This window comes from Lygodium microphyllum, chromosome 25, assembly GCF_053477565.2.
Source record: "Lygodium microphyllum isolate KBCC chromosome 25, Lygodium_microphyllum_v1.1.10, whole genome shotgun sequence".
Lineage (NCBI taxonomy): Eukaryota > Viridiplantae > Streptophyta > Polypodiopsida > Schizaeales > Lygodiaceae > Lygodium > Lygodium microphyllum.
In genome coordinates this window covers 29517415-29661593 of record NC_141159.1, presented here as the reverse complement: position 1 = coordinate 29661593, position 144179 = coordinate 29517415, and the positions used below count along the sequence as shown (strand labels likewise).

The 144179-nt window shown below is 42.0% G+C and overlaps 1 protein-coding gene and 1 non-coding gene across 9 annotated transcripts; one reads left to right on the top strand and one right to left on the bottom strand.

Annotated features, from left to right (window-relative positions):
- Positions 1-63642: 63642 nt before the first annotated feature.
- On the bottom strand, positions 63643-126763 carry LOC148014026 (uncharacterized). 8 transcript variants are annotated; one of them, XM_087666968.1, is made up of 18 exons: positions 126313-126762; positions 125437-125782; positions 125272-125363; positions 124916-125080; positions 124400-124793; positions 107687-107805; positions 107529-107601; positions 107166-107386; positions 106992-107043; positions 106657-106860; positions 94309-94491; positions 93206-93312; positions 92982-93087; positions 87508-87660; positions 79019-79144; positions 78083-78253; positions 77856-77915; positions 63643-63991 (listed from the first exon to the last, which is right to left on the bottom strand). In XM_087666968.1, exons 1-18 carry the CDS (start codon positions 126369-126371, stop codon positions 63869-63871), a joined length of 2754 nt encoding a protein of 917 aa, XP_087523094.1. In that variant the 5' UTR covers positions 126372-126762; the 3' UTR covers positions 63643-63868. The 8 variants fall into 8 exon arrangements, with proteins under 8 accessions (XP_087523094.1, XP_087523097.1, XP_087523101.1 ...); XM_087666971.1 differs by having other exon boundaries at positions 92982-93024; XM_087666975.1 differs by having other exon boundaries at positions 125437-125787; positions 126313-126761.
- LOC148014027 (U6 spliceosomal RNA) lies at positions 83816-83918 on the top strand. The gene has a single exon (XR_015688780.1). It is a non-coding gene; the product is annotated as a U6 spliceosomal RNA (small nuclear RNA).
- Positions 126764-144179: the final 17416 nt, after the last annotated feature.

The following is a 144179-nucleotide window of genomic DNA, read 5'->3' as shown; positions in this document are numbered from 1 at the left end:
GAGGGGCATTTTGAGTAATTCAAGGCAAATTTTTTTTATTTTTTCCCCTTTTTCTCCAGCCGATGCATGGCTGGAGAAGGGGGAGTGTGGGGAGGATGGGGATATGGCAGACGTGGCCTGCATGGGGGGGGGGGGGAGGGGGGGGAACCCATGCAAGGGGGCCCCGTGGTGGATGCCCTCTTCCCCACCCCCCAATGCCTATAAAAACCCCCCCAAGGCTGTGTGAAGCAAGGAGGACGGGCCGTAACGAGGGAGGTGAGGTCGCCGTGGAGAGGAGGTCGCCGACGCCACCGAGCTGCAGTCCGCCCTGTTCGCTAGCCGCCATAGCTGCCGCCTCAATCCCGCCAGGCCATCTCAACCGCCGCCGCCACGCTGGAATTCGACTCCTTTTCCCCCCCTCGACGTCACAGCTGAAGCTCAGAAGCTTCTTGAAGCTTCTTTAGAAGCTTCTAAGGGGGGGGCCTCCTTAAGCCCCTTTCCCACCACATTCCCCAAAAGACCCATTCATACCCCTCCCCGGAACTTGAAGAGGAGAGGGTGGAAGCCGTAAAGTCCCCCACAAGACCCATCGAAAAGGCTTTCGCAAAAAGATTTTTAAAGCCGCAAGCCATCCAAGAATAAATTCCGTGCCAAAAGAACTCATAAAGCCCTCTTCCGCAAGCACCATTTATCCAAATCCCGTAAAGGAATCTCCTACGTACAAGGGAAGAAGGCAAAGGTCGGGAGGTTGCATGCCAAGGCAAGTCAATTCGTAGGCCGCAAAAGCTAACCAGAAGCCGAGACCACGCCTACGATGGCCCCAAAAAGGACACAAGATGCGACTGCGGGAGGTTCATCTCCGAGTATACAAGTGGATATCTCCCCGACCCCTCAATTCCAGGTTCTTTCGAGTTATTTTCGCATAAAGAAATGATTAGGTGCGCTTAGTTCATAAGGGAGATTGCATCTTTACGCTTAATTTTAATGCATGTGGAAATTGGTTTGGTAAAGTATCTCTTGAAACATTAGGCAAGATTGAAATATGTCATGAATTTGAACGAGTTATCCACCTTAGAAGACTAGTTGCATGTAGCTTCTTTGGTACATTATCAAAGTAATGAGTCTAAACTTAGGCAAAGAAATGGAATTTATAAGTGCATTCTCTTTCGTCCTAGACATGGTAGGAATAAGCGTGTGCCGCATGTTAGGCAACATCCTCCTCGTAATGATTTCATGAGGCAAGGTTAACACCATAAGATATTATCCGAAAAGAAATAATAGAGTACGGAAATGATCTTATGGACTTGCAAATAGCATGTAAAATGGAATGAATTAACACTAGCTTTAGTTTGGTATAAACTTTGTCAACTACATTGTAGCTAGGAGAATGTTGCGTATTGCATAGTCATCATGCGGAAACGTCATTCATCAGAAGCCGCATTTAGGAAAGGTTGCATGGTTCGTCAAATCATAAGATTCGAAAGTATAGACTACAAGGTTGTAGGCATGATTAATAGGTCTTAGGAAAAGTTAGTATCCAGATTATCATGCATTTTTGCTACACCAAGGAAAGATAAAATTATCATAAACCATGTGATGCGTAAAAGCAATAAATCGCATGTTTACGCGTATTGGTGTAGTTGTAACTATTGTTCTCCATTAGATGTAGTTTATTACCTTTAGAAGGTTCATCCTTGTTGCAATACAAGAATATTGAGTTGTCTAAGTAACCTAAAACACAAGGGATTCATATGGGCATGGCTCAGTCGATATGATAGGTATCCCAAGTGCCAAGTGCAATAAGATTTCGACCTAGTTTTACACTTGTTGCCAAGTCTAAATCCGCAAACCCAAAGATCTTACACACGTTCACGAAATGTCGAATCAATTGGATGTTCATGCATAAAATGATCTAAGGTTTTATCCTAAGGATCATTCGTTCAAATGGTGAGACTCCGACGGAGTTGCAAATTTCTAGGATCATGGGCCAACATAATTAGGAATGGGTTGGAGGATACCCTAAACCCTGCTACTCGGCTAGAGGTAATTCCGTGGCCGGAGGACGCCATTCAATGGGTGGAATGATCCCGTGGAATGATGCAACACATGTGCAAAAAGGTTGCAACATCGTATAGACTTGAGATTTGTCCACAAGAGAGTTTTGTCATCTCTCGAAATGAGGTTGGCAAGTTATTAAAAGAATTTAACTTACAAGAGGATGAGTAATCATCCTGTTACTCACTTTTCTTGGGGAATAATTGCCAAGGAAAAGGAAAGTTAGGTATTTGCCTTGAAGCAAATGACCAGACAATAAACTAAAGCGACATGGTCACTGGAACCTACCACAACAAAAGTATTGGTAGGGTATGACCCTAACCCAAGAATGATAGGAATCTTGCCAAGTTGCAATTGATTCCGGATCAAATGCAGGTTGCATTCGGAGAAAAGGAGTCACTCCTTAACAGTTTGCCAGCTAAACGACCATTGGAAATTGATTGTGCTTGTAACAGTTTGGAAAGCACTGTTTGCATTGTTTGCTCAATGAACTAAAGGACGAAAATATATCTAAATACTTCAGGTTGAAGCCTGAAGGGAGAGGCAGCTTCAGTTACCCCCGACTGCCTGCCTGACCCTAACCAAGGGGGTTGTTAGCCGCGCCGGGAACGTGGACCGAACCCGCCGCGAGAGGTCTCTCCGTTGAGTTCTACTTGGAGCAGGAGGACGCTTGGGTGCCAGAGGGGGCTCTGGCCGTAAATCCCTCGCCTTCCGGGCCCTGCACAAGAGACTAACGTGACTCGGGATTGGATCTCGAGGCCCGCATACTAGTCTATGGGCGGAAACTTGGATTAGTGATCCCTGGTGGATTACTGGATAGCCTTCGGGCGGATTATGAATACGCCTACAGGCGGGAACTCCTTGTATTTCAAAGATAAAAGGATAAAATGATAATAAAGAAGTTGTTTGGCATTGTTTTCTTTATGTCCTGTGATAAGATTACGTGAAGGAACCAGTGCATAAGAGGGTTAATTCAAAGAAGCTGTTTGTATATGTCAAACTAATGTGGTAGGTAATTACATAACTAAAACAAACCGAGGAAAGTGCGGAGGATGGACCATGGGTCCGTCCTACGGATGGGTGGTCCCGGTTAGCCGGGAACTTTTCTCAAAGTCTTCGACGAACAGAAGGATGATCAACATCACCGAAACAAGTAATGAGAACGATGACTTGGAATTACCGATTACCCGATTCACGCTGTTTTAGGGGAACGGAATGGGACTATGCCTTTTCGCAGAGAGGTCGAGCCTTGCATCCCTCTCGTTTCCCATTCTCCTTGAACCAAGTGCAGCATGAATCCGCTTCAGACCAGGCGTTTCTGCGTAAAGTAGTTCGATCAGGTCTGACGCTGGTCGCTGTTAGTAAATGACCAAACAATTCCGGTCGATCCTAAGTGGGAACGGCCAGGACACTTCCGTTACGTGGCAGACGCGGAAAGTCCTAGATTGCAAAACCCGCAACATTCCATGGGAGTGCCGGGTGGAGCTTTCTAGACAACCTTTCCGATGGGCTGCTAAGACGTGTTCTAGAGGATTCTAGTGGACACGTTACATTCCTCTACAAAGTGCACTGAACCATCACTTGGTGGATGGGTCACTATAGGTCCTAGTGGTCTAGGGATTACTATTGGGTTGATGTGGATCCTTGGAGCATCTAACTTTGAATCATTAGGTACATGTAGAGTCAAAGGGGCTCCTCTTCCAAGAGTCTATCTAACTCTTGGATAGTATGGCTGATGTTAGGGTTGCTAGTATGGCAATCAGCTTGGCAATCGGGAGTGCATAACGTCATACCCAAATCATCTGTGGTTGGCACTAGATCAGCTATTGCTTGGATTTGGTCAACATTCTTTCCTTTATCTTGCTTGCTAGGGTCTAATTGTTCGCTAAGTGTTGTGGTTCTCTCAACATTTCTAAACATATTGTTCTCTTACTGTGTAGCCCTAGAGCTTCTCTCTCTGAGCAAGTCATCCACTCATATAGCCTCCTCAAAGACTCCAATACATCCCTTTATAGGTTCAAGTTGCTCGCTAAGGCCTTATAGAGTTCTTCATTGTGGATCCCTTTGATGAATACAATGGAGACCGCTCTCTCATTGGGTTGCTTAGTTGCGCGTATCCTCTTGTAGAGACTCCTCCCGTGAGTGATATAGTCTTGTATGTCCTCTTTGTCTTTTTGCCTAACATTCATTAGCTTAGTGATGAGGTTGTTAGAGTATCCTACCTTTGAGAATCTCTTGATGAAGAGATCCTTTAGATCATTGAAATTATTGCATTTAGCATTATCTAGACTAGTAAAGCAAGTCTATCCCTTGTCTCCTAAGCAAAGGTCGAATGCTTGTGCCTATTGAGCAGGGTCCATGAGGTTCTTAGCCTAGCACACCTACTCAAACTGCTCAATGAAGCTATAAGGGTCATTGCCTACTTGATATTTATTGAGTTGCTTGGCAACTATGGGTATCTTTGTTTGGCTCCTGGTATTTGGGGTGACTCCCAACCCAGTTAGCAATGATGCTACCAAGGCTGCCCCACTTTGCTCAGTACTGGTGTTGTCTAGCAATTGCTTTGTGAGTAGCTCACTGCTTATTGTAAGATCTTCTTCTAAGGCTCTCTCCCTATCGGCACTTCCTTCTGCTCTATTTTTACTTAAGATGCTTAGGATCCTATGAACCTCGTTGAGCTCTCTCTCTTGGCATGACCTCTAAGCCCATTGCTCTTAGTTATAGCTCGTTATGCCCTACAATGCAATCCTTCCTAGCCTCCTCTCCTCCTCAAGCTCAGCTATGGTATCAATATAGGTCTTCCATGATGTGTTATCCTGGTCTGTTGGTCATACTGTGTGATAAGTTGTCGGATGATATCTACGTACCCTGCTATGTTAAGGTCAAGGCCAAGTTTGAGATCATTCTCGTTCGAATTGGTACTTATCATGGTGTTTATCTATTGACGCACTAGTATTTCTATGAGGTTGACTAGGCCAACTAAAGATATGTCTCTAATCTTAGTTAGTCGTTCCTTCCCTCAATGATTTGATGGTTATGTCTTTTCTAGATCCTTGTCTCTGGCGTCCTGGGTCACTCATCTGATTTCTAGGATTGCACTCTTACGAGTGCAGCTCTTTGGTATGAATCATGGTTGCTCCTAACAATCGATTTTGGGTTCCTCATGGGTTTTTATATGTGATTTAATGGGTGATCAACCTAGGCAGTTGTCAAATTGAGTCTTTACCAAGGGGTAAGTAGTGAATAGTCAGTAATTTTAGTCACTCCTAGACTGCTAGGTGAAAGTTCTAGTGACAATCAGCTATATGGTCTCATCTTAGGTCTAAGTTCCAACTTGGATTGCTAGCTAGCTAGATATTGGCCTAAGCAGGTCCTAGAGTGGTCAAAATTGTCAAAAATTGTGTTTTGGACAACCCATCTAAGTAGCAGGTTTGCCCATCTGAGTGGTTAGACTCGGTCATCCGAGTGGGCTCTATGACCATCCGAGTTGTTAGACTCAGACTCAACTCAGACAAGGGATGCCCATCCAAGTATCTAAGTTTTCCATCCAGGGATTGGCTGTCCAAGGCCCAAAAGTGGTCCGAGTTTGAGTGTCCAAGTCATTTATACTAAATATATACTAATGTACTTATGTAGGTGTGCAATCATTCACTTGTGTGTGTAGACTCTAAATGCAACACAAGCTACACAAGGTCGAAGATGTTTTTAAATGCTAGTAAACTTAATTTGGTGCCTATCCTATGTGTACTACTCTAGGAATGCATTTTAAGTGTGTGTGTGGTAAGGAAACAAGGTGCTTAAGCATGAACTATTCCCATGTGAAGGGTCTAATGCAACAATGCACTAGACATGGTTGGTATGCAAGCATAATGCATGTGTTGAATGGGTTCTCAATGCAAGGTGTGCTAGTGCATTGAATGCACACATTCCTAGTATGCATATGTGTGTGCCTTAACATTAATTTGATCCAAGTGGATTACTAACGAGTGATTCTTCAACTATTGCATGTGCACCCATGCTATGTTCGATATCCCAAAATGCTTGGATGGGTTGCAAAGGAGAAAACACACTTTAGCTCTCAAGGGCACTATCAATTCTAAGGTTGCTCATATTCTCATAAATATGGGTAGCACACACAACTTTGTCAATGCCAAATCATTATATGAGCTAAAGTTATTGCCTCAAGAAATGGACTCTCCATTGAAGGTACAAGTTGCAAATGAAGCTCAAGAGTTGAGCAAGGAGATATGCCTACAAACTCCTATTGAGTCATTCCAATCTTGTACTATTATGATGGACTTGATTGTCCTAGATATGGATCCCATTGAAATCATTATTGGCTGTGTGGTGACAAGCTCAAAAAGTATGGCAAATTTTCTTTGGATCTCAATTGTATGCTTATAGAGTTTACTTGGAACGGGTAGCAAGTAACATTTAATGACATAGAGAGAAAACACTGAAAATAATCAACAAAAAGAATATGAAGCAAAAAAATCAGAGAAAACAAGTGAAACTAATCAACAAAAAGAATATGATGAAAAAAATCAATGTAATGTTTTGTATTTTTATACTTCTCCTTTTGAAGGTGGATGAAAATCAACAATCTTCTTCACCCAAGGAACATAATCCATATCTATGTAAACTTTTGAAAGATTTTAAGAACATATTTCAACCTCCTACATCATTATCTCCTAAGAGACAAGTGGATCATCCTATTGAATTAACACCTGATACTAAACCTATCAATAATAGCCTATTTAGTCACCTTTTTCTTCTCTCATACAACTTGTCAAGAAGAAAGATGGCTCTTATAGGATATGCATTGATTATAAAGGCCTTAACAAGAGCACAATAAAGAATAGATACACAATCCCCCACATTGACAATTAGTTGAATGAGCTCAAGGATACAAAGGTGTTCACAAGATTGACTTAATGAGAACAAAACAAGATTTAGGATAGAAAGGGGTCTCTATCCCTTCTTGGTTATGCCATTTGGGCTTTCCAATGCACCTGCTACTTTCCAAGCTCTCATGAACAAGATCTTACAATCATTCTTGTATAAATTTGTCTTGGTATTCTTTAATGATTTCCTTATATACAATAGGAATAGAGAGGATCATTTACAACATGTCCGTGAAGTCCTTCTCACATTGAGAAGACATGAGCTTTTTGCAAAGGAAAGCAAGTGTACTTTTATGGTCAATGTGGTAGAATATTTAGGTCACATGTGGGTGAGAAAGGGATCATGACGGATCTAAAGAATGTACAATGCATTAAAGATTGGCCTATACCACAAAATTCTACCTCAAGAATGTCAAGGACTCTCATCTTTCTATCTAAGATTCATCAAGAATTATACCCATATAGCTCTCTCACTAATAGATTGAAGAAAGAAGCGTTATTTTGGGATGCTATAGCCATAAAGAGATTCAAGGAGCTAAAAAGTCTTCTTATTTCTGCAGCTATTTTAGTATGCCTAGACTTTTCCAAAGAGTTTGCCATATATGCTGATACTACTAGTCATTGTAGATATTGGGGTTATTTTATGCCAAGATCATGTTGTTATTACTTATGGCATCACTACATTTATGACAAGAATTTCAAAGTCAAGAGTAATCATCAAGTGCTAAAGTATTTCTTTCAAAGTCTAATCTTTCTCCTTAGCAAAGACTATGGTAAGCTACACTACAGGGATATGATTTTGAGATTTCTTATATGGTAGGCAAGGATAATGTAGTGGCAGATGAATTATCTAAGATGTGAAAATGTTTCATTTCTACTATTTCTACTCTTCATAAAGATTGGATCCAAGATATTCAGGAGGAATATTTGTTGAATAAGCACACTACCAGTATAATGAATAAATTACAACGAGACAATGAATTTGAATTTTCCAATTTCTAGTGGCAAAATGGACTTCTTTATTTTAAAGGGAGAGTATATTTGACTCCTCACACATCATTTAAGAAATGCATCTTGTAGGAGATACATTCTTCTCCTTTAGTAGGGAATATTGGACTGTTCAAGACTTTTGATAAGATCCATAAATGTTTTTATTGGAAATAAATTTGGAAACATGTCAAAGACTATATGATGCAATGTTTACTATGTCAACAGAATAAATATTCCAATTGGTTGCCTAGTGGTCTGCTTCAACCATTACCCATTCCACATGATAAATGGACTGGCATAAGCATGGATTTTATTACAAGATTACCTACCATACACTAAGCAGGGTTGGAATACTATTTTTGTTGTGGTTGATCATCTTACCAAATCAACCCATTTCATACCTACCAAAGTCTAATATTCAACCAAGATCAATTCATGGAAGGAATTTTCAAACTTCATAGGTTACCTATGAAGATTATTTCTCATAGGGATACAAAACTCATGGAAAATCTTTGAAAAAGCCTTTTCACTTCCATGGGAACCAAATCAAATCCAAGCACAGTCTATTATTCGTAATTAGATAGTCAAACTCAAAGGATTAATAAACGACTAAAAGTCTATTTGAGACACTTTTTCCATGATATACAAAATGCATGGAATCATTGGATTCATTTTGTAGAGTTTTATTACAATGATACATATCACATAAGTATATCACCATTTGAGGCATTGTATGGATATAAGGTCCAAGTATCTGCATCATTGTTTCATAGTGAAGTCTTGATTGAAAAGAGTTAGAAAAAAGATGGAAGCCTTAATGAAGCAATGCAAGAAAAATATTAGAAAGGCACAAGAGACTATAAAATCTTATATGGATGATAAACGAAGACATGTAGATTTTAATGAAGGAGAATAGGCATTCTTGAAAGTACCTAAATCTCATTATGCATCTCTTAAGGGAGTACATAATAAGCTTGCTCATTGTTATTGCGATCCATATCAAATCACAAGGAAAGTTGGTGATCTTGCTAATCAATTTTATTTGCCTTCAACTATATGCATTCACAATGTTTTCCATGTCTCCCAACTCAAGAAGTATATTGGCCCTAGCATTCAAGTTCTTGAAGAACTACCTTCCCTTAATGAGACTGTGTTGATCATTTATGAGCTCAAAAGGATTGTTGACAAGAGGAAGATGGTTTTAAAGAATTATGTTTTCATGGAATATATTGTCAAAAGTGGAAGGGTTTGCCTAGGAAGAGTCTTCTTGGAAACATGCTTCATATTTGAAACAATTTCCATGGCTTCTTCAAGAGGATACTTAGTTCGCTGAGCAATGAACAGCTTGTTATATTAAATTTTTGCATTGAAAATAATTAGCCTATTGTCATTCTTCTTCTATGAAGGGATCATGAAGGCAGAGAGCATTGAATAGATCGACAATTAGGATGCACATAGGATTAAAATATTCTTCGAGCTTCCTATATATAAGCTAAAGTAGCCCCAAAGATGATGGCAAACCATTGCATACAATGTGTTTCCTATTCCCACTTGGAAGTAGAAGTGCCATCAATCTTATAAAACCCTTGTCACCCATCTTGAAGACTTCCATCTACCTAAATTATTGAACTCTTCTTCTATGAAGGGATCATGAAGGCAAAGAGCATTGAATAGATCGATAATTGGGATGCACATAGGATTAAAATACTTTTCGAGCTTAATACATAAGCTAAACAAGCCCCAAAGATTATGGAAAAGCGTCGCACACAATGTGTTTCCTATTCCTGTTTGGAAGTAGAAGTGATGTCGATCTTGCAAAACCCTTTAAATGTTATCTTATTTTTTAGGTCTAATAATGCAGCCCCTTTATAAAGGCTTTCAAGGAACATGCTTGTTCCTCAATGGGCTCACATGGAGCTCTAAGTTGTCCTTATTAATGCAGCTGTATGACACATTATTATTGCCAAGCCACCTATTTGCCCAAGCAAAATCCTCTATTTGAGATGCATCAAGATCTTGCATAATGTGTGATTTATGCAAATGTCCCAATGGAATGCCTCAACAAAGTGGACATCGTCATATATAGTTGAAGATGGAGTGCATCAAATGACATGATATACCTCCTATTGAGACAAATTATGCAGCCAACAAATAGTGTCCACATGATAAGGAATTATCCACAGTATCCATGTTAACATACAAGCCAAGCTAAAAGGGACAGATGATCTAATAAGATAAGACAATACTACAATCAAATCCATAATTTGCAAGGGAATAAATCATGATCAGCAACATTAAGCAAGGGTCATCAATCTAATCAAGCCCACTAGCCTCTATGTGCATTATAATGGTAAATATAATCAATCTGATCATCAGACTGGATTCCGAAGATCCAAAGCAGCAGTAGCAGCAGCAGCAGTAGCAGCAGCAGCAGCAGCAGCATTGCTGTAGAGGCAAGGTGCACAGAGTACATAGATGAGATGTTAAATCAAAACCAACAGTTACAACAACAAGGAGTCGAAAGAGGACTGAACAGAGGGACAAAAGAGGACAGGGAGAAAGAAACGCTGAGAGAAGAAGGGTTCGACAAGAGAAGGCATCAATCAGGCACGCAGCTCCACTCAACCATTGGCATCAAAGGCCGACAGACCTGGTGGATCACGTGCAAGCTGTTGTCGTTGTGGATCCTTTGGAGAGGAAGAGACTGAAGGCGTCTGCACATCTCTACAACACGAGTACGCGTGAAGAGGATTCGCTAATGAAGAAGGGCCAACACGCACTACAAGCACAGAAGTCTCCCCAGAGGCTTCTCCGTCACTGCGGCACCCCCAGATCTGAGAGAGAGGAGCAGGTACTCTTGGTTTTGCGCGGTTGGGTTCGATAACCTATCGCTCAATAATAGGACAGAGGGGGTACCTTTATACATAAGCTAGTCCACCATGGTAGTCTTTCTAGAAATGACCCGCATGAAACCCAATGTCCATAGCAAAGATACCCCACTCGAGGGGATACCAAAGAGGCCACATACACTTGCAATTGAGGCGCAACTAGTTGTGCCTCTCTTTCTCGTTGTATTCCAAAGCATGTACATAGTGTTTCTATTTGTCATGAGGATGTCAAAATTTGAGATCTTGCTAATGACATCTATTAATCCAATGTATAAGGTTGTTCAACACATGATGCACATGGAAATTATTTCATGGTAGCAAACCCAAGGATGCAATGGATGTTAAAGGCGCCACTTCTGATAAATTATGCCAACTAGGTTTTGGTGGTTAGTTGGTGTCAATTTTGACCCTAAGACAATTGTTCGGCCAATAAGTGTTAGTAGTGACACTAGAAACTAGCATTAATTAATTAATTAATGCTACTCTAAGGGTCAACAAAGGTTGGGAATCACTCCAGATTGCAATTGGCATAGCCAATATAATTTTTGATGGACACATTTAATTTTGGGCAGGGTCAAAAAGGCTAAAATTATTTTTTTGAATTATTTAATTTTCTCACTCTCGCGTGAATTGTAGAGTTGGAGTATGGTGAGCAAGCACAAGGAACTTTCTTACATTACATGCAAGAATAGATAAGAAAGAAGACTTACTATGATCCCTTTGTTAAATAGCATAAACTTAGCCTCTAGATATCTCCAAGCATTAGTAATGATGCTCCATGCACATCATGAAGTGTTATTCTAATGACGAGTGTACAAAAGTCCGAGATGGCAATACTCCAACCTAAATTGGAAAAAGAATATAAGTTATCTCAATATAAGTATCATCACAATTGGCAAACCGCCTTTTCCTTCAAGTGTTTCTATATACAAGCCACATACTCAATAACTCACCTATATCTCATACTCCACTTGTACTACTACAAGGATGCAAGATAGAAGAGCTAAGAGAGTGTGAGGAGGGTGCTCAATGAGCAATCATGGATGCCTCAATCTTTGCCATAATAGTTTGGATTGTGTGGAATGAAACTTTGAGGGTCGCTTGTTACACTGTGCATGTTCTATGTCTTCTATTGATCCATTGTTCCCAAAGACATGACCAAGCAGGAGAATAAGGTAAAGATAGAAGAGAGTACTCAAGAGAGCAAGAGAAGCCCTTGCACCCTCAAGCTCAAGAAGTCTCACAAGCTCACTACTTCCCCCTCACTCAAGCTCAACTACAAAAGTCCGAGATGGCAATTGATTTTCTCGTTGTATTCCAAAGCATGTACATAGTGTTTCTATTTGTCATGAGGACGTCAAAATTTGAGATCTTGCTAATGACATCTATTAATCAAATGTACAAGGTTGTTCAGCACATGATGCACATGGCAAGTATTTCATGGCAGCAAAGCCAAGGACCCCAAGGATGCAATGGATGTCAAAGGCACCAATTCTGATAAATTATGCCAACTAGGTTTTGGTGGTTAGTTGGTGTCAATTTTGACCCTAAGATAATTGTTTGGCCAATAAGCGTTAGTAGTGACACTAGAAACTAGCATTAATTAATTAATTAATGCTACTCTAAGGGTCAACAAAGGTTGGAAACCACTCCAGATTGCAATTGGCATAGCCAATATAATTTTGGATGGGCACATTTAATTTTGGGCGGGGTCAAAAAGGCTAAAATTATTTTTTGAATTATTTAATTTTAAGTATTAATGCAATGGTTGAATAATGCTAAATTTTTGGTTTAAAGGTTGCCACTTGGTAAAAATACCGATACAAAGTGAGAAAACATTTTTTTGGACTAGATCTCAGCCATTCAGCCAGCTGGGAAAGAGAAAGAGAAAGTGTTGCTACTCCGATTTCAAATCTATTCTCAATCATTGGAGGCAATAGACAGTAGAGGAGATCATAAGCAGCAAACAATAGCAATGTGGCACCATGAACTGTTGGTGACGACATTTAATGTATACAACAATTGATTGGAGGACTCTAGATAGCAGACAACAACATTAAATACTAATTGGTATAGGGTGCAAGCTTATTTATGGACTTTTCTTGTGTGAAATTTTGAAATTTCTCTCTAATATTCACCCACCTATTCTAGCCCATTCTCAGATATCTCAACTTGTCTCAGTCATTTGGAGCATTTCTCAACCATATTTGATGGACATTAGGAGGATTTTTACTTTGTAAACCCTAATTTACAATAATAATTAGGATTTATAACAGCCACCTCGCGACCCATCCTAATAGGAGAAGGTATCATGCATTGAAGTTAGCTCTTGAAATTTGTTGCATTGTATCAGGTATTTTATATGCATAGCCATCCATTGTAAATTTGGGGCAACATTTGGCCAATTGGGGTCTAATTAGAGCAAGTCTTGGATGAAAATCAAGGGGCAAATTTCCCAATTTGTTTGCTAGTTATTGGACCAACAAGAGGCTTTTCAATCATCAAGGAGATTGTGAAAGCTTGGCTTGTAATAAATCCATTAGCAATTAAAGATAAAGAAATATAAAAAGTGTCGAGACCTGAAATGGACCAGATAGCGGCTCTCACATACTTAAGCTCACTAACGAACCTCACAAGACTAACCTCCATGGCTTGCGACAGCCATGAGTGACTAACAATAGACTAGGAGCTCTCTCTCTAAACCTTAGCACACTACATTGTAGTCCAATCTCTTAACTCCCTACCCCAAACTCAAAGCATGAGTGCCCAAATTAAAGGTGTCTAGTACACCATACAAATATCGCAAAGGCACCTACTCAATTGATTGTCATGGCCTCTAGATATAAGTGATCTACTCAATTAGGGATTTGACCTACTAATCCTCATCTTTTAGCACAAATGTAATACTTAGTCTCCCCTCATCCTCACTAGAAACCCCTTTGAACCCTCAATACTAATCGGCTTGAATCTCCTCAGCCACTTGGTCAATATAAGAACCAATTGCTATGCAATAGAATATGTATAAAAATACTTCTAAGCATAGTGTTCATGAAAGTCCACAATCATTTTTAATGTGAGAAAACAAAAAGTGGGTGTAGCAAACAAGCCTTTATGTCATTTAATGACTTTCAACTATGTATTGCATCAATGTTGTATACATCCCAAAAGCACCAAGTGTTCCTCACTTGTGCTACTTTTGGGTATATATTTCATATATAATCGTCATAGATATAATATGCAAACAAAACAACAACATTCTTAAGATTCTTCATAAAAACTTAACATGTTCTTTCATTTAGATCACTACGCATAGCACTAGGGCGTTCAACCCTGTGCTACCAATACATATGTTTTGTGGTTAAAATTTTTATTTTTTTAAATCTAAAAAATATAATATTTTTATATTTCTATATTTACTAAGCCATTCTTAGTATTTTTATATTTATTGGTTTATTTTTATTTTTATTTTTAAATTTCTAACTATTTTATTCATGAAAAATCGAACATCAAATGTTAAGTATTGATAATTATCTTCATGCATTCCTTTATATATCTATAAAATAATTTTTAATTGTATTTTATTTAATATAAAAACTAGGCTACTTATCTTGACCGCCTACACGCCGTGACATGAATGAGACAACGAGTGGTTTCCAAGGCTGCTAACACTTACCATAGCTGTTGACGCACTTCAGCACCCCTCCACTAACACCAGCAACATGCCACAAACCATTTCTTTCAAATAACTCTCATCTCTCCCTCTCTTTTATCCATCCCCCTTCTCTCATAAGAAAAACCATTATTCAAGAGGAAATGAAGGAGAGAGAAAATTTGTTTTGAGGGAGGAGAGAGAGAGAGAGAGAGAGAGAGAGAGAGAGAGAGTAGAAAATTAGCATTTCTATTTTTACAAATCAGACCATAAAATTTACATAAGTGTCTGTAGTAGAGGATGGAGGGTGGCCTCCATTTCATCCATCACATGTAAGAGATGATGAATATTTTGCATGAGATGATCATCATAAGCCCAAAATTATAGCACCATCTTTTCTTGCATTCTTCTCTCCCTCCACACAATTCTTTCATCAAGAATTGCCTAAATTAAAGTAGCCCTTCAGCCTTGGTCCATGTCCCATTAAAATTGGTCCATGTTCTTGGCTACCTTACCGTATTCCTTCATAAGTTAAGGTCTCACAGCCTCAAACTCCACCCCAATTGCACAAAATTAATGCCCAAGTGATGGTTGGACGCTTCTTCATTATTTGTAGACTCGACTTTGCGCTTTGCTACATCTCAAACTTCAAAATGCTTCATCTCTTGCGCCTTGACCACTTTCCATCACGAACCACTTTGAAGCCAAAAATCTTCATTTTCGCTCACAAACGCCTTGTGGATCCACGTAAATTTGTCCAAAATCCTAAAAAACGCACCTTGAAATCTACAAAGAGAGACCAGCTTTGGGACCAACATGGTGTCCATTGTCCAAGAATTTTGAAGATAAAAGTGTGTATTTCAACTTATGTTTATTTTCTTATTGCTTTAATTAAGTGCTTGATAAAGAAATTACCATCCTTTCCAAGAAGGAAGACTTGTTTCATGGTTTCATTTCCAAGACACTACTCAATTCTTTGATTTAGTGGGCTCAAGGCACCTGATTGCAAGCCAAAGCTTTATGCTAAACTGATTTTTGTTCTCAACTAAGAAATTATAGCAATATGTCTTCATATAGTGAGATGGAATCAAGCAGTGATGATGCATGTCAATATGGACACTCACATGGGGAAGAAGGAAATACAATGCCTAATCTTGGACAAGGCTCGGACCATGGATAGCAATCTAAAAATGTTGTTGGGCAAGATGTAGGGGCCTTCAAGGCATAATGAGATTGATGACCAATAAAGTAAAGAGGAATTTGGTGACCAATTCAAGAGTCGGATGAGGACAACAACAATTATCTTTGCCAAATTGGCAAAGGATTCTCAAGTTACCTAAATTTTAAATGCTTTGAAGAAGGACAACAAGGGCAAGAAGTAGAAGTCATCTTCTACACCTTCAAGACAATAAAGTGCACCGAAGATAATGCCAAAGTCCTCATATGAAGCTCCCAAAGATACTAATGAAGAAAAATAGTTGGTGCCTGCTGTAGGGCAAGAAATGTAAATGCAAGGCCATCATGGAAGTGCCAATCCAATGGATTTTGGACAACCAAGCATGCATACTATGATGGGGCAACTAGGATACTTTGGTGTTAGGACAATTTTTCATGCAATGGTTGGACAAGGACCACATAGTGGAATGTATGGCACAAATCCCTATGGTATGCAACAGCCAATGCATGGTGTGCAAGGCCCAATGTATTTGAGTATGGTTGGAAATGTGTAAAACCCTATATATGGCAGCATTGGCTTGATACCTAGGGCACAAAGTAGTATGCTTGATAATGCATATGCATCCCCAAATGTTTTTGGGGCTCATGGAATGAGTATTGGTCATGGAAATACTCCGCTTGGTGCCGGTTTTGATGTAAATTCAACAAATGTGCCCTTTTTGCAACAACCAAAGTATGACAACTTGACACCCAAAGGGGTAATAAAAGACTATAATGAGGGTGGAAAACTAGTGAAATTTGAGTCCTTCAGTGATGCACAAAATAGATTGAAAGCTTGACTTTCATTCACGAACTTGATTGAGCCTAATCAGGGGAAACTTCACTGAATCCTCAAATATTCGAAAGGAAGCCACTTTCTTAAAGGTAAATGCATTGCAATGGTGGTCCACTCTTTTGATGCAAGATAGAGCATTGACAATTCAAGCAAATGTTTGCATCGAATTGGTTGACAAGTACCTTTGAGATGGACATCATCACAGCTTGAAATAAGCTAGATGCTAAGGAATGTAAGAATTTGGAGCAATACAATAAGAAATTTTGGGATGCATTGCTTCCCGTCACTTCTTATCATCCCATACCCCTTCATAAGCAACTGAAAAAATATGTTTGTGGGATACCTAAAGACATCAGCAATTTTTGCATTAAATCCATCGTCTCTAGCATGTCTTAGCTCGTAGAGACTATTGCTACAGCAAATGCTTTGCTACATGGGAAGAATTTAAGCTTCCTAGAGAGTGGACAAAAGCTAAATAAAAAGTTGTTTAAGACTAAGAAAAGAGGCAGATTTGAAAATCAACCTAAAAATAGGCTAAAACAGTAAAGAAAGGGCTTGAAAACATTGGCACAACATAGGACATTGATGGCTGCAAATAGATGTTTCATTTGTGTACATGAGGGTCACATTGCAAGGGACTTTCTCATTTGGCAGCAAGCTAGAAAATCAAAAAAATAGGGAGATTCTAAGGGAAAGAAGCCCAAAACATCAATGGGATTGATATGCAATATTGCCATATCAACCCAATGGTAATGCTACTGAGTTGTGCAGAACATGGGGAAAATTTAGGGATTAGCATGCATTGATATTCTTTTATAATGACAGCCCATCTAGGCATTAGAGAGGATGTGATGGGATCCATAGGGAAAGTTGGAATGGCATATAAAGATCATGCAGAGCATGTCACACCACTCATTGGAAAGCTTTGCTTGCATGTATACGAACATGTGGACAACAAAGAGTTCTTCATTGCTCCACTTGAGGGTTGTGATGTATTGATTGGTATGCCATATTGTCATCGTATGCATCCAATGATTGATTCACATGCAAAAGAGATCACTATTCAGCATAAGGGGGAAAGACACAGTTTATGTAAAATTGAAAGGAAAATGTTTCCCTAGTATATTTGCATCTGCTATTTCTAAAGTAATGAAAAATCATATTTTAACATATTTGGTTTTCACTAAGAATAAGGATGATAGTGGGAATGTTGAAAATATGTCTAAGTTAGAGAAGGATTGCATGTCATTTCTAAAAATGTATATTGATTGCTTCTCTCAACCACTTCCAAGGCAATATCGCTTGAACGGTGTGAAGCTCATGGCGCATAGATCTCATCCCTAGAAGTAGCCCACCTAATAAGCCACCCTATCAAGTTAGTGCAGCCCAGTAGGAGAAGATTATGAGTTGGGTGAATGAGCTGTTAGAAAAAGGGTTGATTCAACCTAGCTCATCCCTTTTTTGTTCTCCACTGATTTTGGTGCCGAAAAAGGTGGTTCATGGAGGCATATGTGCATTGATTATCATGCTCTAAATAAGATTACAACAAAGAATCGATTTTCGATCTCTCAGATCAATGATCTTGTGGATAGATTACAGAGGGCAACCATATTCAACCGTAAAGATTGAAGAAGTGGGTATCAGCATATATGCATTAGACTAGAGGATGTGCCTAGGACATCTTTTTGGTTGTATGAATTTCTTGTTATGCCTTTTGGACTTAGGAATGCTCCTGCCACTTTCAATCAGATGATGGATTGCATCTTTAGGTCACATAGAGGATTTATGGGCACTTTCTTTGATGACATTATTGTCAATTCAAAGAATGGGACAAAGTATAGAAAACACATGGAACATTGTGTTCAATGAACTGCATAAGCACAGGCTAGTTATCAATGACAAGAAAGTGAATTCTTTTTGCATGAAATTCACCTTTTGGGACACATTGTATTAGCTAATGATATTTGACTAGACCCTGCAAAGATTGAGCCAATGCATTCATGGCCACCTAAGAGAAATGTACATGAGATCGACAACTTCTTGGATTTATGTTTTTACTATAAGAAATATGTACGCGAGTTTGCTGAAATTGCATTTCCATTGCATACTTTGCAGAAGGAAAATGTGCCATTTAGATGGATAGCTGTGGAAATTTCAACATTTGAAAAGTTGAATGATAAGATGACTTCAGAGCTTGTGCTTATGTTTCCCTATCTAAGGAAGTCATTTGTGGTTCAGTGTGATGCATGTGGTAACAACATTGGGATTGTTCTTATGCAGGATGGCCAAGTTGTAGCTTATGAGAGCCGAATTCTCTATGGTGCAGAGAAGAATTTGCATATCTATGAGAAAGAGCTCTTGGTTATAATTCATACACTGTCTATATGAAAATATTATTTATTGAAGGCTAATTTTACATATAGATAGACCTCTAGACTTTGAGATGCTTTTTGATGCAAACAAAATTGACATACAAGCATATGAGATGGGCAAATTTTTTCTCTATACTTTATTTTCAGATTGTACATATTGATGGTTTTTTAAAAATATTGTGACTAATGCACTATCATATAAACCAAAAATTTCAACCATCAACATGGTTTATCACACTCATGCCACAAAAGAGCAATATATTGCTGATTCAAACTTCCTCATATTTATGATCGGCTTTGTAATTGCCAAAGACATGAGCACTGTGCTTAGAGATGGATTTCTAATTATGCATGGATGACTATGTGTCACAAAGCAGTTGAGGCATAAAGTTACCATTGAAATTCATGCTCCTCTATATACAAGACACAGAGGTATTGATGCCACAGTCAAGATACTGGAGCACTTTTTTTATTGACCAGCTTTGAGGCATGATGTAGAGTAGTTTGTTATGACATACATTGTATGTCAAAAGGTAAAGCATGATGATGGACAAAAGTTGTCGAGCTTGTTGCAATGCTTGCCTATTCCAAATAAGCCCTGGTAGAGCGTTATGATGGACTTTATTTTTTAGCTTCCTAGGACACCTATAGGAAATGATGAGATATGGATTTTCATTTGCAGGTTTAGCAAACAGCCCATTTCATTCTAGTGAGGAAGAAAATAAAGATTGATCACATGACAATTATTTTTACAATACATCTTTAAGTATCATGGTATGCTAGATTTGATTGTCAGTGATCAAGACCCTTGAATGACCTGTTTATTTTGAAAGGAGTTGTTTGAGAATATAGGTACCATGCTGAAGTTCGCATCATCCTTCCATGTGCAGAGACAAATGGTTAGTCTGAGGAAGCAAATCCATAGTGTTGAATCTATTGAGGTACTATATTTTAGACCACAAAACACAATGGGAGTAGTATTTGCCATTGGTTGAGTTTGCTTATAATAACACAGTACATAGTTCCACTAGAAAAGCTCCATTTGAAGTGATTGAGGGTGGCAAGAAGGTACCACCTACCTTGCAGACTAAGAATAAGATCTTTGAGGTTGATCATTATGTCGAAAACTTGGATATACTCTATACAAAGATAAAGTATGCACATCAGAGATCACAAGAAAAGCAAAAGAAGACAACTGATCTCCATAGATGTGCTTTGTAGTTTGTAGAGGGTGATTATGTATTGCTACATTTTGAAAAGGCAAGGCTGAAAAAGATGAAAGGAACAAAGAAATTATATCCGAAGTTGAATTTGAGATACTCAATTTTCAATGGTTTACAACTGATTCCATGGACAACAGCATGTTAGTAAATGCGATTAATAGTTTCAACCATGGTTTATGCTGAGAATATGATTTTCTACTGTTGTGAAGTCAAAATAGTTGACAAACATGAGTTACAAATGCATCCAATGGATTTCTAGCAATAACTATGAACTATTTTTCATATTTATGTCATGTTTATGCTAGATGAAAATTTTCAACAAGATATGGGATATGTAGCATGGTTAGACGAAAGTGGCCAATGTTGTGACTATGATGTCTTATGGAAATTACAATGTAGTTTGCTTTTCCTCTAATACAATGCAGTGCAATCGAGGACCATTTGTATGGATTTCAAGGGGAAAGTATATTGTGGAGACGTGAAATTTTGAGATACTTTAATCTTGTTGATAAAATTTCATTAAGTTATTAATCAAATGTTGTTTAGCACGTGTGATGCACATGGCAATTATTTTATGGTAGCAAGCCAAGGACCTCGACGACACAATGGGTATCAAAGGCATAAGATGTGATAAGTTATGCCAACTAGATTTTAGTGGTCGATGTTAGTTTTGACCCTAGGACAATTGTATGGCCTGTTAATGGTTCCTCTAGGGACTAGCATTAATTAATTAATACCAATCTAAGGATCAACAAAGGTTGGGGACCACTCCAAGTTGCAAATAGCCTAGCCAATTCAATTATGGATAGACACATTATTTTTGTACAGTCAAAAGGATTTAAATGAATTTTTTGAATTATTTAATTCTAAAAATTAGATTTAGAAGGCTAACACTTGGCAAAAATACCCATGCAAACTGAGAAAACTTTTTGTGGACTAGATCTCAACCATCTCAACCTAGGAAAGAGAAAGAAAGTATTGCGGGTCAAATTCCAAACATGTTCTCAACCATTAGACACACTAGACAATAGCCAAGATCAGGAGCACCATAGGCGATAGCAATTGTGGCACAAGGAATTGCTTGCAACACCATTTAATGCAAGCAGACATAGATTAGAGGGCTCTAAGTAACAAGCGACATCATTAAATGCTAATTGGTGTGGACTGCAAGGTGATTCAAGGATTTTCATGCATTAAATTTAGAATTCTCTCTCGGTGGCATTCTCTCACCTATTCCATCCCATTCCCAAGAGATCTCAACTTATCTCAACCATTTGGAGTAAATCTCAGCCACATTTAGTGAACAACATGAGAATTTCTACTATAAACCCTAATTTACCAACATTAATTAGAGTTTCATAGTCACCTCAAGATCCATGCCAATAAGAGAAGGCATCGTATACTAAAATCAATACCTTAAATTTATTCTATTATCAAGATGCCTAACAATCCATTGTAAATTTGGGGCAACATTTAGCCAATTGGGATCCAATTAGAGCAAGTCTTGGGTGAAAATCAAGGGGCAAATTGCCCAATTTGTTTATTGATTATTGAACCAGCAAGGGGCTTTTGGATCAACCAAGGAGATTGTGGAATCTTGGCTTGTAATAAATCCATTTGCAATTGAAGATAAAGAAATATCGAAATGGATGCCACTTTTGGAGCCAACAAGGTGTCTATTATCCAAGAATTTTGAAGGTAAAGTGTGCATTTCAATTTATGTTTATTTATTGATTGTTGTAATTAAGTGCTTGGTTAGGAAATTACCACCCTTTCCAAGAAGGAAGGCCGATTTCAATATTAGCTACCTTCAAACTAGGGGGCACCAACACATGGCCAACAACAACCATCGCATTCTTGAGGAGGTCCCAATAGACAGCCAAGCATCGTTCCATCAATACCAGACATGCTTACTTGAGCAAACATTGAAAATCTGCCATTGGACACCAAGAAAAATTGTACAACAATTATTTATCAAAAAAGAGGAGTTGCTCTGGTGGAGAAGAAAGTCCCAAGCTAAGGGAGAGCAAAGCACAATCTCATAGAAGCCTCGTGGACCTGCAAAAATCTCCTTTAAGCCTTCGATCTCATGAAGAGAATAATAACTTGCTCATGAAAGGCAGAAGAGCAAAGAACCTCGGTTGTATTCACCTGTGCATCCAAGATCTCTTCCTCTGTGCAAGCAGGAATCTCTCGATTATTATGCTCAACATACTGCTCCAAAAGAGAGTTAGCAAACTCTAACAGCTCCTCCCAATTTGGCTCTAGCAAATTTGGCAAAGGAGAGGCCACTTGTGCATATGAGCATAGCCGATACTCACCTTTATCAGGAACCTCTAGTGCAGCCAAAAATTCTCCATGCTTGTTGCGTTTGATAGAAGGCTAATCATCACAGAATGACCAAGCCATCTCATCAATGCAGGGAACCATATCTACTTATGCTGCGCCATCTTCGACATCCATGGTGTGCACAACAAGATAAAGACGAACAGGGCAGGGCGTAGACAGTCTCACGAAGACAAACACATGGCAAGGCTGTGCTTGACAAACTTGCAAGCTGATGAACGGGCAACATAAAATGTTTTCTAGCTCCCTTCAGGCATTAATTTCTTATGGCCCTACCATTACAAAAATCTTAACTCTTCTCAATTGCACAATCGTCTACGACACACCGTAATCTTTAGAGTCCGAAGGACATAAGAGTTGCTCTATCTACAATGAGCTCATCGGTGTAGTCTCTTTTACAGTGTAATAGTCCTACAAGCAACTATATCAAGTGATGTCAATGGCCTATATAACCATGCTCTTCTCCGTGAGATCCTGGTTTGCAAATGCCAGGTAGTGCATTCCACGGACCCTTCCCCAACATAAAGAAACTCGCATAGAATTAACATCTAATAAAGCCGCTCCCCTCATCCTTTTAGAAATAGTCACATGGCGCCACGAAATCCACACCTAGCCCAAATGATTCCCTTTCTTTTTCCATAATATGAATTGAACAACAAGCTGAACCAATTCCAAAAGAGACTTCTTAGTAGAAGGAAGTAATGGCAGAAAAAACGAGATCATACTGCTCATGATGCATTGAGCAACTTTAAGTCTCACATGAAGCGGCCAGCCTTGAGGTTTCAAGTACATGAACCGATCATGAATACGAGATGACATCCAATCAAGTAAGGCATGGGGAGCTACATCCACACCAATAGGATACCCCAAGAAACTACTTGGTTCTCATCCACGTCAATATGGTTTCATTAAGAGTTGGAATATAATGCATACCATTTTGAATATTCAACTAGGGATTGATTTTGTGAAAGCCTCACGCCAACAGGTGGTTATGCTTTAGCTTGATCTTGAAAAGGCATTTGATCATGTCAGTTGGTCTTTCTTGTGGTAGTTGATGCTCCTCCCAAGATTTCTCTTGTTGATACCATTAATTAAGGTGTTGTGGCTTGTATTGCACTTAATGGAGGGATCACATATGAAGTTGCCTTGTCTCTGTCTCTTCGGCAAGGCTGCTCTCTCAACCCTTGGCTATTTGCTTTGGTTACTCACCCGATGCTCCCATTCTTGGATAAGTTGGCTGATCGAGGTGAGATTGTTGGTTTGTCTCTTCCCAGTGGTACCCAAATTTTGGGTCAATCTTTGGCTGATGTTTCCTTTATGTTTCTTAAGACTAATTGCACTAATGTTAATCATGCAATGGTTTCATGAAATCTCTTTGCTTTAGCATCAGGACTTCATATCAATGCTTAGAAATCTACATTGCTTTCTTGTACGAAGAATGATTTGCAAGCTTTGGGCTGGCATGGAGTTCCGACCCTTAATGAAACCATATTGACGTGAATGAGAACCAAGTACGAGAATGCTTTTTGCAATCTGTTGGCATTAATTTTAAAGAAGATTTTATATAAAGAAACCATAACAGAAATGGATCTTCATTGTTTCAAAAAGGTTGGAGAGAGAACCTTAGGCAATAACCGAATGACACCAATCTTCCAGTCTCTAAAGGCATCCTACCAGAATTCCACACTTGCTGACATAGGCAAGTTAATGGGTCCTTAAGCTGCTCAACATGAGCAGAAAACAGCTCATTAGGAAGCCCATCCCAACCAGGGCTTTTCCTTCGTGGTAAATGGGACAGCACATCCTCCACTTCATCCTGTGAAATATCAGCCTCCATCAAATCAACCCATTCAATCTTAACATGATTACTAACCAAATCGCAAATGTATCAAAGAGTGAATAACACCAAAAAGAATCTCCTCTGGACCCAACAAAGATTTATAAAAGTCAACGCACATTTGAATGATGGAGGCAGGATTAGTCACCATAACACCTTGCTCATCCAAGAAACGTACAATATTTTCCCAAGTGTATTTCTGGCATAAACGAGCAAAAAACTAATGAGATTGATAGTTATTATCATGCAAAGCTTCCACTCGGGCCAACAATTTGTATTTAGTATATTCCTCCTCTTGAAGAGATTGAACTCTACATTTCAACCATTCAATACATGTGAGCAAGTCATCAGAAAGAGACCAAGGATAGTTACAAGGAAGATCTAACAACCAACATAACTCTAGATTTGTGTGAAACCTGACCGCTTAAAAAAACTGTATAATCCTTATATACTTAAAAAGATCCTGCCAAAGCATGTTGTTTGTGCTCCACGACACAAAAAACATCCCAATTACCAGCTAACACAACTTTCCACAACCGATATTGCTTATTGCCCGAAAATTCCTCTACCATTCCATAAAGCAAGTCTCCTGATAAACCACAGGAGATAAAACTATTGAATCCCACTTTCCCTTTCCCTTTAACATCAGAAGCTCTAGCTACCTGAAATCTATCCATCTCACTACGGATGACATCTACAAGATCCACCCTCTGCAAACTAGCAATCAAAGCACGAGAAGGGAACTACTATTACTTAGAACAAAAAACATCCCGAGGCCACAAGCCTCCCACACGTGTCAAAAGCGCAAAGAAAAAACACAAGTTCTTTTATCGTCCACACCAACTGCAAGAACACATGAAGATTGACATTTCATTTGAAACCCCTTATCTAAGCAAGAGCCGAACAAGATTCCTCTCTAGCATTACGTCTAACCACAGTGACCCAAGAATCATCCTGAGGCAAATTCTGACCAACCAAAGGTGATGCATGCTCAATACCAACTTGCGAGATATACTTCTTTCCATCATCATGTCCATGCAGGAGAAGAGCCACACGATCAACATCTTGCATAATAGATCCGTTCTCTCTCTCTCTCTCTCTCTCTCTCTCTCTCTCTCTCTCTTCATAATGGATGTTATATTTATAAAGTACTAAACGAAAAAAGAGTTACAAAAGTCATGGCAAAGACGCAGAGGAAATTGCCATATGCCAGGGAAGTAAGTCCTCCCGAGGGAGTAAGTCAGAGTGCCGAATGAGATCTATCTGCCAATGCAAGTGACCTTTAAGCCTAGCAATATGTCCGTGAACATTAGAGGCTGAATCAAAAAGAAAAGCATTCCAAATGGTCCAATTGTTCCAATAGCCCCAGTATCTAACAAAGTGAAACAAGATCTTCATATGCGGCTGTGCCGGTGTGGGGTATTTGGGCCGCACAAAAACCCAATCAAAAGGGCTTAGCGAGAAACCAACCACTGCTCGCCAAACCGTTGACAAGAGTGACCAGAATTTCTTAACGAGAGGGCAAGAAATAAATCGATGACGGGCCGATTCCACACTAGTGGTGCAAAAGAAACAATTGCCGTTGGAGATTCGATGCTTGGAAAGGGCTGAAGCAAGAGGAAGACCACCAATCATCACCCTCCAAAGAAAGACCTTGCATTTGAAAGGTGTCTTGTTCAACCAACCCTCCATCACAGTTACCTTCCACCATGAGTGAGATTTACGCAATCCCCATATAGTATTAGCTTTAGTAACCAGCCATTGATGATCTTTAATCAGAAGATGATACACCTGTTTAGTTGAGGCCTTTTCCAAATTCAACCGGCCTGCAAGGTCCCAGTCCTGCCAGGGACGATCCGAAGAAAGGGCAGGAAAGGATTGTCTGCTCTGGAGCACCATCAAAAGATGTCCCCATAAATCACTGTATCCACGAGGGATCCTCAAAACCCTCCTCGCTGTACGAAACGATATCAACACATTGCGACTGGCAAGGGTGGCATCTGCAAACTGAAGTCAAGCCCAAACATGCCATGCGGTTAAATTTTGGTCTGAGCTCATGTTTGCCTTCCCAAGAAAGCAATCGTGAGGCTGCCAACAATTCCAATTGAAAAGAGTTAGTATGTAAGCGGTCCTCCGCTGGATGCCACCGAGCCTACTAGAGGACCAATTTCCAAGAGCATACCCAATGAGCGAGTAGGGATGAGGAAGGACTAGAAAACCAAGAGTCTGCGTTAAGAACATGCCACCAGGAGCTCCGAATTTGGGTATTACTATGCACAAGCCTGTGATCCTCAAGAAAATAACGGGCTATAACGACCCACGAGTGATGATCCAAGCACATGGCACGAAAAAGAGACCAACGAAGAGCCAGCATATGAGTTTCGGCATCCAAAATAGCCCCACCACCCATGTGTTTGGGGGTACATGTATGTGACCAAGAAATCCATGAAATGGCTGTATGCAAGGAGTCCGTCTTCCATAACATGAAACAAAGGTACTGAGTGAGAGCATTCAAAGTAGTAGTAGTCCAAGGCAGCAATGGCAAGAAATATGTGAGCATTGGCAACATAATTGTCTGAGCCACTTTGAGGCGAACATGGAAGGGCCAAGCCTGCGACTTCCAATACAGAAACTTAGCTGCCAATTTCTGTGAAATCCACTCTAGTAGTAACTTCGGCCGAACATCAACACCCAAAGGGTACCCAAGATGCCTGACAATGGAACCACAAGGAACAACCATTCCCTGCCAGTCCAATGATTGTAAATCTAACTCCATGCAACTGAGAATGGCTGATTTCAAAGCATTGATATAAACACCAGAAGCATGACCAAAAAGAGTCCAAACATCTAATGCTTTGCGAAGATTATCCTTGTCCGCACGCAAAATCATAAAGCTGTCATCAGCCAAGGATTGACTAATGAAGTGCTGTCCAAAAGGAAGAGACAATCCAGCCAACTGAGTAGAAGCTGCCATATGAGATAACATCGAAAGAACCGGATGAGTCGCAAGGGCAAAAAAGAGAGGACTCAAAGGGCAACCCTGTCTCACAGAGCGTGCGAGGACAAATGGCTTGGTAACACCACCATTCAACATAACTCGTGAAGAAGCTGCGACACTAATGGTGTAGATCAAACGAGACATCCGAGTACCAAAGCCCATAGTAGACATAAGTTCTGCAATGAAAGACCAATCTAAATAATCAAAAGCCTTTTCCAGGTCCAATTAAATCAATACCACTTCTTGATTAGAGTGCCTTGTATAGTCAATAGCCATTTGCACATTTAAGACATTATGCAGAATGTTTCGGCCCTTAATGAAACCATATTGAAGAGGATGCACAATGACAAGAAGATGCTTATGGAGCCGATTCGCCATTACTTTGGAAAAGATTTTATACATAGAACCCATCAAAGAAATTGGTCACCAATGTTTCAACATAGACGGCGAAGGAACTTTTGGAAGCAGTTTGATAAGTCCTTCTTTTCATGAGGAAGGCATGAACCCCGTTTCCCAAACCTGCTGAAACATAGTCGTCAATGGTTTCACCAGTTGGGTAGCAAAAACCTCAAAGAATTCATTGGTGAGACCATCCTAGCCGGGACTTTTATCCTTGGGCAAGTGTAACAAGACATCCATAGCCTCCGCCTCACGAATATCTATCTCCAAAGTAGTTTGCATATCATGTGGAACCTGATTGCAGACAAAATCATAGAACACTGAGCGGGCATGAGTAATTTCATCCATAGCCTCCGCCTCACGAATATCAATCTCCAAAGTAGTTTGCATATCATGTGGAACCTGATTGCAGACAAAATCATAGAACACTGAGCGGGCATGAGTAATTTGGTCAAAAGGTGAAGGAGTAGAACCAAGAAGGTCTAGAAAATCATTCTTGCACATTCACAATAGTCTGAGGATCAATGACCATTTGACCTTCTGCATCCTGGAGTCTAGTCATATTCTCTCGAGCACGAGATGCATGGAGAGCTCAAAAGAACTTATGAGTTTGACAAAGCACTATCTTGCAAATTCTCAGTCAAATTTTGCAGTTTGGCCTGCTGATAAGATTTCAACTGAAACTCTTTAATAAGATCAGCCAAACGCACAGCCAATAGTAGCAGAAATACATCATCTGGAGTCCCCACCAGTAGAGAATGAACCAAAGCCAATAATTCCTCCACTGCTTGTCGACGCCGCTGACAAAGAGAGGCATGATGGATCCCATACTGCCGAACAACCCGCTGCACATTAGAGAGCAATAGTTCAAAAGAAGCATTGCCCTCAGAGAAGTCCAATAAAAATCTATCAATAAATTGCTGCATATAACCCTCAAAGATTGAATGCTTCAAATAAGACGAGTTGAAACGCAAAGGGAGTCTATCCAGAAATTGCTTAAAATGTGCAATGGGTTGAACAAGCATCTCAAGCTGTAGAGGAAAATGGTCTGACAAGGCATATTACTGCAACACTTTCATTTCTAGCATCTCAGGAAAAAAAGCATCATCCTGCATGATGTACATGCGGTCCAACCGTGACCATATAGTTGTATACTGCGCAGAATGAAAAGTAAACCCTGTAGAAGAAGGGTGTAGCCATGACCAAAGATCTTGCTTAAGTACGGCAAGAGCAAACACATTCCACACACGCCTTTCCAGAGCGTCCATCATTGAATGCTCTGATGTGGACTGTGAAGGATCAACATACATATTAAATCCCCCATCAAAAAACCCGATCTGCCAAATGACAAGGAGGTCTGCAAAGTATTCCAAAGATCCCGGCAGAATAAAGAGTCATTTGGAGCATAGAGCCCAAGCAACCATAAGATCTCTCCTTCAAATAGAACTTCAATCACCACAAAACGACCATGTACATCATTTTTAATAAAAACAAGGTGATATTTCTCATGTACAATCATAAGCACACTAGAATAATGCATGGCATGTGTCCCTGCATAAAACCAGCAAAACCCATGGCAATCCACAACTTTTCATGCTTCACCGTGACTCTTATGCTCAACAGCACACAAGACATCCCACTGATTCTCATGCAATAAACTCCACATGGCATGTTGCTTATTGCGAGAACAAATGCCTCGCACATTCCACGTGGCTATCTTCATGTGTATTTAAAAAAGAAAATCAGGAACGAGGCAAAGCTTGCCTCGATTTAACATTTTCTGCTAGAATGCCAAGGACTCCCTCATCCAAAAAATCAGCTAACACAGCAAAAGAGTTCTAACAGCCAAATTTAGAGGTAGACGGTGTATCCACTGTCTTGGGGATGGAACGGGGATAACGACGATCCCATGGGGTAATCACATTACCTCTAGCATGAAAAGCCAACTTAGCAGCTGGGCCCTTCGGACCATCCGTATATACTTTCCTAGTGGGCTGATTGCGAGGAGCAGCTGGGCCCTTCGAACCATCCGTATATACTTTCCTAGTGGGCTGATTGCGAGGAGCAGAAGAAACCATAGCATGAGTAGTGTGCTCTAAAGACAACATGTCTTTCCTGCGCATATAAGTATGCAAGGAATCTTGTGAAGCATTAGGCACAGTATCTGCCATGTCAGCATCAAACCTTTTACCTTTTTTGGCACATACATCTACACAATCATTGTCATGTGAATCGAAACCCAAAACATGTTGTTTGCCTTTATCCAAAACTTTAGGTGCCTGCGTCCCATCCTGCGGCGGAGCATCAAGCACCATATCTTCCATGGGAGGCAAAACATGCTCAGCATTTGAAGTCGGTTGCTTTGCTAGACATTCGGCCATAAAATGCCCCAATTTTTCACACGAAAAACAATGCCCTGCAAAGTTACCCCATTTCAAACGAAAGTGCAAAGGATGCATGCCAGAGCAATTAAGACGTAACCAAGCAGGCCTTTTCCGAGCAGTGTCCCATAACATACACAAACGGTTACGATTCGTGGCCCTTAGGCTCGGGGGAACCAAAACAGTGCCCACAACGGCCATGGCATCCTTTAACAGTGGCCAATAGACAGCCTGACAGTTTTTCACTTCAACCCACACCGGGTATTCGTGTTGAAGCAAGCGCTGAAATCCTACCATTGGGCGCCATGGCACAACATGGACCAAACGGCGATAAAAGAACAATGGCAGTTTAGTCAGCAGATCAGCATGATGCTTCTCGGATTTCAACAGCACCTCATAAAAGCCTCATGGCCCAACAAAAATCTCTTCAACACACTCCCCTTGTAGTAGACTTTGCAGCCACTGGCAAATATAGGAAAGCACTAGGATCCTACCAATGAAGAAGAGTATAACAGCATGTTCATAAAACACTGAGAATGAGCGCAAAACATTTTTAGGATCCACTGTGGCTTCCAGAACATCTTCAGTTTCAGAGTCAGAAAACGCTTCATGATTATGTTGAACATAATCACCAAGCAGAGTGTTGGCAAACTCCAACAAATGCTCCTAGCCACCATCCTAAGAATCCACAGAATCAGAAGCAACCTGAGCATAAGAACGTTCCTAATGATCCTGATGATCCATTGTATCTTCCAAAGTATGCTTGGTGTGTTTGCCCGCAGGCTGGAAGTCAGGAGCAGGTGGCATCTCCTCTGTGCAAGGAATAATATCCTATGGTTCCTCTGTTTCGAAATCCGGACCAAGGGCTGCCACCGTTTGGTCAATAAAGTCCATGTCCAGACCAGCCATGTTGTATCACCACTTTAACAACTCTCTCTTTATTTTCAACTCTCTCTCTCTCTCTCTCTCTCTCTCTGTGTGTGTACAAGGGCAGGTCAGCTCTCTAATCTGTGCAGGGTCGCAGTCGCGTGCTCCCAGATTCTCTCTCTCTCTCTCTCTCTCTCTCTCTCTCTCTCTCTCTCTCTCTCTCTCAGAGCAGGGCGACCCAGGACGGCAGATTACATGCCAATAGGCTCAGCAGGTCGGCTAGGCCAGATGTCGAGGGCAAGGCTTGATATTGACGTCAGGGCAGAACAAACTCTACCCTGGTCTGGGGGGAGATCTCCCACAGCGCACAGGGTAGGAAGCACGTCGCCAGGTCACGGGGGAGCCAGATCCACCATTGCTTCGCACTCTCTCCAAAAGAATTCTCCTTTTTTTTCGTAAAAGGTAATTGTATTAATTACGAAAAAAAGGTACAAGTTTACATGATTACAAGATACACGATGGCTCTAAGCCATCGAGTTACAAAAGCCATGGCAAAGACGCAGAGGAAATTGCCATATGCCAGGGAAGTAAGTCCTCCCGAGGGAGTAAGTCAGAGTGCCGAATGAGATCTATCTGCCAATGCAAGAGACCTTTAAGCCTAGCAATATGTCCGTGAACATTAGAGGTTGAATAAAAAAGAAAACATTCCAAATGGTCCAATTGTTCCAACAGCCCTAGTATCTAACAAAGTGAAACAAGATCTTCTTATGCGGCTGTGCCGGTGTGGGGTATTTGGGCCGCACAAAAACCCAATCAAAAGGGCTTGGCGAGAAACCAACCACTGCTCGCCAAACCGTTGACAAGAGTGGCCAGAATTTCTTAGCGAGAGGGCAAGAAATAAATCGACGACAGGCCGATTCCACACTGGTGGTGCAAAAGAAACAATTGCCATTGGAGATTCGATGCTTGGAAAGGGCTGAAGCAAGAGGAAGACCACCAATCATCACCCTCCAAAGAAAGACCTTGCATTTGAAAGGTGTCTTGTTCAACCAACCCTCCATCACAGTTACCTTCCACCATGAGTGAGATTTACGCAATCCCCATACAGTATTAGCTTTAGTAACCAGCCATTGATGATCTTTAATCAGAAGATGATACACCTGGTTAGTTGAGGCCTTTTCCAAATTCAACCAGCCTGCAAGGTCCCAGTCCTGCCAGGGACGATCCAAAGCAAGGGCAGGAAAGGGTTGTCTGCTCTAGAGCACCATCAAAAGATGTCCCCATAAATCACGGTATCCACAAGGGATCCTCAAAACCCTCCTCGCTGTACGAAACGATATCAACACATTGCGACTGGCAAGGGTGGCATCTGCAACAACTGAAGTCAAGCCCAAACGTGCCATGCGGTTAAATTTTGGTCTGAGCTCATGTTTGCCTTCCCAAGAAAGCAATCGCGAGGCTGCCAACAATTCCAATTGAAAAGAGTTAAAATGTAAGCGGTCCTCCACTGGATGCCAGCGAGCCTACTGGAGGACCAATTTCCAAGAGCATACCCAATGAGCGAGCAGGGATGAGGAAGGACTAGAAAACCAAGAGTCTGCATTAAGAACATGCCACCAGGAGCTCCGAATTTGGGTATTACTATGCACAAGCCTGTGATCCTCAAGAAAATAATAGGCTATAACGACCCACGAGTGATGATCCAAGCACATGGCACGAAAAAGAGACCAACGAAGAGCCAGCATATGAGTTTCGGCATCCAAAATAGCCCCACCACCCATGTGTTTGGGGATACATGTATGCGACCAAGAAATCCATGAAATGCCTGCATGCAAGGAGTCCGTCTTCCATAACATGAAATGAAGGTACTGAGTGAGAGCATTCAAAGTAGTAGTAGTCCAAGGCAGCAATGGCAAGAAATATGTGAGCATTGGCAACATAATTGTCTGAGCCACTTTGAGGCGAACATGGAAGGGCCAAGCCTATGACTTCCAATATAGAAACTTGGCTGTCAGTTTCTGTGAAATCCACTCTAGTAGTTGCGTTGGCCGAACATCAACACCCAAAGGGTACCCAAATGCCTGACAATGGAACCACGGGGAAAAACCAGTCCCTGCCAGCCCAATGACTGTAAATCTGACTCCGTGCAACTGAGAATGGCTGATTTGAAAGCATTGATATGAAGACCAGACGCCTGACCAAAGAGCGTCCAAACATCTAATGCTTTGCGAAGATTATCCTTGTCCGCACGCAAAATCATAAAGCTGTCATCAGCCAAAGATTGACTAATGAAGTGCTGTCCAAAAGGAAGTGACAATCCAGCCAACTGAGTCGAAGCTGCCATAGAAGATAACATCAAAAGAACCGGATGAGTCGCAAGGGCAAAGAAGAGAGGACTCAAAAGGCAACCATGTCTCACAGAGCGTGCTAGAACAAATTTCTCGGTAACACCGCCATTTAGCATAACTCATAAAGAAGCCGCAACACTAATGGTGTAGATCAAGCGGGACATCCGAGTACCAAAGCCCATAGTAGACATAAGTTCTACAATGAAAGACCAATCTAAATAATCAAAAGCCTTTTCCAGGTCAAATTGAATCAATACTACTTCTTGATTAGAGTGCCTTGCATAGTCAATAGCCATTCGCACATTTAAGATATTATGCAAAATTTTTCGGCCCTTTATGAAACCATATTGGAGAGGATGCACAATAGCCAGAAGATGCTTGTGGAGCTGATTCGCCATCACTTTGGAAAAGATTTTATACATCGAACCCATCAAAAAAATTGATCTCCAATGTTTCAACATTGACGGCGAAGGAACTTTTGGAAGCAATTTGATAAGACCGTTTTTCCATGAGGAAGGCATGAACCCCGTTTCCCAAACCTGTTGAAACATAGTCGTCAATGGTTTCACCAGTTGAGTAGCAAAAACCTCAAAGAATTCATTGGTGAGACCATCCCAACCGGGACTTTTATCCTTGGGCAAGTGTAACAAGACATCCATAACCTCCGCCTCACGAATATCTATCTCCAAAGTAGTTTGCATGTCATGTGGTACCTGATTGCAGACCAAATCATAGAAAATTGAGCGGGTATGAGTAATTTGGTCAGAAGGTGAAGGAGTAGAACCAAGAAGGTCTAGAAAATAATTCCTACACATATTTACAAGTCTGAGGATCAATGACCATTTGACCTTTTGCATCCTGGAGTCTAGTCATATTCTCTCGAGCAGGAGATGCATGGAGAGCTCAAAAGAACTTATGAGTCTGGCAAGCACTATCTTGCAAATTCTCAGTCAAATTTTGCAGTTTGGCCTGCTGATAAGATTTCAACTGAAACTCTTATAATAAGATTTGCCAAACGCATCGCCATTGGCAGCAAAAATACATCATCTGGAGTGTCCACCAGCAGAGAATGAACCAAAGCCAGTAAGTCCTCCGATGCTTGTCGACGCCGCCGACAAAGAGAGGCATGATGGATCCATACTACCGAGCAACCCGCCGCACATTAGAGAGCAATCGTTCAAATGAAGCATTGCCCTTAGAGGAGAAGTCCAATAAGAATCTATCAATCAATTGCTGCATATAGCCCTGAAAGATTGAATGCTTCAAATAAGACGAGTTGAAACACAAAGGGAGTCTATCCAAAAATTGCTTAAAAGGTGCAATGGGTTGTGCAAGCATCTCAAGCTGTAGAGGGAAATGGTCCGACAAGGCATATTGCTGCAACACTTTCATTTCAAGCATGTCAGGAAAAAAATCATCATTCTACATGATGTACTTGCGGTTCAACCGCGACCATGTAGTTGCATACTACGCAGAATGGAAAGTAAACCCGTAGAAGAAGAGTGTAGCCAAGACCAGAGATCTTGCTTAAGTACGGCAAGAGCAAACGCATTCCACACGCCTTTCCAAAGTGTCCATCAGCGAGAATGCTTTGATGTGGACTGTGAAGAATCAACACACATATTAAAATCCACCATAAAAAAACCCCGTTTGCCAAGTGACAAGGAGGTGTGCAAAGTATTCCAAAGATCTCGACGGGATAAAGGATCATTCGGAGCATAGAGGCCAAGTAACCATAAGATCTCTCTTTCAAATAAAACTTCAATCACCACAAAACGGCCATGTACATCATTTTTAAAAAGAACAGGCTGATATTTCTCATGTACAATCATAAGCACACCAAAATAATGCATAGCATGTGTCCTTGCATAAAAGAAGCGAAACCCATGGCAATCCACAACTTTTCCTACTTCACCGTGACTCTTGTGCTTAACAGCACACAAGATATCCCACTGATTCTCATGCAATACAGTCCACATGGCATGTTGCTTATGGCGAGAACACATGCCTCGCACATTCCATGTGGCTATCTTCATGTGTATTCAAAAAAGAAAATCAGGTATGAGGCACAACTTGCCTCGATTTAACATTTTCTACTAGAATATCAAGGACTCCCTCATCCAAAAAATTAGCTAACATGGCAAAAGAGTTTTGACGGCCAGATTTGGAGGTAGATGGTATATCCACTGTCTTGGAATGGAGCGGGGATAACGACGATCCCATGGGGTAATCACGTTACCTCTAGTATCAAAAGCCAACTTAGCAAGTGGACCCTTTGGACTGTCCATATATACTTTCCTAGTAGGCTAATTACGGGAAGCAGAAGAAACCATAGCATGAGCAACGTGCTCTAAAGACAACATTTCTTTCCAGCACATATAAGTGCACATGGAATCTTGTGAAGCAATAGGCACAGGATCCGCCATGCCAGTATCAAACATTTTCCCTTTTTTTGCACGTACATCTACCTAGTCATTGCCACGGGAATCCAAACCCGAAACATGTTGTTTACCTTTATCCAAAACTTTAGGTGGCTGGGTAACATCCTGCGACGGAGCATCAAGCACCATATCTTCCATGAGCAACACAACATGCTCAACATCTGAAGCCGGTTGATTCTCTGGACATTCGGCCATAAAATGCCCCAATTTTTCACACGAAAAGCAATGCCCTGCAAAGTTACCCCATTTCAAACGAAAGTGCAAAGGATGCATGCCAGAGCAATTAAGACGTAACCAAGTAGGCCTTTTCCTAGCAGTGTCCCATAACATACACAAACGGTTACGATTCATGGCCCTAAGGCTCGGGGGGACCAGAACAGTGCCCACCACGGCCATGGCATCCTTTAACAGTGGCCAATAGACAGCCGGACAATTTTCCACTTCAACCCACACTGGGCATTCACGTTGAAGCAGGCGCTGAAAGTCTGCCATTGGGTGCCATGGCACAACATGGACCAAACGGCGATCAAAGAACAATGGCAGTTTAAACAAGAGATCAACGCGATGCTTCTCAAATTTCAACGGCACCTCATAAAAGCCTCGAGGCCCAACAAAAATCTCTTCAACACACTCCCCTTGTAGCAGACTGTGCAGCCACTGGCGAATATGAGAAAGCACTAGGATCCTACCAGTGAAGAAGAGTATAACAGCACGTTCATAAAACACTGAAAATGAGCGCAAGACATTTTTCGGGTCCACAGTGGCTTCCAGAACATCTTCAGTTCCAACATCAGAAAACTCTTCATGATTATGTTGAACATAATCGCCAAGCAGAGTGTTGGCAAACTCCAACAAATGCTCCCAGTCAACATCCTGAGAATCCACAGAATCAGAAGCAACCTAAGCATACAAACGTTCCTGATGATCCATTGTCTCTTCCGAAGTATGCTTGGTGTGTTTGCCCGCAGGCTAGAAGTCAAGACCAGGGGGCATCTCCTCTGTGCAAGGAACCATATCCTCTGGTTCGTGTGTATCAGAATCCGGACCAAGAGCTGCCACCGTTTGGTCTATTAAAGCCATATCTAGACCAACCATGTTGTATCACTACTTGTGCCGGCCGGTCAGATGCCGAGCTAGGAGCTCACAGGAGGCAGAAACGGCGCAGGCCTCTCTCTCTCTCTCTCTCTCAGGCAGAACGGACCCTGCACGGGACTGATGAAGGAGCTCAGGCAGCGCGCGAGCAGGAACAGACGCCCGCTGGGCAGGGAAGGCATGTCCACAGGCAGGGAACACGACGCCTCTTTCCCTTGCTCGCTCACACTCTCTCTCTCGCTGTGTGGCAACCTGCAGAAAAGGGGCAGGATAGCGCGACCAACTGTTCGCAGATAGCCCAGGGCAGGAGTCGAGCAGCAGGGTAGAGGACCCCACGCTGGTCTGCGGGGAGAACGTAGGCGGCAAGCGAGGCAAAGGTGCACGTGGGCGTTCACTCGTTCAGGCGTCGACGGGGCCGTCCGACAGGGCACGTAGGTCTAGGCGAAGGCAGGGGCAGTGACCCACAGGTCAAACGGGCGGCGGTAGGGGTAGGCGCACAGGCGACGGCATGGCTACTTCTTCCTCTCTCTCTCTCTTCCCTTTTTTTTCGTAAATCTCTCTCTCCTCTTCTCTCTCTCTCTCTCTCTCTCTCTCTCTCTCTCTCTCTCTCTCTCTCTCTAATTGTATTGATTACTATGAACGTAAAATACAAGAGTCGCAGGCGGAATATATGTACAGCAAAGAAACTAAAGAAACCACAACATGCCACGAAACCAAATCATCCCTGGAAATGATGCCTGCATACTATATTTTGCATGGCAATCTCTCTCTCTCTAGTCATAGGTAGTTGTGTTAATGATGATAAAAACTACAAGATTTCAAGATTACAAAGTGTTGGGTAGCTCTCTTTTTTTTTTCATAAAAGGTAATTGTATTAATTACGAAAAAGGTACAAGATTACATGATGACATGATTACAAGAGACACGAGGGCCCTAGCCCAACGTGTGGGAAATCCCCGTACTAATGCACTACATAGGTTACACCAATCATGGCAACGACCCAGAGGCGATTGCCATATGCCATGGATGCAAATCCTCCCAAGGGAGCAAGTCGGAGTGTTGAATGAGATCTAGCTGCCAATGCAAGAGCCCTTTAAGCCTGGCAATATGTCTCGGTACATTAGAGGCCGAATCAAAAAGAAAAGCATTGCGCGTGGTCCAAATGTGCTAGCATCCCCAGTATCTGAAAAAGTGAAATAAGATCTTCATATGTAACTGTGGCAGTGTGGGGTATTTTGGGCGCACAAAAACCCAATCGAAAGGAGTTAGTGAGGACCCCACCACTGCTTGCCAGATTTGCGACAAGAGTAACCAGATGTTCTTGGCGAGCGGGCAAGAAAGAAAACGATGTCGGGCCGATTCCACGGTAGTGGTACAGAAGAAACAATTGCCATTCGAGATTCGACGCTTGGAAAGGGCCGAAGCAAGCGGAAGACCACCAATCATTACCCGCCAAAGGAAGACCTTGCATTTGAAAGGTGCCTTATTCCGCCAGGCCTCCATCAGCGTTGCCTCCCACCATGTCTGCGATTTCCGCAGTCCCCAAACAGTATTAGCTTTCACACCCAGCCAGTGGAGATCTCGAATGAGAAGATGATACACCTGATTGGTAGAGGCATTTTCCAGACTCAACTTGCCTGCAAGGTCCCAGTCCTGCCAAGGACGATCCACAGCCAGGGCAGGAAAGGGTTGCCGACCCTGAAGCTCCAATAAAAACTTTTCCCATAAACCACGGTATCCGCGCGGGATCCTGAAAAGTCTCCTAGCAGTCCGAAACGAGGCGAGGACATTGCGAGTGGCAAGGGTAGCATCCGCAATCGAAGTCAGACCTAAACGGGCCATGCGGTTAAATCTCGGTCTAAGCTTATGTTTTTCTTCCCACGAAAGTAATCTGGATACTACCAACAATTCCAGCTGAAAGGAGTTAGACTGCACGCGGTCTCCTACTGGATGCCAACAGGCCTTTTGGAGCACCACTTTCCAAGAGCCGACCAAGTGCAGTAACAAAGGGGAAGAGGGACTGGAAAATGGAGAGTCAGAATTAAGGACATGCCACCAAGAGGCCCGAAGCCGTGTGTTACCATGGTGGAGCCCGCTGTCCTCAAGAAAATAACGGGCTATGATGGTCCACGGGTGATGATCCACACACATGGCACGAAAAAGAGACCAACAAAGAGCCACCATATGAGTTTCTGCATCCAAAATAGCGCCACCACCCATGCGTTTAGGGGTACATGTATGCGACCATGAAATCCATGAAATGCCTGCCTGCAGGGAGTCCTTCTTCCATAGCATGAAACGAATGGGATGAGTAAGAGCCTTCAAAGTAGTGGGCGTCCATGGCAGCAATGGCAGGAAATACGTTAGCATTGCTAGCATAATGGTCTGAGCCACTTTGAGGCGCACATGGAATGGCCACTCTTGCGACTTCCAATACATAAACTTCGTCGCCAATTTTTGTGAAATCCACTCCAGCAGGTCCTTTGGCCGTACATCTACTCCCAACGGGTATCCAAGATGCCGGACAATGGATCCGCGGGAAACCACCTGACCCTGCCAGCCCAAGGACTGTAAATCAGGCTCCGTGCAACTGAGAATGGCCGACTTAAAGGCATTGATGCGAAGACCAGAGGCCTGACCAAAGAGCGTCCAAACATCTAATGCCTTTCGAATGTTGTCCCTGTCTGCTCGCAAAATCATAAAGGTGTCATCAGCCAAAGATTGGCTAATGAAGTGCTGCCCCAAAGGAAGAGACAAGCCGGCCAGCTGAGCCGAAGCCGCCATTGAGGATAACATTGAAAGGACCGGGTGAGTCGCCAGGGCAAAGAAGAGAGGACTCAAAGGGCAACCCTGTCTGACCGAGCGAGCAAGGACAACTGGCTCTGTAACCCCACCATTGAGCATAACTCTTGAAGAAGCCGCAGCACTAATGGTGTAGATCAATCGGGACATCCGGGTGCCAAAGCCCATAGCAGACATGAGATCTGCAATGAAAGACCAATCCACATAGTCAAAGGCCTTTTCCAAGTCCAGTTGAATCAAGACCACTTCCTGACTGGAATGCCGCGCATAGTCAATAGCCATTTGCACATTCAAGATGTTATGGAGAATGTTGCGGCCCTTGATGAAACCATATTGGAGAGGATGCACAATAGCTGGAAGGTGCTTGTGAAGCAGATTCGCCAGCACCTTGGAGAAGATTTTATACATCGAGCCCATCAAAGAAATTGGTCTCCAGTGTTGCAGCTTTGACGGCGAAGGGACCTTGGGAATCAGTTTGATAAGGCCTTCTTTCCATGAGGAAGGCATGACCCCTGTTTCCCAAACCTACTGACACATGACCACCAAGGGCTTTGCCAACTGCGTGGACGAGTGCTCAAAGAATTCATTAGTGAGACCATCCCAACCAGGACTTTTATCCTTAGGCAGGTGCAACAAAACATCCATAACCTCCTCCTTGCAAATATCCGCCTCCAAAGTGGCTTGCATATCAAGTGGAACCTGCTGGCGGACCAGATGATAGAAGGCCGAGCGGGCATGCGTAACCTGGCTAGAAGGCGAGGGAGAAGAACCAAGAAGTTCCATAAAATAATTTCTGCACATGGTGACAATGGTCTGCGGATCAGTGACCATGCGACCTTTCGAATCCTGGAGCCTAGTCATATTGTCACGAGCCGGAGAAGCATGCAAGGCGCGAAAGAACTTATGAGACTGGCAAGCACTATCGTGTAATGTGTCAGTCAAGTTATGCAGCTTGGCTTGCTGATAAGATTTCAACTGAAATACTTGAAGAAGATGGGCCAAACGCTTTTCCAGTGACAGCAGAAAATCATCATCTGGGGAATCCACGGGCAAGGAACGGACCAAAGCCAATAAGTCCTCTGCTGCATGTCGACGTCGTCGACAAAGAGAGGCACGATGAATCCCATACTGCCGAGCAACCCGCTGCACATTAGAAAGCAGCCGCGCAAATGCTGCCAGGCCGTCAGAGGCGAAGTCCAATAAGAATCTCTCAGTCAATTGCTGCATATAGCCCTGAAAAATTGGATGCGTCAAATAAGAGGAGTTGAAACGTAAAGGGAGCCTGTCCAGCAACTGCATAAAAGGTGCAATAGAGTGTGCCCGCATCTCAAACTGAAGGGGGAAATGGTCCGACAATGCATATTGCTGCAAGACATTCATTTCCAGTATTTCGGGAAGAAAATCATCCTCTTGCATGATATACATTCGGTCCAAGCGCGACCAGGTAGTGGCATATTGTGCGAAATGAAAAGTAAAGCCTGAAAAAGAAGGGTGAAGCCACGACCAAAGATCTTGCTTAAGCACGCGCAACGCAAAGGAATTCCACACCCGGCTTTCCGGCGTATCCATTACCGAATGCCCCGAAGTGGACTGAGAAGAGTCAACACACATATTGAAATCTCCCATCAAAAATCCCCTTCGGCCAAGTGACATGGAGCCCTGCAAAGTCGACCAAAGATCCCATCGGGAGGCAGGATCGTTTGGAGCATAGAGGCCCAGCAACCATAAAATTTCTCCTTCAAATAAGACTTCGATTACCAGAAAGCGGCCCTGCACATCATTTTTGACAAGAACAGGCTGGTATTTTTCATGGACAATCATCAGTACGCCCGAATAGTGCGTAGCTTGTGTCCCTGCATAAAACAGACGGAATCCATGACAATCCACAATTTTGCCTGCTTCAGCGTGACTTTTGTGCTCCATTGCACACAATACATCCCACTGGTTCTCATGCAAGACAGTCCACATGGCATGTTGCTTATGGCGAGAGCAAATGCCTCGCACATTCCACGTGGCTATCTTCATATATCTTCAAAGAAAGGAAGTCAAGAACGAGGCGGTTGTTGCCTCGATTTCACCTTTTCCGCGAGAGCATCTAGGACACCCTCATCCAGAAAATCAGCCAAGACTGCATACGAATTCTAGCGACCTGCTTTAGAGGTAGAAGGAAAAACCACTGCCTTGGGAGCAGGGCGGGGATAACGCCGATCCCAGGGTGTAATCACATTACCTTTGGTATCAAACGACAGCTTAGCAGGTGGGCCCTTGGGGCCGTCTGTATAGGCTTTCCTTGTAGACTGATTACGGGGGGCAGACGAGGCTATAGTACGCGCAGCCGGCTGTGAAGTGAACATTTCTTTTCGGCGCATATACGTGCGCACGGAATCCAGTGAAGTAGTAGGCCTAGGATCCGCCAAGCCTGCATCCAACTTTTTACCTTTTTTTGGACGGGCCTCAATCCAATCACTGCTACGAGAGTCCAAACCCAGGACCTGTTGTTTGCCTTTATCCACGACATTTGGAGGCTGAAGGGCCTCCTGCATCGGGGCATCAAGCACCATGTCATCCTTAGGCAGCACAACCTGCGCATCCTCGGAAGACGGTTGCCTTTCAGGGCATTCGGCCATGAAATGCCCCAATTTACCACATGAAAAGCAGTGGCCTGCAAAATTGCCCCATTTCAAGCGAAAATGCAAGGGATGCATGCCAGAATAAGAGAGGCGAAGCCAAGCAGGCCTTTTCCTGGCTGTGTCCCATAGCATGCATAAACGGTTGCGATTCATGGCCCTGAGGCTTGGGGGCACCAGCACTGTGCCCACAACGGCCATCGCATCCTTCAACAATGGCCAATAAACTGCCAGACAATTTTCCACTTCTACCCATACCGGGCATTCTCGTTGAAGCAGACGCTGGAAATCGGCCATCGGGTGCCATGGTACAACATGGACCAAGCGGCGATCAAAGAATAATGGCAGCTTGGACAGGAGCTCAGCGCAATGTGTTTCTGATTTTAACAACACCTCATAAAAGCCGCGAGGTCCAATGAAGATCTCCTCAACACACTCCCCTTACAATAAATGATGCATCCACTGGCGAATATGTGAAAGCACGGGGATTCTGCCAGTGAAGAAAAGTATGACTGCACGGTCATAAAACACTGAGAAGGACTGCAAGACTGATTTCGGGTCCACCGTGGCTTCCAGCACATCATCAGTTCCCGCATCAGAAAAAGTTTCATTGTTGTGCTGGACATAATCACCAAGCAGAGTATTGGCAAAGTCCAGCAAATGCTCCCAGTCTATCTCCTGTGAATCCACAGGATCAGAGGCAACCTGCGCATAGGAACGTTCCTGAGGACCCATTGGCTCGTCAGGAGTATGCTTGGAGCGTTTGCCCGCAGGCTGCAGTTCAGAGCCCGGAGGCATCTCCTCCGTGCAGGGCACCATATCCTCCGGCTCCTCTGTATCGGAATCAGGGCCAAGGGCTGCCACCGTCCGGTCGAGAAAATCCATATCCAGGCCAGCCATACTGCTGTCTTATGGCGTCTCTCTCTCTCTCTCTCTCTCTCTCTCTCTCTCTCTCTCTCTCTCTCTCTCTCTCTCTCTCTCTCTCTCTCTCTCTCTCTCTCTCTCTCTCTCGCTCGCACTCTCTCGGTGTCTGTGGAAAGACAAGGCTGCACAGATCTGGCAGGCGATGGCGGTGGTGAGACTAGGGCATCTGACAGGCGACAGGGCAGCAGTCGTCAGGGGCGGGCGAGAGGACATGCGATAAAGCAGGCTGTCGACGGGCAGGACAGGGCAAGCAATCGTCAGGGGCGGGCGAGAGGACACGCGACAGGGGCAGGCAGGCGACGGACAGCACAGGCGTCTGACAGGCGGCTGGGGCAGGCAGACGTCGAACGGGCATCAGGCATCAGGCGTCAGCCTGGCGATGGCGATGGCGAACAGGACCGCGACGAACTCGAATCCCTGTCTCTCTCTCACTCTGCCTATGTCACTTGTTCCGCCTGAGTCCTGCGCACAGGGGCCGCGCAGAGCTGCACAGACATGATGCTGCACACGAAGACAGGGGCGCGAGGCTGGGATCAGGTCGCCGCGCAGGGAGGGGCATGCAGGGTTGCCAATGCCAGGGTCACGCGGGCAACGGCAGCAGGTCGAGCCATCATTAGCTCTCTCTCTCTCTCTCTCTCTCTCTCTCTCTCTCTCTCTCCACACACTAATCTCTCTCTCTTTTTTTCGTAAAAGGTAATTGTATTAATTACGAAAAAAAATACAAGATTACTTGATTACAAGCTACACGATGACACTAAGCCATCATATGAAGAGGTTCTCTCTCTCTCTCTCTCTCTCTCTCTCTCTCTCTCTCTCTCTCTCTCTCTCTCTCTCTCTCTCTCTCTCTCTCTCTCTCTCTCCGATTACAAGAGACACGAGGGCCCTAGGCCAACATGTGGGAAATCCTCGTAGTAATGCACTAAAAAGGTTACACCAATTATGGCAACGACCCAAAGGCAATTGCCATATGCCAAGGATGCAAATCCTCTCGAGGTAGCAAGTCGAAGTGTCGGATGAGATCTAGCTGCCAATGCAAGAGCCCTTTAAGCCTGGCAATATGTCTCGGTACATTAGAGGCTGAATCAAAGAGAAAAGCATTGCACGTGGTCCAAATCTGCCAGCATCCCCAGTATCTGAAAAAGTGAAATAAGATCTTCATATGCAACTGTGGCGGTGTGGGATACTTCGGGCGCACAAAAACCCAGTCGAAAGGAGTTAGTGAGGACCCCACCACAGCGCGCCAAATTTGCGACAAGAGTGACCAGATATTCTTGGCCAGCGGGCAAGAAAGAAAACGATGTCGAGCCGATTCCGCCGTAGTGGTACAGAAGAAACAATTGCCATGCGAGATTCGACGCTTGGCAAGGGCCGAGGCAAGAGGAAGACCACCAATCATTACCCGCCAAAGAAAGACCTTGCATTTAAAAGGGGCCTTATTCAGCCAACCCTCCATCAGCGTTGTCTGCCACCATGACAGCGATTTCCGCAGTCCCCAAACAGTATTAGCTTGCTCAGCCAACCATTGGTGATCTTGAATGAGAAGATGATACACCTGATTACTAGAGTCCTTTTCCAGACTCAACCGGCCTGCAAGGTCCCAGTCCTGCCAAGGGCGATCCACAGCTAGGGCAGGAAAGGGTTGCCAACCCTAAAGCTCCAATAAAAACTTTTCCCATAAACCACGGTATTCGCGCAGGATCCTAAAAAGTCTCCTAGCAGTCCGAAACGAGGCGAGGACATTGCGAGTGGCAAGGGTAGCATCCGCAATCGAAGTCAGACCTAAACGGGCCATGCGGTTAAATCTCGGTCTAAGCTTATGTTTTTCTTCCCACGAAAGTAATCTGGATACTGCCAACAATTCCAGCTGAAAGGAGTTAGACTGCACGCGGTCTCCTACTGGATGCCAACGGGCCTTTTGGAGCACCACTTTCCAAGAGCCGACCAAGTGCAGTAACAAAGGGGAAGAGGGACTGGAAAATGGAGAGTCAGAATTAAGGACATGCCACCAGGAGGCCCGAAGCCGTGTGTTACCATGGCGGAGCCCGCTGTCCTCAAGAAAATAACGGGCTATGATGGTCCACGGGTGATGATCCACACACATGGCACGAAAAAGAGACCAACGAACAGCCACCATATGAGTTTCTGCATCCAAAATAGCGCCACCACCCATGTGTTTAGGGGTACATGTATGCGACCATGAAATCCATGAAATGCCTGCCTATAGGGAGTCCTTCTTCCATAGCATGAAACGAATGGGATGAGTAAGAGCCTTCAAAGTAGTGGGCGTCCATGGCAGCAATGGTAGGAAATACGTTAGCATTGCTAGCATAACGGTCTGAGCCACTTTGAGGCGCACATGGAATGGCCACGCTTGCGACTTCCAATACATAAACTTCGTCGCGAGTTTTTGTGAAATCCACTCTAGCAGGTCCTTTGGCCGTACATCTACTCCCAACGGGTATCCAAGATGTCGGACAATGGATCCGCGGGAAACCACCTGACCCTGCCAGCCCAAGGACTATAAATCAGGCTCCATTCAACTGAGAATGGCCGACTTAAAGGCATTGATGTGAAGACTAGAGGCTTGACCAAAGAGCGTCCAAACATCTAATGCCTTTCGAATGTTGTCCCTGTCCGCCTGCAAAATCATAAAGGTGTCATCAGCGAAAGATTGGCTAATGAAGTGCTGGCCCAAAGGAAGAGATAACCCTGCCAGCTGAGCAGAAGCCGCCATGGAGGATAACATCGAAAGGACCGGGTGAGTCGCCAGGGCAAAGAAGAGAGGACTCAAAGGACAACCCTATCTGAGCGAGCGTGCAAGGACAAATGGCTCTGTAACCCCACCATTGAGCATAACTCTGGAGGAAACCGCAGTACTAATGGTGTAGATCAATCGGGACATCCGGGTACCAAAGCCCATAGTGGACATGAGATCTGCAATGAACGACCAGTCCACATAATCAAACGCCTTTTCCAAGTCCGATTGAATCAATACCACTTCCTGATCGGAGTGCCGCGCATAGTCAATAGCCATTTGCGCATTTAAGATGTTATGCAGAATGTTGCGGCCCTTAATGAAACCATATTGGAGAGGATGCACAATAGCTGGAAGGTGCTTGTGAAGCCGATTCACCAGCACTTTGGAGTAGATTTTATACATCGAGCCCATCAAAGAGATTGGTCTCCAGTGTTGCAGCTTTGACGGCGAAGGGACCTTTGGAATCAGTTTGATAAGGCCTTCTTTCCACGAGGAGGGCATGACCCATGTTTCCCAAACCTGCTGAAACATGACCACCAATGGCTTCACCAACTGCGTGGCCGAGTTCTGAAAGAATTCATTAGTGAGACCATCCCAGCCAGGACTTTTATCCTTAGGGAGGTGCAACAAAACATCCATAACCTCCTCCTCGCAAATATCTGCCTCCAAAGTGGCTTGCATATCAAATGGAACCTGCTGGCTGACCAAATGATAAAAGACCGAGCGGGCATGCGTAACCTGGCTAGAAGGCGAGGGAGAAGAACCAAGAAGTTCCATAAAATAATTTCTGCACATATTGACAATGGTCTGCGGATCAGTGACCATGTAACCTTCCGAATCCTAGAGTCTGGTCATATTTTTGCGAGCCGAAGACGCATGCAAGGCGCGAAAGAACTTATGAGACTGCCAGGCACTATCTTGCAATGTGTCAATCAAGTTATGCACCTTGGCCTGCTGATAAGATTTCAACTGAAACACTTGAATAAGATGGGCCAAACGCCTCTCCAGTGACAGCAAAAAATCATCATCTGCGGAATCCAGGAGCAAGGAACGGACCAAAGCCAGTAAGTCCTCTGCTGCATGTCGACGTCGGCAACAAAGCGAGGCATGATGGATCCCATACTGCCAAGCAACCCCCTGCACATTAGAGAGCAACCGTGCAAATGAAGGCAAGCCCTCAGAGGCGAAGTCCAATAAGAACCTCTCAATCAATTACTGCATATAGCCCTGAAAAATTGAATGCTTCAAATAAGAGGAGTTGAAACGTAAAGGGAGCCTATCCAGCAACTGCATAAAAGGTGCAATAGATTGTGCCCGCATCTTAACCTGGAGGGGGAAATGGTCCGACAACGCATATTGCTGCAAGACCTTCATTTCCAGCATCTCGGGAAGAAAATCATCCCCCTGCATGATATACATTCTGTCCAGCCGCGACCAAGTAGTAGCATATTGTGCGGAATGAAAAGTGAACCCAGCTTAGCAGGTGGACCTTTGGGGCCGTCGGTAAAGACTTTCCTTGGAGATTGATTACGGGGGCAGACGGGGCCGTAGTACGCGCAGCCTACTGTGAAGTGACCATTTCTTTCCTGCGCGTATACGTGCGCACGGAATCCTGGGAAGCATTAGGCCCAGGAGCCGCCAGGCCTGCATCCAACTTTTTACATTTTTTGTGACGTGCCTCAATCCAGTCAGTGCTACGGGAATCCAAACCCAGGACCTGTTGTTTGCCTTTATCCATGACATGAGGTGACTGAAGGGCCTCCTGGGGCGGGGCATCAAGCACCATGTCATCCTTGGGCAGCACAACCTGCGCATCCTCCGAAGACGGTTGCCTATCAGGGCATTCGGCCATGAAATGCCCCAATTTACCACATGAAAAGCAGTGTCCCGCAAAGTTGCCCCATTTCAGGCGAAAATGCAAAGGATGCATACCTGAACAATTGAGGCGAAGCCACGCGGGCCTTTTTTTGGCCGTGTCCCATAACATGCATAAACGGTTTCGGTTCATCGCCCTGAGGCTTGGGGGAACCAGCACTGTTCTTACAACCGCCATCGCATCCTTCAACATTGGCCAATAGACCGCCGGACAATTTTCCACTTTCACCCACACCGGGCATTCGCGTTGAAGCAGACGCTGGAAGTCGGCCATGGGGCGCCATGGTACAACATGGACCAAGCGGCGATCAAAGAATAGTGGAAACTTGGACAGGAGCTCAGATCGATGTGTTTCCGATTTCAACAGCACCTCATAAAAGCCGCGAGGTCCAAGGAAGATCTCCTCAACACACTCCCCTTGCAATAAATGGTGCATCCACTAGCGAATATGCGAAAGCACTGGGATCCTGCCAGTGAAGAAAAGTATAATTGCACAGTCATAAAACACCGAGAAGGACCGCAAGACTGATTTGGGGTCCACCGTGGCTTCCAGCACATCATCCATTCCCGCATCAGAAAAAGATTCATTATCATAGCTTGTTCAAGTTTGTATTCACTAGATAGAGATATTGGGACAAGTTTGGTTACCTCAGGTTATCATGCATGTCCATTGTGTGGGCCACAATTAGATTCCCGAAGGTCACGAACCATGAAGAAGATGGAATATCAAGGACACACTGCTTTCTTGCCAGAGGGTCATGAACTCAAGGTTTTCTTGGACGACCTCCAGCACATATGAATGCCCAAAGCTAGTATGAGCTGAAAATGATCCACATGGAGTCACATCCAAACAGAATGCGACAGTTCTCAGTTTTCTATGAGTTGCCGTATTGGACCCACCAACCACTTGTTGGATCCCATGCATATTTTCAAGAACGTGGACAGCTTACTATGGAACCATATCACAGGAAAAGAGAGACACTATAGGGGCACGAATGGATTTGAAGAAGGTAGGCAAGATGGAGGCACTTTGGCCGCAGTCGAGTGCTGATGGTTTCTTACAGCTACCTTGCGCTCCTTGGGTTTTGTCCACTAAAGAAGAGTGCATTGTGAAGCAAATAGTCAAGTCTATCCGCACTCTGACAGATATGATGCATTCTCTCAGGTTCGTGTTTTCTAAAGACGACCAATTATCAGGGATAAAATCCCATGATTGGTATAAGATATGTCAAGTTTGTACTACGAATGGATTGTAAGTGGCCTGCGTATTTTACTATTTGGAGTATAGTCGTTGTTCATAATGCTTCCTCATTTGTGGCAGTTTGTACTACCGATCGCGATCGCAGGATGCCTTACTTCATAAATACGTGGGGCATTTTACAAGTTGTCAACTTTAGTGCAATGGATCTCACAAAAGGAGATTAAGACGTCCTCTATTAAATCCACAAGGCGGGGAGCAGTGGAGACGGACTATCTCTTTGAGAAATACATGCCTACCAGCATGTTCACAATTCAAATCCACCGTCTTGTGCATCTTATAGATGAAATGGAGATTGTTGGACCTGTCCATACGCGATAGATGTTCTTCTTGAAGCTCTTCATGAAAACCCTGAAAGGCTTTGTGCAACAATGAGCTCGGCCAGAAGGTAGCATGGCTAAAGGTTGGTTGGTGTCTCAAGCATTAGTACATATTTCACAATGGCTACCAACGGTGGATTCAGACAAGAGTATGCTATAGTCGCTGAAGAACGATGATAGACTAAGCAGAGATGAGGTGGTTGGAAATGGGGTAGAAAAAAGAATGGATGTTGAATGGAGAAGAAAGTGAATCGCTTTTGTATGTTGCACCATGCCTCCATGGAGACGTGGCTTGCTAGGTACCAGCAAGCTAGGAAAGATCGAGAGGAAGCACGATCTGAATTTCGACGTAGTATGCGCCATCGATCGATTCGATATCCCAAGGGCATTGAGAAGATGCTGCAGTTTATGTCAACATTATGGTTGCATGGAGCTTTGACTGCAGGTCTCGCGAAAAGGCAGAGGTCTCAACCAAGGAGTGGGAATTCTCGAGGGGATGTAGTCCAAAGGTGATGACGTGTTTAGGGTTTGTAGTATCTATATTTTATATGCGACAACTAATTGAGTGTTTCAACGTACAGTACAAAATATATAATGCGTCGTGGTCGTGCGGAAAGCATTTCCACGTGGAGCATATTAACAAAATGCACTCCACAATAAATTGTGGTATCATGGCAAAGTTCGAGCAAGAGAGCCAATGACGAGCAACGGATCCAAACACGATTATAGATGAGATGGAGTATTTTGGGAACTTGAAAAGTATTGTCTCGGTGGATTACCGTAGCTTGCTTCTCCATGATCCTATTCGATGTTGTGCAGTGATTCAAAGTGGTACTTGAAGGAGCTAGAGCAACAGTTCGACGAGATCCATCTGGATTTCTCGAAATAGATTCCGAAAAAAAATGGACGGATTTGCGCGACACGTTTGTGTTGCCAGCCCATTGTGAACAGGTGCATGAACTCATGTGTTTTTAAATTGTATTACTACAAGGTACATGTCACAAAAGATAAATCTCTCTTATACGTGATTTTGAACATGTAATTTTCTATCCAAACCCCTGACAACCTCGATGGTGGTATGTTATACCTTTAGCTCCCCGAAGTGCAAGAGTATATATTTAAAGAGATGTTTGAAGCGAGATGAGGACAGTATGTAAATAGAGGGGTCGATATTACAAGGGGTAGAGGCCACCGAAAGCTTGGAGCATGTAGAGGAGCCAGAATCGAGTAACAATGATGGAAATACATGAGTGCGAGAATTCTTTGAGAACGAGGTAGACTTATCCTTTTGTGGTGACATGTCTATCGATCTTTTAGTATATGCAGAGTTGTGTTAGGAGATTGACATGGGACCTACTTAGAGCATCCACCTACTCAATTCATTAACGAATTGCTTATAAGGGTACATAAGATGTGCATTTTAAGTAAGATCATTTTTTTAAGATTTATATTACCGTACTTTGTATGATTTATATTGATTATGCTAACATCAATTTTTGTATGTGCAGGTGACCTTTGTGGATATTTAGATTAGCACGATGAGTCAAGGGATGAGTGGCGAGGAGCTACAGGAGATCTTCACGCATATGTCTCCAGATCAGATTGCTCAATTCAAAGATATGGCATACTAGGAGCTCTCGGATACCATCAGGCCGTTCTATTATATCTACTTTTGTGCGCTCTGATGCTTCAATTTCCAGTAGACGAGGTCGATACTCTAGACTTAGGCCAGACAGAGGGAGTGGTTCAGGGGGATGCTACAGAGACTTGGATGCAGTGAGCCCGCAGTTGGCTTGGGATACAGGTGCTACTCCTCGCTCTCATGGTGGTTCAAGAGAGAGTGGCTCATGTGGTTGTTGTAAAGATACCGACGCAGTGTCTCCGTCTCGTCGTTCTGCTAGAGTTGCGTCACCCGTAGGATTTGTCACACCTGTGAGGATGTCTACTCTAGTCGCTCAACTTTTGCTCAGTCGTCTATAGGTGGCACCCCTATAGGTACTACTCTGAGAGATACTACCCCCATAGGTACACCAGATGTATAAGGGTCTCCTAGATATGCCCAGGAGCGTGGTTGCAGTGGAAGAGGACACATCTTAGGCATACCCCAGAGGGGTATGGATACCTTGTAGATGATAGGATATGAGCCATCATCATGAATGATGAGGGGAGGAGGGTGATGGCTCAATATGAGAGAGTTGTGCAAACAAGTTTTTTGGCACAATGTCTTGGATTATTAGAAAAACATACCGAAGGGGAGCAAGGACTACATAGTAGCATCCTTGCATGAGGAGTTTCTAGTACCAGCCATAGCAAATAGGTTTTCCACAAGCTGGATGATGGACTGCATGCATGTGTACATGTCACACAGACGATCGGACGCACGCAAAGTACTTAAGAGTGGGGCCTCAAAGCCTAAGTGGTTAGACGCGAACGACTGGCGCCAACTCACGGAGGAGGCTACAGATTCTCCAAGACGTTGGAGACAGCAGCCCGAGGCGATGAGGGTACGATTGGAGGCAGGAGTAGTCCATCATCTTGGGAGTGGCAGCCACATGACATATCTGGAGGATTTTGTAAGTTTTTCTTTTATTCTACTTGCTTATTTTTTTGCAATATCCCTTGTACTGACAATCATTTTTCTAACAGTTGTATTTTGTTTTCTTTGCAGCACTCCATTACTACAAACCGCGATCCCACCGACCTAGAGACTTGATATGCAGAGAGACACAGTCTCATAACATTGATCGATCGATTGTATGGACGTGGCGGCCCTGTAAGTCACTCATCTTTCTTGTCCATAGTTACTAAGTTTAATTAAAATGCATATTGTATGGTGGACTGATAAGTAGTTGTTTCTTTTTTTGCAGAGTTCGTTCAATGCTCCTTTATGACGGGACGAGGTTTTGGATGGCAAGGATCTATAGCTCACCCTTGGATCCCTGGAGCTCACATACTCTTCTTTTTTTGTCACGTGATTTGTGTAGGCATTTTCTATGTAGTAGTAGTATCTTGCTATGATTGTACCGGTCGCTTTCATTACGCGATTATGTATTTATTTCATGTATTAGTGTTATGATTCAAGTACACTTTGCCTTTATTTACACAAGCATTGTACACATTACTGAATCTATTTTGTATGGCCCAAATAAAGCACATAGTGCTACTGCCCTGCCACAAAAAAAAAATCCCTATTATCGTCATTATTAGCGTCATGAATTTACTGCATGCGTCACTATCAGCATCCCAACATGCGTCACAAAGTGTCGTATCAACGTCACTATTTGTGTTGGTATCAACGTCGACGCAAATAGCGATGCTGATAACGATGTTGATATCGAATGTTCTATGATGTTGCTAATACCGACATTTTTTGTGACGACAGGGACAATTTTTTTTTATGAACATTTTCATTGCTTTAAATGTCGGTATAAGGCCTGTATCTCGTAGTGAGTCTAATTGCTTTGGATTAGAATCATGAGTTTAGTAAAGATCCTATATTAGTAGATCTTGATATTTGGCTCAATGAGGATATTATTACAATACTAAAGGTTAGATCATTATATATACTATATCAACTGAAGCTAAATTTACATAAAGAATATATCGAATTGTCATATTTATTTGCATTCCAACTTAATAACAAATAGCAATTTTTATATTAAGTTTTGTGTGTGTGTGTGTGTGTGTGTGTGTGTGTGTGTGTGATTCCACTTATTAAATGATAAATATCTATGTTAATTTTTTTTACAAATATCAAAGAAGAGAGAAAAATATACAGTGCAATTATATTAAAGAAAATATCTCTTTACTTTTAATATAAATACAAGCTTATATATTGTAATAAATTTATATTTGATTTTTTAACGATTTATACACATGAGATTTTACAAGGCAATATACAAAAGCTATTTCTTTTTGTGAGAAGAAACGTCCTTTTTAGGAGTTCTTTTACCTTTCTTTGATGCTTTGGTTGCCTTAAGTATTAAGGGCCCCTCTTTCTCTACTTTCACACTCTATATTATCCCCTCCTTGTCCATGCCCTCCTTGTCTCCTTATCCTTGTTGTATGCAATTGTTAAGTATCTACTTGAAAAGCTTTCCTCATACATACCAAACATGCTCTCTATTGTAATAATCATGGGAAAATTCTCACACCACATTTGAAAGAAAAGAATCTTAGTATAGTGTTATTTTGTAATGCACTATCTTTTAAGTGAAACTATCTTAAGGTTAAAAACATCTTTCATATTACTTTTATAAATTTGTTATCATTAAGATAAATAAACTTTACCAATCTCTTGGTATTTACAATTACCCTCCAACCACAAGAATCACTATTGTCTTGATATGAGGGCTCTATAACCAACAACACAAAGCAAAATTATACAACTTATTATGGTAGTTTATAGTTTGAATTTTCAAGGAGCCTGAGGATTATTCAACTTACATCTTAGCATTTTCATGTATTCCTTTCAAAGGATTGATTTAGAAAATAGTTTATCTACACAGTTTATGAAAGTAAGACTCCAATGAGATCAATAAATAATCACATGCAAATAATTTAGCAAAATAAACTCTTTTGAAACTAGAAAGAATACCAAAGAACTTAACTTTCATGGTATAGAATCAAAACAAGCTTTGATGTATCAAAATCAATTCTACTATGTTCACACACACACACACACACACATGCACGCACACACACACATAGAGAAATGATGGAGTCATCAAAACAAAGGGCAATGTACCCTCATTCTCTCATTATTCCATAGAGAGAGAATAACTGACAAACAACAACTAAGTTACACACTACAGTGAAGAGATAGGTCACTGATTGACCACACAGACTAACTATGATTGAGTCAGACCGGCTCATTTATTATGCCACACATGATAGATGACAACTAAGGTTACAATTGGTGTCTCTAAGACTAAGCTTGATTCTCAATACTTTCCCTCAAGCTCAAGTCTACTACACTCCAAGTAGCTCTCTAAAGTAGATAAACTTATCTCTGCTCCGAGTGATTTGATAAAGATATAAACTACCTAGTCTTCAATCTTCACATCAATCAAGTCTATCTTCCTTGCAAGCACCATCTTCTTGATAAAGTGATAGTGTACTTCAATGTGCTTGGATTAGCATGGTAAATTGAATTGCTAGCTAGGAGGATATTCACTCAATTTGAAGTCTCTGTGTGAATGGATTGTGAAGGTTCTCAAAGATGGACTTTCCCTTAAGATCATCCACCATATCACTAATCTAGTGGTGATAAATCCCAAAAGTGCATTGCTTTTAGACACTTTCCAATGACTCAGTGGTGTAAAAGGCACTATGGAGGTAGGTTTTCTCCTATGCTAACTTGAGAACTAGGGTGGCTCGAGATGTTCTCATGTTTCTCCTACAACGGGAAAGGAATCTTAGTGGACCTAATGTCTAAGGATGTTGGAAGAACTATTTCTAGATATATGGGTGTTAGTCTAAAGAGAACAAGCATATGAGCTTGAGAAGTTGGCGTATTCGATGGTTGGATATGTGCCTTAGAGGGGACAAATTGTACAAGTTGCATAATGTTGTCTTCAAATCATCATTTTACTAAAAGGATCGTTTTCAATCATTTCATGTATCTACCTAAAGGAATGTGTGGGTGCGTAGGTCTCCTCATCATCTCTTATAGTCTCACTAGCTCCCTCTTTATCTCCACTAGCTCCTCATCAGTACTCTTTCCCTTATCTTGGCTACTTGGGACTGACCGTTCACTGGATGTGGTTACCCTTTCTGAGGTTTTAGAGCTAGCCTCATCTAAGTTTGAGCTCCTAGAGCTCCTCTCCTTCAGCTGTCATCCACTTGAATAGCTTCTTCAAAGACCCTAGTCAACACATCTCACTACAAGCTTGAGTTGCCAGCCAAGGCCTTGTAGAGTTCCTCACTTCATATTTTGTTGATAAAGACCGTGGACATCGCTCTTTTCATGGATTATCATTTGTCAAGATTCTCTTAAAGAGACTCCGCACATGGGTAACGTAGTCCCGTATGTCCTCCTTGTCTTTCTGCTTTACGATCATCAGTCGCACTATCAAATTGTCCAAGTACCCAGTCCTCCAAGAATCTCTTAATAAAATAGATTCTTGAGGTTATTGAAATCATTGTGCTTTATGGTGTCAAAGTTCGTGTACCAAGTTCTACCCTTATTGCCTAGGCACAGACAGAAAGCTTGCAAGCACTAAGTGAGATCAATGAGGCCTTTGGCCTCGCAGACCTACTCGAATTGCTCTACGAAGCTCTATGGATTGTCATTCGACTGGTACTTGTCTAGATGCTTCGCAACTACTGGGATTTTCAATTGGCTCTTGGAACCTTAGTTCACTCCTAGCCCTGTGTGAGTAATGAGGTTGCAAGTGTTGTTGCGCTCTGCTCTGCGAATCTGTTATCTGATAGTCGCTTCATGAGAAGCTCACTCAGTGTAAGGTCTCCTTCTAGAACTCTCTCTCTCTCTCTACGTCAGGTCCTATTCGATTTCTGCTTACTAAGGCTAACACTCCTCCCTGGATCTCCCACATTTTTATGTTCTGTCATAAGCTTCTAGCTTGATTGCATGCCATTATGCCTTGCAAAGCTTTCCATGCTAGTTTCCTCTCCTCTTCGAGATCTGCTATGATGTCCTTGGATGGCCTACCGGTGGTGGTCCATCCGAGTTTGCAAGTCATACTTGCTCACCATCTGTTGGATTTCATCCAAGAAATCCCCCAAATCAAGCTCTTCGTTGCATTGTCTACGGTTCGTGCTAGTCTTTGTCATATCTATTGTCTCTTTCCACCAGGGTGTCACTAAGGTTGATTAAATCAGGTAGATTCATGCCTATAATGATGTCGGACCTTCGACTTATCTAGCTCCTCAATTTATCATCACTCTGTGTGTGTGTGTGTGTGTGTGTGTGCATGTGTGCGTGTGTGCGTGTGTGCGCACGCGCTCTCTCTTTTCTGTGCATTGTGAGAAATCAGGCTTTCAGATTTTCTTCAAGTGTACCTTAAGTGATGAAAATAGTGTGGGATGATGCAATGCAGAACGATCGATGTAGATCTCAGACTCCCGTCTATGTCTTGGCCTAATAGGAATTTAGGCTCAATCGTTGGCCACTCTCGTTGGTCTCTAGGGCTATGTCTTTCCACTCCAACTCAGGGTCTATGGTTTAGTTTGATGCTCTTAGTAAGGTGGACAACTAGTAGGTTGGCTAGCATTACTTCTAGGTTTGTGATTTGTTTGTTCTCTCGTTTCTTGCACTAGAAAGGTATTTTTTTTGTTTGTATCGCTCTCGGGGGTTCGTATAGTTATGGTCGAGGTCAGTTAGGGTCTGCAAATGTCAAATCTGACAAATTTTAGGTTCGGCCCAGCTGGTCTGAATTGTAGGGTCCGAGTGTCAAATTCAACCCATTGTCCAAGTAGTGAAGGGCCGAATGATATCATGGCCAAATCTGAGGGCCAAACATCCGAGGGGGCCGACAAACGTAAGGCCATCCGAATGCCATGTGGCAAGGTGGGCCGAGTGCCCAATCACCCAATTTGGATGTGTTGAATATGGTGGTTTGAGTGGGCAAGGTCGAGTGGGCTAGGGGCATGGCTATGGCCAAATGGCCGAGTGAAGCGTCCGAATGTGATTGGGTTGAATGGCCAAGGGCCAATTCTCGGGCTCCCAGAGTGGCCATCCAAGTCTGGGACTCGGACAGACCAAGTGCGATAACATGTGTTGGCAGGGGCGACAATTCTGATTTGAATTAATCGATTCCTAGCATCCTAGGTCACAAGCACTTCCAGAGTAGATCGATTGACAAAGATCAAGGTTTGCATATACCTGACATGCTCAAAAAGCCCTAGAACAAATCAATCAATCCGCTACAATGGTTTGCTCTCTCTTTTTTTTTTTTTTCGTAAAAGGTAATTGTATTAATTACGAAAAATACAAGATTACTTGATTACAAGATAGTTGATGCCACTAAGCCATCAAGTGAAAAAGTTCTCTCGTTCGCTCTCTCTCTTTCTGATTACAAGAGGCACGAGGGCCCTAGGCCAACGTGGGGAAAATCCCAGTAGTAATGCACTAAAAAGTTACACGAATCATGGCAACGACCCAGAGGCAATTGCCATATGCCAAGGAAGCAAATCCTCCCGAGGGAGCAAGTCGGCGTGTCGGATGAGATCTAACTGCCAGTGCAAGAGGCCTTTAAGCCTGGCAACATGGCGCGGTACATTAGAGGCCGAATCAAAGAGAAAAGCATTGTGCGTGGTCCAAATGTGCCAGCATCCCCAGTATCTGAAAAAGTGAAATAATATCTTCATATGCAACTGTGGCGGTGTGGGATACTTCGGGCGCACAAAAACCCAGTCGAAAGGAGTTAGCGAGGAGCCCACCACAGTGCGCCAAATGTGCGACAAGAGTAACCAGATATTCTTGGCGAGCGGGCAAGAAAGAAAACGATGTCGAGCCGACTCCGCCGTAGTGGTACAGAAGAAGCAATTGCCATTGGAGATGCGACGCTTGGCAAGGGCCGAGGAAAGAGGAAGACCACCAATCATTACCCGCCAAAGAAAGACCTTGCATTTGAAAGCTGCCTTATTCAGCCAGCCCTCCATCAGCGTTGTCTGCCACCATGTCAGCGATTTCCGCAGTCCCCAAACAGTATTAGCTTTGTCACCCAGCCATTGGCGATCCTGAATAAGAAGATGATAGACCTGATTAGTAGAGGCTTTTTCCAGACTCAACCGGCCTGCAAGGTCCCAGTCCTGCCAAGGGCGATCCACAGCCAGGGCAGGAAAGGGTTGCCTGCCCTGAAGCTCCGCCGAAAGCTTTCCCCATAAATCACGGTATCCGCGCGGGATCTTGAAAAGTCGCCTAGCAGTCCGAAAGGAAACGAGGACGTTGCGCGTGGCAAGGGTAGCATCCGCAACCGACGTCACACCTAAACGGGCCATGCGGTTAAATCGCAGTCTGAGCTGATGTTTATCTTCCCATGAGAGTAGTCTCGATACTGCCAACAATTCCAGCTGAAAGGAGTTAGTCTGCAAGCGGTCCCCTACCGGGTGCCAACGGGCCTTTTTGAGCACCACTTTCCAAGAGTCGACCAAGTGCAGTAACAAAGGGGAAGAGGAGCTGGAAAAACGGGAGTCAGCATTAAGGACATGCCACCAGGAGGCCCGAAGCCGGGTGTTACCATGGCGGAGCCCGTTGTCCTCAAGAAAATAACGGGCTATGATGGTCCACGGGTGATGATCCACACACATGGCCCGAAAAAGGGACCAACGGAGAGCTAGCATATGATGTTCTGCATCCAAAAGAGCTCCACCACCCATGCGCTTAGGGATACATGTATGTGACCATGAAATCCAAGAAATGCCTGCCTGCAGAGAATCCTTTTTCCATAGCATGAAACGGATGGGATGAGTGAGAGGCTTCAAAGTAGTAGGCGTCCATGGCAACAATGGCAGGAAATACGATAGCATTGGGAGCATAATTGACTGAGCCACTTTGAGGCGGACATGGAAGGGCCACGCTTGCGACTTCCAATACATAAACTTTGCCGCCAGTTTTTGTGAAATCCAGTCCAGCAGGTCCTTTGGCCGTACATCCACCCCCACTGGGTATCCAAGATGCCTGACAATAGAGCCACGGGAAACCACCTGGCCTTGCCAGCCTAATGACTGTAAATCAGGCTCCGTGCAACTGAGAATGGCGAACTTAAAGGCATTGATACGAAGCCCAGAGGCTTGACCAAAAAGCATCCAAACCTCTAATGCCTTGCGAATGTTGTCCCTGTCCGCCTGCAAAATCATAAAGGTGTCATGAGCCAAAGATTGGCTAATGAAGTGTTGGCCCAAAGGAAGAGACAGCCCTGCCAGCTGAGCCGAATCTGCCATGGAAGATAACATTGAAAGGACCGGGTGAGTCGCCAGGGCAAAGAAGAGCGGACTCAAAGGACGACCCTGTCTGACTGAGCGTGCAAGGACAAAGGGCTCAGTAACCCCACCATTGAGCATAACTCTAGATGAAGCCGCAACACTAATGGTGTAGATCAATCGGGACATTCGGGTACCAAAGCCCATAGTGGACATGAGATCTGCAATGAAAGACCAGTCCACATAATCAAACGCCTTTTCCAAGTCCAATTGAATCAATACCACTTCCTGACCGGAGTGTCGCGCATAGTCAATAGCCATTTGCACATTTAAGATATTATGCAGAATGTTGCGGCCCTTAATGAAACCATATTGGAGAGGATGCACAATAGCGGGAAGGTGCTTGTGAAGCCGATTCGCCAGCACTTTGGAGTAGATTTTATACATGGAGCCCATCAAAGAGATTGGTCTCCAGTGTTGCAACTTTGACGGCGAAGGGACCTTTGGAATCAGTTTGATAAGGCCTTCTTTCCATGAGGAAGGCATGACCCCCGTTTCCCAAACCTGTTGAAACAATACCACCAATGGCTTCACCAACTGCGTGGCTGAGCTCTGAAAGAATTCGTTAGTGAGACCATCCCAGCCAGGACTTTTATCCGTCAGCAGGTGCAACAAAACATCCATGACCTCCTCGCAAATATCCGCCTCCAAAGTGGCTTGCATATCCAATGGAACCTGCTGGCAGACCAGATGATAGAAGACCGAGCGGGCATGCGTAACCTGGCTGGAAGGCAAGGGAGAAGAACCAAGGAGTTCCATAAAATAATTTCTGCACATATTGACAATGGTCTGCGGATCAGTGACCATGCGACCCTCCGGATCCTGGAGTCTGGTCATATTGTCGCGAGCCGGAGACGCATGCAAGGCACGAAAGAACTTATGAGACTGGCAGGCACTATCTTGCAATGTGTCAGTCAAGGTATGCAGCTTGGCCTGCTGATAAGATTTCAACTGAAATACTTGAAGAAGATGGGCCACACGCCTCTCCAATGACAGCAGAAAATCATCATCTGGGGAATCCAGGAGCAAGGAGCGGACCAAAGCCAGGAGCTTCTCTGCTGCAGATCGACGACGGCGACAAAGCGATGCATGATGGATTCCATACTGCCGAGCAACACGCCGTACATTAGAGAGCAACCGTGCAAATGAAGGCAAGCCCTCAGAGGCGAAGTCCAATAAGAACCTCTCGATCAATTGCTGCATATAGCCCTGAAAAATTGAATGCTTCAAATAAGAGGAGTTGAAACGTAACGGGAGCCTATCCAGCAACTGCATAAAAGGTGCAATAGATTGTGCCCGCATCTCCAGCTGAAGGGGGAAATGATCCGACAACGCATACTGCTGCAAGACCTTCATTTCCAGCATCTCGGGAAGAAAATCATCCCCCTGCATGATATACATTCTGTCCAGCCGCGACCAAGTAGTGGCATATTGTGCGGAATGAAAAGTAAACCCCGAAAAAGAAGGGTGAAGCCAGGACCAAAGATCCTGCTTAAGAACATGCAAAGCAAAGGAATTCCACACCCGGCTTTCCGGCGCATCCATTACCGAATGCGCTGAAGTGGACTGAGAAGAGTGAACACACATATTGAAATCTCCCATCAAAAGCCCCCTTCGGCCACGTGACATGGAGGCCTGCAAAGTGGACCAAAGATCTCGTCGGGATGCGGGATCATTCGGCGCATAGAGGCCCAATAACCATAAAATCTCTCCTTGAAATAAGACTTCGATAACCAGAAAGCAGCCCTGCACATCATTTTTAATAAGGACAGGCTGATATTTCTCATGGACAATCATCAGCACGCCCGAATAGTGCGTAGCATGGGTGCCTGCATAAAATAGACGGAATCCATGACAATCCACAACTTTCCCTGCTTCACCGTGACTTTTGTGCTCAACTGCACACAATACATCCCACTGATTTTCATGCAAGACGGTCCACATGGCATGTTGCTTATGGCGAGAGCAAATGCCTCGCACATTCCATGTGGCTAGCTTCATATCTCTTCAAAAAAGAAAGTCAGGAACGAGGCACCTGTTGCCTCGATTTCACCTTTTCCGCGAGAGCATCCAGGACGCCCTTATCCAGAAAATCAGCCAATACTGCAAAAGAATTCTAGCGACCTGCTTTAGAGGTAGAGGGTAAATCCACTGCCTTGGGAGTGGGGCGGGGATAACGCCGATCCCAGGGAGTAATCACATTACCTTTGGTATCAAACGCCAACTTAGCAGGAGGGCCTTTGGAACCATCAGTATAGACTTTCCTTGGAGCCTGATTACGGGGGGCAGACGGGGCCACAGTGTGCGGAGCCTGCTGTGAAGTGACCATTTCTTTTCTGCGCGTATACGTGCGCACAGAATCCTGGGAAACAGGAGGCCCAGGATCTGCCAGGCCTGCATCCAACTTTTTACCTTTTTTGGGACGTGCCTCAATCCAGTCCATGCGACGGGAATCCAAACCCAGGACCGGTTGTTTGCCTTTATCCATGACTTCCTGGGGCGGAGCATCAAGCACCATGTCGTCCTTGGGCAGCACAACCTGCGCATCCTCCAAAGACAGTAACTGCCTTTCAGGGCATTCAGCCATGAAATGCCCCAATTTCCCACATGAAAAGCAGTGCCCCGCAAAGTTGCCCCATTTCACGCGAAAATGCAGGGGATACATGCCTAAACAACTGAGGCGAAGCTAGGAGGGCCTTTTCCTGGCCGTGTCCCATAACATGCATAAACGGTTCCGGTTCATTGCCCTGAGGCTTGGGGGAACCAGCACCGTGCCCACAACCGCCATCGCATCCTTCAACATTGGCCAATAGACCGCTGGACAATTTTCCACTTCCACCCACACCGGGCATTCTCGTTGAAGCAGACGCTGGAAGTCGGCCATGGGGCGCCATGGTACAACATGGACCAGGCGGCGATCAAAGAATAGTGGCAACTTGGACAGGAGCTCAGCTCGATGCATTTCCGATTTCAACAGCACCTCATAAAAGCCGCGAGGTCCAAGGAAGATCTCCTCAACACACTCCCCTTGCAATAAATGGTGCATCCACTGGCGAATATGCGACAGCACTGGGATCCTGCCAGTGAAGAAAAGGATAACTGCACGATCATAAAAGACCGAGAAGGATCTCAAGACTGATTTAGGGTCCACCGTAGCTTCCAGCACATCATCCGTTCCCGCTTCAGAAAAAGATTCAGTATTATGCTGGACATAATCGCCAAGCAGAGTATTGGCAAAGTCTAGCAAATGCTCCCAGTCAATTTCCTGCGAATCCACAGGATCAGAGGCCACTTGCGCATAGGAACGTTCCTGAGAACCCATTGGGTCCTCAGAAGTATGTTTGGAGCGTTTGCCAGCAGGCGGCAGTTCAGAACCCGGCAGTTCAGAACCCGGAAGCAGCTCCTCCGTGCATGGCACCATATCCTCTGTCTCCTCTGCATCGGAATCAGGGCCAAGGGCTGCCACCGTCTGGTCGAGAAAATCCATATCCAGGCCAGCCATACTGCTGTCTTCTCGTTCGCGCTCTCGCTCTCTTTCTTTCCTGTACAGCGGTGCTGTCCAAGGACGGATTCCACAAACACAGCCAATGAAACCAGAGCTTTACCTGTCAGCCTGAGTCGTGGCCTGTCCCAAGAACGCGTGTGGCAGGGCGCAACCCTAACAGTGCAAGGGCCTGAGGGTGGAACACAAGTCTGGCAGTCGACGGCAGCGCGGGATAGTCGAGGGCGCAGGGCAGGGGCCTCGCCAGCAGAAACCCTAAACACAAAGGGCAAACGAGCGAAACGCTGGTGCAGAGCCCGCCGCTCAGGCGGGCAACAGCAGGGCGGGGGCCGCTGACGACGGGCCGACCAGTAGCGGGACGGGGGACTCAGTCGCACCCGACGGAACAGGGCGCCAGGGGCAGCCGCGGCCGAAGGAGCTTCAGGGGCGGGCGACAGGCGACGGGCCTGCAGGCGACGGGCAGCTGCAAGCGACGGGCAGCTGCAGGCGACAGGCGACGGGCAGCTGCAGGCGACGACGTGGAAGCAGACGCACAGGTGCTGACGACGGTGAACCAGGCTATGGTGGCGCGACAGGCGACGCGATCTCGCTCTCCATCTCTCTCCTCATGCCATGCTCTCTCTCTCTCTCCGGTTCTCCCTCTCTCTCCTCTCTCTCTCTCTCTCTCTCTCTCTCTCTCTCTCTCTCTCTCTCTCTAATCTCTCTCTCGGAATATTCAAAGTGTCAAGACAACCCACCGGGTAGCTCTCTCTCTCTCTCTCTCTCTCTCTCTCTCTAATGCCCACTTACAAGTAGGCCCATGCCAGAAAGTATACTTGGTTTGGAAACTTGAAAATTTTTATGGAAGTACATACTGCAAAGGGCCACTTCTTTCACTTTTAAAACACCTCACTATACAAACTTTAGGCTCTGTATCTATCAAGAGACATTTCCCATGGACAGCCCTTTTCAGTGCCATTTCAAGAAACATACAGAGCCTTTGCCCTTAAAAATGTACAGGTAATTCATACATGAATTAAGCTGCTGCTCACACCGTTTTAGAATGATGCAGCAATTCCATACACTTTCCCTAGTGCTTCACTGGTCTTTCAAGCCTCTTCCGGCAGTCAAGGGGGTGCTTGACACTGCAGCTTCTCGTTCTCTCACTTCTTCTAGTTGTCTCATCAAGTCTAGTCGCTCCCGAGCATAAGCTGATGGTATCTGTAATTTTATCCACCAATAAACTGATAAATTTCAACAAAAACTGTACAAGTCCCATTTCATGATTTACAAGTACTGACAATTGAGGTCAACAATCTCTATTTTTTCCAAACACAAAGGAAATTAGTTCATTTTAGATCAATGACAGGCACATAGCTCCATATTAAAATACAAAGAAAATTCATTCAGAATCCAGATTAAATCAATGACAGGTCCATAAAACTTGATAGCAGTGCCGAATTCTGCACTAATGTGTCCATAAAGCTCCATAGAAGTGCAGAGTTATGCACTAGCTTCTTATGAGCAAGTCTCCCCTTCAAATCTAAGAGTCCAAAATAGCACCACTGATCTGATAGTCCATGTTTTTCAGGGCCACCTTATTTCTGTCCTTTTTCTCATGTAAAACCAACATGCTGCTGAAAACTAACCAACTAGACTCCCAAAGTGAGTACCTTTTTTGTCCAGTGGCATGAAAAGGAAGGTTAATAGCTGTCTACATCTGTAGACAATTACACTCTGAGGAGCTTTTTTTCCAGCATAAGAGCAGCTCAACATAGAGCTAACACTTCAGTGAGATACTTAAGACAGCCATGGAGGCATTGATATTTCTTCAGAGCAGCACTTGGCACCCCTCTTACTTAAGGCAAACGCTATTATATTGGAGCACAACGAGATTATCAGTAGCAGGGAGGGTGACAGTGGCAAACCAGGTTTTGTTAGCCACCATGCAGTATATTACTCCTTGTTGGGCCTTCTCTAGGTCATTCAACCTAAATCCAGGGGCGGTTTGGGGGTCATTGACCCAAACAATCAGAGCAGAGCATTGATGGTGAAGCTCACTATGAGAGGCCACCTTCTGGGCAAGGAGCCATGGAAGAAGCTACTACTATGGAGATTAAAGACCATTCCTACTCATGGAGCACCATGGCAGCTTAACACGCCTTGGATATTTCAGCACATCAGAGCTACAGTGCTTGGAAACAGTTTTGACGTCAGATCAAGACTTCACCAAATTTACCCAGCCATTCATGAAGAGAAATAGAGGCAACCACTTCTTTTCAACTAGATACTCCAGATAGACAGGCCACACCATTGGAGAGAGGACCCTCCTAATTGGGGGAAGGTTCTCTTCACAAGTGTTGTCTACAATGGGGGGTAGTTTGCCTTTCTTGAGCTGCCAGCTCATATTCAAGGACAAAGACTCCAAGGCATCAAGGGGGCTAGTGCCATAATGGAGAGCATCAGGGAGGTGGTACCTTCCAAATGGAAGATTGACACAGAGATTGTACAAGCTTGGATGGGGCTCTTCACTAGAGGAGAATTGCAGCAGCAGCTCTCTCTCTCTTCCTCTCCCAATCTCCACCATGCTAGAATGAGGCTCCAACAACCTCTAATAGCCTCTCTCTCACCAACTGGCAACCTTCTAACTGCATTTTTCAGCAATTAAATTAAATTACTTTTCAGAATATTAATTCTGAAATTAATTTAATTGTTAATTCTTACTCAAAAAATTAATTGTACCAACCAACAATTAAAAGTGGCTAGGCGAATTCATCAACCAAGAAAAATTGTGTATTTATCAGTCCCTAAATAGCATTAATCACTTAATTAATACATGGTTCCTAATGTCACCATTGATATTAATGGCTAATAAAATGATCTACGCCAAAATATGTCACCAAGTACCACCTAGTACCTCTCAAGGACAACTTACTATAACTTTTGCCTTTGACACCAACCAACTTTTTTGGGTCCTTGGCCAATCATTGTGAAATAACTAACTTGCACATCACATGTGCACCCTCACATTTGCACATTACATTAACATTTAATTAAATGCTAAGCAAAGTACCAAAATTTCATATCCTTCACGTCCTTGTAATAGACTTCCACCTTGAAATCCTTGCAATTGCCCTCAATTGCACTCCATTTGTCAAAAGCATATGTTGCCACTATTGGAAATACATCCTAGCATCAAGGTCAAATAACATGTATACCTATTACTTAACCATGTTCATGCCCCCTACATTTCTGAAATTCCAATCATTTAAACTAGTAGCGATCTACACACATGAATCATAACCATTGTCACAACCATAAGGGATGCATCCACATACCAAAACCCAACATTGTTCTAACCACCAAGACATTGTAATGCATAAATTGAGCGTAAACATCACCTCGTAGCAATGATCTACTACATGAATAATATACATGTAAAGCATGAATCAGCTACAAAATACCCTTTAGACAACACAAATCCCTGGATCTTTCATCTTGCTACCAAAAATGCTACATTGGCTGCATGTCCTCATGATCAGCACCATACGGAGCTTTTGATGGCCGGCATTAATATCATGAGTCCCAAATGCAATGGGCTACATATATGCATTTCCAAACTTACCACTTCGTATTTCAACATCATGCCAACATTGCTATACTTTGGATTTTTAATTCCACTTACCATATCTGCATGCATTGGGCCTTGCACACCATGCATAGGTAACTCCAAACCAAATACATTTAGTCTTTGCATCCCCATGGCTGAAGCATTTTCAACCATTGCTAGGAAAATTGAACCACCACCGAAGTATCCCAGGTGACCCACATTAGCATGCATGCCTTGCTATCCAAAAAGCATGGGATTGCCACTTCCAAATTGGCCTTGCATATGCATCCATTGCCCCATTGGCATCATTTGCTTATACTCATTACCCACATTTGGAACATTATGCTACTACATTGGTTCTTTCTTCGATACATCTTGTTGTCCTAAAGCTCTTGAATATAGTTTTCTCTTCTTGCCTTTACTACCCTTCTTTGAGGAGTTCCAACATGCATAAACCAAGGATTATTTGCAAATTTCACAAACACTTCAGCTACTATCCTCAACTGATCTTTAAACTAGCCATCAAATTCCTCTTCTTCTTATTGGTTGTCAACTTCAAGAGACAACTCGCTACCCATGTTGTATGCCTTGTCCAAGATCAAGCATTGCATTTCCCCCCTCTCTTGTGGTGGCTATGCATTAGCTGAGCTGAGAGTGAAGGGAGTTGAGAGCAGTAGAGTGAGAAGAGAGAGAGTGAGCACGACACTTGATGTTTCGTACAAATACTTGTGTACCACATTTTGGGTTTTGAATATATATAAAGTACAAAGTGTAAGGATGCGTTCACACCCAAATACGGTTAAAGGCATGGTGAGCCTTTATTCCCAACAACGTCCCTCCTAAAGGCAGCGTGTCTGAAAGCAAAGGAAAGAATCAGCTAAGTATATGTATATACAAAGCTGAAAGACGCATATACTATCCAACCCCCATCATTCGGCACCAATGAGCAAACCGCTCAACTGAAAGACCTTTCGTGAAGAGATCTGCAGGATTATCATTTGTATGTACCTTGACAAGCTCAATGCCTTTGCTCTTAAGTGCATCCCTGATAAAGTGATACTTCACATTTATGTGCTTTGTCTTTGCATGAAAGACAGGATTCCATGCTAGCATGATAGTACTCTAACTGTCACACTGGAGGATAGGAACCTCTGTAATCCCAAGCTCTCTCACAAGACGTAAAAGCCATAAAGCCTCTTTGCATGCCTTTATGGCAATCACATATTCTGTCTCTGTAGTAGACAGTGCAACACACTTTTGCAGCCTAGATATCCAAGAGATTGCTCATCCTGTGAACATTAACACATATCCTGAAGTAGACTTCCTGCAGTGAGGATGGCCAGCATAGTCTGCATCCATGAAACCAACAATAGATGACTTCTTCTTACCAAAGCAAATACACAAATCCTTTGTGCCCTTGAGGTATCTCATAATACCCTTCACTATTTCCCAATGCTTTTTGCCACGATATGGTATCTTGGCCATTTCAGCCTTACCAGCATCTGATGTAGGACTGTCATCCGCACTAAGTTTCACATATGGAGACAATGGTACACTAATAGCTTTCCCCCCCTTCATATGGAAGCGTTGCAGAACTTTCGTAATATACTCCTACTGTGACAGATAAAGAAGACCCTTTGATCTGTCTCTGAGTATATGCATGCTAAGAATGTGATTTGTCTCACCAAGATCTTTCATATCAAAGCTATTGTATAGACTTTGCTTCAAGGAGTCCAAGGCATGAACATCCTTGTTTGCAATTAGCATGTCATCCACATACAATACCAAGAGAATAAGGATGTCATCTATTGCCTTCTTGGTATATAAGCAATGATCAACTTGAGAATGATAAAATCCCTGAGATTGCATGAATGTATCAAATTTATGATACCATTCACGTGGTGCCTACTTCAGCCCATATAGACTTTTAAGTTTACATACCATGTACTCTTTTCCCTTTGCAACAAAACCGTCAGGCTGCTGTATATAGATTTCCTCATGCAAATCACCATGTAAAAATGCGGTTTTTACATCCATCTGTATAAGTTCCATGTCCTCAAATACAACCAAGCCCAAGATGGTTCGCAAAGTAGTCATTTTGACTACATGAGAAAAGATTTCATCAAAATCAATTCCATGTTCTTGCTTGTACCCTTTAGCAACCAAGCATGCCTTGTACTTGGGCAAAGAACCAGAAGTGACTTTCATTTTGTAAACCCATTTGCAGGATAGCACTTTTTGTCCTTTTGACAAAAGTACCAAATCCCAAGTGTCATTCTTCATGAGAGATTCCATCTCTGATAACATTGCTTTTTGCCATTTCTTACTATATTGTCTGTCCATTGCTTCCTGGAAGCATGACGGTTCACCACAATTTGTTAACATGACATAATCAGTCACATAGTTTACTCTAGGAACAAATCCATTTGGTTGTTTTTGCACTCTAGTCGACCTACGGACCCATTGGTCAATATTTGCTGGTTGTTCAGCCTGTAAATCTGCATTAACAGCTTGTTGTTCTGTAAGTACAGCTTGTTGTATAGCGGTTCAAGTTGTTCCAGGTGCACATGTTCTTGCTAAATTTGTGGGACATCATGGGTAAGATCCTGCTGATCATTTATAGCATCATTCCCTGCAATTTCAGGGACATTTTCAGCAGGTCTTTGTTGCTGCCTAATGAGCATTCTTTGCTATCCTATTGATACATCCTCCCAGAATACAACCCTTCGGACCTCCTCTGTCCGATCTTCCCGAAAGATGGCATCATTGTTGCATACTACTTTTCTTTTCTCGGGATCCCATAATCTATACCCCATTTCACCTTCATCACCATATCCTAGGAAAATACATTTATAAGACTTTGGCTCAAGTTTGTTGCATTCTTCCTTGCGTATGTGCACAAATGCCTTGCAGTCAAACACTTTCAAGTGTGCATAAGAAGGTGGCTTGCCCGACCACGCTTCTTGGGAAAATCCCCCCCCCCCCCCCCACAAACCTATTTGGTGACCAATTAATCAAGTGTACGGCTGTCATAACAATGGCCACATGTGACTATTTAGGTGGCATCTATGCTAGTGACTTTTCTAGGCTGAAATAAGTTTTTGTATTGCTGCATTATGTAGTCAATGTCTTGCTTTCTTTTTTCCTATGTCACTAGTGGTGCTTCATTGAAGTATTTTTGTGCATGCTATTTATTCGGTGTTGGCTAGTGCATTGAGGGGTATAGGTTTTGTGTTAGGCATCCTTATTGCACGTGTTTAAAAGCCTAATATGAATTGTGTTTTCAATGGCCAATCTAATCCAAATATTATTTTGGAAACTTGTATTCAAAGTACATAGAATGTGTGTGTCTACTATTTGGTCAATGTCCATGTGGAGTTGTGTAACCTTGCTTGTTCTATCTAAATCTCCATTGTTTCCAAAGACTACTATGATAGAACATGTGTATCTAGTATTTGGTTAATGTTTCTATGGAGTTGTGTGATCTTTCTTGTTCTATATAAATCTCCGTTGTTTCCAAAGACTACTATGATAGAACGTGTGTGAGACTTGTGTCTTTATTGTATCAACTGTGATTAGGCCAATAGAAGAGATTGTACTCCTTGTGTCAATAAGTGCTTCTACTTCTTATTCTTGAATCTTCGCGATGATTGTGCACACTCTTTTTGTTGAACGCTTCTAATCTACCTAACATTGCGAATGAGGGGTCTTCGTCATCCATTCGCTCATATGTTTTCAGGTATTGCTACGAACTTTGTAGGTTCAACTGCTACCACTTGTAAGTTTTGCGTTTGTCCTCTTTAGAGTTTGCAGCAATATTTCTTGATGTGCCCTTAATTGTTACAATTGAAGCATTTTGGTCATCCTTGGCTATCATTTGGTGGAAGCATTCATCTATTGTAATGACAAGTGTGCACGAGGATCGAGACAGAGTACAGCTAAGATATGCATAGTGAGAGAGTGTGACTGCAGAGAGAGCAATGCAGAAAGTGAGAGCACGACACTCAATGTGTAGGTACAATGATGAAGTGTACCACTTTAGGTTTTTAATAATATATATAAAGTACATATGTAAGGGTGCGTGCACACCCGAATACCGTAAAAAGCACCGTGAGCCTTTATTTCCAACAACCTCCCACCTAAAGGCAACATGCCTAGATGTGAGGAAAGAATCAGCTAAGTCTATGTATGTACAAAGCTGAATTACACATATATTATCCAACCCCCATCATCTAGCAGCAATGACCAAACCACTGTGCTAGAAGACCCTTCATGACAAGATCTGCAGGGTTATCATCTGTATGTACCTTAACAAGCTCAATGCTCTTGCTGTCAAGTACATCCCTGATAAAATAATACTTCACTTGTATGTGCTTTGTCTTTGTATGAAAGACAAGATTCCGTGCTAGTATGATAGCACTCCGACTATCACAGTGGAGAATAAGAACCTTTATAATACCAAGCTCTCTCACCAAACGTGAAAGCCATAAAGCCTCCTTGCACACCTTAATGGCAGCCACATACTCTGCCTCTATAGTAGACAATGCGACACACTTTTGCAACTTGGATATCCAAGATACTACTCCCCTATGAATGTAAACACATATCCTGAAGTAGACTTCCTACAATCAGGATGACCAACATAGTCTGCATCCGTGAAGCCAACAACATATGACTTCTTCTTTTCAAAGCAAATACACAAATCCTTTGTGCCCTAAGGTATCTCATGATACCCTTCCTTGCTTTCCAATGCTTTTTTCCAAGATATGCCATGTACCTGCTAACCACTCCCATCGCAAATGCATTGTCAAGACGTGCAGCAATCATAGTATACATCAAGCTACCAACAACTGAAGCATAAGGAATCTTGGCCATCTCAACCTTTCCATCATTAGATGTAGGGTTGTCATCTGCACTAAGTTTCACATATGGAGACAACAATACACCAATGGCTTCCTCCCCTCTCCATATTAAAAGACTACAAAACCTTAGTAACATACTCCTGTTGTGACAGATAGAGAAGACCCTACGATTTGTCCCTGACTATATGCATGCCAAGAATATGATTGGCCTCACCAAGATCCTTCATACCAAAGCTACTATATAGGCTTTGTTTCAAGGAGTCCAAAGCATGAACATCTCTACCTACAATCGGCATGTCATCCACATACAAAACCAAGAGAATAAGGCTACCATCTGGTGCCTTCTTGGTGTATAAGCAATTATCAACTTGAGATCTATGAAATCCCTAAGATTGCATAAATGTATCAAACTTATGATATCATTCTCGTGGTGCATGTTTCAACCCATACAAACTCTTGTTGAGTTTACATACCATATACTCTTTTCTCTCTGCAACAAAACCCTTAGGCTGCTATATATAGATCTCCTCATGCAGATAACCATGTAAAAAGATTGTCTTTACATCCATCTGTATGAGTTCCATATCTTTATATGCAACAAAGTGGTCATTTTTACTACAGGAGAGAGAATTTCATCAAAATCAATTCCATATTCTTGCTTGTACCCTTTAGAAACAACTTGTGCCTTGTACTTTGACAAAGAACTAAAAGTGACTTTCATTTTGTAAACCCATTTGCATGGTAGCACTTTCTGCCCTTTCAACAAATGCACCAAATCCCAAGTGTCATTTTTCATGAGAGATTTCATCTCTGACAACATAGTCTTATGCCATTTCTTATTGTCTTTTCTGTCTATTGCTTCCTTGAAGCATGACGTCTCATCACAATCTGTCAACATGACATAATTAGCTACATAATTGACACTAGGAACAAACCAATCCGGTTGTCTTTGCACTCTAGTCAACCTACGGATCCAATGATCAAGATTTATTGGTTGTTCAGTCTGCAAATCTACAATAACAACTTGCGTTCAACATGCTATACAGCTAGTTTTGGTTGTTCCAAAGGTATCTGTTCTTGCTAAATTTATGGTACATCATGGGTAATATTTTACTTATCATTTTCAGCATTATTCCCTACAGTTTCAAGGACATTTACAGCAAGTATTTGCTGTCGTCTACCAACTGGCATTCTTTGTTGTCTTATCGGTATATCCTCCTGGAATACAACCCTTTTGATCTCCTCTATCTTTTCGGGTTGTTTGTGCATACGATCTTCCCGGAAGATAACATCATTGTTGCATACTACTTTTCTTTTCTCACGATCCCATAATCGATATCCCATTTCACCCTCATCACCATATCCTAGGAAAATACATTTACAGGACTTTAGCTCAAGTTTGCTGCATTCTTCCTTGCGAATATGCATTAATGCCTCGCAGCCAAATACTCTCAAGTAAGCATACAAAGGTGGCTTGCCTGGCCATGCTTCTTGAGAAACTCCCCCCCTCCCTTTAAAGACTTGTTTAATCAAGCATACGACTGTCATAACAGCCTCTACCCAAAATCCATGAGGTAAAGCAGCATGTGACAACATCGTACAAACCCTATCTTGAATGGTCCTATTCATACACTCTACAACACCATTTTGGGGTGGATTGTGAGGGGTAGTGAGCTCCCTTTTAATCCCTTTGCTACAACAAAAGTCCTGAAAGGCTTTGGACACATATTTCCCACAATTGTCAGAGTGAAGACACATTAATGTTTTGCTGGTCTAATTTTCAGCAAGTGCTAAGAATTTTTTAAATTTATCCAAGGCCTCGTCTTTAGGACGGATCAGATAAACCCATACTGACCACTCTTCTTTGCGGGCTGGCTCTTCTTTTTCTCAGTCTTGTTGTCTTCAATGTTTGTGTTCTTGCCTTTCTCTTTCTTCCATAGAAAATAGTCTCGTTTGTAGTGCCCTTTCTTGCCACAATAATGACACTCCACATTTTTGCCACGAGACTTGTTATGTGCTCTATTTTCAAAACTCTCCTTTTGCTGAAATCTGCCCCTAGTGTGCAATGCATTAGAAGACTTATTTGCTGAATTATTTTGTATGTTGAGTTTTTCCATTAGCAAAAAACTCTCCGCATTAAAATATAACAGCTGAGCATTTGAGTTACTCAAAGCTATCCTAAAAGTATCTCAACTTTCAAGCAAAGTGCATAGCAAGAAAGTAGCCTTAAACTCATCATCCATATGAAAATCCAAAGTGATCAACTGACTGAAGATTGAGTTGAACTCGTTTAAATGTACAGACATGGTTGTACCTTCCTTCATGTGAAAGTCCATCAACTTTATGAGCCAATAAACCTTGTTGGTTGCACTTTTCTGAGCATACAATTCTTCAAGCATTTGCCCATTGCATATGCTGAATTCAGCTTCTCAATTTTAAAGAGCAAGTCGTCTGACACTGAGAGCTCAATGTTAGAGCATGCAAGCTCATCCAAATCATCCCATTCTTCTTATTCCCTACCTACTGGTCTTATTCCCTTCGCTTTGATGGGCTTCACCTGTTTCTTCTGCACCAATACATTGTAGCACTATTTTTGCCATGTTGCAAAATTGTATGCACTTTCAAGCTTCTTGATGTGCAAAAGGTTGCTGTTGTTACTGTTTCCAGCCACGATTTGCAACACTAAATTGACTCAAAAGTCAAGAAATGCAAGCCAAAATGTCACACATGACCACGGTACATTGGAAGTACCAACCAGCAGCGAAAATCAAGAAATTGCAGAAATTTCAGATCTGCAAATTGATTTTCAGAATTAGAGTGTCTGCTACTGCACTCCACAAGCAATTACAGCCACATTTAGAGGCCAAGGCACCAATCACATGTGAAATCCCCAAAATTTGACTGCGATTTTTGCTCCAAAAGCATTCTCAAGCACAAATTTGACAATTTCGGTCAAAAGCCCCAAATTTTCAAAAAAGGCAATCCATCCACATTGCATCAATACATGTACCCAAGTGCACATACTAGGCAATTCTTACACAAATTGATGAAATTGTGCAAAAGCCCCAATTTTCTCAAGTCTGGTGTACACAAATTTCAATGAAATTGAAAAAATTTCACTAAAATGTGAAAAGCCCTAAATTTCCCAAGCAAATGTACACCGAATTTGCAATTTCTGAGTCAGATTGTCTTGTCCTGCATTGAGATCCCCAAATCCAGGAAAAGCCCCAATTTTTCAGGTCAAGATTGCACACTGTGCGTAGGCATGTGAACAACCGTCAGTGGGAGAGGAATAAATTTGAGAAATTGAAAAAAAATGACAACGAATTGGCTGCAAAGTCGAGACCCGTGGCCCCTCTAGTCACGGCTGACCTGTCATGCCAGTTGCAGCCTGTTGCAACCTGTCACCTGCGTTGACCCGTCCCAGCTTGTGGCAGCCCCCATCGCCTGCGCTGGCCTGTTGTCCGTCTGATGTCGCATGCTCGCCAGGCCCACTGGTCCCGCGTGTCGACTACTGGCATCAAGCAATCACCTGCTCACGTGCCGCCCACCTACGACTGTATAGCTCGCAGCTGATGTGGCCTCTATTGCTTGCGTTGCTTGCCTACCTTGAGGAGCGTGCACTCTTGAGCTGCCTCTTGCTCACTTTGATACCAATTTAATAACAAATATGCACAAGGATCGAGACAGAATACAACTCAGATATGCACAATGAGAGAGAGAGAGTCCAGAGTAGAGAGTGAGAAAGAGAGTGAGAGCACAACACTCAATGTGTGGGTGCAATGACGAACTGTACCACTTTAGGTTTTTCATAATATATATAAAGCACATGTGTAAGGGTGCATGCACACCCAAACACCGTAAAAGGCACGGTGAGCCTTTATTCCCAACATATTGTTTCCTTGTGCTTGGCTGCTTGTGATGTAGGGATGTCTCCTTTGTGACATTTGGGCATTTTGAATGCCATTTCCATGGGTGCCGGATTGTTCCAATGGCACATTTGTTGATGTTTGTATGGTTGTATTTATGGTTTCCAAATGGTGGTTTGCCTCGATTCTTTGGGCTATCTAAATAGCTTGGTGGAATGTTGTTGGTCCTTGGTCATGTACTCTTCTAGATATATCATGAAGTAGGCATGGCCACAACCTGCTTCTGGCATTGTTGGGTCTGCTCATAGCAACAGTTGGTTGAGTCTGACTGCAAATTGTGCTACTGGTTCATGCATTTTTCGTTTGAGATTGTCAAGTCGTTGCAGGGCTGTTTGTGTTACATTTTGTTGTGCAAAGTCTCTGATTAATGGCTCTTTCATCAGTGACCAATTTGATTTTGTGTGGATGGGTTGTGGCATAAACTATGTGGCAGATATGCCTTCTAGCAATGTCCGGATTTTCCAATGATTTGCGCACATCTGTCCAAGCATAATAGCTAGAAACATTTTCAAAGTGATCTGTCCAGCTTACCACATCTTCTATTTGCAAACCATTGAACAGTTTAGGCCACACTTTAGGACCAGTCTGTAATGTTCTTGGTAGTTATTAGCCAATAAATTAGCTAATGTCTGGTTTGTGTGATTTATCTGCAGCATCAGGTTAGCATCCTCATATTGTGGAGACTAAAAGGATAATTGTGAGGAGATATGGGCCTCCTCCTAGTGTTGCCTAATGCTCTTGCTTTTGTTGCAGGTAATGTTGTATATTGATCAGAAGACAACTGATTCTGTTTGTAGATTGCTGCAGGGATATAATTCAGCTTCTGGGTGGCCTGAGAGATGTTACAGTGAAGTAGCCAGATCTGCACAGCTACTTGGTGAGAATAACAATAGAGTAAAGCAACGTGTAGGTTTTTGTTGCTTTTTGCTATTCTGTCTAGAGCAGGTTCATTTGCAGGGCAGTGTGCATGCAGGGTTTTGCGGAGAGCAGAGTTTTGTGTGTTATTGAGACAAATGGTGTGACACCGAAGTGAGGTGTGACAGATTGTTGATGAGGAAGGCAGCTTACAATGGATGATTGCGCAGAAATAATGGCAGCCCACGGTCTCCACCAATGTGGTGTGCAGGAAGACACAGCAGAATAGCACCAAAGAGAGCAGCTCTTTTTCTATTCCTCTCCTTTCTCTTATATATCTTTGGCTTTTCTCCCAAGAAAGCCTTCACTAGATGACTGTTACAGTTTCAGTTAAATTTCTTTGTGGACTCGCCACGTATGACTGTTTAGGTGGCATCTGGTTGGAGCCTAAGTGGATTGGGCCACAACAATATTAATTCTGAAAATTAATTTAATTATTAATTCTTGCTCAAAAAATTAAGTATACCAGCCAACAACTGAATTGGCTAGGCCAATTTGTCATCCAAGCAATCTTGAGCATTTATTGGCCCCTAAACTCGCATTAATTAGTTAATTAATGCCTAGTTCCTAATGTCACCTGACATTAATGGGTAACAAAATGATGTAGGCCAAAATCTATCACCAGGTACCACCTAGAACCTCTCAAATACAACTTATTACAGCTTTTGCCTTAAACACCCATCAACTTCTCAGAGTCATTGGCCCGTCATTGTGAAATAACTAAATTGCACATCACATGTGCACCCTCACATTTGCGCATTTGATTAACACTTAATCAAATGTTGAGCAAAGAATCAAAATTTTATGTCCTTGTGACAGGAGGAGAGATACTTTTCTTAGGACATGGGATTCTTGCGCCTTCTTCCTTTTCCAAACCCACATTATCTCGCATTGTAGACCTCCCAACTGGTTATTTATTCAAGCTTTTTAATAGACTCCCCTTGTTACATATTTTTTTATATGGAAGTCCCTTTCAAGGTTGATTTGTATTTTCCATTTTGCCTAGGGATATTTTGTTTTGAGGAGTCTTATCAATAAATTTCGTTATCCTTTCTCAAGAAACGAACATAGAGCTAACGCCTAGAGAGCAAGGTATTTTGGTCCAAACTAAGTAGAGCCCAGGATAAACAGGGATCGTAGCTCTAGACTGGTGTAAACTGTTATAGATGTACTTGAGCACACCAGCTATCACGGATGACCACAGTTATGCTTCAGAAAGAGAGTACCATTGGGATCTGTGTGACACTTTCCAACAGGTCATGGCTGGCATACTCAGTACAAAGCATTGACAGAGTCACCAAGCTCTCAACATTTGTAAATGTATCCCAAAGCAGTTTGGAGGCAGCTAATTATAAAGGTCGCACTTGTATGCACTCCCCAACCCACCACATAATTTATCATAGAATCTTCATTACCACCTCTCTACAATATACACACACGTATAAGACAATCACATGGACTGCACACATATACTGCCTGAGAGCTTAACATGTATACAGCAGCTGCATAGAAATTACCTTTGCAGTTAGGCTTCTAAGCTGTAACTGAGAACTAACACCTTAAAAGAACATGCAGCTCCAAAGCTGCCTGCCCTTTTGAATTGTCTAATCACTACCCACAAGGTCCAAGAGTAATTACCAAATGAGAGGCATACCTAAACAGCTTGATCTGTGGAGCTCTTACATGAGATGACAAAAAAGAATCCCAATGTTCATGTAAACATAGAAGAGCAAACATAGATGCAAAGATGGAGCGATGGATGTTCTTACCAAGGCTGGTGCATATCTCTGGATTGCAGCAAGGATGGCAGCATGGCCAACTGCTGTAACCTGCAATTTTAGACATCCAAGGATTGTGTCCATTAGGGATAACAAAAACAGCCATCAGCAGAAGGTGCCCACATAGTATTAAAGCTAAGAAAATTCTCTGATGTGAGCATGCACACAGGCAAGTAACCATGAGAAAGACAGAAAAGGGGGGGACAGACGGGGCATACAGGAAGGAGCATCAAAAATCCGATAGGTATAATTGATGCTAGATCTGTCAAGGTTCTCTTTAAAATCTTCCTTTCCCTGTCAGTCAACTCCTCTCCTGAAGCACTTCTTTTCAATAGCACCATTGCTGCTGCAACATCTGTGGCAAGAAGTTGTGTTCCTCTCCAGACATCCTGTTTGTGCACAGCAATGCTTAACACTGATTACTGAGATCATTTCCTATATTCTATCAATGATTACTATCTGAAAGACGATCATATTCAACTTATAAAGTACCATGCATCGTGAACATTTTAGCCATGCTTGTGATATTCTAACTAAACAATAGTATTTGCAGGAACTGTTCATGATTAACCTCTCTGTACATGCCTCCCCATCCAAGTTGAACTAGACTTCTAAATAAATCACATAAACGAATGGGTATATCTGACATATGAAAACAACAGATATTGGCCTTTAACTGGATAAACATGCAATTCTGTACGATTAGGAATTGGTGCCAAATCCCCTGCCCCGAACATCTGAACTGACACTTCTTCAACTGTATCCTATCTTTTCATCACCTTGACCTACCTGTCATGTTCTGGCCTAAAATCCGCACACGTACAGGATGCAAGTATTTCAATTATGCACATCTCCATTTTCAACCCCATTTCCACATGCCATTATTTCAAAGCATTGCATGTCCTAACTATCAATTAAGATTAGGGATCACCATGTATGTATGCCCTTAGCAGAAATTGGAACTAGAATAATTCATAACAATCTTCATGAAGTTGCCATCCTTTGATATACCCATGTTCTAAAAGATTTTACTTTCTGCGGAGGAGCTTGAATTAAAACACAGACTCTGAGATAGGACAAGTCCATAAACTACCAAAGTGCACATTTTTCATAAAACTATTTGTTATTTGATTGTGGTGCTAATAAATACTTACAGTGCTTGTCTCTTTGATCTTTTCTAAAGATTTGCTGAGCATATCACCCTTTCCAACCTCTTCATCTGATGTTTCGCTCCTAGCTGCAGTTTCAGAATCTCCTCCATCAATACTACATATTCCTTCCTGGTGGTACGAAAGTACAATAAAAAAGGTAAGTGTGATTATTAATTTTGAGTCTTTGATTTTATGTCACAGCTCAAGATTGAACAAGTAAAAATTATCGTGTGTCAATTTAACCAACTATGCAAGAGGCATGACAGAAGATATGATGATAAGCAGAAATCGACTTAAGTACTCAGTTTGACCCATCTATGGAGAGTGTTGGCATTAGAACATTTATATATGTTTCTATGGCTTATCTACTTGATGATTGGGAGAATGACTGCAAAAGAATTATGTTTATTTGTGGAAAATCTGCTAGTGGGCTTCTACCAGACCATAATATTTCTACAGGGGCATTGGAGATTATTCTCAAGTCAAAATTTTATACCCTCTCAAACAATAAGCATTCACCCTATTGATCCACATCTTTTCAGGTTTAATTTCCAACACTTGGCTCTTACTCATATTCCAAAACTGATTTTGGCATTTCTGAAGTCTGAAAGGTCTATAATCAGTGGCCCCCAATATGTCCTTGACATTCACCGCAGCAGAAATCCAACACCTCATTCATAATAAAAATCCACTACTGATGCCTATCATCAAGAGGCTCATGAAAGACAAATTGCAGTATTTTGATTTGAAGACAAAATGCAATGTTTGTGGATAGTATAATTGCCAGTTCCATCTCCTCCTCCCTTGAGGAAAAGATAAAACATTCCCTTCCTTTGAAGAACATGTACTATGCCAATTTCCCTTTGTAGATAAGATATAAAGCACCAAAGGCAATTCAAAGCATGACTCAAATGAGCCTTTGAGCATGTCAAAGAATAGCCCACTTCAAAAGGTCTACCAAACCATTGAAAATACTCGAGCACCTGTTTCAAATTCCCAATCAACTATTTGCTTTCTTGGACATGAACAGCCATGTTTTCTTATTAGCCATGTGTCCAAACCAATTCTCCCAATAAGAAAGCTGATATTTCCCAAACGAGTTGATGCAAAAGTTAACACACACGTAGGCTATCTAATAGCCATCATTGCTCTTACAGCAAGAAAGAACACAACATTGTTTAGTTTCCTGCAAAAAATGATAGTATATGTTATGAAAAATCAGCCATCATGCAGTATCAGCCATTGATTTTTCATCATTCTCCAAAAGATTTCCACGATTTGAAATATAAAAAGTGATTTTGATTGCACAAGCAAACACAAAATGTATGAACATAACCAAGACAGATTGAACAATTCTCGACCTAACATGTTGAGGCTGTGAAGATATTGTAGGGTTGGCACAAAGAAGACAGTCAAAGTGCACGAATGACTAAGATATGGTGAACTTAGACAAGAATGCAAAAGGAAAAAGAAGTAATGAGTGAACCAATGGTAGGAATATGATATAGATGAAGCTCAAGAATGGAGGCAAAGGAAATACAATATAGATGGAGCTCAAGGAGTGGAGACTATCCATGAGTCATTGTCTGAGTGTCATCCTCCAAGAATGGATCCTAAGTGCAGAAAAACCACGAATGATGATGTAGATGCAATAGACTGGAGCTAAGGGTGATGAAAAGGCAGCAGCCAATGTCCAATCAATGCAATGAACGATGTGGTCAAGCAGCTGGCAGCCAAAACACGGCCATCTGGAGATGAACTAGAAGAAGGTGACTGCTGCAAATGAAGACATTGATGCTCAAGAGCAGCCTAGTACCAGAAATGTAGCCTCCAAGAAGGTACGGTGATGACTGGCAATAGCAGCTGAATGATGAAGGATAAGTGCTGAAGCAGAAAACACAAGCTGCAAGAGATGACAAAGAGGTTTGGTGGCACAGCTTAGAGCTGGCATCAGCAGTAGGGGTTCCTCTGGCTGCTGGGTGACACCTATCGACACTGGGCTACCCTTTCTTGATGATGGTGACCGTGTGACACATGAGCAAGATCAAGGACAACAAACACACTACCTCATAGATGAGCAATCGAATCCATATCATATACCAAGGATACAAAGCATGCCAATAGTGCAAGCACATGGCTCCAAGGCTGGACCTCTTCCAACATTCTCATCTCTCTCTGGCAGCCCTTAGGAATATAAATATCAACTTAGTATTTGTTTTCATTTCATTTTCAATGTTGTTCTCGAGTGGAGATAACATGGTCAGACGTACTCATTTCTTTTGTCTCACAGGCCATCCTAGCTTTTTAGAGACAAATACATCTCCCTCCCTGCCTCTTCACCCCCCCCCCCCCCCTTCTCTCTCTCTCTTTTTTTTCGAAAAATTCTCTCTCTCTCTCTCTCTCTCTGTGAAATGTCACTCCTTTTTTTCGTAATCTAGTGGCTATCCTAGTGGTAAGCCACTTATTTTATTAACCCACCCAAGTTCAAATCTTTGTTTTTCTATACCTATTCAAAATGCCCATCCAGAATGTAGGAGATTATTGCACGGCGAGCTAGGCCCTCCATATCAACATGAGATTGCACTACCATGAGCCATTGCTACTAGATAGAGTTCTATGTTTTACACATAGCTTTAGTTAGTTTCTTTCTCATTTGCTTTGTGCTACATATTTTGCTCAGACAGTTGTATCATCATACACATGTTTGTAACTCATGGTCTCATAATTCATTTTGGCCTTTTGCAGATGTTAATATATCATTTCATTTCTCTCTCTATCTCCGTGAATAAGTGTATATTAATGTACAGAAATATTCACATCAGGCTTTCAAGGCAACCGAATAGAATTGACGTCGGATACAACTCTCATATCAGGCCTTCAGGCCAGCCATGAAAATCCTGTCAAGCACAAGTCAAAGCCAAAAGGCTACTAAGACATAACACAAATATCATGCAACCAATACAACTGGAGAGGAGCAAACAATATAAAGCCAAGGAGCAGCCACATCAAGGAGGACCAGATCTACTGAAATCATGGAAGAAATCTGCCATAAGAGTATCCACAAACATGGGCCACATTACCACAAATACCTGAGGCCAAATCTAAAATAAAGGCATTACAAGTAAGCCAAATGTGCTAGAGAGCTGTCCATCTGAGAAAGTGGAAAAGGCACGGATGATCTGAGTGCAAAGAAGACAATGAAGGCATCTTGCCCGAAACCCAAGGTGTCTCCTACTAAGTCACCTAGGTCCACACACGAGAAACAAAGCTCCAAATTTGTCTTGCCAAAGGGCAAGAGATGAAGAGATGAGTCAATGTCTCATCACAAGTAGTGCAAAAGATACAATAGCCTCGCGAGATCTTGCGCACATGTAGGACTCCCTAGTAGGAAGACCACTAATAAGTAGTCTCCACACAAAAGCTTTTCCTTGGTAAGGAATCTTGGACCTCCACAATTGAAGAAATCTATCCCACCACTTCTCTCTACTATCCCGGGCACACCAAACTTTGTTTGCTTTCTGAGTGACCCATCACTCTTGTGGTAGATCTGATTAGCCGACCATTTCTAAAAATCATCAAGTTTCACAAACATCCAATCCTACCAAGGTGAAGTAGGTTGAAACGCAAGCAGTGGATTATATTGCCAAAGCTGCTCCTATAGGGTCAACCAGATCTAACTATAACCTCTAGGGACTTGAAAGTGTTGGCGTATGGGATGAAAAGAATAAAGACAGGACTACCCACCACGAATGACAGCATCATGTACCAATTGCATGCAATAGTGCCGCTGGACAATGCCCTCGCAAGGGAATTTTTCACTTGTCCAATGCCCTTTTACAATCACATCATCCTAATAGTGTGGATAAGAATATAAGAGAACAAAATATCAAACGTTTGAAGCAAAGACTATAAAACCAAGGCTCTTCTTTCTCATTTTCGTCTGCTCAATCATGCTCTTCAAGGTGAGGATGCGGTGGAGTGTAGAGAACCCCCGTTCGAAACTAGTCTATCCTACAACTCTCAATCTCACTCTCTCTGCATATGCATTGAGCTCTGTCTCCATCATTGCTCCATATATATTTGCTAATGTGTGGCCCAGTATGATGGTTCCATGGTTACTCGAATCTAGGGGGCCTCCTGACTTGTGGATGGGCACAATGAAATGCATGGTCCACTCATTTGGGAAGCTTCCTACTCGAGCCCTATTGAATATTAAAGCAAGGAGTGGAACCAAAATGTCCACTGCATAAATGGAGTGCTCACAAAAATACATATGTGATCCATCAACCGTCCATGTTGTAGATGTTCTATCCCTCTCCTACCATATCACATGCGAAGAGGGTACAAGGCTTTGACAAGTGGATAATTGGTGGCTAGTGTGGTACATCATATAGTCCCTCTACGTAGGAGTGCCATGTCTCTGGGTCACTAATGGGTGTGGGGCAACATGACCCCACAATTTGCGCCATGCTGTGGCTACACCTCTGCTCATGAATAAATGGTATAGATCCCAATACTGTGACTCCTCATATGCCCATCGTTGATAACAAGTCAGGGTCTTCATTTGCCCGTGCGCCTCTCTCTCTGTAATAGACCCTAGTCCTCCTTGAATCCGGAGTTGTCTCTATAGCTCCCTGCACTCATCATCATAACACTAGTTTCGAGGCATGGTCCAAAGTCGGGTGTGTGTGTGTGGAGTGTAGAAAGCTCTCGAGAGAAGTTGGGTGGAGGATGGAGGTGAGCTGGGAGATGAATGTCCCTAGGGGGCAGCATGCTCAAGTTGTGTGAGAGAGAGAGCTTGTCTCTTCAAAGACATCTGATAAAACTGGAACGATACTAAGAAGATTAGCATGGCCCTTGTGCAAGGATGACACACACAAATAGAGAGAGAGAGAGAGAGAGAGAGAGAGAGAGAGAGAGAGAGAGAGCTTGTTCAGGTTGTAAAGCACTCAAAGCACACGAATCGAGAAAAGAGCACTCAACATGCCAGCACCAAAGAGAGAGAAAGAGAGAGAGAGAGAGAGAGAGGGTCTAAGCTGAAGCCAAGCTCTCGGTGATGAGGCCCAGCACACTGCACAGCAATACAGTGAATAGGCTGAGCAGACACTGGTTCTGCACACAAGCTGAGCACGCTGGCTGCACACATTGGTTCTGTAGTTGATTTACACAGGCTGAGCACTTTTCCAAACAGTCACTGTATCCTGTAGGTTAGAAAGTTGTCAAGCAAAAGCAATGCTGTTTTGTAAGTTGGGAGCCAAAACCTTTTTTCCCCCAGAACAGGTTAAGTATGAAATGGCTATTTCATACGTCCGATTCCAGATGTATGCAGATGTCCAATGTCCATTATGCCGAATCATACACATCTAAATCCAATTGTGATTTGTACAGCTTTAGACAGTCAAAATTTTTGATTTTTCTTTTTCTTGAAAAGTAACCATTAGAGCTTGGAAAAGGTGACTTTCTACCCCTGCTTTTTTGCTTTAACCTCTTTCTCTTCCGCTTCATCTACCTCTATCTCTACCTTGCTTACCACCTCCTCTTCCTCTAACTCTCTCTTATTACCTTCTCTACTCTTCTCTCTCCCTTCATCTACCTCTACATCCTCCTCTTCCTCTACCATCTTCTCCCACTATCTATATAGTATGTTTTATTTGTATCACAATACCTAAGCGTCTTCAAGAATCATTCACATCTCACACAACTCACCTTGAGAAAGCACCACAAATAGAACCAGTGCCTATTGATGGACTTGCAAATATTGTGCCATAATCCAAACTCGTAACATTCAAGTTAATAGGGGACCCAATTGGTAAGTGTGCACAAAGAGAAAGATGTTGAGCAGGTTGCCATATTTAGAGACACCTACATGGAGCTTGAGGAGATTAACTCCACTCAATCTCACTATCATGGTTTCGCCTCAGTGTGATGGATTTGATGACTCATGTGATATAGGCTCTAAGGTGATAAGTCCCAGGCCCTCTACAATCTTTTGTTTAGTGCCTATAATTTTTCTATGTACTATAAGTTAGTGACTTAGTGAGAAGTTGACACTTATTACTTGCCTAGCTCTCTTTTTCACAAACATCTGGACTACTTACCTTGTTAGTGGTCACTCTATTTACAATTTGCATAATGGGTCAAAATTCATGATGTTGAAGCACCAAGTATAAAGTTTATATTTAACATATTTATCCTTAATTTCTTATGTATTTTTAATGACTCTATGGAATGTCGTATTTTATCCGACATTTTTTGTGTATGTTTAGTACCATGCTAAGTCCACGGATTGAACGGATCATATGGATCATACCATACAACCCTAGCTTAGTCATTAGAGTTTACGACTATACTACAGTTATGATTGCCAAGGCGTAGTACCCAAAATCTAGGACCAATTTATCGTTTCCACCAAAGTTTTTTCCTGAATTGCAAGAAAATCCTACCATTGTTCAATCCCAACATGAGAAGGGCATTTCATTCTTTTTCCTTATCCAAAGTCATAATCTCATGAGCCCAAGATAGCAAAAGCTCAGAAGCAGACAACATTAATATAAAAGAAGCCAATTCATCAAATGCTTCCCAAAACTATGCAGTAAATACTTATTTGAGCTGTGAAATAATCTGCTGGACCAAACGGATGTAGCTCAGTTGGTTGGGTTGAATGCATGGTGACCAGATGGTCTTGAGTTCATAAAAGGGGAGATTTGAACCTGGGTCAGCGGGTTAATAAAACAAGTGGCTTACCACTAGGGTAGCCACTGGATTACGGGAAAAAAAAAAAGAAATAATCTTGTCCATTCCCCATCTTTAAACTTATGAATGTGTTTCTTTTGTCTAGTAAATATTGCAGTCCCTCGACGAAAGACCTAGAAGGGAAGCTTTATCAATATAAGGTTGACTAGATCTAACCTATCATTTTTGCAACTTTCTAATGTCACTTGGTGGTAAAACTCATATTTTCCATGCTGCATTTTAAATCTCCTGTTAAGTAAAAAAAAGCTCAGACTCTGCTCACTTAAATATCACCTACCATGTTCTGTCAAAGCTCCCTGCAAATGGGCAGCAAACTGGTGCCATGCTACCTCTAATGCTTGCACATCCCTAACTTGTTTAAATCTCCTTGCGAACTGAGCATGGACCTTCCTATTCATCCAAATGCATGAACACAGAATTGAACAACATATCCTAGAAATCAGCATCAATAAATAGCTGCTGTTTACTAAGTTATTCCTTTTGTGAGCAGCTGCAGATCATCACTTGGCAAATCAAACTGCAACCCCATCCAAATGCGAGCAAGATCAAAGAGTTGCTATAATAGTGTATATTATTGTCTAGCATCATTTGCGAGCATTCTTTGAGAGGTCCATCGTTCCTTTGAGAAGCTAAGATAGAATGATTATAACTGAAGACAACTTCATAGCTGAGTAATGTGTGTGCATCCCATGACCAATGGAACCATAAGTTTACAATTTATATAGGAAGCATATCTAAGAAAGTACCACTTTTGTTAGCATTAGTAGAATTGTAGCAAATTTTCATATCCAAGACATTTAATAAATGATCCTCAATCAAGCCTCATTTCATAAAGATAGCCCTATATTGTACACGTTGGACATATATCAAGAAAATAAGTAGCTCCATAATCTGTGAATACATTATGATGAAAAGTAAAGCCCCTTTATCAGAGCAACTTGTACTCCATAAGTCAAGCGTATTCAAAGCAGAAAGCATATTTCTCCATGACACGTTTTCCCTTGCAATCATGTGCAAATTATGACTTGTATTATACTCATACATATGAGATTTTTTAAGCTTCCACAAATAAAAGCATTTGCCAATTGAGGATAGTGGAAATAATTGCTTACAATAAAGCAGCTTTGCAAGCAAACACTATTTGAGCATATGCAAAACCAATCCTATAACTCACATGTCCATTAAGAATGCATTGGATAATAATGCGACATCCATGAGGTTCATTGTATGCAATCACTGGCCGTAAATAATGTCACACAAAATTAACATACCTATAAATATAACAGCCGGACAACCAACTACATTTCTCTAAAATCAGGTTGGCCATAAAAATTTTTGAAAGACTGCAAATCATGCTTTGAGAAAACTAGGGAAATTAGTGCCACGAGGTAGCTATGCCATACATCCAAATGTGGTGTAAAAAGTGTTGATTAGCAGAAGCATGCTCATTGCTTAAGCTTATAGTTGAAGCCAGAAAATTACCTTGCACCATCATAAACCATTGCTTTAATGCACACATTCATAGTGCAAAAACCAAACATACAGCAGAAACTCCCATGCATATGCTAAACCATCTTGGCTTTTCCAGTATCTCCCTTTCGAAAATCAGACTCCAAACTTTGAATAATGTTTTACCCAGTTAGTTTGATCCCCCCAATACCAACATATTCAGGCAGAACCAATAAGAGAAACTTTTCTCCAGACGACAATTTGTGAAAACAAACATATTATTCCATTACCTGTTCATTATGATGTTCACCCGCACAGTCCTGAATTCGCTTCTCAAGATCCATTAATTCTAGCCTTAGAAGTTCAAAGCGCTGGATCTCTTTTGATACAGTTGAAGCCTCTTGCAAAGCAAGAGCTGCAGCTCGCTCAAAGCTCTCATCATCCTGAGGAATGGATGGCAAGAAGAAGTTCAGCTCTCGAACATGTAGCATAAACTTGACTAGTTTTCTAATCAACAATCGAGCTGCCCTCCTTTAGTGACAGCTTCAAATTCTGTATAGATATGGTAAATTATGAACAGTCAACAGATCTAAGTGTCCATGTGCACCCAAGTAGCACAAAAACATAATGAACTAGTTGTATGTGCAGCCAAAGGATCGGGAAAAAAGTGGGTAATGCCTCCATCGCAAACCAACTCAAAACTATCTCAACAGATGCTAGTGAAAATTGAAGACCCGGCTCATTCTTTGTAAAAATCAGTCTCCAAAGGACCGAGGTACATCATCCATCATTCATTATATGCTTTCAAACACCATCAGCAAAGTACCAATTATTCTAATTATCAACTAACATGAAACACTACACACAAAGTCGTATTTGCATTGGCAGCCAGCAAACCCCACTCCCTCATGGGCATTGCTTCATCCCTCTACCATGTTTCCTTTGTGACTGACTTTTTCAGAATTCAAAAACCAGTTTTGCTTCTTGGCTGCTTTGTCCCCATAAAAGAAATTGAACCTACTTTGTGTAAGTCTGACTAGAAACTGAATCTGACTTTAAGGCTACGCATCATGCTTTGGCTTCAGCTCTCCAACAGAAGTATAACGGAACTACTTCAAACTCAATGCAAGCTTTAGCTAAATGTTGTAGAGCTAAAAGAGAATAAGAAAAATAGAACACTGCCTTAGATCACCACACCAACAAGAACTAAAATCCACACCAAGACACAAGTCACATCAAAGCAAGAGAGATGTAGAATAATATCAATGCTCATATATCCAAACACCAGCCTACTTCCCTTGCACATTCAGCACTCTCTCAACTCCAACTAATGGTCAATACACCCTCCAATGGAGGTTACACTCTAAATACATTCATTGCTCTACCTTTGAGTATTTTGTACAATATTTCTTTCATTTAAAGCATTGATTCATTCACTTCAAAGTTCTCTTTCTTCTTTTTTGTGTTTTTGTTTTGCATTTTGCGTTTAGGGTTTTTGCATTATTGTCCGAGTTGCGTCTTAGTCATATTCATATATTCTGCATTTTCTTAGTGCAAACCCTACCTTATCTTCACATCGCTACCTCTCACAACTCCACAACACAAGCAAGTAGAACTCCTTAGAACTCTTCCTCCATGACACTCCAAGCCCTGAGGAATTATGCTCTACAAGTAGATTCCACATTCAAAACTGAGATTGTTATGAATTGAGTAAGGATTACCTTCTTCTTAAATATTAATAACATATTGCGTAAAAGTAGAAACATGAAAAGTGAGAACTTAAGTGAACACTTATATACCTAGCACCAGAGTGGAAGGAAGGAAAGAATATGAAGGTTTGTACTCCGTATCTACCTCTCCAATAAGATGGCTAGTCCCATATGGAAGTGCCATCCTTTAAGCAAAATCATTAGACCTGTGTGCAAAATCTAAGGGAGAATAAAAAATGTTACCTTCTAGTTGTTGTTGGGCTCGATGCATGAGCATCAAATCATCCCGTGAGGTCTCATAGGGTCTGTAGACACCATGATAATCAAATGTCTCTCCACCAATATCGAATCCTCGTTAGGCAAGCTATGAAGCCCACTCTAGCTCAATTCTCAGCATAGAACATTTTGGAGATTGAAGTGGTAAAGTAGTGTTTGAAGTCATCTTCCCTCTATGAATCTATTTCTAATGATAAGCTTTCTCATCAAGAGCCTAGGTTTCTCCAAAAAGTACTTAGCTCTGACACCATGTAAAAAAATACTCGTCTATGGATAATAAACACAATTCTATGACAAAGCACAAATTAATAAAGAACACAATTAGGGTTAGGATAACTTAGAGACAATGAACATTTAAGAAGATAATGAATAAATGATGATTGATATATATACGATGCTCAATTCAATAAACACATGTTGCAAACGTGAAATATTGACCCCCAAACTCTTGTCTCTCAAGGACCAAGATAAAGAGTATTAGCAGAAGAGAGTATCGTACTCTTAATGGATCCCAAAATACAAAAAATAGCCTCTAGAGATTTCAAGCAGCAGCAAATGCAACTCAAAAGAGGCTGAATCAATGCCTAATGGAGCAGTCGGAGGCAAAATCAAGAAAAGTTGTTCAATTATGATGTGGCAAAGTTGGGCGACATGCTAGAACAGCAAAACGCAAATCTAGCTAAGTCATGGCAATGCTGGTATAGCAAATGCAGGGTCAACTGATGACATCAACCATTGGCGATAGAAGAAGAGGATAAACAGCAATAAAGGAAGTTGTTCCGATGATGGCAACAGGCTAGAAACAATCGCTAACAGCAACAAGGAGCTGGAGCCTGGACAACAAGCACCTGACAATGGACATGAATTGACACGAACTCAAACTGAGATATCCTCCACAAACAAGATGTGGACAGCAAAGATAAGGCACCTACAAGCTGCAGAAACGAGATTGAGGCTAAGTGATAAGCAACTTGACTATTTTTAGGTGGATGGATCCTCCCAAATTAGGGTTTGGCTTATGGGACATAGACAGTCTCTAGGATCACGTTTCTTTTCAATAAAAGTTTGGTAGTTTTGAGTTTTGAGGTTGCAATTAAGAGCTAATTAAGTTATAATGCATTTTTTAGTTCAACACTTGTACATATCCACCCTTCTATATTTAGCATTCATTTTCTAGAGTCTTCAACATTCTATTGTCTCTTTCACTCTCTCTTCTCTCCATGTCCACTATTTTCTTTTAGTCCAGTCATACACTTCGACAGCACAACACTCTTACAGACACCACTTACTTTCATGCCTATCATCTATAAACTTGGTGACTAAAATGTTGGTTAATTGTACCAAAGGTTTTCTTTACAATGGGTTACATCTTGCACAATAAGGATTTGTTCCAAGAAGGCATATCAATGACTATATAGCAAATGTGTACATTCCCAATGATGGCGCCAAGTATACCAATCACGATATTCTAGTTATGCAGGTTGAAATTGAGAAGGCCTTTGATTTCATTGCACAAAAAATGGCAAGATTGGGCTTTGGTCCTAAAATACAAAATCTAGTTTTTGGGCTTTATGAGGACAATGAGGCTTCTGGTATTTTAGGAGCTACTTACTTCATCTAATACTTGAACTTGGGCAATCAATTCTCCAAGGTTGTCTTTGAGTTTTTTACTATACTCGGAAGCTATCAACCTTTTTTTGTATATTTGGATTCTCTAATTGCTGATGGGTAGTTGCATGGATTTGAATTACCAAATGCTTCTCATTTTCCAACACAAGCATATGCTGATGATTCCTTTTTCATGCCAAAAATTAAAGAAAGTGATGTTGCCACCTTCATGAAGCTTTGGAAATTTTTGGTTTGGCTGCTAGTCTTAAGGTTAATTTCTGCAATTCAAAAATCCTATTTCTTAAGAAGCGTCACTTGAATTCTCTCCTTTATCCTAGTGAGATTCCCCTTTGTGATCAGATTGTCCAACATTTAGGATATCCTTTAGGCTGCTGAAATATGACTTTAAGGCAAATGAGATTGGATTATGCAAAAGCTTCGTGTCAAATATGATTATTGGAAGTTATATAGATGGCCTCTACAAGTTCACTTTCAATTTGTGCAATCAATTACAATGGCCTACATATAGTCCAGATGTTTCAGTTTTTATGTCTATGGCAGTTGAGATCTTCTAGAAATCTTCCAAACACAAAAAAGGCATTAGGATGTTGTCAACTGACAAGTTGAGCTCTCCCAAGCTTCATGTAGTCTTAATATTTTAAATATTGATTATTACATGCTGGCTAGAAGAGCTTCTTTATTGCTTGAATCTGTGCAACAAATTCACCCTTGGACTAAGATGCTTGCAACCATGGGTCAAAACATGAACACTACTACTTTCCGAGATTGGTTTGTTACTCGTTAGGAAGCTGTTTTTGGTTTCTGTGAGGATCAAATCAATGACTCCCCTTGTTCCACACAGCTTGCTCTATCCTGGAAGCAATTTTTGGTTGATTTGAAATGGACACCTAGACAACCATTACATGCTAATTCCATGCATCTTGGAAGTATCCAGTGGAGTAGGATGTTCAATTTGCCTGTTGCTTTGCAAGGACCAAGAGGAGCCTATTTTCTAGCTCAAAAAGGCATACATGTATTTTATACATGAAGTGGAAGATGATTAGGGATACAATCCTTGTTTTGCTAATGCCCCTACTCATTATCATTTGGGTAGGCACTGCTGGCCTATTTGGAGGAAAATCAGGCATCTTCTCAAACTTTTTCAACCTATTCTTCCTAATTCTTGGTCTAGATTGGCCAATTGCAGTTGGCTGCTTTGTAGCATTCTTCATGCCTGATGCTAGCCCTTTCTCATTGTTGTTGGACACTACCAAATCAGTTTATAAGCATATTCTTCCTTCCATTTGGATAAAGGAACACGCTAGTCTCATCTGGCACATAACAAGAACTTTAACATGATAGAGGAAGGCCTTATATTGCATAGGGAAATGTAAGGAAAATCGAAACTTTCCTTGTAGAGATGTTTGGTTGGTGTTTTGTCTTTTGATGTTCTTCTTGTGAAAAGAGGCACTACAACTTCAGCTTGTCAAAAATGTTCTGCACCTTTGGACACTATCCCTTCCATTCTATGGTTTTGTCTTTCAACTCATACTTTTCTGGATGGATAGTCTACTTACTTGAGAGCAAGACTCCATTTTGCTACTTTTGGCAGTAGTTTGGGATTATACCTACAGCACTTGGATGTTTTTCTCACTTTCTGGCTTGGGTCAGATTTTGGGCACTTTTAACCATCTGGAAGACAAGAAACGTATAAACTTTGGTGACATTGCAGTTGATCCTTATACTTTTTCGAAAGATCTCTTTAGCAATCATCGTATGATTGCCTTAGACTTCATGACAATGATCTTGATCGGTACTCTCTTTTTGCAGACTGTTTTTGATAGGATTTATGTTCTCCTTGGACATATATCATTTGTATGTTGTGTGTTTTCCCAATGTTTTTGACACATTCTTCCCGATACCTTTTCTATAGCATCATAAGTTTACATTGTTTTAATCGGAACATCAATTTCACCAAAAAAAAAGTGCCTCTTTGTGTGTGTGTGTGTGTGTGTGTGTGTACACGCGCATACACACATATTGCAAAATATGTATCTGTTCTTTTGTCTCCTTCTAAGCTCTAAACCATTTGCACACAGCAAATCATAGATTGAGTCACCATACAAAAGGAGTCCAATACAATATAGATTTTGAGTAAAGTGAATGCTTACTGCATTTTCTGAATCTGATTCATTGGTACCAGCACCAGAGTTCCTACTAGACAAAAAGGGTAGGAACTTAGCAATCCCTTCAGTCTTAGTGTCCTCATTATTTATCCTGGTCCAAGGTAAGGAGTCCCAAGTAAAACAATCAACTCAATCCAAAGATCCAGGAAGAAGTAAATCAGGACCAACAAAATTAAGGAACATTATGGTATCCAAATCACTAGATTCACCTCTTTCTGCCCTGTTGCCAATTGAGATCATCATCAGAACGTGAGTTTCCCCAGTCCATGTTTCCCTTCTGTCTTCTTTGGCGTCGTCCTGATGGATTCTCCTTTGCCTGTGAAAATAAGCAGTGTAATCATCTTGTGTATCCATGACAAACTTATGGAAACATTGAAGGTTTTTTATGGTAACTGACAATAAGAGTGTACAAACACATATCAGGGAGAGAAAACCTAAGAAGGGTATTTTCACAAGGTGGGAGCATCTTGACTAGGTGAACAAATGAGTTAGAGAGAGAGAGAGAGAGAGAGAGATAGATCCTTCTTTTTTTTTAATTACCAATGGCCAAAAGAGATCCTTAAAAAATTCTAACAGTTCAGATGTTCTCAAAAAGAGATCCTTAAAAAAAAGAGATCCTTAAAAAAAGAGATCCTTAAAAAATATGTTCCAATGGCCAAAAGAGATTGATCTGGTGTGGGAATTCTAACAGTTCAGATGTTCTCAAAAGTAGCTAAGAATATCCTCGTGGTGACCTTGAAGGTAAATTCAAAGAGCCAATCAGCCTGGCACTTATATGACTTCAGCTGGATTTAACACAATTATTGCTTATCCTCTCAGTTTATTTGGCAACACTTCACCCAACCATAGGAAAATGCTTTACGAACTGCCAACTTGGCTATTTGACATTTGTGGTTGACCAGCTATTCATTGGCAGGATGCTGTAACATATTTTCTCTAACTTTTTCATCTTTGTCTACAACTGTGTATAAAATGATTTAACACTCTTCTAATAAGGCTTGACCAATTTGTTCTCTCCAACTTGTTGAAAATACATTTGCAGGTAATCGGTTAGCTGTAATCCAGATCACAACCAGCCACAATGATTCATAATAGACACATTCTATATGCTACTGGCAAATGCATTAGACAGATGGTACATCTGACATAGGACAAATAATTTATGGCTTTAAGAAGTTCCCAATTGAAAGTAAGCAGACTGTTAGGCATACTTATTGACTTAGAGTCGTGAAACAGAAACAGATAGCTGCTATTCTTCAATTGGACCATGTATAATGCCCTAGTTCTAGATGGGTTGACAGTCAGTAAAAACCTGTACCGTGCCTGTGGCCTTTGCTCTTAAAGAAGCCTCAAGCGCTTCAACTTCTTTTTTCAGTTGTCGTATCTTTTCCAGGTTTGTGCATGCAGCTGTCAGATGTCGTTTTCCAGGTCCTATCTCAGGCTCTAAAAGTAGGCACTCTAGCCTACTAAGAGCTGCATCCACACCTTGTAGCTCCTGTAATTTTTCCAAACAGGCCAGACACAGCAAGTAAATTTGTGGTGTAAACCATTTCCCAATAACCAGATTTCAAAAAAGTAACTGTGGCCAGAAGAGTGTGTGCTTTAAAAGATAGAGCAGAGACTGGCATTCTTGAGGTGCATTTATATAAGCATGCACATGCTATTGGAGAGGCTTCAATAATCATCATATAATAAGACTATAGTCTTACAGAAAAGCAATAAGTCATGCAGAACAATGGACATGTTTGCAGCAACTTGCACTCATGGGTATGGAGCTGGGCAACTATATCTGATCAGTTACCACTACAATGGGACTTTAACATGCCCCTTGCTGCAAGCTGCCAAACAATAGATTTTTTAGTGAATACCAAATACCTCACTCATCCTTCAAGATGTGGTGTGTGATGTCATTGAGATCACAACAATTGGTATGTTCTAATGCCAATATGATCAATGCTATAATTGGTGGCATGAATAACCGGAGGCACAGCCTCCAAAGGAATTATCTGTTCCTTGACCTTCCTCCAAATAGGCCGATTATGCATTCTAAGCCTCAGCTTCGACAAGTTACAAATCTGCAGAAAAGTAAGGATCTGCCAATCAATATCAAAAAGATCATTCATTGTGTTAAATGTCATGTCATGCAAAGGCATCAGACCTATGACGTTCAGTTTCAACCCAATGTTGCTAAACCAACCTCCTCCAGTGAGTGCACTCAAGTGTCCACATGACATTAGCCATATTATCTGCCAACCTTGAATGAATCTTATAGCATGTGCACATCCCTGAATCATTTCCCAAAGTCTACAAAGTTCTAAATAGTCAATGGTGACCATCAACTAAAAGTATTGCCATGGACTCCTGATTGTCATCAAGAGATTACTTTGTGTCATGGGTTTAGGATTAGCGCACAAACTGGTAACAGAGCTCGTCATATCCACAATCCATATGATCCAACACACACCACCCCCGTTGTTTGTCGCATCATCCAACTCTACTTTCAGGGCCACACAGACAAGTCCACCTCTTTGAGCATCCTGAACGCCTATGAGACCATATCACCACTGTCTGATCGGAGCCTTGACTTTATTCAAGCTTCTACAATAGTTTGGTGCCTTAACTAATGCCCCTTGCATACAAAGTATCTTTTCTATGCCTCAGTAGAGGTTCATTGTGCATGCTTCCCTTTAAGCTATAGGGCTGAGCAGTTATTTGTTATTCAAGTTTGCTTGTTCTTTGTGCACTTCATTTGCCCACTTGTCCTAGATATGAAATCCCAATGCATAATATTGAAAGCTTTTGCTGTATCCACTTGCATCAAGAGAACATCTTGATGTCAACCCAGGTCTTCAGCAATGGAGTGATCGAGATCTTCTGCTGACAAGTCTACAGCAAGATTGCGAGTGCAGGATGGGCCCAAGGGCATCAGTGTGTGGTAAGAGGAACACGAGATAGCACGTTCATGGATGAGTGAATCAAGCGAAAACTGATTGACGGATTGTCCTAGATGGGCAAGGACGTGCTCTGCAAATACAAAGCGCAAGAGTATGCAGGATAGCACAGCTGAAATGCTCTGTAAATATAAAGTCCAGTGCAGCTACGAATAGCTGCAGTTGTAGTAGAGTAGAATGCCATGCACCTGATTGCAAGAGAAGGCATGTGTAAGATCACATGAGCTGGGCAACAGCAGCATATATGTTGATGAGAAGTAGGGCAGCAGTTTGTGCATGCAGGGCAGCTGATCACAGATGTTGGTGGATGAAAAGCCACAAGCCTCAACTTCTGGTCTGGGCATGGATTTTAGGCAGGCATGTAAGTACTGTGGACAAGTTCTCTCTAGTCTTGAAATGTTGGCCCCTACAAAGTTGTGAGTTACTGGTAAGGAGTTAGGAATAAGAGTCTTCTAATTGAAGGCTTGTTAGTAATGTTAAGGAGGTGAGAGGAACACAGAGTGCATGCTGAACATGTGGATCTTATTATCTATTGTGACAGAAACTGTTGTAGACAATCGTGATATGGGATGCAGGAGGGTTAAAAAGTGGTTGTCAGGGATATGAAGATTCCTTTGAGCTCGTGGATTGTGTTGCTAGTAAGGGAGAGAGGATTGTTACAATGCATTTATCAGGGATTGTGCTTTGAACAAGCAGCAATAGCAGCAGAAATTATAGGAGTGTATTCAGGTGAAACATGAGGAAGAGCTAGGTTTTTTCTGATGCAGCAGGTCCAGATGTTTGCTGTAGTCATTAGAAAAGTCTGCATCACTGTTGAGGGCTGAGGTCTCTCATGTCAGGTGAAAATAAAAAGAACTTAACTGGCTTTTGTCATGTCTGAGTTGTCTAATGCCAACTAGATGATACACGTCTGCGACCCAAGTTGAATGTATACAAGCAGGAAGTTTTCAGTGCTTACATTTAAGTGCGCAGGAGATGAGTTCTGAGCAGAGCAGTACCAACAGAAATCGCAGAATTTTTTGCCAATGGAAAATCTACGTCATGACTTTGAGAGGGAGTTGAACTTTAAGCAGGAGCACCGGCAGTAGTAAGAGAAACAGGGATTGCACAAGTGCATGACAAAGAAGCAGGTCTTTTACAGTTACAGCAGGTCTAACAGATACTGCAGCAACAATCAAAAGTCTGCAGCACTAACACTGTCATGCATTTGAGCAAGATATGAACTCTGTGAGTAACAGTAGCAGAAGTGCTTGCGGGTATTCCACTCTACAAGCAGGGAGTTCTTATGGAAGGCATTGATATGCTTTGAGTCAGAGAGTATGAGCAGCAGCAACAGTGATAGTTGCAATAGCAAAATGCAAGGGGTTTCAGGGTGATCTAGGATACAATAGGGAATGTTATGGAAAAGTTAATGTCATAGGTGATCAATAACAGAGTAACAAATTTGCAAAAGTGTATTCAAGGGAAACGAGGATGAAGCTTGAAAAGGAGGTCTTTATTTTCTGAAAATTGAAGGTTTAGTGTCTGCTGCAGCCACTACGAATTCTAGAGTACAGCTGGAGATCAAAAATCACTCTTGTTCAAGAAAAGAAGGGTTTTACTAGTTTTTCTCCTTAGCAGAGTTTGTTGCAGACATCTAGATGGGCACTAGCAGCATTGATCGCAATGGTCATTAAAGTGCCCTAGTGTAAACGCACTAGGACCACTATAGGATTAGGGCAGCTGAATCCTATTTATAGGACTCAAGGCCCTATATGTTATTGTGCGCATTATTGCATTATCACCACTCTTGGACTCTTAACCCATAGGCCGTCACATTCATACACTACAACGGTGTGAGTAGGTGGTATGGGAAGTCTAATACTGAATGCACATTGATCAAATGACAAGGCTGTTAGCAATCATGTTTGCCATGCACTGTCATCTCTTGCCTGTAAACCTCAAACTAAGTCAAAGGGGGACATTAGGAGCTCTGATATGTCTTTCATGTGCTTTGAGGAGGCAGCTCTATTCAAAGCAAGCATTTCTTATTTTCTCTCCATGTTCGTGTACATCTTCCGTTGTGCACTCTCACAGGGTATCATCGCCTAAGTGAGGACACAAAGGTTTCCTTTAGAGAAGACCACCCTAATGCTGAAAACACAAATTTTCAGCCTCGTGTTTGCTGCAGAAAATGCACATTTTTTGTGTTTTACAGGTGCTTCCAACAAAGGCGGAACATCTGCAACTGTGGTCTTGTAGTTGTAGCTGATTATTCTCTCCGCTCATACTCTTCTACAGCCTTACACAGCAGATTTAGGTGCTTTCAACAAAGGCAAGACATTTGCAACTGTGCTCTTACAGGTGTGGCTAATTATTCTCTCTGTTCGGACTCTTCTACAGCCAAACGCAGCAGATTTAGTGTGTTTGCAAGTCTAGAGATATGGATTATCACCTATTCTAAGGCTTTGAACACTTAGATGAGGACTCTATTTTTTTCTTGTCTACACATCCCTGGAAGTAGTAGAGCTCCCTACTAATGCGCCGCTGCCCTCGCCCCCGCCATCGAACCCCCATCGAACAGTGCCCCTGCCAACTGGCCATCGCGCCCCCCCCCCCCCCCCGGTTCCTCTCGCATGTCTCCTCGCCATCACGTTTCCCCCCCCCCCCCTTCTCATCATCACGTTGCGCCTCCCCATCCTCGCCATCACACTGCCTCCCCCTGTGCGCACCCTCCCCGCCTTATGGTTCCCGTTGCCTGCATCTCCATTGCGCCGCCTCTTGTGCCCCTCGTGCCTACACCCCAATCGCCTTGTGGCTCCAACCGCTTGCACCCCATTCGCGCTGCCCCCCCCCCCCCCCCCCCACATTGTATCTCTCCCGCGCTGCCCCCACGCGGATGACTTAGGCCCACCACCCTCCGTGACTCCAGTCTGACGACCCAAGCATCCACTGTCCTTCACCCTACGGCTCCAGGCCCCCCACCCGTGCGGTTCCAATCTAACATACTCACCCGTAGTGCCCGGTAACTCCACTACCGTCAAAAAATAGACCCCCCCCGTCCTCACTATCACACCTTCCCCCCCTCCCCGGTTGCTCCCTCCACTTGCAACAACACTCCCTCCACTTGCAACAACACTCCCCCCTCCGGCAATTCAACAGTGTGATTGGTAGGTTCTCAGTAGAGACACGCAATGGAAACCTCTGGTCAGACATTGATGCATTCTGCGAGTGCCCCCCAGTCAAATAACTTGCGCATCGTCCTCTCTGAGGAACAACTCTTAGCAATCCGTGCCACAGAGCTGGAGCTAAAACAAACAGCGATCTTCGGTCAGGTCATAGGACACTCCCCATCCAGGACTCAACTTCGGGATTGGCTTCACTCCACGCTGCGCATTGGCACGGCGCAGATCGTGGAGGCGATTCTCATGGGGCAAGGGATCTTCATGGTACGACTCACCTCGGCAAACACAGCCCGTGAGTTAGTGGCCAATTCACCCTATGCTTCCACGAAGGGGGTCATCTACATGGTCCCCTGGTATAGTGGCTTCACAGTGGAGGCATTCATGCTCCACAGTAGTTTCCTTAGACACCCGGTCACCCTACTCTTCCTTGGACTGGCAATAGAGTATCACCAGCTGGTGGAAAACATTGAACGGGCTCTTCAGCACTGTCCTTCCCGCCTCTTTCACGGATGCAGTGACACCCGCAGGAGTCCCAAAGGTACGGATGGCAGTAAAATAGACAAAGAATATACCACAGTTTCTAGAGATTAAGGCAAGCAGACACTCCTTTAGGCAACAGGTTATTGTGACTGAGCATCCAGGGCAATGCCTACGTTGCCATGACTTTGGGCATCTAGTAGCAGAGTACACGCGCTTCGGAGCTAAGGCGGCCTCACCAACAGATCCACAGGTGGACGTGGACGGCTTTACATGGGTCCAGAGACGACAGAGCGGGAGACAATAGGGAGGGCCGCAGCCAGCCCCTCAAACACAACCACAGCAGCGTGTGCAAAACAGGTTTTTCTTAGGGAGTTGCTACCATATAGGTCTAGATTATTTGGTTCCATCTAAAAAAGAGGAGTCACCCTTTGATTGGCTTACCTTCGCATCTTGCGAATTTTTGCTACTGGTGATTTTCCCTCCCGAAGAAGAGGCAACCAATCCCTTCTGCTCTAAATAAGGCTATGATGAGAATGTCTTGTGGACTTAATCATGCAACCTCGCATAACGCAAGAACTAGCACTTAAACTTGTAGAAGGTTGGCAATCAAGGTTGGGAGATGATGTGTTGAATGAAATTGAGGTATTTTTCAGGCAACTTATTCAAAAACAATGTAACCTAATCGTCATCTGACTTTGGAGAGCTAGTAGTGGCGAATTCGGTAAGTAACCGCCTATATTCAGCCAGCTTGACTTTCAGATCGTCCCCTTCCTTAATAGAGAACTCTTAAAGCTCAAAGTCGAGATTGATGCATTGAGTATGATCACGAGCCGCATAGCAGTTGAGAAGGTGACTCCAACGCTCTGACACGAGTGGGAGGTGCTGTAACTGAGAGTGAAACTCAAGAAGCAATCCCTGCATCAGCTCAACATTGGATGTGGCATTGCAGGCTCTCCATTGATGGATGTAATCAGGGTGAGCTAGTCGAGGGTCCAGCATAGGATCTAGACCAATGACGAGGTCCAAAAGGCCCTGAGACTCAAGCACTTGTTGCATGAAATTAGACTAAGTGGTGAAATTTGACCCGTTAAAACATGTCTTATCCATGAAGGCATTCTTGGCCGTTGCAATCGGAGTGATAGTACTCGGCGATGGATAGTGTGAAAAAGTATAGTGTGGGTAGGATGGGGGAGTGGAGTACACTTGGGAATGGGTCCCAGAGTGCCCACCAGGCATGCGGGTAGTGTGCAAGGTGGATCCATAGGTAGGGATGGGCTGACTAGGCATGGACATGGTAGCCACATGAGAAACCCAAGGAGGTGGGATGGAAACACGGAACAAAAGAGGGGAATCCCTGCGTAGGTGTAACCCAAGGAGAGTGTGAAGATGCACCATAAGCTGAGGATGGACACCCCTGCATATGAGTGGTCATGTGAGATGTGAAGCTGGGGATAGTGAGGGGGATGCCCATCACAATCGACCGAGGAGTTATGGGTGTGCTCATTTGCTGAAAGGTACGAGGCACTGTGTTAAATGATAGCATTCCCCCTAACGAAGTACCATGGTGCAAAGAGGTGGAAAATGGGGTGGAGAAGGAAAAGGTGCTAGAAGCAGAGATGGAAGATCCAACCCCTAGGGGGTGTGATGCAGATGGGGAGTGTAATCCAAGGTTTTGGAAAGATGATGAGAGGTAATCAAGGTGTGATACAGAAGAGGGTGCAATGGGAGGGAAGTGAAAAGTGTGTGTGACATGCTTAAATGAAACAGAAGTTGTAGATATACCTGAATTTCGTCTGCTTCGTGAGCCCCCCTCTATTGAAGTTCACATACGCAAAGCCATTCGGATCCTGTACCTCAAAAGAAGAAATGGGCGAGGGTTTTGATTCATGCAACACAAAAGAAACAAACCTAACATTGGACCTGGCTGAGATGATGAAGATGGATCGCCAGACGTTCTGAATGCCGTGTGTCCTCCATGATCGGAGAAGTGGCCAGCCTCACCAACTGGTCCGGATGTAGTAGCAAAACTGGTAGGAGAGGGTGTATACATCATCGTACTTGTTGCGATAGTCCTCCTTTGTCTTGTTAGTGAAATCTGGTGAAGGTGGAGTGTCATCCTCACCGATCCATAATGCCATCTCAAGGCCTCCCATAATGGAGAAGCTTGATAAGACATCATAGGAACTGGAGAAGAAGGTGTCTAGGACATTGTGATTCGGTTACAAGTCGTATTGTGAGCCTCGCACAAAGACTAGCTCTCCACAATATCCACAGGATACTCTTTACAAGAGCACAAGCTCTGATACCATGTGAAGAAAACTGCTAGGGTTTGCATTGAGGACACACAGAGTGTACGACCACGACAAAAACACAAAGAGACAAACACAAACGTAGACACAAAGGGCAAAACTCAAACCCTAAACGCAAAACTTAAAACTCAAACACAGAAAATCAAACACAAACAGAAGAAGGGAGAGAGAGAACACAACTCTGAAGTGAATGAATGTTGTAAATGAATGTGAGAGTGTACAGTGTGCTCAAGGGCAGAGCAATGTCGGAGTATGACATCCACCGGAGACGGATCCCAAGTCTGTGACCACCAGTCGGAGTGTAGGAGTATTGAATAGTGAATGGCAATAGGCTGGTCACCAAAACGCAGCAGTCTGGGGGTTGGAAGCTAGTAAACGCAGCAGTGTACCACTGATCAGGGGCTAGAAACTGTGCACAGTTTGCTGTAAACAGCAGGCTGAAACAATGTCTGATGTGGTTGGCAATGATTGGATAATCAAATCGCACTAGATGATGATGTCGCCAGCCAACTGACGTCAGCATGGATGAAGGAGCCAGCAGCAGGAGCAAACATGGATGGAGTGGCAACAGTCTCGAGGACTGGACAGTCACGTGGGAGGAGGCTGATGGCTGAAATCTGCACATGGAGTGAGAAACCTACACAGACAAAATGCAGCTGAATGGGGGCAACTTGTCTATTTATAGATGTGGAAGGGAGCCCCAAAAATTAGGGTTTCTACTGAACTCTCTCGAACCACTCCTCGTTTAGGGATTTACTCTAAAAGAGCATTTTTTAGTGTGTTTTAGGGCTGTTTAAGAGGCTAATCAACAAGTAATGCATATTTTAGCTCAACATTCTCTAGGGTGAATGAACACCTGGGCTCCCTTGTTGGTAAGATAACCATCATCTCTGTAGTCTTGGTAGGCCACTAGGCAACCGATATGCACCCTTTGCTTGATGCCTTGGTTGCTTTGGGGTGGGACACCTTGGAGAAAAGAAAAAAGAAAAAGAGCTTGGGCCACTAGGCAACCAATGTGCACCCTTTGCTTGATGCCTTGGTTACTTTGGGGTGGGACACCTTGGAGAAAAGAAAAAAGAAAAAGGGCTTGGGCTTCTTTGCAGTCCCTTTATGGTTCTAGTTTTGGGCTTGAGAGGGGTGGTTGAGCCAAATTACCATTAGCTTAAATTAAACAGCCCCAAAACTCATATTAATTAATGAATTTTAACCATTCTTTTAAACCATGAGCGGTTCCAGAGAGTTTCAATGTCCCAATGTACACCCCAATTTGGGAGGCCCCAAACTTTTTATAAATGGACAACTTGCCTTCCAATTCAGCCAACCTTGTTTTCCGGTGCTCTAGCTTCACTCCCCACGCTCCGTTCGTAGAGAACATTTCAGCCAAGGTGCATGACATTGCCTACATCTATCCAGCACCTATTTCCAGCCTCCACCGTGCAATCCACACAGTCCACTGCTGTGTTCGCTGTCCAAACAGCCAAGCAACCATCTTCCTCTACTGTGTTTGCATGTAAGTTGCCACCTTGCTGCCCACATCAACCAGAAAGTTGTGTTTGCTGGTCCCAGCTGCTGTCCAGGCTATCCCCACCTTTGTCAAGTCGTGTTTTGCAGTTTTCTCTCTCCTCCACATTCCGACACTGATCCCCGACACTGATCAAGTATCACCTTTGTTGTGTTTGCTACTGTTTGACATCTTGGAGGATGCCTTGCTGCATTTTAGGATCTGTCAGGAGTACGACAAACTCTCTAGCTCATTAACTCTGCCTCAATCCTCAAGACACAAAAGTTTGGGATACAATATTCCTTCACTGCATAGTGTGTTTGCTGCATGAGCATTGTATAAATAAGATTCATTCATTTATATTCATTATCTTTGAAATACCCTAACCCTAATTGTGTTCTATTCAATTTACGCTTTGTCATATGCTTGTATTTGTGTTTTTGTGTTAGGGTATTTCTTTACAAGGTCTACATCAATGGACTTCATCGGCATTGGCATTCTTCTTGCTCCCTCAAATCTGCAGCTTCTTTGGCCTTCAGCCACATCCAAGACCTGAGAAGGGGTGCTAGCAATGATGTTTGTCATGCACTATCATCTCCTGCCTGTGAACTTCACTCTCAGCCAAACAGGGACATTAGAGGCTTTAGCATGTCTGTCATGTGCTTTGACGGAGGAGACAGCTCTATTCAGAGCATGCATTTCTTCTCCTTTTCCTCCATGCTCGTGTTCCTCTTCCATTGCGCACTCTCACAAGGGAAGCATATAAATAGGTAGAAAACCATAGAAAAACTCCCAAAACATAAGCAGGATCAAAAATAGGGACACTGATCAAAAATGGACCAACAAGACCAGATTGACCAAAGTAACTAGGACTGGACAAAACTCCTAAAGTCTCTCACAACCAAGAGATGACTCAATCTAGGGCTCACAGCCAAGAGATGACCATGAGCATTAACACTATCATAGGTCTCAATGCCTTCATATTTTTGTGGTGTGACAAGAAGATCTCCATAGTGACCAAGATAAAGAAATCAATTTCAGTTTTAGTCACATTAACAAGGGTCAATAGAATTGCATGTAAACCATCATTATCCATGCAACAGCCAAGTGGCGAGTTTCCCAAACTCAAGCTTCACCCACACTTCACCGACACTTTCCATATGACCAATCAGTTTACTACTCACAGGATGTATTCCATGAAATGGGGGTAACACGAATGACAAAAAAGCTCATGTAGACATGCTATCTGACCTGGACATACTAACTTAGGCCATCTTTCCTTAGGTGGAGGTAGTGACTTTGATTTAGCCTTGCGGCCATATTCAGAATTGTCATAAGGTCAAGTGCATTTTTCTCTTCATTTCAGGTCATAAAAAGAATCAGTATACCCTTGAGCAAAAAGGATCAACTTATCCATACTTAACAGCAGGGGATGCATGGCAAAGGCATACAACTTATTCATCCTGTAAATGATCAGGACAGTTTTTCTCCAAAACCTATTTCATCATTATTTAGGATATAAAAGCAAACTGAATGCCCAAAGGCATCCAATATATCCACTTGCACCAAGAGAACATCTTGATTGGCATACAGCATACTCTAACACCAATCAATACATGCACGTGCACATACTCTCTTTTAATTTCATGAAGGATTTGAATTAAACAATAGAAATAGTTACAAAGGCATGTTTGGCAAGCCATGTCAAAGATAGGTAGAAAACAAAATGGAAAGCCACAAGGCTACAATAACATGAAAACTCTCTCTCTCTCTCTCTCTCTCTCTCTCTCTCTCTCTCTCTCTCTCGCAGCACCTATGGTCACAAAGGGATTATTTCAGTCAATAACTTCCTTACAAAAGATATGGGAGCTCGCTAGGTATAGATATCCACACTTGGCATTGACTTTCTCCGAACAGTTAGTGGAAAGTGGAGAGAGACCCAATGTTGGTACACAGAGATGCAATCACGGTTTAGGATACATGGATTACAAATGGATGTAGTTCTACCATTACAGTACAGCTTGGATTGCCCATACTTAGATCTCACTCACAGTGAGTGGAATCGAGCTATCGGTTCAAATATTGTGAAGATTGATATAAATTGCACATGGATGCACCCCCCAGAGCCCCTTGGCACGAAGATGGCACAGTATCACCACCATTTCTTACACATTTCACAGAGGGATTCATCCTCAAGCCAACATACAATGGATGTCCATCTCTCCCATGGGATACATAGTGCTAATGGATAGATATGGGCATCAGGACACTAGCTCAAGATTGAGACAAGACGGCATACACACATATCTAAGGATGCACATATTTGCCAATTACACTACCATGAGGTGGAGTCTAAGGAACACTTTGTTTGCAAATGGACTATATATTATGAGATCAAAGGAAGATTTCACTGCCTTTTCCAGGAGAGGTTTGGACCTCTTCATAGGGTGACAGAGTACAAGGATAAGAGATGCCGTTCCAATTGTAGCTCCGAACACACAGAGAGAAACTTTTGAGAAGGCAAAGACAGAGCCCAAGTTAGTGAGCCAGTGGATTCTTGCAAATTTCTTCAAGAGTCAGGACTAGCTCTAGAGCTAGCATACTAGACACTACTGATACAGCAGTACCGTCACACCATCCAAAGTCAAACAGGTCACAATATACTGGGCAGCCACACATCGTAGAGCAGAGCCCCCACCACCACATCGCCATGCCCAACATCCTTTACTTTCAGCAGATTCAAGCCATCATTGCTTGCCATCAATGACAAGTACCTCCTCTCAATGGACTCGCTATCTTCAACCACCCCATGACGGATATTCTTGCCTCGAGGAGAGTATAGTGTTTCTAGATAGTCCTACTGATCAGGGTACAATACTACAGGTCAGCTGAAGGTCCATCGAGAAATCATTTTGTGCATGATGGTAAGCATCAGCCCAATTAATTGTTTCTCATTTCATTGTTGTTCTTGATTCAAAATGACATGGTCAGATGTACTCATTTCTTTGTCTCACACACCATTCTGGCTTCTTGGAGACATAAATACCTCTCTCTTTTTGTGTGCACATGCATGTGTGTGTGTGTGTTTCTTCCAATGAACATTTTGCTCACACCAAGGAAAACAGAGTGAGCTCACACTGGATCATGCTGATTAGACACTGAGCAGGCATAGTGATTTTATGTTACTGTACTATACCCTCTCTTCTTCATCTCTCACATCGTCCCCCCTTTTTCAGTCCACTGCAGTAAAAATACCTTATCAAAAAGTTCCAACTGTTGAACTCCATTCTCGGAAAATGTGTTTAAGTTTTGAAAAGATTCAAGCCCCTTCCTTGAATCGTCAGCATCACTAGTCCCTTTACTTCTTTTCCGCACCTCTGCACCTCTCTGCTCATAGGACAACTTCCCAGAGGGTCCATTGAGCTCAGCAACTTCCAAACTTTTGCTGGCCAAAACCAACTATTTGCACAGATTAGTAGAGTCAATTGTGATCTCCAGGCAAAAAGCATGCTCAATTTAATCATTAATTTTAGCCTGTGTGAATGCTAGAATGCTTTGAACCAGAATAATGATACTTACTTTGGACTTACCCAATGAAGTGCTTCAGGATACACCTCCACACATTCATCCAATCTCTTTTTACTGTTAAAATATACCCACGTTATCTCTATTGAACTTGGAAAACCAAAAAACTGTAAGACAGTGCTACAGAGCATTTGTACATGATGTTGCAGCAAACAGCAAGATTTCCTAGCACTCTGCACCTGTTTAAAAGAAAGTTTGTTGCGCGAACACCGGCAGGTTGTTGAACCCATGTGCTGTATTTTAGGAAGTCACCGATCCACCGAGAACAAGTATTTAGCACCAACAACACCGCCTCCAATTTTGCAGATTGGGACTTCTTCATAGCTTGATGATTAAGATGATCAGAAGGTGAAGGCAAGGAGGGATAGAAAGGCAGCCATTCCATCTCATCACAAACCACCTGAAACAAGAGGAGAAAATAATGGAGTAATAATAAGAGCCTTACGCATATTTGCACCAGTGTTTAGTTAGAATTTTTTAAATTTTCATTGCATTTTCTGGAAATAAGGAAATCTCCAGGAAGTTTCTAACTTTCTACCAACCTCAACAAACAGCTGATAAGTGTTTAAAGATGCCAACTGAGGGTAAAACAAGGTGCTTCCACCAATAAGATACCTGGAAAAAGCAGCTAGAAGTTTGGCCTAACAAGCACATTAGAAGACATCTAATAATAATGACTGCAAGCAAAGAACGTACTTGCCTCATCAGGCCTGCTACTTGCTCATCTGAATCATCAATATCATTAGCAGTAAGGAATCTCTGACTCTTCCTTCCCAGGGCAGCAAAAAATCCAAAAACTGCAAGGTCCCTTTCAAGAACCTGCTTGGATCAAACACAAAAGAAGGCAGAAGCACTTATAACATAGACAATATGTGCACAAAATTCCTTGAAGCACATTATAATGTACATTAAGAGAGCTATCCCATTTGTTATGGAGAAGCAAGGAGCGCAACCCTAATTAGTATAGAATCCCTAAGACTACAGTCAGTCAGATCAGTAGATGGAAATCTGACCCTCATGATGCCATGAGACATAAAAAAGTTGCTTTCACACTAGCAAAGTTCATAATATTGCCAGTGTATATGCCGGAACCAGATTTATGATGCTCAAATGAACATTTATTCACATGTATTCTCCTCTTTGTACTCAATTTCTGGCTTTCTTGGGCTTAATTTTGACAAAAAGCTTTGCTAGAGTAGGATATTTGTGGTAATCTTGACCTACACTTGTGTTCCAATCCTTCTCAAATGTCACAAGCAATGTTGTCATTGAAAAAAGGTGTACTTATACAGTTGACTATTGCATCTGAAAATATGCCATTTGAAAGACCTTGAAGACAAAGCTTCTTATTCTAGAAAATGCAGCATTTATATCAAGGTGTGCCTAGAACCTAGATCACAAAATGCAAAAATTCCAAGCTTTGTCCAAGTCTCAAATAAGAGGAAAAAAGTAAAAAGTAGGTATATCATTGTCTATTGCCTTCCAGTGATTCAATGTCTTACACTAAATGAAATTCAATTCTCATGCTGATGACATGTGCCAAGACATTCACAATCTAGACGCAATTGTCCTAGAGGTTCCATTGCGACACAATACATTGGCACTTTGCAAGCAGCAATTGCAAGAGCATTGATGTCTATAATACAATTAAATCTCGAAAGCAATCGAAACTAGCCAAGGTGCAATCTACTGCTCTAGGCTGGTGATTGTAGCCCTGAATCCTTTTCTCATGTCTTGATCCCTTTGTTACTGGTCTGAAATAACCTTGTAGTAGACCAAATTCAAAGGATGGTGCCAAGTGGTTCTTCCTAGCAGAAAGCCTATTACATCCATCCTAGTGGAAAGCCTATCATAGGGCATACCTCATCCCTAGATGAGTTAAGAGTGCAGTCAGCCATCCTATGACACTTGCTCTCACTTAGTACAAGCCACAACTATAAAAGAAGTGGTTATTTTCAAGCGAAAAAATGAGCAGTGTGACACATTCTTCACCAATTTACCAATATTCCTGTGTGAAGATCTGAGATCTAACATCACAAGAAAGGGCACTACAATGAATGAACTGAAAAACACGTAGAATGGAAGAATGATGAATGAAATCAAATGATGATACAACGGCCTCTAACATCTCTGTCTCCAGAACCAGGGCTGAGGGGTGAGGCAAGGAGTCAATGACGACAGTGGTTCAAGATGACTCCAATGTCCAGGTTAACCAACGTGGCAGCACCCATTGAAGGAGGTGCACTGTGGAGGGAACTAAACGCAGTCCTCTGGAGAGGGGGATGTTGAAGAAGACAGCCGATGAATGAAGACAGCAGTGAAGAGAGTGAAATGCAGTCCTCCAAGGTTGATGGTGAAGAAAAGGTGACTTTTAGGGGCAGCTGCTGCAAAACACAAATGTAGGCTGGCTGGAAAGGCCTCCAGGAAGGTCAGCGACTGCATCAATTATGAGCAACAGGCTACAGAAAATGAACAAACCACCCAGAAAGGGCAGCAGCATGAAGCACAAGCCGTGATGCCAAAGGAACTGGTGGCTGCTGGTTGGTGTGGTTGGTGTGGTTGGTGTGTCGCAATGGAGACAACAAAGTGTATGACAAACATTAGCAGTGAATGAGCTCCAAAACTCAAAGAATGGATGAAATGATGAATAGTATACAACAATGATATAATGGAGCTCAGGTCTTTGTGTCTTGAGCACCAACTCAAGATGACTGCACTGTCCCAGCTAATCAAAGCAGTGGCACTTGTGAAAGGAGTGTGCACTATGGAAGGAGTGAAACACAATCTCCGACAGGAGGATGTCAAAGAAGACATCAAATGAAGGTGGACAACAAGGAAGGGAGCAAAACGCACTCTTCTGTAGTTTTTGGAGATGGCGAAGTCGGCTCCATGGCTGTAGATCAAAAACACAATTGTGCAATGCCTCCAAATGAGCTGGGCAGCAACCCTCTAGAGTTAAGTAGCAACCAATAATATGGGAGCCAGCGGGTCAAATGTAGACATCAACTAGTGTTGTAGACCTCCTAGGGCATCAGTTGGTGCAGAAATATGTGGGCTGCAACCGGCTGCAGAGTCTTGTAAATGCAAAGGCAGCACCTTGGCTAAGTGGAAAACCTGCTGAATCTCAGAGTAAAAGGGCTGCAGCAACTAGGCAACACAGCCTGTAGATGAGCAGCAGATCAAAAACTTGGATGTAGATAATCTGGCAAATCGTGGCAACAATAGCTGATGATGATAGTCTCCAAAGGTGAGAAGACATAAAATGCAGGTGGGTAACAGCTGGGTGACATTCAACAATCATGGCAACAGCTCCTGAATGCTCTGCACGGTCAGTGGCCACTCCAATTGTCACAGCATCCACCAAGTGCCAGAGGAAGGGAACAGCAATAAAGAAGAGGGAGACTCAAGAGTGACTATGAGAACGAGAAGTGGGAAATTGGAATGCCCACAACATGCCATTTTTTAGAGGACTCTGGCCATTTGTCCTACTATACACAAACAAAGCCAAAGGCATGACAATTACTTGTTAATGCAAGCCTTGATTTTGGTGGCTTAACAAGCAAACCTCCTCTAGGATGGGCAGCAACATAGGCTAACTAGGTGGCAGCTGGGTTGCAACCTTAGTGGCGATGTATCCTCCAAGACACGAGGGAGGCTAGTTGATGGAGATGGGAACACTCTTGAGAAGAAGAGTAACCAAGAATGATGAGCAACTCAAAAATGCATGATGGATGCCCACATGTCCTTTTACAAGGATTTTTGGGGATTTGTCCTACTATGTGCAAAGAAAGTGTCATGAGGACATGTATTTTTGAAACCTCACTTAACATGTGGATTAATTTTTAATCACATGATTAAGTAATGTTGCACAATGTGAGGTGCAACTGGGGTTAAAGAAAATTTACGAGCCCAGGACCAGAAGAAATCACAGGATGTCAAAGGTAAAAGTTGCTATAAGTTATGCCGCACAGGTACTTGGCGGTATCTGGTGCCAGCTATTGGCCTAGGTCATCCATTTGGTCATAAGTGTTAGTTGGTAACACAAGAGAAGTGGCGTTTAATGGTACCTAACGCCAATCTGATGATCAAAGATGGCACAGAGACACTCGGAAATTGAAGTTGCCTTGCCAATTTAATTATTGGCCAGTCAGATTATTTTTTAGGGCACCAAAATAATTATTAGATTAATTTTCGGTATTTAAAGACTGAAAATTAATATTTAATTATGAAAAATGCTGGAAAAACCATTTGGGAAGGCTGCCACTTATATCAAAAATGCCCATGCAAGACTGAAAAACGTCTTCAGAGGCTCAAGAGAAGCATTTCTAAAAATTCAGCCTACAAGAGAGAGGGAGAAGAGACTGTTGGTTTGATTTGCAGCCATTGGAGGACCTTCTGAGGTTGCCAAGGGCAGGAGAAGACCAATCAACAACAGGAGACATCATCTACAGACTGTTGAGACAAGGCAGCAGCTGTAAATGACTGATTTTCTTCAGTTCTTTTCATCTACAAGTTGTTGTGACAGGAAAGCAGCTGCATTTGACTGATTTTCAGTCATTCTTCATGACAAAACTCTGAATTTTCTCTCTCTACAGCTTTCCCTCTCATCTCCTAGCCATTTTACAGCCTTGCTCTAAAGATCTCAGCATTTGGACCCTTGGAGGCTCAGAAATTTCAGATTTCTCTGATGTAAACCCTAATATGCAACAAAAATTAGGGTTTAACAACAGCCTCGAGAATCATGTCAGAAATTGGAAGCTCCAAGACTTGGATTGAACAGGGCTGAAGCTGTTTTTAGCCTATTCAAGTGGAGGGACCAGCAAATAATTGAATTTGGGGCATTTTCCATTTCCATCAAAGCGGTGAAGGCCAATTGATTGCCCGAATCAAGGGGCAAATCGGATTAAAGACTTGGTGGTGATTCATCACAACAAGGGGAGTTGGAATACCGAAAGGGATTGGGAGAACCCCATTGTAAACCAACTTATTCTTCAAGAAATACCGAAAGGGGTGCCAATTTTGGGGCCAATCGGGTGTGCATTGTCCAAGATCAATAGGTAAATTTGTATTTTCAGATTTGCACTAATTGTTTGCTGCTGTAATTAAGTTGTAATCAGGGATTTACCACCCATCCACGGAAGGACGGCTAGTTTCAAAAAGCCTTTTAACATAAATGAAATTTTTTGGGCTGTTTTAAAGAGCAAAATTCAACATTCATGCATGACAATAACTGTTGATGCAAGCCTTGATTTTGGTGGCTCAACACTCCCTCCTAGGCCTAAAAAAGGTCCTAAGATGGAGAGAGAGTTATAGACCACTCTCCTCTTAACTCTTAAAAATGTAAGGCAACAAATGTGCAATAGGATCCCCCATGAAGAGCAATTTATATGGAAAGGGTATCATTTACGAGAATCATCAATAGCTAAGATGGGAGCTGATGTAGTCCACCCCATGTTGAGCTAAAAATATATTACGTACTGATTAGCTCTTTAAAACAGCCCCAAAACAGTAAATTACCAAATGTTTCATTAAAGGGGAGTGGTTCTAGAGAGTTTTTGTTTCCCACATACAAAACCCTAATTTGGAAGGACCCTTCCAAATCTATAAATAGACAACCTACCCACCATTCATCCTCATCCTTGTGTGCAGGTTTCTCACTCCAGCGTGCAGATTTCAGCCATCAGCCATCCATTGACTGGTTATCTAGCCCACGCGACTACTACCACATCCTCACCATTCTCTCTCCATCCCTATTGTCATCTTGCTGCTTAGAGGCCTCATCCTACTGCATTTTTCAGCTGCCAACTGTCGCCTGCGGTTTCAATTCTTTGCTTCTCCTATTCTCGATTTCAATCACATGACAAAGGAGTTTTAAGAGTACTTGTGCATCATGTATAGTCGTATTTACACCCCTCCTACCAGCTTTTCTACTACATCCGGACTGGTTGGTGAGACTGGCCACCTCGTTGATCATGAAGAACATACAACATTTGGGACAACTAGTGACCCATCTTCATCTCAGCCAGCCCCAATATTAGGTTCATACAAACACTTTGAGTCGTATGAATCAAAACCCTCTCTTGTTTTTTCTTTTAATGTGCAAGATCCGAATGATTTTCAGTATGTAAACTTCAATAGAGGGGGCTCTCAAAGCACACATCAGGTATGTCTATATCTTCTATTTCATTTGAGCATATGAACCAATCTTCTCAAATCCCTTCCATCCCACCCTCTTTTGATCCACACCTCAATTCCCTCTCTTCCTCATTCCAAAACCTCGAATTGCACTCCACTTCCGCATCCAACACAATAGGGGATCCTCTGTCTCCACTCCTAGCACGTTCTCTTTCTCTGCACCATATTCTACTTATCCTCACTTCACTACCTCTTTGCCCCATGGTACATTGTTAGGGGGAATGCCACCCTTTAACACTGTGCCTTCCACATACCCACAAGTGAGCACTTCTTTTCACCTTGGGATGGTTGTGATAGCCATTCCCCTCACTACTCCTAGTCACTCACCCACCCACTCATCAACCTTCCAAACGCAAGGATTGTTAGAATAACAAGTATGCTCTGATACCATGTCAAAATATGCGACGATATAAAGAGATAGCTAGCACTTCGAGTGCTCCAAATCTAAGATTCTAGCGACTCCTTTGAAGATCTAATTATGGCTTCCAAGCTCCCTCTTTCTAGCTTGCATTTTCAGCATTACAAGCCCTGACACTCTCAGACACTATTTCAGCCTGCTGTTTACAGCAGGCTGTGCACAGTTTCCAGCCCCCGATCGGTGGTACACTGCTGCGGTTACCAGTTTCCAGCCTTCAGACTGCTGCGTTTTAGTGACCAGCCTGCTGCCATTCACTATTCAGCACTCCTCCACTCCGACTGGTGGTCACAGACTTGGGATCTGTCTTCGGTGGACGTCACACTCCGACATTTCTCTGCCCTTGAGCACACTGTACACTCTTACATTCATTTACAACATTCATTCACTTCAAAGTTGTGTTCTCTCTCTCCCTTCTTCTGTTTGTGTTTGAGTTTTTGTGTTTGAGTTTTGAGTTTTGCGTTTAGGGTTTGAGTTTTGCCCTCTGTGTCTGTGTCTATGTCTTTGTGTTCCTATCGTGGTCGTACACTGTGTGTCCTCAGTGCAAACCCTAGCAGTCTTCTTAACATGGCCAACATCATCACACGCCAAATGCGGTAATTGTCACCATCGAGCTTTTGATCTGATGGAAGAGCCAGTGAGACAAGCACCTTCCGGTCCATGATTGCCTAGAATTCCACGTCAGTCTCTGTAGACATCTTCACCTACAATGCCTGCACAAACGCAAAAGAAACCCCCTCTAACTATGAGAACACATCCTGTTAGGGCTCTTTTCTCCACTTCCCGAACCTTCTTCAGCCAGTCGAAGGAGATGAAAAGGTAAAATATAGGGAATCCACAGTGTGAAAGGAGCAAAACGTAGTCCTCTGACAATAGGATATTGAAGGTAAATGTTGAAGGGTGAAGGAAAGGACAGCCAATTGTAGAGAGAGCGAAATACAATCCTCAAGAGCTGCCACAAATGAAGGATATGTTGAAATCTCTTCAAGATGATGGCTACTATTAAGGTGATTGCTGAGCAACGAGCCAAAGAAGAAAACACAAGAATATCTAATAAAGATCTCTCTGTATAAGTGGCTATAGACAAGCGACTGTGTTGGACAGTCCTTCAGGAGGGAAAAAAAAAACGCAAAAACGTAAGTGTCTGACATAGGGCTGATAAAGAGGGTGTAACTTGTTGTAAATGGCTTGAATCTACTACAAACGAAGCTTGATTATGACATCAGGTGAGAAGGGCTTGTTGGGATAAAGGCCCGGTTTAATCTCCATGTATAGTACACGCACATTGTAATGTGAATGCACCCTTACGTGCCCTAGGTATAAATACATTTTATTCTTTGTGTACCAACACATTGTTGGTACACTCTTATTGGATCGTACTTGACTCTACTCTCTCTCTCCAGCTGTCACACGCTCACGCTCACTCCTCAAACTTTTGTCACTCTCACCTGAGCTCACCAACAACTGGTATCAGAGCATCAAGTTCCACACATTTCCCGAGATCTGTTGGTGCTGACGACCAGCAGACAGCTAGAGTTCTTGGCGACCTGTGTGTCGGGCAATTGCAGGCGAATAGTTCAAGCGACTGGTAGCAGAAGACCACACGTGCAGGGAGGGACTAGGCATGTTGGTCACGGGGGCAAGCGACGGGCTGCAAGCGATGGCTGGCGACAACTAGCAGACGGCATCTACAGCACACATGACAAGCAGTCCAACGCATGGTGAGGAGACGCCAGCTGCACGATTACGACCCACACCGGCGGATCAACGAACCCCCCCTCCTCGTCATATTTTTTCTAAAAATCAGGTTTTTCTTTAAAAAATCCCTTTTATCCCCTTTCCTCTGACGCGGTTTCACGTGTGGAAGCACAATTTCCAAATCTGTGCAAATCTGGCCCGGAAAATTTGGGGCTTCTCTCAGATTTGACATTGCTTATGCATGTCAATGATTTTGAAGTCAAGAATTGCAAACATTGCGTGTGCTGACCTCAATTAATTTGGGGATTTTCCCAAATTAGTTAGAATTTTGCTCCTTTGAGCAAAATTTATTAACATTGGATCCCAAAAATTTGGGGCTTTTCGTGCATTGGCAAAGTTTTGCTCAGCTGGGTCAGATTGGCTAACATTTATGCAATTTTAAACTTGACATTTTGGGGATTTGCACAAAATTTGATAAATTTCTGCATTTTTGCCCGTGTGGTGGTTGGTTCATGTACAAACAGCAGAGATTTATTCCTAGTTGAGAAAGAACAATAGTGCATTTTGCTGGTTCAGCTTGTGCTTCTGCAATTTAGTGCATTTACTCTTGTGTTCGTGATAAAATGGCTACAACTTCTTCCAGTTCAGACATCAAGAGTTTAATGGAAATCAAACGGTTTGATGGATGGCTTTGACCTTTGGAAAGACCGTATGCAGGGCATTTTGTTTCTAAAGGATTGTGAGGATGCTTTGCACAAAGATAAACCCGCATTAATGTCTGATGCAAATTGGACCAGAGTAAATGAAAAGGTTGTGGCTCACATAAAGATGGGTGTCACTAATGACATTTTGACAGACATTAAGGGTTTAAATACAGGTTATGCAATATGGGAGAAGCTGAAAACCTATGAGATCACCACACTTGTTAATCACGTGCATTTAATACGCAAGTTGGTGAATATGCGATTGGATGAGTCAAAGCCTGCAGCTGAGCACTTGAGTGCATTTACAAGGATTCTAAATCAGCTGCTCAAAGATGCAAATTTGGACTTTGATGATAAGTTGAGGGTGATCTTTTTTATCATGACACTGCCTGACTCTTGGGAGACCTTGGTGGTTTCACTCAACAATAACCCCAATCTCTCATATGATGGGGTGAGGGGTTCTATCTTGAATGAAGAAATTAGACGTATGTCTAGTGGAAAAGATAGCAACTTAGCTTATAATGTAAGAGGTAGGGCTAACAAGAAAAATGCAAATGCAGGACAGAGAAACAAGAGCAAGAGCAAAGGAAAGGAAAAGAGTGACATTACTTGCTATCACTGTGGTCGGAAGGGCCACAAGAAACCTGATTGCAGGTATTACAAGAAGGAACGAGAGAGAAAGAAGAATGCAGGAGATTTTTAAAAAAAGGAAGATAAGACAGATGCATCTGAGGCAACCAAAGGCAAACAAAAGGCCAATGTGGCCTCTAGTGTGGTCATAGATGAGCTTTCAAATACAGAGACTGATGTATTATGTGCAATTGATTATGATGCCCTTGTATGTCACATGTAGGATATACAAATTACCAAGGTTGATGTGATTGATGCACTCTTGTTAGTTAATGATGGTGTCACTCAGACTTGGATTGTAGACTCTAGTGTCTCTTTCCATGTAACTCCTTGCTTGGAGTGTTTTGCTATGTTCAATGCAAGCAGTTATGGAAAGGTGTATCTTGGAAATAACCATGCTTGCAGCATTGATGGGATTGGCACTGTACACTTGTCTTTAGAGAATGGTGAAGAGCTTGTGTTGAAAGATGTCAGATATGTGCCTAGCATTAAGAAGAGTTTACTATCTGTTGGTCAGCTTGACTTGCATGGCTACACCACACTGTTTGGTGGTGATTTGTGGAAAGTAAAAAAGGATTCCATACTGATCGCAAAAGGAACCAAGAAGAGCACTTTGTATTATTTGCACTGTAAAGCCTTGAATGGCAAATTTCTGGCAGTTGCTGAAATTCGCAGCCACTTAGAGTTATGGCATAAGAGATTAGACCATATGAGCCAAAAAGGACTTGATGTCCTTACCTCTCTGAAGAGGGTTGATGGAAAAGGCTCTAAACTTGACTTTTGTAATGAATGCCAGTTTGGAAAGCAAATAAAAATTTCCTTTTACTCTAGTGTCTCTCGTAAGTCAAATGTCTTAGACTTAGTGCATTCTGATGTATGTAGTATGCCAGTAAAATCGTTGGGTGGTGCTGCATATTTTGTCTCCTCTATTGATGACTGTTCCAAGAAGATTTGGGTATACTTACTGAAAAAGAAAAGTAACGTGTTTGCTGTTTTTAAAACTTTTCATGCATTTCTGACCACTCAAATAGGTAGAAAGCTGAAATGCTTGAGAACTGATAATGGGGGTGAGTTCACATTGACTAAATTCAAGTCCTTTTGTGACTTGCATGGTATTAAGAGGGAGCTTACAGCCCTTCTTCAAATGGGGCAGATGAAAGATATAATAGGACTTTATGTGAAAGAGTGCGGTGCATGTTGTCCACTGCTAATCTCCCTCATGCATTTTGGGGAGAGACACTCTAAACCACAATTCACATTTGCAATTGCTCTCCAAACAGGTCCTTAAATAATAGCATCCCTGTGGAGGTTTAGTCTGGCAAATTGGCCTCATATGACCATTTACGCATATTTGGCTGTGATGCTTTTGTGCATGTTAGGGATGAGCTGAGGAACAAACTTGGCCCAAAATCCACCAAAGGCATTTTCATGGGCTATGGTGATGAGAGTGAATTTGGCTACAGAGTGTGGTTACCTCAGTCCAAGAAAATTATTCGCAACCATAATGTTGTGTTCAATGAGGCAAAATTGCTAAAAGGCGCTTTAGCCTCTAATGAAGATCTTAAAAAGGTGAAGTTTCAGAGTTTGCAGCAACCTATTACTTCAGAAAATGAGCCTAATGGTGCTGTACCGAGCCTAATGGTGCTGTACCACAGGCTGAAACTGATGATCAGCCGGTTATTTTTGAGCCAGATGATGATGGACAGCAATTAGGAGCACAAGGAGGTCATGGACAGCAAGATAGGCTTGCTGATTATGAAAATGCAGGTGCTGGAAATAAAAATGAAGATGCTGTACAGCATGAACAGCATGCTGAAAATGGCTTACAACAGCCAATAAATGCTGAAAATAATATACCTCCAAATGTAGACCCAATTCCTGCAAATGTTGATCATTGGATACACAAGTCTACACGCGCAAGAAGGCAACCACATAGGTTTGACCCCTCCTTGCATTATGTGATGCTTACAAATGAGAGTGAGCCTCTTACATACAAAGAGGCCAAGTCATGTGAATTCAGCAATAAGTGGGAGCTTGCTATGCAGGAAGAGATTAAATCTCTAAATGCAAATGATACTTGGGATCTTGTGTCATTGCCCAAGGGAAGGAAGCCACTTCCAAACAAATGGGTGTACAAAGTAAAGACAGTTGATGGGAAACAAAGTACAAGGCAAGGGTAGTTGCCAAAGGGTATGCACAAAAGGAAGGAATTAACTTCCAAGAGGTCTTTTCACCTACTGTGAAGATGACCACTCTTCGTGCGCTTTTTGCTCTCACTGCCGTTTTAGATTTAGAGCTGTATCAAATGGATGCAAAAATAGCTTTCTTGCATGGTGACATTGATGAGGAAATCTACATGAAACAGCCCCAAGGCTTTGTAGTTCCTAGAGCAAATGGTGTGTAAACTAAAACGCAGCCTATATGGGCTGAAGCAAGCACCACAGCAGTGGTACAAAAAGTGTATTTGCTATGAGCAGGGTGCACTTAGTTTGCAGGGTTATTGTGATGCAGACATGGCAGGTGAATTGGACACTCGTAGGTCCACCAGCGGGTATGTCTTCACAGTTGTTGGTGGGGCTGTGTCTTGGTACTCCAAGTTACAAAACATCGTTGCACTCAGTACCACTGAAGCTGAATAAATATCAGCTACTGAAGCTTCTAAGGAAGCTATATGGTTGAGCTGACTTGGAGAGGATCTCAAAATTTCTATGGGTACTACAATTTTGGGATGTGATAGCCAGAGTGCTGTGTATCTGGCTAAGAATGCCATGTATCATTCACGCACAAAGCATACAGATGTGTGATATCACTTCATCAGACAGATTCTGAAAGATGGTCAAATCACATTGACCAAGATCAAAACACAAGACAACCCTACAAATGTTCTCACTAAAAGTCTAAGCAAAGCTCAACACGAGCATTGCATACGACTAGTGGGACTTGGTTAGAGGTTCACATCGGACCTTTAAGTGGAAGGTTGTTGGGATAAAGTCCCGGTTTAACCTTCGTGTATAGTACACGCACATTGTACATGTGAATGCACCCTTACGTGCCCTAAGTATAAATACATTTTATTCTTTGTGTACCGCCACATTGTTGGTACACTCTTATCGAGTCGTACTTGACTCTGCTCTCTCTCTCTCCAACTGTCACACTCGCGCTCACTCCTCGAACTTCTGTCACTCTCACCTGAGCTCACCAATAGGGCTAACGTTGGATGGCTTAGGCTGCAATACGCCAAGTGGAGATAGATGCAGAAGCCATGAACCGTAACGTCCTCCTCACACTATGTGAATGGCAGTAGAGAGGATGGAGAAAGGAGAGAAGAATATGAAAGAGAGTGACAGAGTGTCAGAAGGAATGAATGTGTGGGATGAAGAATGAGGAAAATTAGTGTCATATTTATAAGCGCAAAGATTGACTGGAGTGGTGCCCCAACTCTCTCAAGTGGCACCCACTTAAGTCTCTAGAGTGGCACCTCAACTCTCTCAGGTGGCACCCCAATAGTAAATAATGATCCAAATAAAGCGTTTTTGGGGTTGTAAATGGAAACCAAAATAAGCATGAAGTAGGGGAAATGTACTGAATTGCTTGGTTTCTCAACACTATGATGGTGGCCACGTCCTTAGTCTTTTCCTTGTTAGTTTTCCACTACATTCACTCATACATACACAGTCATTGAATTGTTTTTTCATTTACTCTCATTTTTTGTTTTCTTTTATTTTGAAGCATAGTACTAACCTCTATTTTGTAGATTCTAATCTCTTTTGCAAGATTTTGTATTTCAATATAGGCCTAACATGCACATTTGCACTCGTCCTTCCTAGTCCAGAAATGTGAAATACACACTGTTCCTTTCATGATTTTATCTTCTTAGGAGGTTTGTTCTCCTACCAACATGGAGGCTTCCCCTCCGGAGTCCCAAGGTGGGTTGTGTTGCATCTCTCTCGATGCTATCAATCAATTGGCCTTCGCCCGCTTTGATGGAGATGGAAAATGCCCCAAATTCAATGATTTGTTGGTCCCTCTACTTGAATAGGCTAAAAACAACGTCAACCCTGTTGAATCCAAGTCTTGGAGCTTCCAATTTCGGGCATGCTTCTCGAGGCTGCTGCTAAACCCTAATTTCTGCTACAGATTAGGGTTTACTGCAAAGAGATCTGAAATTTCTCAGCCTCTGGTGATCTCAATGATGTAATCTTCAAAGTAGAAAGGGTGGGAGATGAGAGAGAATGCTAAGGAGAGAGAAAATTCAGACTTTCTTTGCGAAGGATTAAAGAAAATCCGTCATTCACTGCTACTGCCCTGTCAAGGTTGGGAGATGAGAGAGAATGCTAAGGAGAGAGAAAATTCGGACTTTCTTTGCGAAGGATTAAAGAAAATCTGTCATTCACTGCTACTGCCCTGTCTCAACAACTTATAAATGCAAAGAACTAAAGAAAATCGGTCATTTACAACTGCTGCCCTATCTCAACAGCCTGTAGATGCTGTCACCTGCTGTTGATTGGTCTTCTCCTACCCCTAGCTGCCTCAAAAGGTCCTCCAATGGCTGCAAATCAGACCAGCAGTATCTCCTCCCCCTCTCTTGCAAGCTGAATACACTAAAATGCCTCTCTCCAGCCTCTAAAGACATTTTTCAGTCTTGCATGGGCATTTTTGACAAGTGACACCCTTTCCAAATGGTTTTTCCAATATTGTCCATAATTAATTATTACTTTTCAGTCTTTAAAAACTGAAAATTAATTAATAATTATTTCGATGCCCTGAAAAATAATCTGACAGGCCAATAATTAAATTCGCTAGGCAACTTCCATTCCCAAGTGTCTCTGCACCATCTTTGACAATTAGATTGGCGTTAAGTACCATTAAACGCCACTTCCCTAGTATCACCAACTAACAATTATGGCCAAATGAATGACCTAGGCCAACAACTGGCACCAAATGCCACCAAGTACCTATGTGGCATAACTTATAGCAACTTTTGCCTTTGACATCCTGTGATTTCCTCGGGTCCCGGACTCGTAAATTTACTCTAACCCCAGTTACACCTCACATCCGCAACATTTACTTAACCATGTGATTAAAAATTAATCCACATGTTGAGGTTTCAAAAATGCATGTTCTCATGACAGCCACCTGCATCATCCTCCACTTCCTCCTATTGCCTTGGTGATCAAGATTTTGCAGTTTTTCACTCTAGATCCGTCTCCAACGGATGTCAAACTCCAATTCTCTCTAGCTTTGCCTTTGATCATTATGTATACTATTACATTCATTTACAGCATTCATTCACTTCAAAGTTCTTCTTCTCTCTCTTTCATTGTTCATGTTTGTTTCTATGTTTGAGTTTTGAGTTTTATATTTAGGGTGAGCTTTGCACGCCACTGTTTGAGTCTTTGCGTTTCAGTCACGGTCATACTTTCTATGTGTCCTTAGTGCAGACCCTAGCATATCTTCACACCCCAACCATTGTAGAGAGAAGGACTACAATTGAAGCACCTATAATCAAGGAATGATTACAATAGATCATGACCCCCTCCCAAACCCTTCCAAAGGAGATCAAGAATCCAAAAATTCATGAATGGCGACCTTCAAGTAGTTTGAAAAAGAGGGAATATCTACCAAGAGAGCCAAAGAGAAATTTGGGAATAGGGTTGTTGTGGAGGGAGCGAAATGCTCAAAGACATTCTAGTCTATATAGAAGAGGGTTCGAAGGGTGGGGCATCACAAATGATCTCCTCAATCCTCATGGTGGAATTCGTATCCAAGAATACAAGGGAATAGGGTTGTCACAATGCAATAGAGAAAAAAAAATGTATCCTTTTCAATTATTTTACATAGTCAATTATTTGTTGGCCTTTTTTAATTAATACAAAATTTAGAAAAATGCATATGAGTTAGTCATTCATGAATTGTGAATCCATGCATGGGTGAGAAGAAAGATAGTATATACTTCCATCTATATGACCTGATTAGGCGCCTGTGATTGAAACTCAAGAATATCTAAGTCAGACTCGTACACAAAAAAAATTAATGCCTTAAAAGTGTGGGCTAGATTTGCCAAAATAAACGAATGGAATCAGCAAGATGACATAATCATGAAAAGTTTTGTACAATATGCATATGTTGGCAAAAAGTTTAGATTACACAATCTTTGCAAAGCAAACTCCTATGAGGATTCTAGCACCATTTTTGTAATGTACTTGGTAAGAGCTTTCAGATAATACATCTAGTTGAAGGATCCCTAACTTTAGGAAATCCCTAAATTTTAAGAGCCCTAGATTGGCCTCCAAATGCTAATCCTAAAGGTTAGGAATGATATTCTAAAAGTAGTGAGTTTGTGTTCTATTAATTCTTATGAAATTTGATTATGGTGGTTTCTATTTCTTGACGATTCTCAGCCCAAAAAGGAACGTAGTGTCACTACTTGTCTCACTTCGTGGCATGTTGCTAGACAATTGTCTTGTGCTATGCTATTTTCCCTCTTTGCACTAACTCTCCCTTTCTTCTATAAAAGGAGCTCATTTCCTCTCATTCTACATCAAATTTCCTTGCTGTAAACTCATGTACAACAACTAAAGATAGCCCGAATCCACCATCATCCTCCGGTTCTTCATCATCAAATTTCTCAATTCCCCTCCTCTCACTGTTGTTTTATAGGACAACACACATGTAAATTCATTCTAGTACCCTTTTTGGAACTCTTCTTCCACATCCAGATCAAGAAGAAAGCCATATCAATCTACTACTGCTGATCAACTATGATGAAATGTTGATTTTCCTTCCCTTCCTAGTCTCAGTTTGCTCAAAAAGAGGGTGTTATCATAATACATATCATGGGTTCTACTAGTACTTGAGCGGTCCTGTATTGGGCACATTTATTGTTGTATGGGCAGGTTGCCCGGCCATTGGCCAACTTGTATTTCTGGCCCTTTTAGTTGCTGGCCAACCTAATTCTTTTATGGCTCCATTTCAGCCTTTTTATAAGCTTCATCTCCTTCATAAGCTTTGTATCATTCTTGTATACAGCATCCTAACGAACAGAGGAAGTTTGGGAGCATTCAACTAGTTGACCACCGCCTGTGTGGTTATACAGGCCATCAAGAATGGGAAGAGGCTGGATAAAACTTAGTTTCTTCAGTCTCTAGCTTGGACTTCCCACACATGATTTAGAATTGCACATGATCTCATTTCTCTCTATGGAAACTAGTAAGAGAAAGGAATATTCAATACTCCTGTCCACACATGAACTCTGCAAACAGACAAAGGGTGCCCAGGAACAGCATTCGAGAGAATCTGGACGTATGATATCCTTTCTCTCTGTAATTTGAATGATTCTTAAATCCTTTTCCACATATTCCTGCTTCACTCATCCTGATGAAGTTTGAACTGGTCAAACACCACCTTAAATCATTCTACATGGTATACATAAGCTAGCTTGTAAAGAGATGAAGACGTCATCAAGTAGATGTACAAGAAGAAAATATAAGAAAGGCTACACATGATGACGTAGCCAGATCATGAAGAGAAGATGCAATGTGGTCATATCCCTACCTTCTCAGATTCCAGAAACATGAAGACTTGCGTTTGTGAACCCGAGCTACATTCATGAGAGTGTTTACTTAAGATAGCAATCAAGTATGTCCAAGTATTCATCAAAAATGTGCTTCCTGATGGCTTAAGGACTGAGTTTTCCAGATACTCAAGAAACTCGCAAAACAAGGAAAAGAGGGTAAGCTTGAGTAAAACAGCACAATTCATGGCACTGTACCTCAATGCTATCATATGATGTTAATTTTGTCCGAATACGCTCTCTGCTTATGGATCCTCTGAGCAATTGCTGCACAAGGTCTACCCAAAAAGCTCCCTCTTCACCTCCTATCTCAGTGTTGTTCCTGTACTGTGCTGCTCGCATGCCAAAATAGCCTAGAAACTGGTCACGCAGACCCACACCTGATGTGAAACTGTAAACTTGATCAATGGGTATAAACTCAGTTAGCATATTCATCAGCCGGCCTATCTCCTCCATCAATGTAGAAAAGAAGGGAGGACACGAAAGCTTTGCTGCTCCCAGCTTCAAAATTGCTGCTGCATTGCCAATTGTCAGAGTTATGAGACTGACATCTGTTGCTTTACTGGGAGATATTGAGGCCCCTTCCCAACCTCTGTTCATGAAAGGATGTCAAGCCATAAGAATTATGCAGAGAGTGGTTAATGCCAGAACAAATAAGCAAGCAAGTAAGAGCCATTGCTATTTGCAACAAAGACTGCTCTCCTAGGTACATACACTGAGGTGACAGTTGTAAATCTTGTATCATTTTCCAGCATCTCAACAAAACTTGCCACTGCAATTGGATGTTGCTGAGACCAAAACCATTTTTCAGCATTGGTCCTCCTGGCTGAAAATTGCTCGTTTATAGACTCCTCCAGTGGTGCTAGTTGCCGTGAAACACTGACACCAAAAATCCATTTGACATAAGAGGAAAGACAGAACAATCCATCATCCCTCAAAACAGAAAAAATGCACAGCAGACTGTTTAAAAAAGAAACAGTTCTGTATGAAGTAACTCATGCAGCCATGAGATGATCTGAACTAGACAACTTAAAAGCATGTACAATAAGCCCAAAAAGAGTTTCGCTAACCTTCTTTGAACAAATATATGAATGTCTCTATCTCTACCTTCACCTCGAGAAGCAATTTCCAGGACTGCTTGCAGCAAGGCATGGACTGCAGCCTGAACACCAAAAAAGTACATCAAGGCAAGGATATACACAGAAACTGCCAATATGACAGACGCACTGTCTTACCTGATAAGCAACAGGCTTAATCCAAGAGAACTGATCGACGCCCAGCCAGGATTTACCAAACCATCCATTCTTTCTAAAAGAACCATGTTGCTCCATTGCTAGTTGAAACTTCCTTGCTGCTTCATGCAGTGTTTGAACATAGTCCACTTCTGCCTCACTGACCTGCAAAGATGCATTGAGTTTGGACCTGGTTTCCTCCAGGTCAGAGTCTGATTTGGCATAGGATCCACTGCTGGCAGAAAAGCCTTCATTTAAACCAGCTGCAGGAATTACACTTCTGGACCGCCTTGACCTTGTAGATAGCTGTTTGTGAAATGAAGTTCGCTCGCCTAAACAAGTGTGAACCCTGTTCTTCAGCAGTAAAATGCTGCAGTTTACTGAGAATGCCTTTGGAGGCGATGATATGAAAAATGATCGTTCAATGTGATGGTCTGGCAGACTCCAAGAAGATGCAGAATGACTAATGCCCAACTTCATCAATTACAGATTGAAAAGTACGTATTTTTATCTGACAAGGTAAATTGCTCTGCTTTCAACAGCGTATAGAATCGAATCTCTCTACTTCAAACAGAGAAACGATTCACTTGTGACTTGGAAACTTGAAATCTCCCTACTTCAAACAGTGCAATAATTCACTGGTGAAACTAATCAAGCTCCTGGTAGCTCACGAAATGATTCGCTTGTAACAGGTAAATTGGAAATCTCTCTACTTCAAACAGTGCAATGATTCAGTCATGAAATTAATCAAGCTCCTGGTGACTCATATTGAATAGGTTACTGTCATTCTGTTCAGTTCCGGACTGACGTTGCATTCCAAAAAGAAAGAACGAGAATTAGGAGTAGAAAAGTTAAGGAAAGCTTAGTCCTTTTTAGTACCTTTGTCTCCAATCAATCCCGGTAGACAAGGATGGTTCACAGGGGCAAGCAGATAGCATCCTAGGAAGTAAATACTCGCAAAGGCGCTCTGTTGGGGGGGTGAGGTTGGTGTATAAGACTGCTTCTGCACGGTGGGAGGTCACCAGTGAGCCTCTGTCTGAAATGGTCGAGGGAACTTCCTCTGTCTATGTTTGGTCTGGTTCTGTTTCTTTACTGTCTGATGGTAGCCTGGGTTTTGAGCTAGAGGATGAAGAATCGAGGGGCAACAGAGTAGTTCAGTGTCCTGTGGCCAAACTATCAACAGCCTTCCTTGAGCCTTTTTCTATAAGATTATCCCTTACCTCTGCTTTTTCCCCTTTTCTTTAACCAAGGCACTTGGACAAGCTAGGAGCCACTCATCACTCCTCTTTTACTTCCTTTTGGAAAAACACCCACAGACACTCTCTCTGCCTCCCCCCCATCCCCAAAACCAATGACTCCACATTTCTAAAGCATTGTGTATATACCCCACCTTATTTAATAATAAAGAGCATTCACTCATTAGATATAACATCACCTCAGCAATGTATTAAGGTAAAGGGGCCAATAGAGTGTCATTTGAAAGCCTCCCTTTTTTTTTTGTCATCATTTTTCAAATAGCTATTATATACATCATATGGCACTCAAATTACCAATTTTGTGGCTTTTTTTTAACTGCTCGAAGTAATATTAGCATAAGGTTCCTCTCAATGGGCTGGCACTTTATGCCAGCTTAATTTTGACGCATCACACCAAACTTAAGCACCGCCATTACTATTGGTTAACACATTTCTCCTGGCGCTTCACACCAATATTCAATCGATACTTCGCGCTATTGTTGTCTCAATGCTTGCACTAAAGCTCAAAGCACCAATGTTTGTATCTCGATCCATGTTTTGTGTACTTGTACACCATCACCTCTACAAAGAGAGAGATAGAGAGACCATGTAAATTTGTTAAATATTTAATATATATGTACATATATAATTTGTTAGTAATATATATATAATATAATTTATTATATGCATATATATGATACGTGATTATATGTTTACACGCGCACACACATGTTTTATATATATATATACACATATTCACAATGTCATTTAATATATATTTTAACAAATATATATTTGTATGATAAATATATGCTTACATAAACTTATACTCAATTATACATATTTTATTTACATATATATTTATGTAATACATTTCTTTATGTATATATCTTATTTGTGTGTTGTTTCCTGCGAGTCTCCTACGAGCATTGCTCTCATCCTTGAGGAGAGGCCTAGTGCATGAACAACTCACAATTGTTGTTGTAGTTGTGTAAGAAACGTTATGTGTTACGTCCTTACTTGGCCACTCAAGAAACCTCACTTTCCGTTAAATACACTTGCGTAGAATGTGCATCTCTTTGCTGAGTCATGTTATCTCACCTTCGGCCCCTTAAGGTCATAGATTTTTTTCAAAGGTTAAAGATTTTCACACCATTCTAAGAGTAAAATCGTTTGATAAGTGTTATAAGATAATTAAAACCAAGGTCTCCATCCCTGCATGCAATGTAACTTGCAATCAAATGCCATCGGTCCCGAATGTTTTACCTCATTGTAAAGTGCTCTTATGATGCTTCTCTAGAGTCTAAACCGTGATGCCTCAAGAATAGCATGCATCTTTGGGTTATCTAGGAGGTTGGACAATGGGAAGGGGTCTCATTTAGAGTCGCACCACCTAACACATACTAGCATTGACAAGAGCGTTTAATGTCTCTTTGATGAGAACAATGTCTCCATTCATCTTTTAATGCTTTCTTTCTTCCAAGGTCCCTCTCTCCAAGACTCCCAAAGTCACTCATGCTCTCTCTCTCTCTCTCTCTCTCTCTCTCTCTCTCTCTCTCTCTCTCTCTCTCTCTCTCTCTCTCTCTCTCTCTCTCTCTCTCTCTCTCTCTCTCTCTCTCTCTCTCTCTCTCTCTCTCTCTCTCTCTCTCATTTGTGGCATGTGCCCCTCTGTCTTGAGGTTCAATATCACAATTTCAATTATTCCAACTAGTTTGACATCTCCGTTATACTACTAAAGTCTAGTAGCTAGTTGTATGTGGCACATCCCTTAGCGAATGTTTTTCAACTATCGATCATTATATCTAGAGATTTAACCTTAATCAAGAGGAGTCAACAATGTTATCCAACCAAACGTGATGGTCAGTATTAGTAGGCTGCTTCACATGCTCACTTGCAAAAACCCCTAAGATGCTAATTGGGAACCCTTGAGATGCTCTAGAAAACATGATCAAAGAGATGAGGGATGTAGGCATTTGAACTATCATCAGTGCGCTAGGAAGAGTCCATCGAGCATAAGAGGAGGGATGTAGGCATTTGAACTATCATCAATGCGCCAAGGAGAGTCCAGGGAGCTTATACTTAGCGACTAGATAATGGCACTAATGGATCATCTTCGATGGAAGATGGTGAGGATAAGAACAATATCAAGGATGCAAGTAGCAAAAAGGACCTAGGCAAGCCTATGTGTGTTGCAACTATATGGTGAGTAGGGGGCCCGCAGCAGTGATTTGAGAGAGTCCACAGGGGGAATAGGAATGAGTCTGTCATTCGGGGGGCCTCTACCTGCCATCGATCATGGATACCATATCCCATGAATGTTGGCAACAAGGGGGACAACCATTGACTTCTGGAGAGGTGGAAACTTTTCTTAAACATTCTTTATGCCCCACAAGGTCATAACTCATCCCCACGGTGCTGTAGGTTGAACAGACCCACAAATCCACGAGGTTTTACATCAAATAAACCTAGGCATCAACCGAGAGGTGGTAATATAGATGTACATTGCTCTTCCCCCTTACCCTTGTTTTATACTTCTCTCTATGAAGTCTATGGCTTTTCTTTGGGATAGATGCTCTTCTAGCTTGAATACAAGGAAGCCTAGACTGTGACACGTGGCTATCTGAAATGCTAATGCGGGGAGGCCTAAGGCCAACACCTGGCCCCCTGCCCCCACCTTTGCTTAATATTAGTAAAACAAGAGGCTTTACATATATTTACAATGTGGTTTATAGATATTGTTAGAACCAATAGAGTGACACTCAAGCTTGCACTATTTTAAGTATTTATAAGATTCAAATAATTACATGCCTTAATCATTTGACTTGCATTGAGCTTTGTATCTAAAGAGTGATGATGGGGCCTATAAACTAACACTCAAGGTTGCACTATTTAAGGATTTATAGGCTTCAACTAATTACATGGCTCAATTGTTTGATAGCTTTGTATATAATACATAAGAATGCGTATCATAGCTTTCAATGGCTTTAAAAACTACATCTTTGTGCAAAACTATCAGAAAATGGGGGTAAAGTGCATTTTGCTTTTGGGGGGTCCCACTCTACTTACACCTTTACCCTACTCCCTACTCATGGGGACGAAACTCCATCACCTCAGATGCTTAGAATATGGATAGAACTTCGTACCTAAAAGTTATAAAGATTGCATCTAGGGCTACTTTGCTTCCTTCCTGAAGAGAACTTTGTTTATATTAGACCACAGGCTACTTTGGTTACATTCCATAATGTTATGCTCTTCTTATCTAATGCACCCTTGTCTCTAAACATGGAGTCCTCACTTTGCGTAATGAATTAAGGCCAACTTGATAAGCCCATTCCTTTATCTTGTTCCAAAGTAGCCTAGCTCCTTACAACGCCCAACAGATGAATGATCAACTCCTTTTGGGTCCATCATATCAAGTGGCTCATCATCTTTTTTATATGAATATTCAATAAATATATTTGTTATCAGTTATGCATCAAAAAAATGATTGGATACATCTTCACCCAAATGCATTGCTCCTCCATGAGGAAATGCTATTGTCATACCACACATTTTCCATTGCATTTGTTGCAACACAAGTTTCCCTCAAAAATGTAGTAGTGGCTCTCACTTGTCATGATGATGAGTTTGGGGGAACTCATTTAAACCACTCCCTCCCCACCTTTTGCAACTATCCTTTCTCCCATTTAGATAAACGCATAATCATACACTTTATGCACTTTTTCCATTGCATTTATTACAATGCATGTCCCTTTTCCCTCAAGATTGCATAAGTGGCTCTCACTTGTCATTACAATGATTTTTGGGGAACTGATTGTAACCCCTCCCCCCTTGTCCCCCCCCCCCCCCCAACACTCGGGTGAGTGCCAAGGGCACAATTGTAACCTATCCTTTCTCCTATTTTTTTTTAATCCATAATCATACACTCTCTTTTCATTTTCTTTTAAGAACAAGAATATATTTTCAATGTAATTGTCTCCATCCTTGTGAAATAAAAGTGATGTAAAAGGGAGCGTAAGATATTTGTTATTAGATTGTTTCGCTACAATGCATGTGCATGCATATGGTGCTTGTTGGTGATAAAGGGTCCTTAGATGATGAGTCTCTTAAGCTCTGGAACATCATAAAAGTTGTCCTCTTAAAGCATGCTTGGTCTCATAGAAATATAATCTTGATGCAAAAAGCTAAAGCCCAACAAGCTAAATTTTGTACAAAACATGTGTTTTAGCCTTACTCAAGTGCCTTAGGAAGTTCAATCCAATGTATAAGGTCACCTTCAAGCTCCTTTCCAAGGGCTACAACGAATGGCTTTTGGGTACGCCTATCACATCTATCCCTATTATGTAAGTTTTTCTATTGATACAACAACACATTATAAGAAAGAAGAACATGATGCATGTGGCTTTATTTCTTTAGAAAATACCTTCCATGCATTAGGACTTCTTTTTTATGCATAAAATTAAATCACACATGAAAATGAATTCCCAATTTCCACTCCATTTTGGCATTTGAAGAGGTAAAACCAATACCCATCTTGCTAGTGAGATCCTTTCATCAAGATTTATTGACAGTCATAATGTAACAAGCTTTCTTCACAATTACATGACATTGGAAGGTTTTTATTTGACATGCATTTTTTCCCCCTTATTGAGTCTCTTCATAGCTATATAATAAATTTCTTGATCATACTTTCCAAACCCATAACAACAAACACTATAATCTTCAAATTATTTTCGTGAATTTTGTCATAATATTACTCATTATGATAGTCCACTCACCATCTAGTTCAATGGGTATTCCTTTTCTTATTCAATTCTTTACTACTAGAGAATGACCAGCTAGCTATTACAATGTTTATTTCTCTTTCTAGAGTTTATCACAAGTATCTTTCTAGTTACACTTGATAATTGAGAAGACAAAATCTTGTAGGTTGAGCACTCTTTCTCAATAGTGGTTATCCATGTTGTATCTAAGCAAGTGCATAATTGTGTGCATTAGAGCACTACCCTTTTGTCTCCAAAGAGATCTCCTAGCACTACTATGATTCCAAAGATGAAGGGTTCTCTCAAGATTTTGCTTTAAAAAGAAAGGGGAAGTTTAGTGAAAAAATGAACTTAAGCTTAACTAAATTAGCTTTTAACCAATCTAAAAGTGAGCCTTGCTTAACTAAAGCTAGCTAGGGGTAAATTCTCAAACAAGAATCACCTTATCATTGCACCCTCATAATAGCATATGCCCCAACATGCAATGTCAATAAAGTACATCAACACAAGTGTATCACTTTTTGTGCAAGCATAATCACTCAATAAACCTCATCCTATATCTTAGTTGCAAGGCTTACTATTAGTATTCGTTGTTCTAAAGAGCTCGATGACTTGAAACAAATTCATTCAACCTATTCAATGTCTAAGAAAGGACCATGACAATTATCTCCAATGCTCTAATAACTTTGTATTTTTTCTTAAATACTAGATTTGTGTCCAAATTTAAAATAAAAATAATTCAACAGGTGCTCTAGAATTGATTACAACATAATATCTTTTGGGCATAACAACATGTGATCCTACTAATTTGAAGGCACAAGTGATAACATATTAATATTAATTGAGCAGCATCACCCAATAACCACATGCAGCATAACTACTAGCAAATCTCTTTAAGGGTTTTAAACAAATTTTCTACATTTCTAAACAACTCCCAAAGGAAGCAAGTATTTTCCCCACAAAATGAATGTTTCACTGTCTTTATACTTTCATTGTCTCCTTTAATAGTTCAAGGTCAACAATAAAAGCCATATTGCTTATCCAATTTGTTTGAATAGACTATGTCATGTACTTTTTTAGCTTCTGTTTACAATAATTCAGCCGGAAATTATGTTATTTGGGGCATGCGACCCCTCAAACCCTCACCAAGAGTACACACTTTTTAAGAATGGATACCAAAACCCAAGATAGATTTGTTGAACCCACTAAGAACCAATTGAGTAGAAAACTAAAGAGGTAATAAGAGACTAGAACTAAGTGAATAGAGAGTCAAGGAAAATATACAAATGGAAATTAGACTAAAACTCAAAATAACTAGAATAGGGAAAATTGGAGAAGCCAACGAGTAGGAGAACAAAAACGTACATGCAAGGAACTAGAGATAAAGCCAAGTCTTCATAGCCAAATCTTTGCAAACTCAAAACCAAAAAAGGTTTATCAAGTCAAATAAGGGCTATAGGAAAAAACATTGCTATATATAATTGACTCTTATATAAAATAACATACCAAATTAGGAGTTTCTCCTATGAAGGCAAAAATGCTAAAGCAAATGCGCATCCCTCTCATTCGCAACATAATCAATGCATTCCTTTGTCAAGATCAACAAGTCGCAAGTGAAGATGCAGGACAAGAGGATCCATCATATTGATGAAGGCTTACAATCTTAACACAATGAGTCTAAGAGGATCCATCATATTGATGAAGGCTTACAAGCTTAACATAATGAGTATAAGAGGGATCTTAGCATATAACTAAGAGGAGGACCCATAAATGAAGTTCTTAGCAAACCTAGCTACTAGAGTTGCACAAAATTTTGTAGAGGGACTACTAGACTTGAAGACATCATGAGGCTAAAACATTGTAGGATGAGGAAATGGATGGAGAAAGGAAGATGTTTAACTTGTTGTGAGTTCTAGTAACCCAAGATGGCACCTCACCCAATTTGCTACTCAAAGAGCTTCTAAATAACTCTACAACTACCCAAACTAGAGTAGTCATAGGAACCACACTATTCAATGGTCTAGGTAGTGCAACACCTACCATGTGAAAAATCCAAGATCACAATGATCCAGCTACACAAATATGAAGTAGGGGATCCCTACAACTTTGTGGAGTAGTCCAAATAGCTTATTGAGGACAAAACCCTTTGGGCCACTAACAAAATGACATGAGCCTTTAGAATTTGGTTGAGTGAGAAAGGATGGACATTGTTTATAAGCTTGTACACCATTGAGAAATTCCACTTGCTCAAAGATCATTCATAAAGCATTTTTATGAAGTTAGTTACGTGGATACATTGGTAGTCAAGATTATGAATGTGAGCTAAAAGGAGAACAAACCCATAAGAGACTATGTGATGAGCGTCTAAAGTATTTATAAGAGAATCCCTGCCACCACCACCACCACCACCACCATGAAATCTTACTCTTCCCCTCCTAATTAGAACCATAACCAATTCTCCTCTCTCTCCCCACATATGTTGGGGACTAACCACCAACATCTCACTCTCCTCAATAACATTACCACCACTAGTACCGCCACTACACCATCACATCTTACTCTCCTCCTCCTCATCAGAACCACAACCAATTCTCCTCTCTCTCTCTCTCTCTCTCTCTCTCTCTCTCTCTCTCTCATATGTTGGAGACCAACCACCGATATCTCACTCCCCTCAATAACATCTCACACACACACACACACACACACACACACACACACATTAGTAGTTCTCTCTTCTTAATTACTCTACATCACTACATGAAGCTTATGTGGTTATTTTTTATGATATTATCACAATGTTAGTAATTTAGATACTTTTTTCTTTGAGTATGTTTTGTATAATGTATTCTTGTTGGAGGGGAATTTACCTTTAGGTAGTCGAGAAAGATAGAATATCTTTGGTACATCTCCTCATTCCACTGATGCTCAATCTAGTGATCCTTATATATGAGCTACTCCTCCTTCAAGTGCACCTAATCTGTGCATTCCCCTAGCAAAGTTTGCAACATCCCCTTCTCCAATTGCCCACACATGAACTTATCATTCATAGTTCTATTACATATAGAGAATACATCGACAAGATACCATTCTATAGAAGGATACCGAGTTATGCCTGTAGAGAAGTCTCCGTGCTACTAACCTGCATGACTTTTGAGACTTAATATCATCATCAGGCTTGAAATTCTCTTTATCTCCCATGTGAATTAGAAGAACAAATCTTTGTCCACTTAAATGTTGTAGTAGCTTCCTCATTAAGAGAGAGAGAGAGAGAGAGAGAGAGAGAGAGAGAGAGAGAGAGATTATGTGACTTTATAATCATCTCTCTAAGGGGATGTAAATTTTTTTTTTGTCGAATGAGGGTTACTGGCAACTCTTTCACAAAGAGAGAGAGAGAGAGAGAGAGAGAGAGAGAGAGAGAGAGAGAGAGAGAGAGAGAGAGAGAGAGAGAGAGAGAGAGAGAGAGAGAGAGCTTTGAATCACAACTTCCTCCATCATATCTCTAAAGGGATGTGAAATTTTTTGTCACTAGACAACAAGGGTTGCCTCTTCTTGGTGAAAAAAATTTACAAGCTACCTCCATCTCTCTAAAGGGACTTATGAAATTTTTTCTAGTTAGGAAAGGGTTGCTAACAACTCTATGTTCAGTGAAAAAAAATTAGAGAGGGCTTGTGAAAAAATATCACTGAGAAGGGATTGTCGGCAACCCCCTGTTTGGCAAAAAAAAAAATCACAAGTTCCCTTAAAGAAATGGAGGAGACTTGTGAAAAAAAAAATCATCTCAAAATGGGGTTGCAAGCAACCCTCTTCTTGACAAGTTGTTAGGCAAACAATTTTTTTCAAAAAAGCAAGTCGCATATCTCTCTCTCTCTCTCTCTCTCTCTTGGTATCTCACTTTCTCCTTCTCTCATTCGTCTCTATCTCTCCCCTCTCTCTTTATATTTCTATTTAGTAATTAACTAAAAATTAATTAGTAATTAAGTTATTAACTAAGCAATGAATTAAGTAGTGTGTGTGTATGAGTCTCTCTCTCTATGTGTGTATATGTATATATGTGTGAGTGGCTCTTATCTTCATTTCTCACTATGTATATCTCTTGCAACTCTCTCTCTCTCTCTCTCTCTCTCTCTCTCTCTCTATAGAGTCATTAAAACTCAATAGAGTCAATAGAGAAAGAGAGAATATATATATTGATGGAAATATAAAATTATGTGTATATTCATGACAAGTTTTAATATGAGACATAGTAAATTGAGACTTTTTGAATGAACTATATTGAAGTTTGGATCTTATAAACAAAAAGTAGTCCTCTCTTTTAGAACATTTTTTCTCCTAACATAGAAAATTAATAATTAACATAACATATAATGGCTATTGTCTTTTACATTGTGTATTTGGAAAAATAAAGTCTTATCAAAGATTTAAAAAAGTTTTATACTAATGAAATTACAATCAAAATGTGACTTTTTAATCTAATCATACTTGTACCAAAAACTTTTAAATAGAAGAACTTGATAGAGAGAGAGAGAGAGAGAGAGAGAGAGAGAGAGAGAGAGAGAGAGTGTGTGTGTGTGTGTGTATTTTGATAAAAGTTCAAAGTTACTAATGTAAGAGAAGCCCAAAGGTAGTATTGTAGTATTATATGAGAGAGTTGTTATAATTATATTAAGCTAGAGAGAGAGAGAGAGAGAGAGAGAGAGAGAGAGAGAGAGAGAGAGTGTGTGTGTGTGTGTGTGTTGATAAAGATCCAAAGCTATTAATGTGTAAAAAAGGCCCAAATATAGTATTGCAAGAGAAAGTTAAAAGAATTTTTTTTTATAAAAGTCCGAAGTTACTAATGTAAGAGAAGCCCAAAGGTAGTACTGTAGTATTATATGAGAGAGTTGCTATAATTGTTTTAAGCTAGAGAGAGAGAGAGAGAGAGAGAGAGAGAGTGTGTGTGTGTGTGTGTGTGTTGATAAAGATCCAAAGCTATCAATGTGTAGGAAGGCCCAAATGTAATATTGTAAGAGAAAGTTAAAAGAAAAATTTAAAGCCACACACACACACACACACACAATGTGTGTGTGTGTGTGTGTGCTTTTTTTTATAAAGGTCCAAAGCTATTAATATAGAAGTCCAAAAGTAGTATTATGGTATTCTAGGAGAGAGTTGCTAGAATTTTTTGAAGCCACAAGAGAGAGAGAGAGAGAGAGAGAGAGAGAGAGAGAGAGAGAGAGAGAGAGAGAGAGAGAGAGAGAGAGAGAGTGTGTGTGTGTGTGTGTTTTTTGATAAAAATTCAAAGCTATTTATTTATAAAAAGGACACAAAGTTAATATTATAGTATTGAGAGAGAGAGAGAGAGAGAGAGAGAGAGAGAGAGAGAGAGAGAGAGAGAGAGAGAGAGAGAGAGAGAGAGAGAGAGAGAGAGAGAGAGTGTGTGTGTGTGTGTAAAGATCCAAGGCTATTAATGTAGGAGAGGGTCTAACGTAGTATTATACGAGAGAGTGCATAAATTTTTAAAGCCAAGCTTTACTGATGTAGGAGAGGGTCTAAGGTAGTATTATAGGAGAGAGTGCCAGAAATTTTTGAAGCCAAAAAAGGGGGTGTCACATTGATTTGAAAAATGTCTCTCTCTATTCAAAGTACTTTTCACATTTCTTTCTCTTCTCTCTTATTAATGATTTTTAAAAAGACACCTCTTTCTTGTCTCTCATCAATAATTGTTTTTATCTCCCCTCTCTCTCTCATCCAAAAATTATTTTAATCTCTCTCTCTCTCTCTCTCTCTCTCTCTCCTCCCTCTCTTCTCTATTGAATCCTAATATCCTTCCAATTGAAATTCCTTGCATTCAAAGTATCTAGAATATATTTTTGATTTTAAAGACTAGGCAAACCACTGATGAATTACTTAGTCAAGGTGGATGAGAGTTTATATGAGCAATAATCTTTAAAGCTATGTCTTTAGTTCTGTAATATACATTAGATAAACTTACCTTGATTGAGCTTTGATTTATCTCTCTGTGTGTATGTGCGTGTGCATGCATACACACATGTGTGTCTCATTTGTAAGAGATGGGGAATACAAGGGAAAATACGTGAATAAAATAATGGAGGAAAAATACCTGCTACACTGGCGGTATATAAGATGTAAGGGACTTGACAAATTTCCCATCAGATTATAATAACAAGTCTCCTTCATCTTCTCTCCAGCTTTCATGGCTTTCTTCCTTCCTTTTCTATCTTTCTCTCTCCATTTCAAGTCTTTCTCTCTCCTCTTCCTCTCTCCCCAACTCTCTTCTTGACCATTGGTACCAGAGCCATAGGTTCTTGATCCAATTTGCTAACATTCCATTCAGTTATCCCTTTTCAGTCACACAGATTTAAGAGCCACAGGTACACACGTATAGACATGACATGGAGCAGTAGTGCAATTATCAAGGAATTTTGGACCACAAGGACTACAGGTTTGGAGCATTAATGGAGTCTTGGACTAAGTTTGGAGGCTGGAAGACCAGATTTAGTAGCTCGTGGGTCATTTTTGGCCAATTTTGAAGGTGTTTTCCTAAAAGCCAGCGGTAAATGGAGTAGAAGAGGGCAAAGTCCTGGTTACTTTTCAGGAAGAGTCCTCTCTCTCTTCATTCTCAAGCTTCAACCAAGCTTCCATGGAGAAAAACCAGTTCAAATCTTTTCCCTCCCATCTCCATTGATCAAAAGGCTTCTACCAGAGCTTCCTAGGGACTTTGAGCTTCATTCCAAGTAGTCATTTGGTCATTTTCACTTTGCCTTGCCTCTTGATCTTCCAGATCTAGTCCTGTCACCTAGTGGAAGCTTCCGAAGCTTCTATCAGAAGATTCAATTGATGGACTTTCACGAAGACAAAGACTTGATTTGGATGATTTCTACCATGTCCCATGGACCAATGCCGTAGATTGCCTTGTTCAATAATCCTACCATAGTAGAGACTCTACCGAGATGATGCTTAGAGGAGGACTTTCAACTCTTTCTACCTTGCATTCGCACTGCAAGAGGCATTCTCACTAGTTAAGAAGCAAATTTCAAGATCTTCACGAATCTCTCAGGAAGCAACTAGATGCAACTTCTAACCTTACAAAGGAAATTGCAGAGAGACAATGTGTCACTGCGTGAATGTGAAACAGTTAGTCAAAGGGCCTGGCTCTCCCGAATCTCCATAGAAGAGATTAAAGATGAAACTAGACTATTTATGTTGTTTGTTTCCAAGTTTCTAAGTTCAACTCCATCAAATACAAGCCCATTCCCTCCAGGCTTCACTATTGAAGAAATATGATCTCACAATCAAAAGGTCTATTCCTTCACTAATTGTTGCAGTCAAGGCAAAAGCCACACTCCTGGCTACTAGAGGTAGAATAGAATTTTTTGAACTAACAATTTGCATCATGCTATGAGCAACAATAGTAGGGAGACCATCAGAAAGAACATTGATTTAGAGGGTGCAGGCAACCTGCTCGATGAAGGCGATTTGTGCAAAGTACTACTTAGTACCCGGATTCAAAGCTGTACCAAGTTTGCACGACTTGATGCCAAATTGATTCTTTCTTCTTAAAGGCGTGAAGTGCTATACCAAGTTAAAGCTTCACTTTGGGTCTTCATGCACCTAATGGAGTAGTAGCAGAGAGTAGATATTCCTTTTCTAAGGATGTTGAAACAGTCTTGAAGAAGAAGATGATGAGTCTAAAGATAGGAGATTGACCATTGAGGGACCTAAACCACCAGAGTAAACGTTGCTCAGGCTTTTGTGATGCAAAAATGACTTGAAGTAAACAACTGATCCATCAATCTGGTTTGGTACACTGGTCTCACCACATCTCTGAACTGCACAATCCTCTTTTGCAACAGCACTGGAATATCTGGTTGAGCTGGTCACTTTACAAAGCTCAGGAATTTGAGTGAACAGCGAAGGTTGAGCTTACGACAGAATTGTTTCAATGGCTCTATTCTGTCGTCATTGGGTTGCTACTCACACCTATGAACACTCTACCTTCAAATCAACTACTTCTCTAGATCCTTGTCAATGTAACAATTTTGATGTTGATCCATCATTAGAGCATCTTGGAGCACTCAAGAAGGGCCAAATCATTGTTTGATTGCCATCTTCATCAAGCATCATAAGGTACATGGTCCTTGAACTCTTATTCTCTCAAATTTATCCTCTTGTTGAGCCATAACCAATTGCTTGAGAGAATGTTAGAGCTCAAGTAGGCATTAGGAGATAGATTTGATGCTTGTTTGCTGTCCAATTCTTCACAGTCATTTTGTCTCACTTTCATTGTATTGGAATGGGTAAATTCGTGCTGAAACTCATTGAGGATTATTGCTTCTACTTACCTTAACCAATTGAGTTGTTGTTTCTTGACCGAGCCACTTGAATCATAAAAAAATACATTGTATAAGGGTAAGTCAGTAGTGAGTCACTGCTTGGTAAGCCCCTACTCTTGTTCCCAATTTTCCATTCCATGCATTTCATGAAAAGGTTCAATTCCTACTTCCAAATGTATCTCACACTGGGTTTTAATTAATAAATGTGTGCCATGTATATTCCAAGTGAGGAAAAGCTCGATGCTAGGTGAGGTGGCAAGACAAAAGAGGGGTGGGGCCCCCCTGCCATCAAAGACCCTGAAGGGGTGCACAACTTGGCCCATCGGGAACTTTGCTCACCTCTCGGTGATCTAGAGCCCAAAGTTGCTTGTAGGTGCAACTACCCACTTGAAGAACTGAGGTATTGACATGGCACTAATGTATGGATGTATTATTGAGCAAATGTATGGAAAATACTATTGAGGATGTATTTGCAGACATGAGAATACATATGCAGTCAATGCCAGTGAATACGATGCTTGGAATGTACGAGAGATGCCTATGCATGGGGAAATTATGCTAAGAGATGTTTATGACATGCTCAGTTCTGGAATAAGGTTGCAAACAATGAATTTGAATGGTTGGGCAATGTATTATGCCATGTGGGATGACCTTCCAGTCATGCATTAACAAGTTGATTCCTTGCAATCCCTTTCTTGGTTCCCATAGGGTGTTGTAAGCGATTTACTTGCATTTATAGAAGTGTACCTACTCCCAAGAACTGAGATGGAGGCCTTGCAGCGTGCTCATAGGTCCTACTAAGGGCCTTGATCAGTTTTGGAGCTCTAGTTGGACCCTACAAGATACTTATAGGTCAAACAGGCCTCCTACAGGTGTAGACAGGGTGCTGGACTGCACAATATAGCAATACTTTTCCTATTATAGAATTTTTTGTATAAAACTTGGGAGCACGTGCTTATGCTTAGTTCAAAGAGGGCATCCTTGGCTTCAAATTGAACAAAAAAGGTAGCTCAAGTTAGAGGCAAAATGGTGACAGGTGGTCTAACGGGATTGCACCTAACCATTGTAGGGAATAGGGGAAAAACCAAGGCCAATGAAGATGTTCAGCAACAAATCAAGGATGCACGAGAACCAAGGACTGAGAACAGCCCTGATACGGATTACAAGGAGTATCCTCATGACATTGGAAGCATTAGTGCTCTTAATGACACTCTATGCAGGCATGAGACAAGGCATAATCAAAGACATGAGGCTATTTTGGAAAGACAAGAGGCTGTAGTTGCAAGCATAGTAGCAAACATAGAAAATAATGTTGAGATGATAATGGAAATGCATCAAATGAGAGCCACCATGGACACACTTAATGCCAAATTCTCTAAGTGGTTGGAGATTCAACTGAAGGGAAAAGAGCAAGAAGATCAATCACATGTACATGTTGAAAGAACCGCCTTCCCATCAATTAATGCAAATTCTCAAGGCATTTTAGGAAGAATGGGCATTCCGAATAGTAGCTTTGAGCTTGGTGAGACTTCTCATAGGCAAGAGGACCCATTAGGGAATGCATCACGGGGAAATTCTCAGCTTCCATCAGCCCCCATGCCTTCAACAAGGTTTCAGCAGTCTTTTGGCAAGAATCACTCTCATAATAGTACCACTTTTGGTACTCAAAATGATCAATTTCAGTTGGGATAATTTAGACATGCCACTCCTCATGAACAAGAGTTGAGAGATAAGATTATCTTCTCCAAATTTAATGGCCAATCCTCTTCCCCAGCTGAATTGGAAGAATGGATTTCAAAGCTTTAAGACTACTTTGATATTTTGCCAAGAAATGATGGCCAAAAGATCCACTTTGCCACGATCCACTTGGAAGGATTTGCTCATATGTGGTGGTGCTATATTAAGAGGGAAAGTCAACAAGTTGATACTTGGGATGCATTTAAAGCACTTATGGTTCAAGTTTTTGTATCCCCTGTAGAGAAAGAGAAGCTTGCCTGACAGTGGTATAGCTTAGAGCAGCGTGGCTTGACAGTTCGGTACTACACAAATCAATTTCTTCATCTCACGATGTATGTTGAGTCCATAAGTGATTATGCAAAGTTGCATAAGTATATATATGGCTTGGATCCTTAGTTATCGTTTGATGTTTTAGCGCGGTCACCTTTCAATTTGTTCAAGGCTATTGAATTGGCTGAAAGATACTCCCGTAACTATCATAGGGATACTTCAGTTTAGCCCCACAGTATTGACAATAAAGATGCTTATCTCAGCCATCTTTTGGGCAGCTTAGAGGGTCTACACAATCCAATTTAGGATAGCAACGAGATGTTGTAAAGTAGGGCCATGCTAGTTATGGTGGTGGAAATATGCAATTTAGCACCCCCAGAGTTCCCACATATCCCACCTTCAATGCCTCAAGGCAAATTAGTAATTTCAGGGTAGTAAACAATGACAGGGTTGAGAATAAACAAGGGGACAGTAAGAACAAGAATGTCTCAGCTTTTGGTGGTCAATGGTCCATTCCCATGGATTTGTACAAAGAAAGGCAAGAAAAAGGACTTTGTTTCAAGTGTGGGGAAAAGTACATAGCTGAACATGCTTCCAAATGTGGTTATAGAAATGCAAAGGCAAGAGTTCAAAGTATGTTGGTCTTTGAAGACTCGGAGGATGACCATGAGGATGCAAGTGCCTTTGTAATCTCTACTGAAAGTGATGAGGCTGATGAAGAAACTGGGCAAGAAGAGTTCTTTGACTGTGCAGATACCTTTCCTTTTGATCCCTGTGGTCACGTACATGTAGATATGGATGACAAGAATGACTCACATGTTGCTGCCACTATTTGTACTATCTCCCTGGATGCTTGGGGATAGGATCAAAGAGTCCTAATACCCTTCGTCTTCAAGGCAAGATTCATGGGAAATATGTGTTTATCTTGGTAGACAGTGGTAGCACACACAATTTCATGAATAGAGTAGCCATGGATAGGCTGAAATGTTTTGCCACTGATTTATAGCAACCACTGAGGGTGCAAGTTACCAATGGGAGTGAAGAAATTAGTACTCAAATACAGCTGTACATATTCAGCTTGCTGAAAATTGTGGGCAAACTGTAGACTTAATTGCACTTGACACCTCATCTACAACCATTCATTGGAAGCTGATCTATCACACATGAGGTAGGTATTTGATGTACTTAGACATCATAGACTCTTTGCTAAGGAGTCAAAATGTTCCTTTATGCAGACTGAGGTAGAGTATTTGGGCCACATTGTCAGTGAGGCAGGCATTAGAGTTGATCCAAAGAAAGTGCAATGTGTTAGAGATTGACCTACACCTACAAATACCACCTATTTGAGAGGATTCTTGGGTCTCTCTTCATTCTACCGCAGATTTATTCAACACTACGCCACTATTGCAGCTTCTCTCATTAATAGGCTGAAGAATGAAGAATTTTTCTGGGATGCCATTGCAGATAGAAGCTTTAACCAGCTAAAAGATTTGCTTACTTTGGCCCCGATTTGCCCTGATTTCTCCAAGGAATTTACCATTCTATGTGATGCATGTGGGTGAGGTATTGGTGTAGTATTGCTGCAAGAACATGGGATAATAGCTTTTGAAAGCCCAAAACTTGCTGAAAATGAGATGGTAATGAATGTCTGTGATTAGGAAATGCTGGCCATTCTTCATGCCATAAAGAAATGACACCATTACTTGTATAGTAGTAGGTTTAGAGTCAAGAGTGACCATAGGGTCCTCAAATATTTCTTATCTCAGTCCAACCTTACTCCTAAGCAATGTAGATGGGTGGTCACATTGCAAAATTATGACTTTGACATTATCCATACTTGTGGGAAATACAATGTAGTGGCTAATTCCTTGTCTAGAATATGGGCATGCAAAGTCTTCGCCATCATGGAATTGCATAGCGATTGGATACACGAGCCTCAGGAGGCTTACCTATTGGATGCTAATTCCAGCAATATATTTTAGAAATTACAATACGGGCAATGTACATAAAACTCTCCATTTCAGCTAAAAAATGGGCTTCTATGGCTTAATGGCAGGATTGCTATCCCTCACACTTCCCCATTCAAACAGAAGATCATGCAGGAAATGCATTCAACACCTACAACTGGTCATTTGGGAGTGTTCAAAACCTATGACAAAATTACCAAGAGTTTTCATTGGAAGGGCCTTTAGAGAGATGTTAAAGAATTTATATTGAGATGCGTGCCATGTCAACAAAACAAGGACATCACATTAAAGCTTGGTGGGTTGCTACAGCCATTGCCTATTCTCAAGGGCAAGTTGACTCATATAACCATGGATTTTATTACAAGTTTGCCTCTCACCAAGAAAGGGTGGAATAGCATCTATGTGGTGGTGGATAGGCTCACAAAGGCAGCTCAATTTATC

Excerpts from the sequence above, each read along its gene's own strand:
- LOC148014026 (XM_087666968.1), bottom strand. The coding sequence starts at position 126,371 with ATGCTATCTGCTTGCCCCTGTGAACCATCCTTGTCTACCGGGATTGAT. Across the intron at positions 93,313-94,308 it reads AGGCCACAGGCACGGTACAG|GCAAAGGAGAATCCATCAGG; the intron begins GTTTTTACTGAC and ends TTATTTTCACAG. Across the intron at positions 87,661-92,981 it reads AATCAGATTCAGAAAATGCA|GATGATGAGAGCTTTGAGCG; the intron begins GTAAGCATTCAC and ends TCCATTCCTCAG.